Source organism: Monodelphis domestica, chromosome 5, assembly GCF_027887165.1.
Source record: "Monodelphis domestica isolate mMonDom1 chromosome 5, mMonDom1.pri, whole genome shotgun sequence".
NCBI lineage: Eukaryota > Metazoa > Chordata > Mammalia > Didelphimorphia > Didelphidae > Monodelphis > Monodelphis domestica.
The window spans coordinates 202,297,684-202,398,847 of record NC_077231.1 but is presented as its reverse complement, the minus strand read 5'-3'; the positions used below and the strand labels follow the sequence as shown (position 1 = coordinate 202,398,847).

Genomic DNA, 101,164 nt, shown 5'->3' with positions numbered 1-101,164 from the left:
AACTATGCTGGGCTAGAAATGCATTGCTAAAAGCTACGTGAGCTTATTCTGATAGGCCTGGTACATGGACTAAATTAAAAAATCTGAAACAAGAAGATAATGAAAACCCTTCTCAGTTTATGGGTAGGCTTATTGAGCTGGGACTAAGATATATAGAATTGGATTTTGCTAGGGTAAGGGATATTAGACAAATCATAATTTGTAAAAACAAACAAAAAAAACCAGTTGTAAGGTAGTTAAGAATTATTTTATGACTAGCTCTCCAAACTGGCCTACTGCAGACCTTGAAGATTTAGAAAGAGTGGCAGCTCATGCTTTTGAGGGACATAAGGAAAAGGAGAACACTGATTTAATGGAAACATTAAGGGAGGAAATAAAGGAATTGACTGCTAAATGTGGAGAGAAGGGTAAAGAGAACACTACTTTAGTGGAGATGTTGAGGAAGGAAATAAAAGAATAACAGAAACAGCTGGAAAGGCAAAGCAGGGAGAGGTCTTAGCTCCCTTACAGGAATCCACAAAACAACTACTAACATGTTATTTTTGTGGAAAAGTGGGTCATGTAATTATGAATTATAAGAAGAAAAATCAGGAAAATAGGAATAGAAGTTTCAGGAATAATTATATTGATAGGAGGAATAGTTATTCAAATGAGGCAAATCAGAATTCACACCTAAACATCTGAGCTCAGTGTGGGAGCCCCCCTCAGTATGGGGGACCCCAGAGGTGTGGACAAAGGAAGTTAGATGACTGATGGTACTTGGGAGGGTGAAGGAACCACAAAGAGTCTGGAGGTGAATTTTAAGCCTTTTCAGACCACTTTGCCTTAATGATGTTAACTGTTTGTTCCTCTCCCCAGAATGAAGAAGTCTCTGTAACACAATTCTAAATACAAGATGTATGTAATTTACTGTTAACCATTTCATAAGTTATCAAAATTGCAACATTCTGTTAGTCTTTATTTGTACCTCCTCTATGCCTGTACCGAAGAACATATTGTAAAAATCCCATGAAGAGCCTTTTGTTCCTTTTTTGCCTTTGTTAATTGTCACATATATGATGATGGATGCACTACATCAAACTGGTTTCAACCTGTATAGAAGTTTTGGAGAATTTCATTATCTAATAATTTAAATTTATTTTAATGGGTCTTGAAAAGTGATTTTTAGTTATCTGGGAGCATCCCTACCTCTGACTGATCATTTACCTGCCTCTGAGTTGTTTGTAACAAGAGGTAAGGGTCCATTTGTAGTTGAAGTAAAGTGAATTGGCATTGTTGTATTTTCCCATTTCTGCATTTATTGAACATGTATTGGATGAGACATCTGAAGTGATTTTCACTTTTTAGTAAAAATGGTTGGGACATATTGGAGACAGTACTGTTACAGTCTCATACCATGAGGAAGGGAGGTGCCCAAGTGGCTTACTTACCCTGTGATGTGTTATAATTTCATTCAGGAAGTGGGAATGATTTTTCCTGTGAAGCCTAGTAACTTCAAAATGGGTTTATTATACTTGTAACTCTTAAGTTTATTCTTCCTTTCCACCAGAATAATCTACACTCTTGGTGACAATTTTGGACCACGTTTTCATCAACAGTACAGAAGTTTTTCTGGGTTTCTCTCCTACCAACTTTTGGAATGATGGTAATAATTGAATTTCTTAAAAATATCTCATCCAATGTTAAAAGATTGGCTAAATCTGTAGAACTTGTGACAAGTATTCATGTGTTCATAGGTTTGTTCGAATGTTACATATAACTCGTGAATCCTAATGATAGTGGGTTTGTTTGCTATTGTCATTAATGGACTCATAATTTTGGGGATTTTGGTACTTCTTATAATCTGTATTAGTTGTTGTACTACTGTTTTTAAAAGGCTTTTATCTGGTGAAAAAATTATGTACCCACACACTGTGGATCCTGGCCAAGTTAAGAGGGAATTAGATCTCATTTTTGAGTGAGCAACCTTTCTGTTCTGCCTCTGCTTGGCTAACACATTGTCACATGGAATGTGAACTATGAATGTATTATTTTTTTTTTGTTAGCATTAACGTTTTGTTTTTCTTTATATTCACAATAAAATACTTGATTTCTCTTTTTTCTTATCCTTGGTAATACTTCAAATACATGAGATCAGTATTAATGTTTTTCATTTGAAGGATAATGTTTACAGTACAAGTTTACAGTATCTATTACTATGACTTAGTAACTATGCATACCCCAAAGCTTTGGACTATGGAAACCTGTCATTTATTGATAAATGTTGTGGAACTTTAACGATTGTCTTGATTTCAGGATAAGGGAACAACAGAGCCAATATACAGTGCCAAGTAGCATGAGGTCAAAAAGGACCAAACCAATCCAAGGAGGACTGTTGAACTTCTAATCGAATACAAAAGGACTTGAATCTAGTGTGAGACTCCAGGTTGTGACACTTGACATATGTTAAGACATAGGACACCTTGTACCACACTCTTTGTGAAATATTCTGAGTCAAGTTTGGTTATCATCCTAGATCCCTGTATCTCTGACAGTGAAGGTACAATCAGACCAGGCAATTTCCCATTTGCTGTTGAAACCTAGTCCCTTCTCTTTTATAGTTTCACAGTTTTCTGTTGTCCTGGCTGCAAATGGGTAAAGTGATGTATTGCTGCCATTGTCCTACAGGCTTGTGGGACATAAGTCACTTTAATTGGACCCTACCGGTGATTCAAGAACCTATTACAGGTTTATTTTTTACTCAGAATGTTAAACACAGGAGATTTTTTTTATCATTTCTGTATTTATTTGTATACAGAATTTAATTTTTGCCTTTTATTTGGGATTTTTGGTTTTTTTTTTCTTTTGACAATTGTTTCATATACCTCATAACTCAGCCATGTGTCCCAGGGTGATTCTGGTGCTTGTCAACACCTTCCTCAGGGGGGACTGTATAATTATCTTAAAATCCAAGATTTAAAATTTTTGGAGAAACTCCAGGAAAAGAAACTTGCCAACATGCCAAATCAAGAAAGTGGATCCTTTTGGAGAATATCCTGTAAAGATGCCTGCAGAAGCCACATATTAAAGCAAAAGATCCAGAATAAACTTTGAGATATAATGAAATGAACTGAAGGGGGTTGAACATACTTATTCTGAATGTAAACTCTTATGACAAAGGGGACTGCCCCCTTATTTTCATTTTTGTCAATGCGTCTATCAATCAGTTTTTGTATTTTTCCTCTCATCTTTCCCTCACATCTCTAACTATTGTAACTTCCTCTTAGAAAATGCAATATTGTTTGTACTTTTAGCTAGAAGATATTTAGAGGTTTAAAATAGTTTTGTTTAAATGATCCATTGGGGAGACTGGTCTAAAAGGATCACAGGGGGATTATGCTGGGGGAATATTATTCCCTCCCCCTCCTGAGTAGCCTAGCTGGTCCATCAACATTTTTCAAATACTAGAGTTACATCTGGGCCTGTTTGGATGGACATGGTGCTGGAGAGGTAAGGCAGAGAAAGGTTGATGGAGAATAGTAGGCTAAATATGGTCTGGGAACTTAAGAGTAAAGAATGATATTTAACCCTATGCTCATCTATCTTTCTTATTAATAAACTTTATGAAAAATAATAACTGGTAAAGATATATTAATTTTACTTATAACAAAAGGAAAGGCCTAGATGAGGTGATTTCTAGGGCCCCTTCTTGCTCTCAGTTGTCTGGAGCCCAGCTGACCCTTCTTCTAGCTTCCTTTCTTGGCACTCCAACATTCGGACACTCTGCTCACCCTAACCTGATCCCTTTTGGCCTCCCTTTTTTTTGGCACGTGCCAAATAACACCAAATAACACATCACCAGGCCTTCTTTTTCCACTTATCATGTTCCAGTTTTCTGCTAGCATTGAGATGGGCAGCTGCACTGCAGTACAAGTTTGCATGCTGCAGATCCCTGTCCTGGTGCTGTTGTCTTGTCAGTTCACATGGGAGTGAAAAGGGCCACTACGCTTTCAGAAGCTGCCTCAGGCACTTTGTCAAGGTGTCCTCTGGGTCTCCTTTGGGAGATGGGACACTTGAGGATCTCCCAGGACACTCATTCAACCTCCTAGGTTCAACCCTAGGTTGTAAGCAGCTTAGATTCTGTAGATCTTGTTTATTTTTGACAGTTCTCTTGGACTTTTTCAGACATACTACGTTTGCTAGGAATTCTGGTGGATTACTGAGCACCTCTTGGGACTGGGAGACTCAAATAACTCCACGTGCCTGGCCTGTTTCCCCATCTATAAGTGGGGATTACAACATGTTACAATGAGTCTATGATTTGAAGATGATTTAAAGGGATATAAGAGGGGAAAAAACCCTAGATTTTGGAGTCAAAAGATCTAAGTTTGAACCTGGCTGTTTTTTAGTGTCTTTTATGGCCAAGGGCAAGCCAGGTTTTCTGGGTCTTAGTTTTTATATCCGTAAAAGGAGCATTGATGATGAATAAGTGCTTGCACTGATTGTATTTGACTAGTGATTGTGATTGGACTTCTTTATTGTTGGATTTGTACTATTTTGTTGTACTTTATTTGGTTGATCCTTCTATTTGCACAAATTGCCTTGTAGGGCAACACATATACTACTTCAAAGAAGAAAATCTGTTATTAGTGACCTATATTGACCTGATATACCTTTTGTAACATTTTGTGCCTTTACTATTTTTTTTTGCATTTTCTTGAATGTATTATTGCTTTATCTACCTCATTTGCACTGACACTGAGGATCATGGTAAGTCAAAAAGGAAATGAATCTTATTTTTTATAAATTAGTCTCTTTACCTCTGTAATTATTAAATATACACATTTTAACATTTTTTCTTCCTACATGTGTCATACAGTATTTGATTTTTTTGCCTTTGAAAAACATCACTAGTATTGAAAAGGTTTTTTTAAAACTATTTTTACTTTTTGCAATAGAATAAGCTATTTGTTTACATAACATAAAAAGCATACCCAACAAGGCTTTGGACTATGGCAACCTGCCACTAGTTATTTAAATATTATGAGACTTGTTCAATGATTATGTCAAATCCAAGGACAAACAGACCACAAAGGAGCACAGAACTTGACCTGCAAATTGCCAAACAAGCACAAAAAGGTAAAAGAAACTAAACAAATCCTGCAGGGATTGATGACATTCTGCACAAAAAGCAAAATGACTTGATCATATGTGAGACTCCAGGTTGCGGCTATTTAACATGTGTTAAATGCAGGACTTCCTTGTACCACACTATATCAAGCGTATAATATCGATTGTTCTGGCTCCATTATCCCGAAAAAGTGAAAAAAGGGTTGAATCAGGGAGTTCTATTTCCCATTTGTCTCGAGATCTCATCTCTTTTTTCTCTATTTTCTCTCATGATATGACAACTTTCTGTAGTTCAGACTGCTAAATTGGATTAGTGACTGATTGTTGTTATATGCTCATGGGACATGGATTGCTACAATTACCTGTTGTGAGTTGTAATGTTTTTTTATTTTTTCCTTCTTTCCAGAATTTTTTCAAGTTTTCTTTTTATATCTTTTATCTGTTTATCTGACTCAGGTTATATTTTTTAAATTTCTTTGACTTTTTTGATATTTTTTTATACTTGATTCATATGACTTATGACTTCACCATGTATCTCTGTGCAATTCCTACATGTATCCCAATATCCTCCTGGGCGGGGGGGAGGAATGTATTAGTATTTTCCTCAGGGAGGGGACTATGTTATTGAGTCTATTTTAGAACAAGAGACTACCTCCCAGAATCTAGCAGGCGCCATGAAGATGCTTGAAGAGACCACATGCTGCACCAGAAGATCCAGATTGAACTTTAAAATATGGCGACTTTGAATTTTGGGAGGATTGAATGCTTTTGTGTTGAATGTACACTCTTAAGCCAAAGGGGACTGCCCCCAATTGGCTTTTTGTCAATGCACCTATTATTAGTTTTGACTTAAAGAAAAAGATAAGATTTATCTCCTTTTCCCTTTCTTTCATATTTACCTTTTCATGTTTCTCTTGCTTTCTGTGCTTGGATATCAAATTTTCCACTAAGTTCTGGTCTTTTCTTAGCAAATGCTTGGAAATTTTCTATTTTGTTGAATGCCCATACTTTCCCCTGGAAGTATATAGTCAGTTTTGCTGGGTAGTTGATTCTTGGTTGGAGACCCAGCTCTTTTGCCTTTCTAAATATAGTGTTCCATGCTTTGCGGTCTCTTAGTGTGTTAGCCGCTAAGTCATATGTGATCCTTATGGGAGCCCCTCCTATATCTGAAGCTCCTCTTCTTGGCTTCTTGTAGGATTTTCTCCTTTTCTTGGAAGCTCTTGAATTGGCAATTACATTCCTGGGGGTTGTCTTTTGGGGATTTAGTATAGAGGGTGTTCTATGAACCCTTTCTATTTCTATTTTGCCCCCTTGCTCCAGAACGTGTGGGAAATTTTCTTTTATAATCTCCTGTAGAATAACATTGAGTTTATTGTTTATCTCTGGCTTTTCTGGGAGACTGATAATTCGGAGGTTGTCTCTTCTTCCTGTTTTCCAAGTCTGTGACCTTTTCAGTGAGATATTTATGTTTTCTTCTAATTCATTAATTTTTTGGCTTTGCTTTATTGATTCTTGCTGTTTTATGATCTCACTTTCTTCGAGTTGCTTAATTCTGGTCGTTAGGGACTGGTTTTGCTTTTCAGCTTTGTCTGCCCTTCTATTGGATGCTTCGAGCTCTTTTTCCAATTGAGCAATCTTATCTGTCAGACTGCTGATCTCTTTCTCCCATTTTTCTTTCCAGGTTTCCATCTTTTGGGTAAGTTCCAGTTTGAGATCTTCCAGAGCTTGTTGATAGTTTCCATTTTGGGAGGCATGTTCTGATTTTTTTTGGATTTCATCCTCATTCTCTTCTTTTCCTTGGTACTTCCACCATAAAAGTTTTCAATAGTCACCTTTTTCCCTTTCTTCCTGGAGGCTTGATTTTGGGCCATGTGAGCCATCCCTTTGGTGGTTTTATTCCCCTTTCCTTTTTGGTCTGGGGTCTGGGTGATATGGGTGGGTTTTCTGTGAATTTAGGTTGCCTCAGACTAGTTCTTCCCAGCCTCTGAGGTTTCTTAAAGCGCCGGGCCCCTGATCACAGCCAAAGTGCCCAGGTGTTCAGCTCCGCCCAGATAATCAGCGCGTGTTCCGCCCCTGGTGTTTAGCTCTGCCCAGATGCTCAGCACAACTGCCCCGAGTACGGCTCCCTGGGTCCGCTGTGATCAACGCAGAATTCTCCCGTGAAACCACCCCAAGATGTTTTTTCCTGGCAGTCCCCAGATCCCAAGGACCCTGGAGTGCCCCCCCAGACAGAGACGTTCCCCACTCACTCACTGTCCCAGTGAGCGCTCCAGTAGCTCACTCTGGTTTGGTGGGGGAGGTGGGGGGGGGAAGGGCAGCTCAGTTCACGTTTCTGTGCAAGCTTTTCCTTCTTATTATAGTGTGGAAATGTTCAAACCCCACATACCTTCGCCTCTGTGGGGTACTGGGGAGTACTTCTGTTCCTCCAAAGGTGATTTTTATGCTCCTTTGATGTAGTCTATTTCGTTCGGTGCTGGGGAGAGGAAGCGTGTGGCGTCTAGATTGCAGCCATGATTACCACTTATTATTAGTTTTGTTCCTTTTCCCTTTTATTTTCCTCTTATCCCCAAATTATTCTGATTTCCCTTTAAAAACTGTAATATTTGTATATACCTCTAGTTCAAGTTATAAGTTAGTTATGTTTTCATGATCCATTGGGGAGACTGGTCTCCCAAAGGATCACAGGGGGAACTGTACTGATTTAGAATCTTGAACCCTAGAGAATACATTTCCCACAACCCCCTTTTCCTTTTCCTGCTTGTGTGTCTCCTTAAGTGGATTGAGGTTTAGCTGGTATCAGTGTGGAGGGAGTGCTTCTTTGTCTTTTTTTTTTTTAATTTCTCTGATTTTTAATTTCTCTCTGCTCTAAGTGGATTTTAATAAATAGTGTTAAAAATACTTGGAGTATTGAATATTAATTTTAATCTTGACAGGAGGGAGGCTGAAGTAGATCACTAAGGTAATTTAAAAAATATGTGAATGCTCTTGAGATTAGGTGTTTTAAAAGTGCTGTGAAAAAGGGGCATAAAAAATTGAGGCAACTAGGTGGCCTAAGTGGTTAGAAAGTCAAGCCTCAAGATAGGACAACCTGGGTTAAAATCTGGCCTCAGACACTCCTGTGGGACCCCGGGTAAGTCACTTAACGCCCACTACCTAGCCCTTACTGCATTGTCTTGGAACTGATACTTGATATTATTTCTAAGATAAAAGGTAAGGCTTTAAAAAAAGGAGGATACCTTAACATCTTAAATCACCCCAATTCCCATTACCAGGTCAAATTAGCACAGGTCTGAGTTACTCTCTTCTTCCAATAGGGTTTCTGCTCTTCTTCAATGCCCTCCATGTCTAGGCCAATGTGTGTCTTTCTCATAAAGTATATCTTCTTGGATGACAAGGGTGACTATTTTCAAGGTGGGTTGGACAGGAGGGAAAGGATGAGGCTAAACAGGTAGAAATAGGTAATTCTGGGCAGGGAAGCCTCTGGGATTGACTGACTTGGGGGCAGGGGGAGTTGTGTAGGCAGTTTTGAAAAGATGTCAGAGTTCTGCCTAAAACCATATAGCAAAGGGTGCTCTTAAATCTCCAAGAGAACATAAAAGTAACTGTTTTCTCAAGTGGTTACCACCAAATCTAACTCCTAAGAGGTTGTGCTATGGTCCTAAATGTATCCCTCTACCTCTTAGCTGTGTATTTCTTTGCACCTTCCCCTGCTGGCTAATGGTACTTCCTACTGGACCAACCATTTGGCTGCATCTGAGTTGACTGGGTACTTTCCTTTGAGGCTGAGGGACCTGTGTAGGTCTTAAGGATTTATTAATCTGGTTTGAAATCTATGGAACTACACTGGGAAGTCAGGAGGAGTCAATCTAAATCTCTCCAACTAGGATTTATTAATCTGGTTTGAAATCTATAGAACTACACTGGGAAGTCAGGAGGAGTCAATCTAATCTCTCCAACTTTACACCACTCTTATTCTCTTCATTTTTGTATGGTGGGAACTATTGAAGAACAAAAACTGCATTTTCACTAAAACTTCATTCCCTTGATTTTATTTTTGCAGGGGAGGGAAAGGACTAGGCAAATAAAATGAGGTCCCACTTTTCCCTTGGTCATTTTTGACTCTTGCCACATCCAAGAATGATGATGATGAATTTCCAAAGGATATTTTACAGCCTCAATCTGCCTGCACTACGCTCTCCCTGCCTACTTAATACAGAAACTACAGGTACCAAGATTTTTGCTGTGTCTTAAAAAGATAAAAAGAGATTAGAGGTGAAAAAGGCAGCTTTGATCATTTACCCTGCTGCCATGCAATGTCTAGGGAAACCAACAGCTTTTACTTCATTAATTTTTGCATCTTTTTAAAAAAAAACCTTGATCTGTTTTAGGATCAGTATTATGTATTGGTTCTAAGGTAAAAGAGTGGTAAAGGTTAAGCAATGGGTCTAAGTGACTTGCCCAGGATCACGTAGCTAGGAAGTATCGGAGGTCATATTTTAATCCAGGACCTCCTGTCTCTAGACCTGGCTCTTAATTCCCTATTCCCCTTAACTGTCCCCTGCATCCCTGTTTTAAGGAGATAAGCTATCAATATTGCAGAGATGGTAGTTTTCTCTGGGTAAAAAGAGGAGGAGGAGGAAGAGGAGGTCAGCTACACTGAATTCCCTTCCCTTCCATTTTCAAACACCCTAAATTCACATGCTATTCACCAAACCAGATAAGATTATTAAAGGATGGGAGGGAAAAAGGGAGGAGTAAGACTGACATCTCCTTAATACCACTAATACTAATTCACTAAAAACTAAATATCAATTCTTTGTTTCTTAGTCACTACTTAAAAAAAAAAAGGATTTCAACAAAAGAGAACTCTATTACCATAAAAGTGAGCAGTTATGGAATTGGTTATAAAGCTGCTTATTCATTGATAAATTTAATGGGCATCATTTTCCTAGTCAGGGGTTTAAATATTCTTAGGATAAGATAAAGGGGGTTTGCACTGACAAAGGAAACCAAGTAGAGGAAAATTGGTCACTCAGGGCTGGTAGCAGAATCAGGTTCCTGACTTATCTGAAATTCTTAGCATCTAATTCAACTCACCTCCTCCTACAGATGAGGCAACTGAGGCTCAAAAGTGGTGGATTACCTTCAAGGTCACACAGCTAGTGGCAGTCAGACCTAAAATAGATTAATAACGACAGCCAACTTTATAGGGTACTTTTATGTCTTATTCCAACCACATCATCCTGTGAGTTGGGTACTCTGAAATGCCCATTTGATAGATGAAAAAATGAAGGCTTCAAGATCAAGCTGTTTGTACTTGGTCACACAGATCATAAATCATTAGAAACAGAATTCAAAACCAGGAGTATTATCTTATTGTCCAGCCTCCTTTCCTCTCACCACAATGCCTCTCTACCAGGGCCATTTTATATTTCCAGTCCAATATTCCTTAAACCATGTCCACCATTTCACTTTTAGTATCCAAGAGCACCAACTACAATGCTACATCTGGAATAGTCTAAACGTTACCAAGTTTTGGAGTGGAGAGGGGAGCGATTTGTTGGTGAGCTATGGATTCCAACATCATTTGGTGCCCAACCCACAGTCCAGCTTACGTAACTACTCTAAGGAGACTAGGCTGGCCATTAAGCAACTGGATTTTGAACAGATTTATTGAGCAGATCTCTTTAGAAAACAAACAGCAAAACACCGACAGGGTACATGAATACACAGTGGCAATACTAGGGAAATTCCTCTATGCTCCCTACTGCACAAAGAAAACCAGGCAGGATGGAAAAATTGATCTCATTATATTTCATGCACAGAAGATGGCAAAGACATCTGGAGCAGTCTAACAGGGCTGCACCGTACAGCCACAGGGCAAGGCAACATTACATATGGCACCAAACATACTATATTTCTGGTAAAGAGCTAGGCCTAGGTTTATTCCTTAGAACCTACATTACAGTTTTTTCTTGACTGTCTTCTGGTATGTATTTTCAGATATTTACCAACACTCCCACTTTGGGGGATAATAGATGTTAAAATGTTCTTTTGTGCCTTTCTTTGTATATTAAGGGGACAGGATGGACAAGCTATCAGTCATTTCAAATGGCCAAGTGGTGACTTTTCATAAGAATATACATTGCTATGAATTCTGAAAACCTCTGGGTTTACATACTGCCCTTACTACACAAAATCTAAGATGATGCCTTGAAAAAAAACCACTAGTCAGTTTTGGAGATATAAAACTCAAAAAACTTGTTAATAGTTTTTATTCCACCATTAAATATACTGAAGTAGTCATCTTTTTTAGCATGATGTTTCTGTACTGCTCCCAGTCTACAACTTGTCTTGCTAAGAGGGCCATACCTTTCCTGAATATTTGAGGAAACAAGACAAGCTAGAAGTAGCCAGGACAGAGTTTGGCTTCTAGATTTCATGATCCTGGAATTTAAACCTTTATCATCTTCCTTCAACACCCTTGGAGCAAAAAGTATTCCATATCAAAACTGTTAATATGAAAGGGAGACACTTTACATTATTAATTCAAGATCCTGGTAGTGAGAAACTTTTAATTCAGTAAGCTATAAACAGCTTTAGCTTCTGTGAACACGGTAAAAAGAGCCCATTTTGAAGAATTGTAACTAAGGATTCTCAAAAAAGCCCTTCCCTTTATCTGTATGCAAAACTCTGCAGTCAAAAAAAAACAAACAAACGCTAAAAAGATTAAAAGGTGTTCCTGCAACTTTAGTGGTGACATGAGTAGTTGAAAAAAGTCATAACTGTTAAATGTTTTCCCTTGCACTATGTACCAATTTCCTTTTCTTTAGGTACTAGGAATTCTTTGGTGGTTATAAGGCGACAACATCTAAAACAAGACATACATGTGAGTGTTTGTGTGTGTAAGACAATGAAATTCCTTCCTATTTCTGCAACAGGAGAATCCTAAAAAGATCCCCAAGTTACAGAAATGATCAGAAGACCAAAATGAAGACAGTCATATGAATAACACCCATTATAATCAGTCTGCTAATTCAAAATTGTTTATACAATGGAACCCAGATGCCTCTGCTCATTATTAGCCTCTCTTCCAGAAAAACAGGGATGAAGGGCATTGACAAAACGGTTTGAGAAAACGCTATACTGAGTAGAAATGGATTCAGTCTTTCATGCTGCTCCCACACTATCACTACCATTACTACTAGCCATGCATTCCAAATAAGATTGCTGACATCTCCTTTGCTCTATCTCAAGTGTATGTGGTAACCAATGATGTTTTCCTTTCTTTTCCTTCTAGTGATGTTATCAATGCAAATTACTTAATACACATTTTCTATTTTGAGTCACTGGAAAAATTGGCCTCCCAAAGAAAAAGGCTTCACTTTGGCTTATGAAAAATGATTAAATGTTTCATTTCTAGTCTTATATATGTTAACAGTGTAGAAAATATTTCATTAAAACAGTCATCTTCCTATTCACATATAAACAATTTTATACATAAGGGGAAGGATGGCTTTAGAAGTATATTTAGATATCTTCATTTATAGGTTTCCTTTGTTCTTGGGAAGGACTGCTTTCCAAATGAAAAATAGGTGCTTTAATTTTAAAGCATTCTATAAATACAAGTTATTATTCTAAGTGGACAAAGACAGCTAGGAAATGTGCAAATAATAGATGACACAAAGGACTTTTAAATAGATATTCCAACTATCGTAGGCCACCAAAAACTAAGTCTCTAAAACCTAAAGCCTGAAAACCCCTCGGATTCAAAAATCAGAAACTGAAAATTTCAATTTTGCCAAAATCTGACCTAAACCAAGCTATATCATTAAAATTCTGAGTAAGATATACAGTGAGATTAGAAAATAATGGATTGATTTCCCTAAGCCATGCACATCAATCTGACTTACTACTTTATGCTCACAACTGTTTACCTATCTATACATATTAATGACCTGTACTCAGGTTCTTCTCTGATGCCTCAAAAGAGAATGGAGGCTTGGGCCTATAGCAAGGTAAAAAAGTGTTTTGTGCAAGCTAGATCACAGACTGTCACTCAAAGACCAACCAGCTAAGTTTGGGAAAGTTCATCATCAGAAAAGAAGCCACTGGGTGAATTTTTGTGGCCTCAGCAATTCATGAAGACTTTCTCCTAAAGGCAAAGAGTTTTTATCTGTATCAAGAAAAGATCCACAACAATGAAATCATAGATCTTATGAAGTACTAAAGAAGCACACACATATAAAAACACGTTATTGTAATTCATATATATATTGCACTTAAATTTGTAGATGACAAATAAGACATGGTTCCAGATGTCTGAAAGACACAGATGCTTTCATGCAACAGGCACAAGAGTCAAGGTGAAATCATATTGCTAGCTAATTATATAACAAAATTCTTTGCAAACTCTTAAATTCATTCCAACAAGATTATTTAAATAAATACTACACATGGACAGCTAGGTGGCACAGTGGATAAAGTGCCAAGCCTGGAGTCAAGAAGACCTGAGTTCAAATCCAACTTCAGATATGTACTAGCTATGTGACCCTGGGTAAGCGACTTAACCCTGTTTGCCTCAGTTTCCTCATCTGTAAAATGAGGACAAAATGGCAAACCACTTCAGTATCTTCTCCAAGAGAACTCCAAATGGGATCATGAAGAATCAAACACAACAGAAAAATGACTCAACAAAACACACATAGCATAGGAATTTTCTGACCCAGAGTCAGAAAAGATGTTCTTGATTTGTATCTCCAAACCTTCAGTAGTTGGTCTATTTAGCCAGTCACTTCAACTCAGCCTGTTTCACCTAAAAATTCAGGATGATAATACTTCAAGTACTTTCACAGGGCTGATGTAAAGAAAGCACTTTGTGTATCTTAAAGCATTATATAAATGTTAACTCTCATTTGGGAAGAACTGTATGTTTCATTATGTAGCATTTGGAGAGATCTAGCTACACACGTCCTTTCACTACTTTAATAAAAACAGGATCCTCTGGACAAAGGATGGAAGGGTCCTTTTTACAAGGAAACCGGGTATGTTGACTGCTGTGGTCAATAAGGCCTGCTCTAATGCAGACACAGTGAGTGCTACTATTCTTCTGTCTCTGGAGCTTCCAAGGGGTCTGCTAGCAGATAAGAGTGATGACTGAGTCAGCTCCCTCTCTCCAGCTTTCTAGAGCAGCTGTCAGTTACTGCTACAAAATCACAAGGCTCCAAGCTGAAGGATCTCATGCTTTGACCTCAGGAAATACCATCCTACCCACCCAATCTGACAGCCTGGCTTATCTGATACTTCTGTCAATACTATTAGCTCAGATTGACAGCCTGCCACAGAACTGCCTCCTCTGAACTAAAAATGGACTTATCTTGACTAGCCATCACAGGGAAATCACCCTCTTACTGAAGCAATAACAACCAACTACAAAAGCCAAGTGGTTATCAAACTATTAGTAGTAAAAAGTATGGAAAAGGACAAGATATATTATGTGGCTGCACCTTTCTTTAGGTAGCCCATATCAAAAGAGGAGCAAGCTAAAACTGTCCTAAGGTTAAAACCCAAATGTTAGTCCCAATCTACTACAAACAAAAAAAATCTGTTAAGTCTTCATGCCACTCAGATGGGATGTTATAAAGAGGTCTAGAAGAAAGGTTGAACAGTATACAGTTTTACACTCCACACAACTCTACGCTTCTTTCCTGGATACTGGATGCTTTTAACTCAGAGACTATTTAAAACACACACACCCTCTAGCAATTTTTTAAGTGAAGGAAAGATAAAATTATTTAAGAGTTAGTTGAAACAAAAGGCACTTAAACAGAAAAGCATGTCCCAAATCTACATTGGACCTAGCTGGGACAACCAGGTCTGCATTTCCTGTGTTTCTTAAGCACCTTTATTAACTGTGTATAACCACATGCCCACCTGACTATGATCTACGCAATTGTTATCTAACAGATCAGTGAAAAAGTAAATCACAAATTCAAGTAACTTTCTTAAATTTAGAAAGAATAAGGTTGAAAACTCTACACAAAATTGAAAATGACATTCAACTGCATTCTTCCCCCATGATGGTTATTAAATGACACTTGGTTTCCCAGAATGGATCATGTACTGATTTGGGCTTTTTCCATCTACTAGGATCATATGACTCAAGAGCACAATGCATGTATGAACAGAAAGAAAAGCGGAACACTAGTTAGCTTTCTAAAGGGAAAATCCCATTGCCTGAGAAAGTAAGAGGCTTGTGGTTCAGAGCCTAAAAAGCAGCAGGTTACTTACTTAAATGGCACAGATTCTGAGGCCTGGAAGATGCTTACAATGAAAACCAAAGTTCATGTTTCAGATCACAGACCAAGTCTGAATTCTCCAAAAAGGAAACAGCTGCAGGTTATCCTTATACACTTTAAACTACATGATCCTAGGACCTCATGATTGACTTAACAATCCATATTACATGACTCTTGAGCAATTTGTTTATACTCACATTTCACCATGAGGTGAGACAGGAAACACTGAAAAACACTGAAAGAGCATGCCAGTGTTTTTAAGTCATTCTGGCTTGCTTTGGCTGACAGTCCCTTTTTTATTTGGAATGTTCCTGGTACCCTGGTCTTCAGGAGCAGCAATATAGAGCATGACCATAATGTACATATAAGTTCTTAGGTAAGCCAACATTTCCCTACCCCAAAGGGACAAATAGGTAAACAATCTAGAACTATTGAGTTGCCTTACCCTCCCATCAAAAGCCAATGTATGCATTTGGGCTGTCTATACAGTAAAATGTCAAAGACTGCTGCAGTTAGAAAGATCTACTCAATTAAATACCTCTTCATAAACAATAAATTAAAACATCTGGGGTCAAGGAAAACCAGCAAAGCTCTCATCCAAGTACCCTTCCTATGAACTACTGTAATCTGGTGATGATATTTCAAAGGCAGAGAGCACTAGCCAAAAGTTGCTGACTATATGTTCAGAATTTTCCTGAAAAAGAAGTTTATACTTTTATCTTGATTCATGATATTTTAAAGAGATGTTCAGAGGGATAAACTCCCCCTCCTTTTCCCATCAAAAAAGAGGGAACTGGGGGAAGGGGACAGGGAAGAAGGAGAAGCAGCATAAGGGGAAATTCACACATTTCCATAAACTTAAAAACAAATTTACAGAAAGGCATCGGATGTATTTTCTGAGTAAGGCCTTGATCAGGGTACTCAATCCTCTTGGTAGGACACTCCACGCTGCTCATAAATAGAGAAAGAAGTCTCTTTAAATTATTATTTCCAGGGTGAATGAACAGTCCAGAAATCCTCATTTCAACCGCTCAATGAGTCCCTGTGTGAGTCCAAGGTGCAGAAGTTGTGTCCGGGAGAGGTTTGCTAAGTGAGGGAAGGCCCCAAGAAGTTTCTCCCATGACAGTTCCAGAAGACTGGGCACCACCAGCCATATCTTAAATAATGATCCAGTCCGTTTATTTTCATGAATGTTCACCACTCCTCCATGAATATACATGCAACCAGCCTGTAAACAAATAGGGCAAACAGAAAAGTACACATTAAATGAGAAAAAAAAATTAAATGAGAAAGACATACTGATGATCTAGTGAAGACTCTTCTTGGAAAATAGATTTTTATAAAGCAGGTAGAACCAAAATCAAGTCACATAGCTATCAAGTCACATAAACAAATGCTGGTAATTTTTAAAAAGGTATGGCTAGGGGATGGCTGAACAAATTGTGGTATATGTTGGTGATGGGATACTATTGTGCTCAAAGGAATAACGAACTGGAGGAATTCCATGTGCACTGGAAAGACCTCCAGAAATTGATGCAGAGAGGAGCAGAACCAGGAGAACATTAGACACAGAGACAGATAACTGGCACAATTGAATGAATTCTCTACTAGCAGCAATGCAACAATCCAGGACAATTCTGAGGGACTTATTAGAAAGAATGCTATCCATATTCAGAGAAAGAACTGTGGGAATAGAAACCCAGAAGAAAAACAACTGCCTGATCAAATGGGTCGATGGGGATATGATTGGGGATTTAGACTCTAAATGATCACCCTAGTGCAAATATCAATACTATGGAAATAGGTCTTGATCAAGGACACATGTAAAACCCAGTGGAATTGCACATTGGCTATGGGAGGGGAGTGAAAGAACATGAATCTTGTAATCATGGAAAAATATCCTAAATTAATTTTCCAAATTAAAAACAATACTGATAAAGTCTGCAAAAAAAAAGATATGGCTATTGTACATTAATAAAGTTATGAGAATTAATGTATATCTCTTATAAGGTTGACATTCAGGAGGAATATCCACAGGATTGTAGATTTGCAAGACATTTAAAAAAACATTATCTAGTCCAATCCCTCATATTACATATGAGGAAACTTAGGGTCAGAGAGATTATGAGATTTATTGAATTTGAACCCAGCAACGGATCACTGATTTGACATGCTATGATGTTTTGAATGCGTAGGTCTTGGTATTAAGTGTCTTTCTTTCTTTCCTAAACTCAGGGGTATAGCAAACCTTGGAAGCAAGCTTCAAAGCGGAATCTTATATGTAAAGGAGTTCATCTGTTTATATCAGAAGCTCATTACCAATAATTTCTCCAAATAGAAATGACCTTGCCAACCCATTCTAGTGAAAGGAATAAAATAAAAACTTACTGGTGTAACAGCTGCACAGTGGAAATAAACTGGCTCAGGCATAACAGCTGGAAGCTTTAACCACTGGAAAGTTTGCAGACTCAATTTCCAGACATCTCCCAGAATTACTTCTCCATTATAACCACCACAAACAAATACATCTACAAAGGACAGAAATAAAGGACAGATTATATGAGCCAAATTAACCCAATGTTTAAGGTACATTACATGACTTGCTAAGTTTTATTTTCATGCCACCTAAAGATACCAGTTGTGTGGTACCAAATTTTATACTGAAGGAAGAGCATGGAAAACTGGCAGAAAACCAAACTGGGGAAGACTAAGTGTTATGAGAGTCTTTAAAAATACCCCTAATATCCCTAAAAAGAGTATAGATTCTGCAATATACCAATGTAAGTAAAACCATTCCCACAGGGACAAGCATAACTGCTTTCTGGCTTTAGGTCACAAAAAGGCAATCCCTGGGCTTTTCAGTAGCTAGACAGAAAACCATGGCCAAGGATAAGACAGAAGTCCCAACTCACTTGGGATGTTCGGTATCACTATGTCTTAACTCTTCTGTGTGAGATAATTATTCAGTTCCCATGATCAAAATAGGAACAAAAGCATATTAAAGCCAAAAAACTTTTAAGTAAAAAAGAGCTGTAACTAACTGAAAAACTTATAAGGATGGATAGACATTCAAGTTCTATGCAACAATGTAGGAATTTTAGCTGGAACCAGAAGGCAATTACTTTAGTAGCATGTCTATAAGACAGAGCCAAACCAGAAAATTTCTGAATCCCCAGAAGGGTCTACAGTTCATCACTGATGAAGTGAAAATAGTTCACTGTTACAACTCAACGATGATAAAAAATTAGGTCACTTATAGGAGAGTTGTTTGGAATTTTAAAAATCTTTTTTCATTTGGGTTCAAGAAAAACTTTAACATAATAGTTTGGATCTTCACACCAAAAACAATTCCTCAAACAATGGTACTCTTCTCAGTTGTGCTTTTCTATGACTAACAATCATACTGTTTGTTAATAACCTTAAGGGGTAGGAAGTAAGCAGTGATGAAATGAAATAATATCTTCCAAGGAAAGGTTATTTATATAACATATAAAGAACTTGGAAAAATAATATTTTCTACTTCCTGAATGACACAGTACCTTTGAAGCTAATAATTCTATCTGGCACCAGAGAACAGTTTTCTTCCCTCCTAAGTACTATTGCTATACTCTATTTTCAATTAGTCACTCACTCATTAAGAACAGAAGCTAAAAGTAGTATTTAGTATAATGTCCTTACCACTTTTTATTTGTACACAACTGTGACATCTTCTGGCTGCAGGGAAACCTGACAAACACATATATACAAAGCTCTATTATTCACACAAAGCATTATGTTAATATGACATAGTAAAAGACACACTATGAATTGCTCAATTAAATAAAATACAAATTATTCCTCAGTTACACTAGGAAAAGCTGTAAAGTGCAACAGTCTTAGTTTGACAAGAATGTGATGAGATCGTAAAGATTGGAAATATCTAATGACCTGCATAACTGGTGTGATAAAGAAGTGGGGTGGCAATAGTGCAGGTATTCCAATCCTTTGCAGGTTTTGTGTTTTCTCACGATTCTTTACACACCTTTTGGGCTGAAAGAATAGAGTGATCAACAACTGCAATGCCCTCATTTTACAGATGAGGAAATAAAAGTCTTTAAGTGAAGTGTGATTTGCCCAAAGTTACAAAGTAGGCAAGAAGCAAAGCTGAGATTTAAACCTAGATTCTCCAACTCCAAATTTAATTCTCTGTCCACTAAAAGGTTTTTAAATATAAATTCTACTCTATACTGCTCCCCCATGTCTGTCATAGAATTCAACAATTCTTGTAAAAAGCACATTTCTATAGTGACTGAATGATGGAAACAATTTCCATCTGAGTCTAGAACAAAACTATTCTCTAATATCAGTCCAATTTAACATATCAAACATTCTTACTTTAGGACCACAAGTCTCAACTAAATCATTACAAACAAGCACTCAAAAGAGGAAATTACATTTATTCAAGGATAGTCAATCAGCATTTATTATTTACCTATTTTTTCATGGGGTCTTGTTGCAATTTCCTCCCACGTGTTTGTTTCAAGGTTGTATGCGTGAATCTTAGGAAAAGAAAATAACACACACATATATACATATATATGAAAACACACTTATTGCAAACAATGATAAACACTTGTGACTTTAGATGGCCAACAAGCCATATTTTAATGCTTGCCTGCACAAACACCATGCATGCCAAGCTTTCCTAGACCTTGCATCTCTCTGATCTATACTCATTCGTTAACAAAAAGTCATTAAATTCAATCGTTTAAGATTCATCTGCTAGATGTATAACAATGAAATATTCACTGGGATTGATACAGGTTTTCAAATTCTCGCTAGATTATAAAGCAAAATCTAATGGACTCTAAATCTTAAGAACCTCCCCAGGAAAAAAGATCTTTTTAACACATCAACAAAAGATAAGGATTACTATACAAAAACCTATTTAGAACCAGTTCTCTAAAGACTGAATCCCCCTAATGATTCCTAATATCATAAGCTACTGAAATTATATATTCTTCCAAGGGATTTGGGTTAAATCATACCACACCATAATTTAATTCTTTCCTATATAATCTTCTGTGAGAAAACTAAAGTTTTTTCCTCTAATAACAATGGAAAAATTATGGTAGCTGTGTGACATCAGCCACTGATCATCTCCACTCAGCAACAAGGTCACTAATGCGTAGATTAAAATAGCCCCTAAAGTAGTGGCTTACAAATCCCAATGCTGAGGTTTAATGTTCATTTACTTCCTAATAGCAAACGGAGACATAGATCAAAAGAAAAACACATTAAAAAGAAACAATTAAAAGGGCAAAATAAAGTGTTAAGATATCCAGATCATATTACGTTTCCAAACATGGTTACACACTAACAGACCAAAGTTAAACTCTAAGAAAATTTAGTTTTGTTACTATTAAGCTATCTTTCAAATAGTGACAACAAAGGCTTTAAAGCAACATGAATTCTCAGTTACACATGGTGTTGGGGCATGTAAATCATTTTCTGTAGAAGCTATTACTATTCAAAATGCTTTGCAACCTAGAAGGCACCAGAACTGATTTTACACCATTGACCCTGGGAATGATGCAAGGAAATGGAACTCCTACTTCAAATTCTAACTCTGTTGAGAACGTATTGGACATTTCTTTCTAAAATTATTTTTTTACTGGACATTTCTTTCTAAAATTACTAAAATTTCACTTCAAGTTACTTTCTTCATACTTTCTAAGGAGATATATTTCATAAGACATTCAGTTCTTAGCTTGTAACATAGCAGAAGTTGATCAATCCAATACTATTAAAGAGTATATTAAAGAGTATTCTATACAAAATTGATGCTCAGCACATGATAGTGACTGGCCTTAGCTACTAAAATTAGTGACTAAAAACTAAAGTAACTGAAACTAATTTTTTTGGTTGAAATACACTTCTTTATATCCTTCTGTTCTGAAAGGCCTTTTTACCTTGTTTAAGGGATAAGCTGTCCAGGAAGTCCCACCTCCTAAGATGTATATCCTCTGCCCATCATGTGCAATTTCATGTCTATACCTGAAAATATCAAATACATTTAGGAAAAAAGTATTTTTGTCCAAATTTAATAAAAACTTAGGTTATTAGATCATCCATCAGTTCAAATTACTTATTGGGAAAGTCAGAAATCTACCTCAAAAAACAAAAAATCTGTGTCCAACACCAATGAAATATTTGAAAAGGTGGCTAAGTTTTTACCTAGGGAACTAGTTTTCCTTTCTTCCCTGAAGGATATAACTTTAAGACGTCATTTTACAATTGCTTTCTCTAGATGACAAAACAGTTTTGGGGTAATGAGTCAAATAAGATATATCAAAGAGAAAGATTCTTACTCTTCTATGCCATTTTGAATAAGTAAAGTACTTTAGGAGGAAATACAAAGAGAAAAAAGTTTTTAAAAATTAATCTTTGCTATTCAATTGAAAAAATCAATTTGCATTTATATGAACTTGATCTTAAGAACAAGCAATTTACTATAAGATAGTGTATAAGGAAAGACAAGAGAAACAAATTAGGGCTAGTACCTAAAAAGCAGAAAAATGTAATGAGGCACTTACATTCTTATGTCTCCCCCAGAACTTCACAGCATGTATCATACATACTAAGTGTTTAATAAGTATATGAAGAATCAATAGATGAAAAATAGGGGAAATTGTCCTAACCATGTTCCATTTTTTTGGTAATTAATACTACTACTAACTTCCTCTCCAAGATTTCAGGGGTTTTTTTTGAGCAAAGAAAGTCCAGAATGTACTGAAAATTCAAATATCAGGGAGGGGCAAAATAGGAAAGATCCTTCATGTTAAGAGAAATGTACCATTCCCCCATCAGAAGACTGTCTAAACTGAGATCAGTTTTCTATTCCACAATCAGCTAAAGAATTTTCTTCCAGCTATGCACAGACATTTTAAACAAGTAAAATCTTATCAGTAAATGCCAAGCATATCTTAGAACTATACCTTTCTTCTGGTAGATCACAAGAAAGGTTGTTTGGTTTTAGCTGTATCCATTCCCGTGTATTCAGGTCTAACCGATGTAGGTCCGTACTGTACACATAGCCAGTTGTTCCTCCAAAGACATAAAGGAAGCCATTTATAATAGCCATTGCCTAAAAAAAATAAAATAAAATAAAGAACCCAATTAATATGCTAATATTACTAACTGGTCTATAGTAAGTTTATGCTACAGACATTGGCTGAGAAGCTATGGAGATAAACTATCTAAAGGACAAGCGTGATGATAACTGGTAACAGGGATAGATAATCAGGTAGGGCAACAAAGTCAAAGGACAGAAGTGGTATAAAATCCAGAAGGAATACCAGATTTACTACTAGGGAGAAACTAGAAGCAACAGGTCTGGTAAAGAAAGAACAGGGTAGATTAGTGGCAAATGCTTACCAAGGTCTAGTCCAACAAGTTCTTAAACTTTTGTGTGTGAAGTCTATGGACCCCTTCCCAGAATGTCTTTAAATGTGTAAAATAAAATACATAAGATTATGAAGGAAACATTATACTGAAGTATAGTTATTGAAATAAAGACCTGAGGTTAAGAACTTCCCACTAAAATTTAAGTCAAACCACAATAAGTAAAAAGAACTGAGGGCAAAACAAAAGGTGGTCAGAATACATATGACATTGGCATAAGACCATTAAGAGAAATTAAAACCAAAGTCAACAAGTTCTATCCACCTTTGTTTAATTGCTTAAACAAAGGTGGATAGAACTGGATCCTTCTGAAGTCTTATTCATTAGACTAGCTAGAGTTTAAAAGACCTCTGACTTGGAGTCTGGTAGGCCCTACTATTTCCTACTCCCTATATCCCCACTTAGAAATGTCTAATGGGGCTTAGGCTCAGAGGTACAATATTGAAGGGGGAAAAAAATCTACCCACATTAATGGAATGTGAACAGAAGAAAACATTTGGTTCTTTGGAACAATCCAAAAAAAACTTCATAGGGTTGGGCCATATTGAAATGAGAGTACAGGATTGCAGGTTTCATAAACTGTTTCTCCCCTTAGACAAATGCAGGGGTAGTTGTGGGGTTAACAGAAGGTTACGATACCACAGCACAGAGTGAACATTTTAAACAAGGAGGGCCACTGTAAAGGGGGGGGGGGTAAGAGAGGGTTAAGGGGTAAACCATCGGATTTAAAAAACCTAGGTGGCAAGTAACAGCCCAATGAAACATTCCTCTAAAATCTATGAGGGAAACATTGATTAAAGATAGGGAACTGACAGTTAAATGTGGTCTCCAATAAAAAGGTGATGGCAGATTTGATGTTTGTTTGCCTGGTCCTTGTAGGTAGAATTGGATTGCTGCTGGCATAAGGGGCAAAAAGTTGCAAAAAGGCAAAATAAGGGCAAAAAGAAATCCAGAATTAATGCATAAGATGCTATAACTAGATAAATGACTACTGTGGGAAGGAACTGTATGTCCAACTATCCTGATGGCAAATGATATAGTAACATAAGTCCTATATTTACATTTGCTTTGTTAAAAAATGGTTCTCAACGTATGAAGCAAAGAAGGGTGCCTGTTTCTGAGATAATCAAGGTTAGAAGATCTAATAACTAAAATATTCTACAGAAAGATGTTGGTCATTTTGGTTCTGAGGACTAGATATACACTACTAAAGCCATAGACATATGTAAAGATTAAAATTAATATCCAATACTCCAAGTATTATTTTAATACTATTTATTAAAATTTTTAAAAACTCCAGTAAGCACCCAAAAGGCTCCCTCCTTCCCGCTAGTATGAGCTAGAGAGAGGGCCATGTGGGCAGAAACAGAAACTCCAAAACTTCCCCCACATAAGGAGATGCATAAACAGGAAAAGGAAAAGGGGATTGTGGGAAATGTAGTCTCTAGGGTTCAAGATTCTGAATCAATACACATAGCTGACAACAGTAATTGCACTAGCAATTACAGGAATCTTGATCCTATATTTGGGTAATCCTTGGATTATTGTGCTTGTGGTTCCCTACAATGGAGATGTCAAAATACACAGCAGTTGGCTAGAACCAGATTAAAATATAATTGGGAAAAATTTAACAATTAAAAAAAATACAAAAGAACACAGATAATGTTAATATTTTCTAAATCAATATGAAAGCTGGCAGGGGTCCTTATGAAAGGCTTGGTGGCCCTAGTTTCTATCTGAGTTTGACTCTATATCATCTCAGATTCTTTATTCCTGAAAAGTCAAGTGACAGTATGGTATTTTAGAAAAAGCAACAAATAATTAAATTTAAAAGGAAGAATGTTGTGATCAGCATAGAATCACTAGGGTTATAGTCTAAACTTAAGAATACACTTAAAAGTCCTCATTTTTTGTTCAAAAAACTATATTCCATTTATCTCTTCTCCCTAGAAGAATGTGAACTAAGTTATAGATAACTTAGAAGTCCAGTCATGTATATACGATGGTCATCAAAAGTTCAAGTATGCTTGGCACCAATAAAAGGAAACACTATTCAAAGACAATAATGTTCTCAAAATTACACAGAAAATTGTATTTACTTGCCTTCTTGAAAAAGTTTAGTACTCCAGTTAAGAGAGGTTGAAGAGTGGATAAAACCTTGTCACAAATGAGTTTCCAAAAATTCCCATGTGCTTGTGCTGGGGGCCCTGTCATCCTATGAGGATCTATGCCTCCAAAATAGAACAATGGTATACAGTCATACAGCTGCACTATCATATTGTATGGATTTGGGGGGGCCAGGTGTTAAAGGGAGGATCTCTGTCATTCCAAAAGACCAATATTTTAAATACCAGCCACAACCCTAGACATCACAGATGCTGGTAGCTAACAGTAAAGGGAGGATAAGATCATTTCATGGGACTACCAGCATATAATGAACTAATTTTGGCTCAACCTGCACATCTTCATGAAGACAGTAAAGAAGCAAGATGAGGAAGATAGTAATTCGCAATCACCAATAAAAAAGAAAGAAGAGGTAGGTAGTTAGGAACTTGACTTACAAATAAAATTTGAGCATTTATTATTTGCATTAGAATATAAGCAAGAAACTGATAAATTATATTGTCAATCCAACCTAGAAAAGAAAAAAGGAAAAAAACAGGGAAATTCACTAACAATAAAACCTTGCTCAGAAGTTGCCAGGAACAGAGGTCCTGCAACAGGGAACAGACCTGGCAAAAACAGTAAGTCTATCATGAAAATTAACTGTGAGAATTAACCCAAAAAACTAGAAAAAAGCTTTGTTTTTCTTTGTCCCAGGAGAGCTCTGAGTCTGGAGAGGTACAAGATTTTGATTGTCCCCCCACCCCATGACTATAATGAAAGACAAAAGATATCATTAAAACATAATCTTAAAACTAGCAATAAGAACAGGAGAGAACTAAAGTTCTTAGCTCATGTGACCCTTAGGCAAGTCAGTTAATTCCAATTGCCTCCCCCTTACCAATCTTTCTGCCTTGGACCCAATACCTAGTATCAATTCTAAAACATAAAGTAAGGGTTAAAAAAGTAAGATTTATATCTCTAGCAAGTATGCAGAGTCAAGGAGAATTTTTCAGTGAGCTGCAAAGAGTATGCTGTGTGCATGTGTTTTTGCCAAGGCCTAGTAACAGACAAATCTGTATAAAATTCAGATAATCGTCACACTGAGACAAAAAGGAGAGGAATGCCTCCTATCTCTCCCATATCAAAGAGAAACATTCCTTAAACAATTAGAAATGTTTCAAAAACAAAATGGAGGAAAAAGAATTTAATACATATGTCTGTCCTGTGTCAAGAGGTAAGACTGTAGAAGGATCAGTATTACTGTTATTCTCTAGTTCTGCTTATTTCACTCTGCATCAGTTCCTATGGGTCTTCCCATATTTTTCTGAAATCATCTGGCTTATCATTTCTTATAGCACAACAGTATTCCATCATATACCACAATTTGTTCAGACATTCCCCATTGATGGACATCCTCTCAATTTCTAATTCTTTGTTACAACAAAAAGTCCAGTTATAAATATTTTTGTACAAGTCCTCCCCTACACTTTAAAAAAAATCTTTTTGGGGTACAGGCATTACAGGATCAAAGGGTATGCACAGTTTTATAACCCTTTGGGTATAGTTCCAAATTGCCCTCCAGAATGGTTGAATCCATTCACAATTCCACCAACAATGCATTAGTGTTTCAATTCTGCCACATCCCCTCCAACATTTATCACTTTCCTTTACTGTCATATTGGCCAATCTGATAGGTGCGAGGTGGTACCCCTAAGTTCTTTTAATTTGAATTTCTTTAATCAAGAGTTATTTAGAACATTTTTTCATCTGATTATTGATAGCTTTGATTTTTTCATTTGAAAACTGCATGTTCATATCCTTTGACCATTTATCAATTGGAGAATGACTTGTATTTTTTATAAATTTGATTTAGTCCTCCATATATTTGGAAAAAATGAAGCCTTTATCAGAGAAATGTGCTGCAGAATACTTTCCCCAGTTTGTTGTTTCCCTTCTAATCTTGGTTACACTGGTTCTGTTTGTACAAACCCTTTGTAATTCAATATAATATTCACTTTACATCTCATAATGTTTTCTATCTCTTGTCTGTTCCCTTTTCCATAGATCTGACAAACTATTCTATGTTCCCATAATTTGCTTAGGGTATCTCCCCTTATGTCTAAATCATATAATCATTTTGACTATATATATATATATAGGCATATGTATAGGGCAGCGATGGCAAACCTTTTAGGAACTGTGTGCCCAAATTGCATCTTCAAGCCACCTATAAGTCCCCCACATTCCTCAGAGAGCAGAGGGAGGAAGTGCTTGCATTGGTCTGCTGGACAGAAAGGCAAGGCATGCAAAAAATGTCCTCAGGCATAGTGGAGTGGGTGAACAAAACAGCTCCTTCTGTACTACCAGGGCACATGTACCACATCTTTGTCAACACAGGTGTAGGGTGTAAAATAATGGTCTATATCTAGTTTCTGCTATATTGATTTCCAATTTTCCCAGTAGTTATGGTCAAATAGTGCATTCTTATCCCAAAAGCTGGGATCTTTGGACTGGGCCTTAGATTGCTACAGTCATTAACCCATGACTACTGTGTATTTAGACTATTCCACTGACCAACCATTCTATTTCTTAGCCAGGACCAGATCCTTATATTCACCTGTAAAAAAATTGTGAGTTACAGTTCTTATAGACCACATATCCAAGATGCAACAGAGAGCCTCCTGAGTCTTGATCAACGCAGCAGTTATTTCACACAGAGGGAAAAAAAAATACTGCTAATTGTAAAAAATAGGCTAGAACTCAGGACTTCAATCCCCACAAGCCCTTGCTCCACTTCCCCAAAATGCTTTGTAATCTCATGCAATTCTGAGGTGGGTCAAGATCGAGGAAGAATTTAAGCTGATTGCAAAGGCTTTTGTTTTTTTCTTTTTGGACTTCCGTTTTGGAGCAGAGGCGTCTCTTCCATGATGTGAGATTATCTTGTCTAGGCCACTCTGGCCTAGGCACGTGTTTCTTATCCTGTCTTTTCTTTAATCCTTAATCTTCAGTAAACCTCTAAAAAATAGAATACTCCTTGCAGAGAGAAACTAATTTCTACCTGCCTCAGTCTCCCCTAAATTTTAATCTTTATAGTTGGCAACCACGAAGGGATGAGAACTTCTCAATTTTTTTAGCCTAGATAATGATTTTTTTTAAGCCATGTTTCTCCAAGATGCTTTTCAGAAAACTATCTTGATCAGCTCCTGCCTGCAGCCCTCTCTGGCTCCTGTTTCTGCTCCTGGCCTCTCACCTGGTGCCCTAGCTCCCAGCCCTGTTTGTCTGCGCTCCGGCTCCCGGCCCTGCCCACCCCACGGTCTTTCTCTCGCTCACCTGGCCCACCTGATTCAACCAAGATTGCAATCACCTGGTGACCTGCCTATCCAACAAACCCAGTTCCTTGGAGCAGATCGCTCTGGACTCATTTCTATCAGCTGGTAACAAAACTGGGGGGGGGGGTGGTAATTGGCTCCACGTGGACTGGGGCAGGAGGAGGTATCAGAGCAGGGGGAGAGAGAAAGGGGAGAGGAGAAGAAACAGATTTTTCAAACAGAAACTTAATAGCAATGGGATGTTTAAAAGGATACCTTTTGACTCTTCTGGTAATTTCATTGACTTCACCTGCCTGTCGGGGAGCAGACTCAGCCCAAAGATTCAACTTTAACTTTGAAGGGGCAAATGAGTGGCCCAGAAAACTGGGAGCCAGGCCCAGAGACGGGAGGTCTCTAGTTAAAATCTGGCCTGAGACACTTCATGGCCGTGTGGCCCAGAGCAGATTGCTCAGACCCCATTGCCTAGCCCTTACCACTCTGCCTTCGGACAATAGACATTTAAATGGATAATTAATTAAAAGAAAAAAAAACACACCTAAAGAACTTCAAAGAGACTAAAGGATAAATTTTGAGGCATTTCAAACTCCAATGGTTTATAAAAATCTCTGTATTCTATTGCATTTTTTGTTTAAGGTTTAACTTTGTGATGTTAAATTCATATATTACTGGATTGAATATACTATTCTGTTACACTGAAGGTTGATTGAATTTATTTTGAATGTACTGAGTTTTAAAATTCTGTTGCTTTTCCTCTAATAATTATTGAACAAATATTATTGTAATTAAGCCCATATTAAAAAAAAAACAGCCTTTCTAATTTGACTTTGTAAATTATCACATAGATGGACTTCAGGACTGGTTATAATTGTATAACAACCTTTGGAAAATTTAATATACGAAATATCTCAAATGATTTTAAGGGTTTTTTAAATATGATTTTTGTAATTTTTTTTTAACAATCTCTGGTCATTTTTGCCTGCCCCTACCACAAGGTAAGGCCCATTACAGTAGCTGAAGTGAAATTTATTTATAGCCCCCAACCTTCCCGCATTTCTAAATATGTGAATGGAAGTTGGGGCAGTTAATCTCAGGGCATTTGTATCCCTATAAGCCTCCAAAAAAAAGGAGCATCTTTTATTTATACTCTTCAGCTCACTACTTAACTTCCACCAGAATGATCCCTAGATTTCTTATGTTCTTAAACCAAAATGAGTTTTACTTGGTTTAAAAAAATATTGCTACGTTAAAAAAAAAAAGTGTGTGATAAATGTCCATCAATTCATAGGTTTAAAAAAAAATGCCATACAACAACTTATGTGAAATATGATAGTGTGTTTGTTTGCTATTGTAATTAATTGGGTTATTGAGAATTTTGGGGATATTGATATCTGCATATTTATACTACTGTATTTTTAAAAATGAAAAATTGTTAACCTTGTTCAATTCATTTGCCTTCTACTCACAATGAGCATGGCCAGATATTAAGAGGAAATGGATCTAATTTTTGGTGAGAAAGCCTTGCATTTTATATTTTCTTAGCTGACACAGAGTGTCAATGATTATAAGCTATATTTTTGAATTTTTTAAAGCTCTTTTTTATATTTTCCTTGCATGTGCAATATACTATTTGTTTTTTTTTTAATTTTTTCTCTCCTTTTTTATATTTGAAGCACATGTCACCAGCATTAAGATTTTCTTTAACCTTTTGATTTTGCAGTACTACAAGTTTAAGATACATTTGCTAATGCATGCCCTAAAAAGCTTGTGACTATAAAAATGATGCCACTAATTATTTAAAAAATTATGGGACTTTGCTTAATGGTTCTGTCTGCTTCCAGGACAAGATATACACACAAGAGCCATTTCACAGAGCCAAAGAAAAGCCAATCCAGGATGGATTGATGTACTTCTAGGCCAATACAAAGATCTTGAACCTAGTGTGAAGACTTGAGGTTACTGTGTTTATCATTGCTAGACATAGGCTTTCCTTGTGTTCACACTCACTCTGAAAATACTCACAGATGAGTATACCCGAAACTTTGGCTCATATAATCTGGTCCCCTTTTCTGCCTCTCATAGTGTGGTACTTTTCTGTAGTCCTGGCTACTGACTGGGTAAATGCATCATTGCTTAGATCATTTTGATTGGGCCCTGATTCAAGGACCTGTTATAGATTTATTTTTCTTTTACTTGGAATTTTTACACATAAGACTTTGATAGTCTATATTTTCATCCAGAAATTTTTCTTTTTTATTTGGATTTTTCTGATATCTTTTTAATATCTCTTGCCAATTGATTCATATACCTCATACCTCAGCCATGCATCCATAAGTGATCCTTTTTTTTTTCAATCACCCTCTTAACGGGGGAAACGTAAAAATATCATTATTTAAATTGCAAAGTTTAAATTCCTTTTGAGAAGAATTTTAGGTAAAGAAGATGCTACCTCTCTGAATCCAGAACTGAACTGTTGGAGAAGATACCATGAAGAAGCCCCCAAACCACAAGCTGCACAAAAATGAACTTTGGGTATAGTTGATTGAACATTTATTTGTATGTATACTTTCATGCCAAAGGGGACTGCCCCCTACCTGGCTTTTTGTCAATGCGTTCAACAATTATTGGTTTTATTCTTTTTTCTCTCTCTTATCCTCAAATTATATGTAATCTTTAAATTGATTATGTTTTCATGATTCTTTGGGAAAAAAATTAATTTTTTTCAAACGATCAAACGGAGGAATGTAAAAAATAGGCTAGAACTCGGGACTTCAATCCCCACAAGCCCTTGCTCCACTTCCCCAAAATGCTTTGTAATCTCATGCAATTCTGAGGTGGGCCGAGATCGAGGAAGGATTTAAGCTGATTGCAAAGGCTTTTGTTTTTTTCTTTTTGGATTCCGTTTTGGAGCAGAGGCGTCTCTTCCATGATGTGAGATTATCTTGTCTAGGCCACTCTAGCCTAGGCACGTGTTTCTTATCCTGTCTTTTCTTTAATCCTTAATCTTCAGTAAACCTCTAAAAAATAGAATACTCCTTGCAGAGAGAAACTAATTTCTACCTGCCTCAGTCTCCCCTAAATTTTAATCTTTACATAATATGAATCCTAGAAAGCATTGCTAGAGTTTATGAAGTCCTGAGTTAAAAACTGAAAATGGGCATGGATAATGTTTTGATCCCTTCTGCCAACTGAAAACAGAAAAGCAGAGCTGTGAAATAAACTGCTTAAGAAGATGGCATCAGAATGGAAATGGTATTTCTGATTCAAAATATCATTTACAAGGGGGCGGCTAGATGGATCACTGGATTGAGAGACAGGCCTGGAGACAGGAGATCTTGGGTTCAAATGTAGCCTCAGATACTTCCTAGCTTGTGACTAAGTCATTTAACCCCAACTGCCTAGCCCTTACCATTCCTCTGCTTTAGAAAGTCAGTAATGATTCCAAGATGAAAAGTAAGGGTTTTAAAAAAGAAATTCAGTCACATATTTAGAGCTGTAAGCTATGTAAAATTCACATAAAAATATATTCCCTTTTGGGCATATATGCATTAAGAAAGAATGCCAAGTCACATAATGGGGGAAGAACCTAAGGCCACAGGAAGATGTGACTTCCAGAATAGGCTGGCAGTTGAGGTGAGGATCCTAGAAATTTGCAAATCTGATCAAAAGGGCTTTAAACTAAAATATACTGACTAAACTAGAGAGTAATAGGAAAGAAATAATCAGAATAGCAACCTAAAAAGGAACACTAGAAAAAAAATCACCCGAGAAGGAATAAATAAATAAAATTTCTGATCTTATATAACTTATGTATTCAATTATACATGTATGAATAATAAATAATGTGAAACAGATATCTTCTAAGGATATACATTTCACCTCCTTTACATGTGATGGCAGCATTGCATACTGGAAGCAACATGGATCTGGAGTCTGACCTGGGACCTTGAGACGGTCATGAAGCAGCTTTGAGTCTGTTTCATCTATAAAACAAGGGGGGTTGGCCTAGGAGACCTCTGAGTCTTCCCTAAAGCCTAGGTCTCCTCAAAAGTCTTATCTGATGATAAGAGGAAATAGACTTGCTTTGTTTGGACCCAAACACCAGGTAAGCATAAATACTTAGAGCTTGGTGCAGAGACAGACTTGGTTCCCTCTAAGGAAAACTGTTCTGATAATTCGAGCTGCCCCAAACCAGAGATGACTTCCTCAGGAAGCAATAAATAAGCTCTCTATCACTAGAAGTCTTCGAGTGGAGGCTGGCTGGCTGCTTGTTGGCCATCTTGTGGAGGAGTTACCAATTCAAGTATGGACTACATGGCCTCTAAGCTCTCTTCAAATTCTAAATTTATTTAATTTGAAATTGTAAATGGAACCTATCAGGATCAGAAACTGAGTTTTATGAATCAAGGGCCCAGGGATTAGTAATTAGCCTTCAGTGACTTACAGCTATAAAGGGAAAGACAAGATCTTTTACCAGTCAGGCCTGTACTGATAGTTTCCCAAACTCCAAAAATTCAAAATAAAATAACTTGGGTGAAACTTATGTACTAGTCAAGCAAAGGGAGCGCAAAAATATATATATACATAGAAATATTGGCAGTGGGATTAATTGATACTATAAGACTAGGGAGATAATGGCCATTCCAGGGCACTAACCTATTTCCCTTATCTAAATGAGTTGTATACCTAGAACAGTGGCCTCTTTGTCCAAAGCCTAGGCATAGATGAGACATCATTCATTTTAAGGAGGGTATAAAAGTTGCAAAGGCTCAGGGTCAATCCAGGATACAAATTTAGCCTTAAAGGCAGAATAGTTCAGAGGCTAAATCCCATGCTAGAATTAATCTTAACTTTGGTATCACTGGTTTATTAATTCAGGTAGGATCACACACTGATTATTTTATTCTTCACAGGATCATTCAGCTCTACAGAAGCCAAGTCAGCTTGATTCCAAGTCATGAGAAAGAAAACAGAAAGAACCAACATATTCCAAAATGGTGTCATAAGTCTCTCTCTTGTGACAACTCTCAAAGGCTAACTTTAATTCAGCCCGAACTCTTCATTAAATGGGATGTTTTCTTCAGCATGTAAGTTTGGAGTCCACTTAGTGAGGCAAATGGTCTGAAGGAAACTCAATAGAATAGAATGTTAATAAGAATCAGAGCTGGACAAGAAACCTAATGACTATGTAAATTTGTTACAGGGTTGGTTGTTGGTTGTTGGTTTGTTAGGGGATTCCCCCCCCCCCTTAGAATGGAAGGAGAGAAAATAGACTTCTATTCATTAAAAAAAAATTTTTTTTAAAGAAATCTAGTCAGAGGTTCAATAGTCCCCATGAATTTCTCTGGTAAAGAAGGCAGAGGTAAGAGCTGGCAAGTGATGGGGTTCTCAATATTACAGGAGGTCTGGTTCTCTTCTATAAAGGGTCTACATCCAAGAAACTATAATTTTCCCTGCCAATGGATACATCTACACTCCTGTGGTAGTGTTCACCTTTCTAAAATGACCAGAGGAAGGTCATAAATACAGCTATGACTCACAGTACAGTAACTGGCTGTCTGAAGTAAAATGTTGGCTCTAAGAAACTGCAGATAGCACTTTCAAAGTTAGCTTACAGATGACGTAGTATTATATCAGTGATTTGCTCATCAACATGTAAGATAGATATGGAACACATAAATAACTATGTGGCCCAGTCTACCGCCAGAAGGAAAGTTGGGTAAATTACCAAAGATGATACCAAGAGAACTCCAAGAGGTAGAGTAGGTAAGGGAGAGGCAGGGCAGGTTAGCGAGCAATGCTCACCAATGTCCAGTCCGAGGCCAAATCATGGGGCCAAGCCAGAATCAGGAAGAGCCAGGGCTGGGGTCAGAGCACAAGATGAAGTTAAAAACCTGTGGGGTCAACAGAGTAGGACTAATGGTCAATGCTAGTTATTTTTCAACCAGAAAGAATACAATGCCATTTCCTTTTGAAACAGCCACTGGAGGTACTGACAGGGATTTTAAAAGAACCCTAATCTAGGAAACTAAGTAATCACTAATTAAGACTAAGTTAAAAGCTCTGTGCCCTGAGGTCAGTTTTTATGTGATTCTTTCCTCCTCCCCAAGCCTCCTAGAATATAGATCCTTAGTCACATAAAGATTATGGAAGCAAAAACTGAGTATTCTTAAAGAATAAAACTATCTAATCTAAAAATAGGCCCTACATCCCAAACACAGATGAGGAGAAGCTCAAGATCACTAGCCACAAAATTCCAATATCACAGCCATGAGTATTTGTACTAAATGATATCCCTTTTCTAAATAGTTTGAAGGAAAATGTTTTAAAGACGATAAAGTAGTTACCAAAAAAAGAATCCCAGGCAACTATGTTGGGGAGTTAACAAAAGAAAACTGAGGAGACCACTTAGCTTCTTCTGATGTTATCAGTGGGTTCTTTGTTAAAACTGCTATCAGACAGTAACTATTCAGAGAATAAATGCCCTATGACAGGATTAAAGAGTCATCCAGCCCAGTGTAGGTGGCTCTTCAAATCTATTATCCCAGCTCAGATATTTCAAGTTTATTATCTTCAAGTGACCTTTGAATAGGACATGCTAAATTGCTGAAACTTGAATCAGTCACTTTGCAGCTTATTTTAAAGAGGACAATTGTTTTTATTTTTAAAAATATTTTAATTTTTCCCCAATTACATGGTAAAAAAAATTTAACATTAATTTTTTTATAATTTTTAATTTCAAATTTCCTACCCCTAACAGCAAGCAATTTGATATAGGTTATACATATGCAGTCATACAAAACTTATTCCCACATAAGTCATGTTGTGAAAGAAAACAGAGACCAAAAATATCCTCCCCAAACCAAAGAAACAAGAAAAATAAGGAAAGTTTTAAAAAGTATGCTTTGATCTCCATTCAGACATTATTAGGTCTTGGGGGGCGGGGGGCACAGAAATAGCGGTTTTCATCACAAGTTCATCAGAATTATCTTGGATAATTGTATTGCTGAGAATAGCCAAGTCATTTACTATTGATCACTGTATAATATTGCTGTTACCGTGTACAATGTTCTCCTGGTTCTGCTCATTTCACTTTGCATCAGTTCATGGAAGTCTTTCCAGATTTTTCTCAGAGAAATATGTTTGTCATTTCTTATAGCACAATAGAATTCCATCACAATCATATAGCATAATTTGTTTAGCGGGTATTCCTTCAATTTCCAATTCTTTGCAACACAAAAAGAGCTGCTATAAATATTGTTATACTTAGGGGTCCTTTTCACTTTTTTTTTTCATCTCTTTCTGATACTGATATGAGTAATGGAAATGTTGAGTTAAAGGGTAAACACAGTTTTATAATACAATGGGTTCTGTTCTAAATTGTTCTCCCAAATGAATGGACTCATTAACAACTTCACCAACAGTGCATTAATTGTTGCACTTCAAAGTAAAAACATTCATTTACTAGGCCCTGAAAGCATTTTTTCCTTTGGTAATTCAATGTCCACTGGGAGTACCTCAAAGAATTCCAGGAATATCCAGGAGTACCAAGTAGTTTAGACTTAGTCTAAACACAAAGAGTTTCCAAAAAATTTAAATACTCCTTCCACAAAACTAAGCTATGATCCTTTACTTCATTAGGAACTAAAGAAAAAAGAAAAGCAGAAAGCCAAAAGGAAAGATCAGGAGAGAAAGTGACTAAGTTTTATGTTATACTTCCTTATCAAAAATAAGTGAAATATCTGACAATCTGGATTCTCTGTTAACCATTAGCCTAGTTTCAGTAATAGAACATCTGTTCAGGTACCATACTCAAAGTCACAAATTCATGAACATAAATTAGTACCTGTCCATAAATCCGATTGGGCTTCTTCCCTCTACAGCTGAGAAGTGCCCACCGTTTATATTTTACATTGCAGACATGGACATCATTGCCATTGCTCTCACCAAAGGGAATGCCAGTACCTCCGAACACCAACAGATTGTTTCCATGCAATACAACTAGAAGGGAACATAAACAAAATTCTGTTCAGCTTCTATGTGTACTACATATTCATACATGCACAAAAATGACTTGAAAGTTTTTTAAAAGCTCTGCTTTAATAACCTCACAAAGTACTTCAAATCAGTAACTACACATTACAAAGATTTGCTCCAATGCCTTAACTAAGCCCATATTCCACAGAAGTTATAGTGAGTACGTGAGAGAAACCCAGAATATTTTTTGATGGTATTACAAGGGAATAGGAATGCTGTACTTTAATACAATGAATGTAATTAAAGAAAATGTAAATAGTTTCCAAGGCAGAAAAAGTGGAGCCATTATTTACCTCTGGGTAAATATATAACAAAACCCTAAGTTCTTTATAGAAGAAAGGATAAATGTGTTTTTCTGGCACCTCATAATGAACTTTTGTATTTTAGTTATAGCTACTGCCACCTCCTTCTCTGTGGGAAGATGGTAGGCTGGGTCACTGAATGTGCCAAAATAATAGTAATTTTGACTAATCATTCTTCCTTCACTTGATCTTCTCCCTCATGATCCAATATCACCCACTAATCCTTTTATTTTAATGTTAAACAGTGAATGCTCTTAAATGTTCAATTTATTAATCTGACATTTGGGCATTTAACCTTATATAGCAGAAAGAAGCAGTCTTTGGAGTTAGAAAATCTAGTTTCAAGATTTGAGATTGTCAATTAATAGCTGTACAATCCTATCTTCTCACTTAGAAAATGCATATGATACTTGTACTATTTATCTCAAGAGTCCCAGAGGATCAAATGAGATAATGTCATATTTGTAACCATGGAGCACCAAGTTTAAGTTGTTACTTATTCTTGCTTTGTAATCTGGCCATAACTGATGTATAAAGTAGTAATCAAGTACAAGTCTTAAAGCCAAGAAACCCGAGGATCAAATCTCACTTCTGACACATATTATGCAGTGACTGAGAAGTCACTTTAACCTCATTCTCCTTTAGGCCACTATTTTAAAACTGAGTTGCAAAAGAGGTACTGAACTGTATTAGTAAAAGGAGTTTCTCCATTCAGAACTTTCCTGCATCAATCAAACTACAGTTCCCTCTTCTAATAATCTAAATAAATTCATTAATATTGACATAAATACATATATTTGTTTTAGTAAATTCATTCTTTCAGACAATTCTACTTAAATCAAAATTGAAAACTTCCAAACTCAAACTCACGTGACATAGATGCCAGCTCTCTGGGCATGTAACCTTCTGTGCCCATTTGATGCCAGACTCCTGTAGCAAAGTGGTACCTCCAAAGCTCCCTGAAGAGAGGATAATCTTCATTCTCTGGTCCTCCTGACTCATCATAATCTGGGTTATAACCTCCAAATACATACAGATTGGTATTATCTGCCACACACCGATGTCCACTTCGTGGTGGTGGAGCTCTGTGACCTAGGAGAATTGAAGACATAGCAATATAAACTTAATGCCCCAAAGAAATTAAGCTAGTATCCCATTTTGGCTTTGGAAAACAACCATGGAAGTTACAATATTGATAAAACTTCCCATTTTCTGGCAAGTTCATATAAGCCATTGATTTTTATTTTTTCTTTAAAAAAATAACCCTTACTTCCCATCTTAGAATCAATACTGGGTATTGGTTCTATGGCAGAAGAGTGGTAAGGGCTAGGCAATGGGGGTTAAGTGACTTGCCCAGGGTCACACAGGTAGGAAGTGTCTGGGGCCACATTTGAACCCAGGACCTCCTGTTTCTGGGTCTTGATTTTTTATAAATATTTGAATGTTAAAATCCAGCATTTCCATTACATATGCACAACTCTCACAACTTGCCAACAATACAGAAAGATTTTTTTCAGAAATCCCCAAATTTGGCTGTATGAAATCTCTCAAAAAACCATTTCTGATGATCTCAAAATTTACAATCTACAGAATGGGAAAATTTAATCATTATACTAAAGTCACAAGCCAAATTTCCTTTGGAAAAATATATTACAATTAAAGTGTACATATTAAAAACATACAAACATACCACAAATGTATGCATATAAAGAGGCATATATAGACACACTTAAGAGAATGTAATTTAGAGGCAGGAAGGTAGCACAGTGGATAGAGTGCCAGGCCTGGAGTCAGGAGATCTTGGGTTCAAATCTGACCTCAGATACTTTTTGGCTGTGTGTCTCTGGGCAAGTCACTTAATCCCAACTACCTATCCCTTAATACTCTTCTGCCTTAAAATCAATAGATAGCACTGATTCTAAGACAGAAAGTTAAGGATTTTTAAAAAGAGAATACAATTTATGCTTTCAATATACATAAATCATAATTATTTTCTTGCTTTTGTAAAGCAATATTCATCCACTAGTCTGAAAATTGTGGTACTTAACAGATACTAGTTCTCGAATTTACCTAATAAGTAATATTTAAGAATTAATTCTATAAGAGAACTAATCACTTGAGCTCTAAGAATAACTATTTCCATAATACAAATTTAAGAAAAACTGTCAATTAGAAACATTAACAATTGCAAAATCTTGGGAAATGAGGGGATGCCCTTCAATTGGGGAATGGCTGAACAAATTGTGGTATATGTTGGAGATGGAATACTATTGTGCTCAAAGGAATAATAAACTGGAGGAATTCCATGTGAACTTGAATGACCTCCAGGAACTGATGCAGAGTGAAAGGTACAGAACCAGGAGAACATTGTGCACAGAGACTGACACGCTATGGTACAATTCAACGTAATGGACTTCTCCATTAGTGACAATGCAATGATCCAGAACTATTCGGAGGGACATATGAGAAAGAATGCTATCCACATCCAGAGGAAACACTGCGGGAGTAGAAACACTGAAGAAAAACTGCTTGAATACATGGGTCAAAGGGATAGGGTTGGGGATGTAGACTCTAAATGAATATCCTAGTGTAAACAATAACAAGGAAATAGGTTCTGATCAAGGACACAAGTTATACCCAATGAAATTGCATGTTGGCTGGGGGGGGGGGGGGGAGAGTGGAGGGGGAGATTAATGTGATTATTGTAACCAAAGAATAATGTTCTAAATTGACTAAATAAACTTATTCAAATGGGGGAAAAAAATTGCAAAATCCCCCCAAGGAGGTCAAAGACAACAGGTATACCAAAATATTCAAAGCAGCACTTTTGTGGCAGGAAAAAGTAGAAACATAATGGGTGCTCACTGACTGGAGAATAGTTGAATAAACTGTGGTAATATAAATGTAACATAATATTAATCCATGAAAATGAAATTTTGATTAATTCACAGAAGCAATGAAAGACCTGTATAAACTGAAAGAGTAAGAAAAAAATAATGTAATAAAAGTAACACTGAAAAGTGGCCAAACTGATTAACTGTAATGACCTCCAATACTGGCCCATAAAGATAGATGATGAAATTAATATACTTTTCTCAACAGGAAAAAGAATACAGTATGTTGAATATGCTATCATATAGTCACTGTACTGACTAGTTGAGTATGCTTAACTTTTTTTTTCAAATGTTAAAAGAGGGTCTAACTGGGTCAGGGAAGTAAGGTAACAAAGGATGGATTTTTTAGAATAAATTCAAGACAACATATTGCTTATAGGAAATATACCCAATAAAGTCAATTACAAATCTAAAATGTTAGCTGTAAGACGTTTGTATGTGTGACCCTAGGCAAGTCACTTGACCCCCATTGCCTACTCCTTTTACCACTCTTCTGCCTTGGAACCAATACACAGTATTGATTCTAAGATGGAAGGTAAAGGTTTCATTAAAAAAAAAAAAGTTTGTACTCTGCATCAACTGATGCTCCCAAAATCAGGAACTGGAATTATTTTTTCTAAAACAAGTTTTTATTGAACATTTTGTTTACTCTATTTCCATACTATCCCATCTGTCCCACTTTTTCCCTCCCTCCCTCCATCCCAAAAGTCTGAAGGAGGAAAAAAAACCCAGAACTCCTGATCAATACACTAAAAAGTCAAATATGCAATGTATAATACCTGTAAATGTCTCACCTCCAGAAATGGGGTAGAGTTGGGAATGCCTTTCATTGCTCGTCGTTCCCGCTCCAGGCATTCCACATAGTACTGACCAGCATATGGGAAGAGGAAGACATGCCCCCAGAACTCAGAGATACCTCCATCATAGCCCTATACAAGAATAAAGGCTCATGGGCAGCCTGTGACAACTACAGAGGCATCTCACTACTCTCCACTGCTGGAAAGATCCTCGCCCGTGTTATACACAACAGACTCCTGTCATCTGTTTCAGAGCAGAACCTGCCTGAATCACAGTGTGGCTTCCGACCAGATCGCAGCACCATCGACATGGTCTTCACAGTGAGGCAAATGCAGGAAAAATGCCTTGAGCAGAACCTGAGTCTCTACATTGTCTTCATAGACCTGACAAAGGTGTTCGACACAGTGAACAAGGACGCATTGTGGGTGATCCTGAGCAAGCTCGGTTGCCCAGCAAAATTCGTCAAACTGATCCAGCTCTTTCATGTTGACATGACAGGGAAAGTCCTATCTGGTGGAGAGACTTCCAATCGCTTCAACATCTCCAATGGCGTGAAACAAGGCTGTGTCCTCGCTCTGGTACTATTCAACCTATTCTTCACCCAAGTATTACGACATGCTGTGATGGATCTAGACCTGGACATCTACATCAAATACCGACTGGATGGCTCACTATTTGACCTTCGCCGCCTGACTGCAAAAACAAAGACAACAGAGAGACTCATCCTGGAAGCTCTCTTTGCAGATGACTGTGCTCTCATGGCCCACCAAGAAAATCATCTCCAAACCATTGTGGTCAGGTTCTCTACCGCAACAAAACTGTTTGGCCTATCAGCCTCAGCAAAACAGGTGCTGTTCCAACCTGCACCAGGGAGGCCAACGAACCAGCCGTTCATTACAATCGACAGCACGCAGCTTTCTAACGTCAACACTTTCAAGTACCTGGGCAGCACCATCGCCAATGATGGGTCCCTAGACCACGAGATTAATGTCAGGATCCAAAAGGCCAGCCAGGCACTCGGGCGGCTGCACTGCAAAGTCCTCCAACACAGAGGTGTAAGCACTGCGACGAAGCTCAAAGTGTACAACACAGTGGTCGTCAGCTCGCTCCTGTATGGTTGTGAAACATGGACACTGTACCAGAAGCACATGAAACAGCTGGAGCAATTCCACCAACTCTACCTCCGGTCAATCATGAGGATCCGATGGCAGGACCGAATCACCAATCAGGAAGTCCTCGACAGAGCCAACTCCACCAGCATCGAAGTCATGGTCCTCAAAGCCCAGCTACGATGGTCTGGACACGTCATCCGCATGGACCCACAGCGAATACCAAGACAGGTATTCTATGGTGAACTGTCAGCTGGACTCAGGAAACAAGGCCAACCAAAGAAAAGATTCAAGGATCAGCTAAAGTCCAACTTGAAGTGGGCTGGCATTACACCAAAGCAACTAGAACTCACTGCCTCTGACAGAAGCAGCTGGCGAACCCACATTAACCATGCCGCCACCACCTTTGAAGATGAGCGACGTCGATGTCTTGCCTCTGCACGTGAACGCCGACACCAGGCCACAACCGCACCTCCTGTAACGACTGGAGTCCCATGCCCCATGTGCCACAAACTCTGCGCCTCAGCCTTTGGACTCCAAAGCCACATGAGGGTACACCGTAGATGAAACTGCACAAAGACAATAGTCATTCTCGATCACCGAGAGACTACTATCTATCTATCTATCTATCTATCTATCTATCTATCTATCTATCTATCTATCTATCTATATATAATTTTGTTACATTTAATTTTGATGGGAGGAGGATAATTTTCCCCACATACATTTGATGTAGTCACTGTATATATTGTTCTTTTGGCTCTGCTTTCTCCATTCTGCATTGTTTCATATAGATCTTTCCATGTTTCTCTGTATTCATCACATATATCATTTCAGTAATATTTCATTTTATTCATGTAACAAACTTTTTTTAGTCATTTCTACAGCTGATGTGCATTCACTTTTGCTTCCAATTCTCAGTCATCACAAAGAGTACTGCTATGAATATATTTTAGAGTTTAAGGAGACTTTCTTTTTTACTAATGGCTTCAGCAGAGTATAAACCCAGTAAGAGAATTTCTGGTTCAAAGGGCATGGATAATCTAGTTACTTTATTTGCATAATTTCAAATTGTTTTCCAAAATGGTCGTACCATTTCCATGCAAATGAATAAGAAAAAATTTATAAAATTAAACAGATTTCTGAGAAGAAAAGTCATTGATTGTGGAAAGAACTTCAGTTTATTAAAGAATTTTTTTTAAATTAAGTCTCCTTATCTCACCCAGGCTAGACATGCAGTAGCTGCTCACCAGCCTAATCTCACCACTGATAGTTATGGAGCTTTGGCTTAATCTGTTTTCAGACCTACAACCCACCAACCACCATCATGATGCTGCTATACTTTGTATGTATACCAGATCAGTTTTAGCAGACTGAAGCACAGAACTAGCCAGAGCCAGAGATCCACCTGCCTCAGTCTCTCATGCCCAGAGAGAATTTACTTTTTATTCAAATGTAAATGGAACATTCCTATTAGAGAAAAAGAATGAGATGAATTAGTAAATGGAGATGATATAAAAATAAAAGTATCAATAAAAATGTGATCACATTCCTACAGAAAAAAAGAAATTGTAAACACTACTTGACAGACTATATGTTGTAATCAATTAAATGTAATAAATCAACATTTTATTAAATGTTATTAAATTGTAATTAATTACAACATAATCAATAAAGGAATTAAGTTCAAAAGATACAGACTGAAAAAGAACTGATATGCTTTAGAATGGATAGGAGTTGGCAAGTAGTGATGGAAGTATAAAAAAAATATAAGAATATGCAAGAAACATTCCAAAATAAGGCAGAAAAATTAAAAGTTACAGCCAATAATTCACAAGCAAGATCACTGTGACTGACTACTATGTTCTAGGCACTATGCCGAGGCCTGGGGATATAAGAACAGTCAATGAAGCAATCCCTACTTACAAAGAGATTATATTTTGTTTTTGTTTTTTAATTTTAAATTTAATTTAAAAATTTTTTCCATGGTTACATGATTTATGTTCTCTCCCTCCCTTCTTTTCTCCCCTCTCCTGGAGTTGACAAAGCAATTGCACTAGGTTATACATGTATTATCACAAGGCAAGGACAACAAGTACATAGATAAGAATATATACCCTAACTACTAAAAAATGAATTGTAAAAATTGGTTACATATTGAAAACAACTGAGTTTGAGAGGAAGAGCACTACCAGTTTGAAGGGCTCATGAAGTTCATGCACAAGGTAGTGTCTTGAAGGAAATGATAAAGTCAAAGAGGCAAAAGTGGGGAAGGAGAATACTCCAGGCATGACACGAAGAGCCAGGAAAGTAGTGTCCTGTGGGAGAAACAAAAAAGTCAGTTTGGCTGGATTACAGAGAGTACAAGGGAGCATAAAATATAACAAAACTGAAAAGAGGCTAGAACCAAAGAGACTGTATGAGGCTTTAAAAGCTAAACAGGAATTGTATATTTTATCCTAGTAAAAGGAAGCTGCTGGAGTTAGCTAGGTAGCAATCACATACATGGTCAGAACTATTATAAACCTAGGAGACTGGAAGAATGATGGAACATTCAATAGAAATAAATAAGTTTGGAAGAGGGATAGATTTTGGGAAATGGTAATGCTGATTTTGGGATATCTCTGGGACATCTTATTCTGAATATCTAAGAGGTAACTGGCAATTTGGGATTGAAGCTCAAGGGAGAGAATAGGGTTGATTATATAGATCCCCTCATTAAAATGTAAGGTCCTTGAGAGCAAGGATTGTTTTGTTTGTTTATATTTGATCCTAAGTGCTTAGCACAGTGATGGCACACAGTAAGAGCTTTATAAGTACTTAAAAAAAAATAGTTCATGTGAGTCATTGACATAGAGATGATGAAATTAACAAGAAAGAAAGAGAAGAACATGGAATCTAGGCACAGTCTTCAGGAATACTCACAGTTAGAGGTATGATATAGATATTTAGGAGAAGACAGACAATAAGAAAGAGAATCAGGAACATATATTTAGGAAGTCAACCCTGTCAGAAGGTTGGTGGAGAAGGATGAGGATTAGGGAACAGCTGGGTGGCTCAGTGGATTGAAAGCCAGGCCTAAAGATGGGAGGTCCTGGGTTCAGATTTGACCTCAGACACTTCCTAGCTGTGGTCACTTAACCCCCACTGCTTTGGCCTTAACATTCTTTTGCCTTGAAAACAATTCAGTTTTGATTCTAAGATGAAAAGTAAGGGTTTAAAAAAAAAAGATGAGGGTTTAAAGAAGGAATACCTAATTCAGCAATCTTATAATTATGACAAGAGTAATTTTAGTTAAGTGATGAAATTGGAGGATTTTTTTTTTTAAATCTTTACCTTCTGTCTTGGAATCAATACTGTGTATTGGTTCCAAGGCAGAAGAGTGGTAAGGGCTAGGCAATGGGGGTTAAGTGACTTGCCCAGGGTCACACAGCTAGGAAGTGTTTGAGGCCAGATTTGAACCTAGGACCTCCTGTCTCTATGTCTGGTTCTCCATCCACTGAGCTACCCAGCTGCCCCCTGAAATTGGAGGATTTTTAAAAGAATGAAGGATACCTAGTCATTTTTCAAACTAGTGAAGTAGGAGTTAGTAGATAGAGAAATTGAAGATGGGGAAAGAGGAAGAAGGGCATGGAAACAGAAGACAAGATCAAAAGCACATGAAGGGAGTATTCCTTTGCCTTAGGATGTAATCTAAGAACCTTAGGATATGAGATATGAGGTTATTTCAACACTGAAGATTTAACAATGAAGAAGTATATAAAGCACAATTCATACTTCTCCAATCAAGACACACACACACACTAAAAGAACTCTTAGAGGTATGGTATTGGCCAAATTATCAAATATTTCAAAAGGAATGTTTCAGGAAAAAGAAAAAAGGGAGTAGGAAAAAAGGTAAAAGAATAACAGTAAACTCAAAACAAAGTACCTAATTGTTAGGGGAAATTATTGAAGAAGTTGAAGAAGTCTATATACTTCAAGATAATTTTTATTACTTTTTGTTTAATGACAGAAAGGGTTAGGCAATGGGGCTTTAGTGGCAGGAGATGGAGAATCCTGTTTAAAAAAAAATAAAGGAAGACAGTATTACTGGATCCCAGAGAACTTGAAGGGAAGTAAAATGTGAGAGTGGTGGAAAGATAAGAAGAATCCAGATTATAAAGGGCTTTAAATCTCAAATATGAGATTTTATATTTTATCCTAGAAGTGAGAGGGAGCCACTGGAGTCCACTGAATAAGAACGATGACAGAGTCAGATGGATGCTTTAGGAAGATCAAATTGACAAGTTAATTGACAGACTGATGTGAGGAGAAATTTGAGATAGGGAGATTGATCAGTAGGCTTACAGTATCAGTCTAGGTGTGAAATGTTGAGCACCTCCACCAGGGTGGTGAAAGTATCAATAGAGAAAAGAGGTATATGTGAGTGTTATGAAGAAGAAATTTACAGTTCTTTGAAGGGTTTTAGTAAATAACAAATCATAAAGATATTAAAGATATATTCAAAAGCTGACTCAAATGAGCAAAAGTGTTCATGGACCAGACTTATGGATATATTTTTAATATTTCACATGATTGATTTCTGAATCCTTAAATTGGATTGGGTTAAAATTTTGCTGAACTTAAAAGGTTTTGGCGAGGATTCTGGGAAGAGAGAAGTTTTTTCACTAGATTTGCAAATTACTCTTCCTGGGCACCTGGTGGTACATTGTGTTACTACTCATTTCTTTATCTGTAATTGGACACTAATATAATGCTCAAACCTTTGCTGTTTCCTTTGTTTGATGGACACCCCAAAAACTCACAATGCTAAAAAGGTATAATAAATGTTCAGTGGAGCTCAATGACACCATGCTGCAGATCTCTGTGTTTTGTCTGTTGTTTGCCAGGTCTCTCCTTCCCTAATCCTTAAACTCCCTCCCCATTGTTTTGCAGCCTTTGGCTTCCCCTCTATAGATGACTAGGACACACACAGATTGTTGGAAAGGCTGGAATTCTTTTAGTTCTTGGCAACTAGATATGGGGGATGAGGAGAAGTTGAGAAAAATTGTGAAGGTGAGATGATGCACCTAGCTTTCAAGCCTAGGAAATTGTTACCCTCCACAGTTTACAGGGAAGATAAAGGAAGAGGAGAGATTTGGAGAGAAAGACCATGAGTTCTTTGTGCATAGAGAGGATAACTGAAACAATGGGAAGCTGATGTGATCACTAAGTAAAAAAGGGAGAATAGAGCACAGGACAGAACCTTAGGGGGACTCCAGAATTATCAGGTATGACCTGGATAAAGTTCCAACAGAGGATACAGATGATATAAAGAATAATGTATAGGTATTTTAGAAAGCAATATAACAATACAAAAAAGTCACAAATATGATTGTACCTTTTAAACTAACAATTCTATTCCATTTTTATCCTAAAATTATCACAAAAGGGAAGCAACTATATAAAAGTATTTATAGTTGTTTTATTTGAAATAGCAACATACCTTATATTCAGTTAACTGGAAAATGACTAAATAAATACTGGTATGTGAGTGTAATGAAATATCAATGTAGCATAATATTAAGGAACCATAAAAAGTATGATGAATATGAAACATACAGATATATGGAAAGATGTAATTCATGAAGTGAGACAAAGTGATGCCAATAGAACCAGAACAGTATTAATATTGACTATCATTCTTTTAAAAAGAAAGGAAAAAATGTCAAAGATAACAGAATTTCCAATGAATTTGAAAAGGGAAAGAAAAGAAAACAAACTTACATCTTTGTTTGCTTGTTAATATTTGGTTCTACTTTGTTAAATGTTAAAGGTTTTATGTAAGATTTTATTACCAGTTTCTCCTGTGAGCTTCAGTCCCACACTGTTAATTCATTGACATCTCAAATTGGATGTCCCAGAGAGAAATATCTTGAAATCCAAAGGCCAAAAGTGAATTACTTTTCTTTCTAAACCCCCTACTTTTCCAAACTTCGCTATTCTGTTGTAACACCATTCTAGTCTCATAGCCTCTAATTAGGATCTTCAAATTCTTATTCTCTTACCCCATACCCAAAATCAGCTAGCAAATTTTGCCTTTTCTGCCTTGAAAATATCTTATATCTGGCTACTCTCACAAAGGTATTCATCACCTATCATCTAGATAATTTCATAGTCTCCTAATTGTTCTGACTCAAAATTCTAACCATTCCAGACTATTCTACACATTGTTGCCAAAGTAATTTTTATTAAGGGCAGAAATGACTCCTTTGTGACTTCTTTATTCAACCAATCCCAGTGGCTTCCTGTTGCCTTTAGGATAAAATATAAACTCACTGGTATAGTTTCTTATTTTAATTTCTTTCAACTAACATCTCTTTTTTTACTCCCACCACTCCTATTCCACTGAAGACAAAAGGAAAAACAAGATCCTTATAAGAAACATACACAGTCAAGCAAAAACAAATATCTACATTGGCCTTGTCCAAAAATGTGTGCAAATTTGCATATGCAGTCTATCATATCTTTTGTCAGGAAATGGGTAGCATTCTTCACGAATCATGGCTGATCACTTCATTGATCAAAGTTCTTGAGTCGTTAAATGTCATTTGTCTCTACAATGCTACTGTATTAATTGCCCTGGTTCTGCCTGCTTCACTCTCCATCATATTGAATGAACATTATTAGTTCACTGAAGTCTTTCCAGGTTTTCTCTAAAACCATCCATTTCTTCACTTAAAATGTTCCATCATAATTATATAATGTAATTTGTTCAACCATTCCCCAACTGATGGATATCCCGTTAAGTTTCCCATTCTTTGCCACTACAAAAATAGCAGCTATAGATATTTTAATTCATGTAAGTCCCTTTTCTTTTCAGGTAGAAGTATTGCTGGAGCAAAGTCAGTTTGCTGACTTTTTTGGGTATAGTTCCAAATTACTTTCCACAATGATCAGACCAATTCATAGCTAAGCCAGTAGTGTACATTAGTAGATCAGTTTTCCCAAAGCTCCTCTAACATTCACTATCTTCCTTTTTTGTCATCTTTGTCAATCTGAAGGGCATGAGGCATGCTTTCTTGGGTATATATATATGTATATATACCCAATATATATATATGTATATATACATATGTGCTCATCTCCTTTGGCCATTTATCAACTGGGCACTCACTGGTTCTTATTCTTAGAACATTTCAATTAGTACACAAGATCTTAGAAATAAAAGAGACTTTTATCAAAGAAACTTTACATTTTTTAAATTAAAAATTCACTTTCTTGGGGGCAGCTAGATAGCTCAGAGGATTGAGAGATTCTGGGTTCAAATTTGGCCCTTACTATCTGTGTGACCTCAGACAAGTCACTTAACTTCCACTGCTTAGTCTTTACCACTCTTCTGCCTTGGAACCAATACACAGTATTGATTCTAAGACAAAAGGTAAAGTTAAAAAAAATCCACCTTCTTTACATTCCAACCTCCCTCCGTCCTCACCAAAAATTCTAGCAACAAATAAGCATAGTCAAGGAAAATAAAATCCTGCATTGGCTATATCTGACAACAAAAACAAAAAATCTATGTCTCAATCTGCAACCTAAGTCTATCACCTCTCTGTCTGTGGTAAGCAGTATATTTCATCATGAATCCTCTAAAATCATGGCTGATCACTGTGTTAATGAGTTTCCTGCCCCCTCTTTATAATGAACAGGATAGGAGGGAAGTGTGCTAAACACCAGTATTGTGGGTTTCTTTTCCACTGCCCTACTTCCTCTTCCTTTGCCCAGGGCCTAGTCACAGACTTTTTTCTTTTAAAGCTCTTCTTTATGATCAAACTCTCCCTAGAATTTGTTATTTAGGATTAAACCCACCCTTAATCTACTCTCTCTTATTTCTCCCTTTTCCCCTCCTGGGTATGTTTCTACACATAACTCAGAATGTGAATATTCTTCCCAACTTTAACCAGTTCAGATGAAAGTAAGATTCAAGTGTTGCCAGCTTCTCCCATCCTTTTGCTCCTTATTGGTATAGTCTATTTGCACACCTAAATTATGTAAAATAATTTCCTTCACCTTTCCTCTCTCTTTTCCTACTAATATATTCTTATTTTTCTCCTTTTCCTTTTAAGATCATGCAAACATGAAACAAACCAATTATGGGCTATCTATCTTTTAAAAGACCCTTTCTCTATGATACCCAATAATGATAATATTGTTCTCTTTATATTTGAATGCAAACAGTTCACTCTTTTGTCTAGACCCTTATGATTGGTCAATCATATTTATCTTTTTCATGTTTCTCTTGATTCCTATGTTTGTATTTTAAAGCTTCTGCATGGCTCTGGCCTTTTCAAAAGGAATGCTTAAAAGTTCTCTATTTCATTAAAGATCCCAATTTTTTCCACTGTGGGATTATACTCAGTCTTGCTGAGTAAGTTATTGTTGGCTGTAAGACTAAATCTTTGTCTTCTGGAATATCGTATTTCAATTGCCATTCGTATAAGGAAATCTACTATGATCCTGACTATAGTTCATCAGTACTTGAACTCTTTCTTTTAGCTCCTTGCAGTATTTTTTCTTTAGTTTGAAAGTGCTAGATTATGAGCTATAAAGTTCCCTAAGAGTTTTCATTTTGGAGTTTCTTCCAGGAATTGAGCAATGGATACTTTCTATTTTCACTTTGCCCTCTGGTTCTAAGCAATATGAACAAACTTCTTTTAAGATGTTTGGAAATATGTCTTGGTTCCTCTTTTTGGTTATGGCTTTCAGGTAATCAAGGACTCTTTAAATTCTCTCTGATCTGTTTTCCAGATTAGATTTTTTAAAATATAAAATGCCTTACATTTTCTTTTATTTGTTCAGTCTTTTCAGTTAGTTTTAATAATTTTTAAAATTTTTAATATTTTTTTGTTGCTTCATGGAGTTATTAGCTGCTATTTGGTCCATTCTATGTATTACAGAATTTGATGCTTAAAGTTATATCTCTTTGCTAAACTATCAATTATCTTCCTAATTCTTTTTTCCACAGTTCCAATTTTTCCATCAGCACACTTTTTGTACCAATTGTTTCTTCTACCTCTTTCATTTCATATATAAAAGAATTTTTAGTTCTTAAACTCTTCAACTCTTTAGAAATTCTAACTGAAATTGTACGCGTTGTTTTTGAGACTGCACCTTTTCTCTTCTGGGTTTATATCAAAACAGTTCTTTTTGACAGGATTTTTTCCCTCATTCTTCAACCTTTATTTCCAAATTGAGACTTTGTGTTAAGACCAGGCTTTTCACACTTCCAAAGGAAACAGCTCAGTCATACTTGGATCTGTTTTTTCATCCTCTTGGATGATTTCAATATGAGCAACATAATAGTAGGTTTGACCCTAGTTGAAGTGTTGCTGATGTAAATCACCATTATTCAGCTGGAAGCTTTGCAGATTCTGACTGACAGAACAGCAGACTCCCTTGGGTCTAGGCTTCCTGCCCTCACTATTCTGCTGTAGGCTTCAGACTAAGATATGAGATGGATTCAAGGCCCTGATCTGCTCCCAGGGTTAAAGCTGCATAGCTCCTACCTGTTTCTGTATTTGTTCCTCATTCAGTACATAGTCTAGGGATTACAACTAACTAGTCCTTGCCTTCAAATGTCACTTAGCTAGGCAAAAGTTCTCGCCTCAATTCACAATAGATTTGTGATCCATAAGTGGATAGTGAGTTCAGAGTTTCCATTTCAGCACCTGTTCCTGCTCCCTGCCCAAGATTGGGTCAGATTTGGGATTTCTTCTTGCCCTGGTACACAGCTACAGGAAAGTACATATTCAGTCCCTATCTTGGAATTCTTTGTGTGATATGCTCTTGGCTAGGCTCTGTCCCTAGTGTACAAAGATCTCTGACTCCCTATACCAAAATGGGCTGGAAAGAATGACTCAGTATGACTTTTCTAGATCTTTATGGATTAGTCACAGGGACAATCTTAGCTGTACTATATCCTTCTACTATGCCATCTCAACTAGTCTATTCTCTGTTTAGATTTAAGCCTAACCTCACTCCAATCTACCTTTCCCTACCACCTTTGAAAATTATTCCTCCTCCCACACTGGCCTATTCTCTCTTCCTCATTCAAGATACTCCATTTCTTGTCTCTGTGCCTTCATAATGGCCATCTCAAATGCTTGGAAAATACTCACTTCCTCATCTCACTGTCTCCTAGAGGCCTCTTCCTTAACATGTAGAATAGAGCCTTTCTTTATTATCAACTGTTAGTGCCTTCTCTTGCAACCTTTATTTAACTACTCTCTATATATTTTATCAACTTTATTTTTATTATATATTTTTACAAGTACTTGTTCATTTCCCCATAAGAATGTAAACTCACTAAATAGGACTCTTTTATCCTTTGAACCTAAAATAGGGCTTAGTAAATTCATGATTATTGATTCTTTAATTTGTTCTTTTAATTATCTTATGATTAAATTCTTTATCATATATTTTACTAGCTCATGTCAATGTAACACAAAAAAATCAAATGACCTGTTTTATAAGATGAACTTTTTAGATAACTGAAATGTTTCCTTTTAAGCCTCAATCCTTTAAAAAAATTTTTTTTAAGTATTTTAGACAAGATCTTCCTGAACCATTTTATACATTCCCCTTCCTTCCTAAACGCTAAAATTCATCAATGGATCTGAGTTAATTAATGTGAGTAACCAAGTACTACATTACAGACTCCAACTCATTTACATCTCATCCTATATTATGTCCAGTTCTTTCCATAAATACTCCACAGGCCTATACAACCCACTAGAGACAAAAGATCTGTACATCCCAGTAAAGATTTTCTTCAAGATCTTTTCATTATTCCATGGTTAACAAATATCAATGTCTGTTACTCCTCTTAACTTTAATTAATTCAATATATACACATTAAGGCTCTTTTTGTACAAAGAACCCTAATTTGAAACTAGAAGATCTGAGTTCAAATACCAGTGCTGCCCCTTAAAATATGACCTTGGACAAGACCCTAAGTCTTTTTGGTCACAGTTCCCATCTCTAAAATTTAGCTTAGGCTAAATGATCTCTAAGACATCTAACACTACATGCAAAGCAAAGCCTCATCCTAGTTGCTAAACAAAAACAAAAATGTCACACACTCTGCTCCTTCATACTCGTGGAATGCAATGTAACACACAAATATAGAGTAATATGAAGGGCACTAACAAGTAGGAGACTTATTTAAGACTTCATGGAAGAGGCAGCAATGAATTGTTCTTTGAATAAAGATAGTGTTTCTGAAGGGGGAGAGATAAGAAAGAAAAGTATACCATGGTTTTGGAACGGTCAGGCCAGTGCCCAAAGAAGATTATTTTGGGAATTATGTAAAGTATAGGTTAGAAAATGGAGACTAGATCAATTAGGAACCTCTTAACACAATAATCATGGCAAGAAAGGTGATGAAGGTCTGAACTAGCACTTTAACAATATAAGCACAAGGTGGATGAATGTAAAAGATACTGAAGCAAAACCATTTCTCTGGATACAATGTAATAGATAAAGGACAAAGGGAGAGCCAAGTACCAAGGGCCATTTTTAAGGTTATGAACTTGAGCGCATGGTAAAATAGCAATGTCCCTTCATGGAAACAAGGAAGTTTTGAGGAAGAAAAGTTTAAGAGGATGATACATGATGAGTTTGAATTATTAGCAAGCCAACTAGCTAAAGGCACTAAACAAGAAACTGAATGAGTTGAAGAAGCAGATTTGGCTTAAATTTATAGATATAGAAGTACTTCATCTATATAAACATAACTGAATCCCATGGGATGGGATGATGACTTCAACATGCGAATATAAAGGGAAAAGAGAATCAGGTCCAGGTCACAGTCCTGAGAGCCACTCATACTTGAAGGGTAAGAGAAGGATCATTCTGCAAAAATAAGTTGAAAAGGAATTGGAGATAGGAGAACCAGGAAAATAGTCACCAAAACCAAGTTACCAAAGAAATTATCTTGGAGGAAGGAGAAACCAACGGTACTGAAAGCTGTAAAAAGGTCAAAAAAAGATGAGAACCAAAGAAAGGCCATAAGATTTGGCAGCTAAGGGATAACTGGTTACTTCTAAAAAGGCAATTCCAGTAGAGCTAAAGCTGGGGACCAGATTACAAGGGGATGAAAAATAAATGGAAAGTAAGGAAGTAAAAGTCAAAAGTATAGCTCTTCAGAAAAGTTTGGCAGTAAAAGAGAGAAAAAAATATAGTGGAATAGCTTTCAGAGTTAAATGAAGAATTTTTTTTTTTAGTGAGGGATACCTAGGTATGTTTAAAGTCAACATGGAAAAAGCCCATAGGAAAAGAATGAAAATAGACAAATCCACCATGATATTTATAGCAGCATTTAAATTTATCATAGAAGTAGAAATGAAGTAGTTCCCCACTTTGATTGAGGAATGACTATTCAATTTGTGGTAAATAAATTTAATAGGATATTACTGGGCTGAAAAAAATGATGAATATGGCTACAGAAAAGCAAGGAAAGATTTTAATGAATTGATGCAGAGTAAAGAAATTATATACAAAATTACATAGCAAGACTTCAAAGAAGACCCTTTCCCAACAACTTTACAGAGGTCAGAAGCCCACAGAGAAAATTACATGTTTTCATATTTTTTTGATCAAGGTTTTGCTGATTTGTTTTCCCTTCTTCTTATTTTTCTTTCTTTCTTAAAAAAAAAAAGGCTTTTTGCAGCTGGAAAGATCTACATGAATTAACGCAGAGTGAAATAACAAATCCAGGAAAACATTGTATACAGTAACAGCAATATTGTGGGATGATCAAATGTGAAAGACATGGCTAGTTATTTTTTTTTATTTCCATATTACTCATTTTTGTAAGTGTGAATAATCTGAAACACCAAAACATATACCCAAATAAGTGATAAATCATGTTTTCATCTGCATTCCTAATCCAACAGTCCTTTCTCTCAAGGTAGATGATTCTTTTTCATAAGTCCCTCAGAATTGTCCTGGATCATTGTATTGTTTTTAGTAACAAAGTCTATCACATTGGATCATTCCACAACATTTCAGTTACTGTGTACAATGTACTCCTGATTCTACTTGCTTCACTCTGCATCAGTTCATGTAGGCATTTCCAGCTTTTTCTGAAATCATCCTGTTTATCATTCCTTAGAGAATAGTATTCTATCAACATCATATACCATATTTTGTTCAGCCATTTCCCAATTGAGGAACATCCCATTAGTTTCCAATTCTTTGCCACTACAAAAAGAGCAGCTAGGAATATTTTTGTACAAACAGGTCCTTTCCCATTTAGTCTTGACCTCTTTCAGAAATACAATGATCCAGAAAAATTTTGAAAAACTTATGACAAAGAATGCCATCCAACTCCAGAGAAAGAACTGTTGAAGTCAGAATGCAGATCAAAGCATGCTATTTTTCACTTTAGTTTATCTGTGGTTTTATTTTGGGGATTTGGGTTTTATAGGAATATTATCTTACAGCAATGAATAATGTGGCCATGTTTTGCATAATAATATATGGTTTAATTCAGATCAAATTTCTTATCTCCACAAGGGGAAGGGAAGTAGACAATTTGTTTCTTATAACTTCAGAAAACCTATGTGGAAATTGTTATTACACGTAATTTGAAAAATAAAATATCTTTAAAAATAAAGGGAGGGGAATAGCTTTTTGCATTATATGGAATGGTTCTGGGCAGGAAGGAATAGTGGAAGAAATTTTGGCGATAAGAAAATAAAATGTACCAATTAGATTATTTTTTTTTAAAGAAAGAAACAAAACATACTCTTAAAAAAAAGAGAGAAGGATGAATATGATCAAGATTACAAATAGAAGGGCCTAGCCTTGAAAGTAAAAGGGTCATCTCTTCCCTCTGTGAATTTTAGATTTACTCCACCCTGCTTAGTCTTTAGAATTCTTGCAACCAGGAATGTATATACCCCCACTTAAGGATTAACTGTGGAGGAGGATGGCCTATGACCAGCATGTGCTAGCAAGTGACAAATCAGAAACAACTGACTGACCCCCTGGGCTGTCCTAAGCCAAGTTTAAGCCACTACATGTGAGACACAGGAAGTGATGTAAAGAACTACCTATATATTTCCCATCACTTCCTGGGAGAGGTGCTTGGAGGTGTTGGGAGCTTTTGGTGGCATTTGGTGGGCTTGTGGCTTTGGTGGACTTTGGCAGTGGAGCTTTCTGAGAGGAGCTCTGTAGCGTGGTTTAGGTGAGGCAGTTTCCCTGAATCAACCTTGGTGAGTGATAAGACTGACTCCCCTTTTCCTTGACCTTCTGAAGGCACTAGCCCCAGAGGAGGCCCCTCACCTTGGAGGAGGCCTCATGGCTGGAAGTCAAACTATATTTAATCTCCTGAGAAGAGCCCTTGGCTGAAGCTTCTGTACTCCCCCACCCACCCACCCACCCCCCGGCTTAGGCCAGGCCAGAGTAGATCTTCTTTCTACCCATTCCCTCTTTTCCTTCTTCTTAATTTCTTCCTTCTGTTTTAAATAAACCACCATAAAACCCTATATTGACTTGAGTATTTCATTGGGATTGAATTTAAATCCCTGGCGACCACTAATAATATATTCAGTCATAATCCTTAAATTTTACCCTTAACACCTCAGCAACTGAAACAAAGGAAGAGAAGATAAGTGAAGACATAGAAAAATGTTGAGGCATATAGAGAAGATGAAGGCACTCACAATGAAGGAATGATATTCTCAATAAGGTGGGAAACAAGGTTTACCTGCTGATATGGAGGAAAGGGTTGGTGTTGCTGTTGGGAGCTGAAGAAGTTTAGGATAGATAGCTACTAAAAGAAACATGATAAGAGTCAAAAAGGGAAGAAGATGATGATTCCCTTTTGGTAGAAGGTCTAGCTGATGCTAAATAACATTAATACATAGTAGATGTAGGAATAATTGCACAAAAGAGGGAATAGAAAAATGCAAGAAGGATGGTGAGGAAAAGGAAATCTGGAAAACTGAAAAAAAAAGAGGGCAAAAGAACCAAGGAAGGAAAGCAGTGTACAACTGAGCTGGTTTCTGTGAAGGGCACTATCATTCTTCAAGTCGTTCAGGTTTGAAACCTAGGAATTACCCTTGATCCCTCATTCTCATTCTTTCCCTCATACTCAATCATTCTTGTCTATTCCAACTATAAACATCTATAACATCCATCCTCTTCCCTCTACTCCCACCACAAATGCCCTATTTCAGATCACCATCATCTCTCATCTGATCTACTTTAATAATTAATAAGTACTTTTTTGTTCATTCACTGATTACTCAGGGAAGTTCTCCTCTCCAATTCATCCTTCACATAGCTGATAAGTTGACTTTCCTAAAACAGATACAGTTGTTCAAAAAAGAAAATCCAGTTGAGTCTATGCTACCTTTAGGTTTAAATGAAAGAAGATTTTCTCTTTTTAAATACCTTCACATTCTATCTCTATTTTATCTTTTCAGAATGAATTAACACTACCCCCTAATCTACACCAACTCACTCTAGAGTAACTGATCTGGTTTCATAGTGTACATGACATTCCATCTCCTGCCATAATGACTTTAAACAGAATGTCCTTCATGCCTAAAATGTTCTCTCTAAAAACAAATTCTTTAATTTCTTTAATTTAACAAGGAACCTGGAGGTCCGCTTACCATAGAGATGTGTAGGGATTAACCAGCCCACAGTGATAGGAAGTAGGAACTAGGGAGTCCCCTGCTGAGTGTCAGTTGCAGGCTGTCAGTTGCAGGAAGTTGGCTGCTAGGTGTGGGTTGGCAGTTAGTTGCTGGTATATAAAGGTGGGCCTGAGCTTAATGAGAGGGTTTTTGGCTTTAGTCTTTAAAGGGCTTTTTGCCTCTGGGATCTCTAGAGAGCAGGAGGTCTGTCTCTAAGGCAAGGATCTGCTGTCAGTTGGCTACTGACAGTTGGGCTGATATAGAAAACTGATTGAAGGAGTGACTGAGTGATAGCTATCTATTATTTTAGGGAGTTAGGTAGTTAGTGAATAATTTATAGATTGAGTATGTTAGGTTAGGCCTGGGTTGTGCCAGGCAGAAGAAACTGTCCTCAGAAGACAGAAGTAGTATTAGGAATTTTTGAAACCTGGAGAGGAGGAAAGTTTGGACCAAGTTTGTCAGTAAGCTGGGTTCCTAGGGACTAGATTCAAATCACATACAATATTTAACTTCATTCTTTTATAGGAAAGACAAGTAGAGAAATAGAAAAATTTTTACAGAAGTTAAAGGCAGTCCATAGGGTTGAATGATAAAAGTCTCCTTTCAAGTGGGGTTATATACACATAAGAGTACTTTTTTCTGCTATATCTTCTACTTAATCATATCCTAGGTGATATATTTTATACTACTTTGTATACACAAAGTCACTGTAATAAAAATGCGGCAGTCTATACCCACCATACTTGAGTCATGTTATTTGAGTTGACAGACTATGTTGTTCATATTCTCAATTATTTGGGATCACTTTAAGATACTTCATAAAAATTTGGTATTTTCCTTAATGACTCAGGAATATCACAATGAACAGTGAAAATGCTGAACTATGTTCCATTACTGATTACTGAAATATTTGGAGCTATCTGTCCTTACATTAAGTGGGTCCATACAACCGTTTAGAGTTTTTCATTTTTTAAAAGTTCTTCTGGTCTCTTCCACTCACTATCACATCATTAAGTACTGTGATAAACATGCTTACCTCTAGAAACATAGTCAGAGGATCAAATAGTTCTGACTTTCCTTGATCCACAGATTACCAAGTCTCTAACTTCATCATTTTATGGAAGAGAAGAAGGGACATTGAAGAGCTACTGAAGAGCCAGTCAGTAGCAGAACTTGAATTCAAAATCAGGTCTTCTGACTCAAAATTCAATACTCTTTCTACTATGTACCAATCTTTTGTACCTTAGGGCTAGTTAGAATTCTAAGAATAAAGCTCTATTTAAAGACTTGGAGGAGTTTACTGATGTATAAAAGCCAAAACAGAGAACTTTATAGCATCTATTTTGATGAATTAAGTTAGCCTTATAATGTAAAAGTTTTTTATATGAGCTACAGTTGTTTCCACAGTTTTCATTTCTTTATAGTAAATTTAACAAAGTAAAATGATAAGTATCATTTACATATCAAAACAGAGAAACTAAGAGGTACAAAGAATAGGGGACAGGGCCTGCATTTAAATCTGGCCTCAAACATAACTTATTAGTGATGTGGTCCTGGGCAAATCACTTAAGCTCTCTCTGCCTCATTTTCCTCATCTATGAAAATAGGGTTGACCTCTCAAGATCATTGTGAGGATAAACTAGGCAATATGCTTAAGACATATTTATTATTATTATGAAAAGAAACAACTCTTTTGACAATCAGAATTTTAACATACTTTTTAGGTTCATGTGAAAAAATCTGAACACTGATTTTATTTAACCCCTTTTCTAATATTTTTAATAATATCCCATGGGGAAAAAAATCCACCAAACTAGCGACAGTTGCATGTCCATTTATATGTATTCCTCTACTTGAAACCTGGGAAAAGGAAGGGAGGGGAGAAGAGAAGGAAGCAAGGAGGAAGGAGAAGGAAGAGAAAGAGACGAAGAGAGAGAAGATAATACACACAAAAAAATTCCATTCGTTCTCCGGTGACTGTAATTTATATTTTTTCAAAACCATTTCAAAAACTTTTTTGATCAGTTCAAAAAAGTAAAAAAGTTTTTAAGTGAACCTAAGTTTCTTTTATCCTCTAAAACGCATTAAGTCATCCTAACCACCCCCACCCAAAATATATTTTAATTACTATTTTTTGAAAATGAGAAAATATGAAATGCTGTTTCACAAATGGAAAAAATCAAGTAAATTCTAGACTTTCTCCCCCACCTATTTTGTGCTTAATATACCAGCATGAAGCAGCCATTGTTTTAGGTTTATAAAATTCAAGAAAGATTCCCTTGAACCCACATGAAGTATAGATCTCTTGCTAATTATCACCCACCTCTCAAAAACCTTTTAGGGATCCTTAGGATGGGACAGGACTGAGTGAAGCATCTCCTAACAGCGTCCCATCGTATTTTCTTCTTACCTGTTACCACAATTACCAGCAATGAGTCACATATATAACAAATGATAAGTAATACATTTATTACAATTATAAAAACAGAAAAGACAGGAAAACAAAAAACATCTTGATATTGGAGGACATGCTAAACAATTAACACAGAACAAGTGAAAAGAAGCTAACCCTTAATTGTTAATTAATGTTTTCAACAATTACCCAATTGTAAACTAATGACTCTGTTCTTATGTTTTCCAGTCATATTTACATGAGCAAATTCGGCATATTGAGTAATCATAGGTTGCCACCTTGTGGTAAAATTCACAGGGTGCTTATGGTATAGACAATACCACATAAGTAAAAAACAGTTTAAAAAAATAACTGGAAATGCAGTCCTATTCAAAAAAAGGGGGAAAAAAAGGTTAATATAAGACTACTCTCCACTACACTTTTACTCCTTGTTGTTTAAATGGGTATGAAGATAAAGCAGTTAATATCTCAAAAATAAAAAATGATCTTGCAAAATACATATATTTTAGTATATAGGTAAAAAGCACACATTCAATATACACCTTTATATTTTCATACTGCAAAAGTAAATATATTTCCCTTTAAAAGAGAATATTGGTTTTACATACAAAATTAAAAGAACCATGCTTGGTTGTTTTTGTTTTTTTGGTAAATAAGATATTGCCATAATACCTAGAGCTACATTCCACTTCTTAATCTGGATTGATTTTTCTATTCCTCAAATTCAAGCCTATGCCCACAGGTTTTTTAAATGCTTACCATATTGCAATTTCTTAATGCACTCGTTCTCTTTTCAAATAGATAAAAAACTACATTTAGAAATCTGCCCATAGTTGTTACTGGCTTAAGCACATGTAAATGCAGAAATTTCATGATAGAAATTTACCTATTACAGGTATGCTACAAAATATATTAAGAAAAACAAAAACCCCTCTCAGATTTACCATGAAGATAAGTAGGAAACAGAAGGATTAGAGTATACATATTTAAGGGAGTTTATTTTTTTTAAGCAAAGGCATTTTAAAAATAAATCATGTATACATTAAGAAATTAGTACATTCTTTCAGTTGTTTTGGAGTTTATCAAACAATGGGTTACTGAGTTTCACTGTTTCTGATTCTCGTCTATTCTGTTCAAATAATCTACCTCTCTATTCTTTAACCAATACCAAATGTTTTGGATGTCTACTGCTTTATAAGTTTGTCACTCCCTCTTCCTTTCTACTTTTTCTCATATTTCCCTCAATAATTTAGAACATGTTTTACTCAAAATTAATTTTATTATTTATCAAGATCAATAAAGTATACCATTAATAGACTGATAATCATGGCATGAAAATAATAAATTAACTTAGTAACTGTCATTTTTATTATATTAGCACAACAGAGCCATGATCTCTGAATGTTTCTCTAGCTCTTTAAAGGAGCACTTTGTAATTAATCTTTATAAATTGCACTTTTTATAGACAGATCCCCAAAATATTCTATGCATTTTGTAATTATTTTGGATAAAATTTTCCTTTCTATTATTAACACTTAGATTTGTTACTATACATTAATATTACTGGTTTTGGAGGGCTCATGTCAAATCTGTTGGAGCCATCTTCTCAATTAGTATCCTTACTGAATCCCTAGGATTGTCAAGCATGTAAGCCACTGTCATTAGCAAACTAGGGTAATTTTATCTCCTCTTTATTTATCTATACATATTTAGTTTCATTTTCTTATTTTATTGTTATTGCTAGTATTTCTAGAACTCTATCAAATAACAGTGGCAAGTGTGGACTCTTTTGGTTTACTCCTGCATATATCAGGAAAGTTTCTTTAAAAAGCCTATTGCATATATGATGCTTATTTTGGAGTTTTGACTGATCCATTTTGTAATATTTTAAAAAATTATTTCATGCCTGCAGTTTTTAGGGTTGTTTTTTTTAAATAGTATATATGAGTTTTGAAACTGCAAAAATTTGTTTATATTTTGAAATAATCATATGGTTTGAGATGTTTTTGTTTTTAATGTGATTATGTTGACTTTTTCTAATGTTGAACCATCTTTGAATCCCTGGCATAATATCTAACTTTGCCATATGAATAATTTCTTGTAGTCTGCATGATAGGATTTCATTTAAAATTTTTGACTTAATAATCATTTGATACTGTTCTATGGTTCTTCTTTGCTTTATCTTTCCCCAATTTTGTTAGGGCTACATATCTCATAAAAGGCCTATTATAGTGTTTCCTCATCTTTTAAGAATGATTGGTATTACTTGTCAGAATAATGTATTTACCTTGATTATCTCTGTAAATTTCTATTTCTGTATTGTCTAATACAGTGACTGCAATTTCTACTTTATTAGACACAGCTGATGCACAATAAAACTATTAAACCTATTCATTTATGTCTTTGCTTCTAAGGTATTTTTGTAAGTAACAGATGGTGGGATTTTGCTTTTTTATTCAATCATTTCTTTTATGCTACTATATTGTTTAATCCAGTCACATTTAAATTCATGCAAATGTATTTTCCTCCATTCTTCTCTAGCATTGCATTTTTTTGTAATTTGGATTTTTAAAATTCTCTATAACCTATACAGGACTTTTTTTCTTCAGGTACTTTTCCTTATTCTACCTTAAGGCAAATCTATTCCCTCAAGTTTTCCTTTCTTTCTCTCTCCAAATGTGTCAACTATATCTTAATAGCTATCAAGATTTTTTTAAAAACAAGTTCAAAGATCCTAGGTTAAGAACCCCTAGTTTAAATCGACATCTTAAATATATCCTAAGATAAATCTGAAAAGGATCTATGACTGGAATATTAAAGACCATATTTTTAAAAGTCAGAAAAGAAACATATCATATACCTTTCAGCTTTGAGTAAGAAATGTATTCTAAATCAAATAAGAGAGAGGTAATTACAAAAGGTAAAATATAAAATTTTGATTATGTGAAATTGAAAAGCTTCCACACAAACAAAATTAATTCATCTAAGAAAAGAGAAGCAGACAAGTGTGGAAAAATTGTTATAAAATTTCTCAGATGAGATTCAAGATATAGAACAGATATGGAACTAAAAGATACTAGATCAAAAATGATTCACCCCAAAAGGTAAGTGGCCAATAGAAGTGAAGAAACAGTTCTCAAAAGAATTGCAAACTATTAACCATATGAAAGAATGTTCCAAATGCAAATGAAAACATCCCTGAAATTCAACCTCATATCCAGGAAATTAGCAAAAAGAATAAGATGGGCTGGGGAAAGGTCAATGTTGGAGCAATTGAAGGAAGATTGGCACAATAGCATATTGTTGGTGGAACACTGTCAGTATAATTATTGTGGAAAGCAATTTATTTATCCAAATAAAATTACTAAAATGTCCACATCCTTTAATCCTGAGATTGTATTACTAGTCCTATACCCCAAAGAGATCAGGTCTTTACATGAAGACTCCATTTACCAAAATATTCATAGCAGCAGTTTTTGTGGTCAAAAAAAAAAAAGAACTGGAAACAAATTGGTACACTTCAATTGGTGAATGACTTCACAAATTGTGATATAAACATGTAATGGGCTGTAAGAAATGAATGCAGAAAAACAAGAAAAGACTTATGTAAATTGATAGAGAATGAGGTAAGCAGGCAAGAAAACAATCTACACACTGAAATGTAAGATCATGTAAATGGAAAGAACTATAAAATAATCAAAAGTGAATGTTGAGAAATTACAAAGTATAATGCAGACAAAGAAAGATATATGAGAAAATACTTCCTCTCATTCCTCTGCAGAAGTGGGAGATCTCTGGTGTAAAACATTTTATATATTTTCAGATTTGTTCAACGAACGTATCATCCAGTTTTGCTAATTTTTTGTTCTTTAAAAAAAATTATTTGTTATAAAGGATATCTCTGCAAGAGAGGAAAAGGATACACAGAGAAATTTTGGCAATATGATAAAAGCAGAAATTCATTTATTTTATTACAGCATCTTTCAAGACTAAGAAATACAATGTATATGACTGTACCTAGAAAATAATTTTTACAGAAATAAAAGACCTAAGTAAATTTAATGAGTTCATGACTACACTGTGATAATAAGTAAAAATTACAGTATTTCCCTAACTATTCAGTGTATTTAGAGAAAAATTACCAAAGGACTGGTTTATGGAATTGGACAAAATTAATTTGGAGAAAATAAAGAAAAAGGCTATCAAGGGATTTTTAAAGGTAGACTACCTAGGATAGAGATTGGCTATATGTGCTATAAAGTAGGAATTCTAAAATCTGATAATGGACATTAAAATAGAAAAATAAAACAAGAATAACCTAAGCAAGAACTACAAACAAGTGCACAAAGCAACTTAATGTTCAAAAACTATATTCAGGAAAGGGATTCTATTCAACAAGATTTGCTAAGAAAACTAAAAAAGCAGTCTGATAAAAAATAGCATCATATACCTTCTATTCCAATAAATTCTAAACAGATAAATTATTTCATTATGAAAAGTCACCTCATAAAATTAGAGAAAAGATGCTTTACATAATTATGGCTATAAAGAGAAAGGAATAATTGAATAAGAATTAAAGACAAAAAAGATCAAAACTGACATGCTTAACTATATAAAATGCTTCAGTTTTAACCCCTAAAATAAATGCAGCCAGAAGCAGAAGATGCTGCTTGAGAAAAAAATCTGCATTAAACACTCTAATAAGTCTAACATCCAAAATCCTTGAGGGTACTAGGACAAAAATCTAAGATTAAGAGCCATTTCATTTTGCAAAGTGCTCAAAAATATGAATTTTAATGAAAAAATTTATTTTACAATAGCTTTTAAATAATAAGAATAATGCTTTCTTCCTATAAAAAACAGCAGCGCTCATATTCCTATGGTTCCTATAGAACTTCTATATCTTCCCTAAAGAAAATTTACTCCCTGGGAAAATCCCCCTCACAAATCATTACTAAGAACATATTCTACATCTCTGAACCTGGTTCAAATCATAGATAGCTGGTTATTAATGAGTTCCTTAAATATATTCTAATATATAGACTAGGTCACATAAATTAATGTTCCATTGATCTATCAGACTTAGCTGCAGATTCACCATCAGGTTAAGAAATTTACTTTTCTCTGCACTCTCTTTTAAAACTTTTAGAAATGGAGACGTGCAGGATCATCTTTGTATGATACTTCAATGGAAATATTTGGGGAGTTTAGATACTATTCTACAGGAAGTTTCTCTCTCTTCAAGCATGCTGCCATGTTCAATTAGCTAATTCAACTTGTAGTTAATTAATTCAGCTGTACCTCTTTCCAAAAAAATACAAGCAAGAAGAGAATAGGTTCCAATGAACATAGTTCTACAGTCAAAATATTTAACAGATGATATATATAATTAGCAATAAGCAGTTCTAAACCATATGTTCATTGGCATTAACATTTTGTTGGTACCCAAGTCCTGCTTCCAATCAGAGCTATAACTAGCATGTCTGGTAACCTAGGCAAATTCAGTTGAGTATAAGGGGAGAATAGAGAGGAAACCTTGTGATATAAGGTTCTGTCTTATGGGATGGCCCTATCAGCAAAAGGAAGCAGAATAGGTCCAACTGGGGAGTAGCTATCCAGGCCAAGTAGAAAGACCTCAGAATCTCATCTCAATTAGTTGAACTGGGAGAAAACAGACTCTCCTTCAGAAATTCTAGTCCTATATCCACCTTTCAAAGTCTATAACCACACTTCAAAACCAGGTGACAGTGAGCAGGTCAGGGACATTGTGATATAGGAAGACAGGCCCCGAGGTTGTGGTATAAGACAATGAGGTGGAGGTACAAATCCCAAGGAAGAAGCTTGCTTCCCAGATCTCTGCTACCCCACACTCATCCTGAGGCAAATCACATATATAGTCTTCAGCCCAGCTTCTAACTGGGAGATTAGGCTTTGGCAATAACAAAAGCCAGGATGAAATAGCAGAATTCAAAACTATTACAAATTGTATTAATATCTAGGAGTCAATCTAACAAGACATTAAAACTTTTACAATCATAAGACACTCATTTAGAAAATAAATAACTGGAGGAAAAGTGCTGTGGGGTGGGCCAGCCTCCCACAGGGGATGGGGTCTTGGAGGTGGGAAGGTGTCAGGACAATGAAGGATGGGACACAGCTTTCGCTTTCAACTCCCAGCATAGGTTTCACAGGATAAACTGCTCCGCCTTGGCTGAGGCCTGGCTTTATTTTATACCCTAATGATCACACATTTACTTGACACACAGTTTCATTCTCAACATACCTGTTTCCATAGAACCTAACAACAGACACGTAGCCTAAGGAGATAGTCAATGAAACATTGTTGCTATAGATGAATGACATAAACAGGGTGATCTAGAGGTTAGTTCTCCCTGACCTAAGGAGAATCATTGTTAATTTTGGTCAGCTTTCACAATCAATCACAATTACTTAGGAGATGGATAACAAAACATTTTGTAGCTAGGTACAAGGTTAGAAAGCAATTTAATGACAGATCAAATTGGGGGCTTTCCTCAATTTACAAGTTCTATTTTTCTTATGTTACTTTAAATCACCTAGCAATGTTGCTTGGTTTCTGTCTATAAATAGAATTCAGTGGAATGTCTTGAAGGTAACTGATGTTCTTGGTTTGTCTGGTTTGTAATGGGAATGAATGTAACTCTGTGGAGAAGGAAAGGAGGGGGGCAATGGGTAGTGATCTCTAGGTTTTAATTCTGTGAATGTAATCTTTTAGGGTAATAGTCTGGGGGGATTAAAGTGGGATACATGTGTATTAACCCTCTAAGTCTGCTCTCATATTATTTCTCCTGTATTGGGAACAATAATCATAGCAATTCCATTAGAGAGAGAAGTCACACAGAGAGGGGTTCCGTGTTTGCCTTATTTATCCAGAAAGTCGTTTTGCAACTCTGGAACTCACATGTGACCATGTCAGACAGCATGGGCTTGATGGCTTCCAACAGAAAAGTCACAGCAATATAATAAAAATGATGACATTAACTTACAGATTTAGTATTATATCAATCAAACCAATAAGGTATTAATACATTAGAGGGCTAAACAAAACAGTAACAAAATTCACTTGAAAGAAGTAACAGATTAGAGTCTCAAAGGAAATAATAAAACTAGAGGAATGAAGTAGAGACTTCAAACCTCCTAATATGTTATAAAATAGTAATCTAAAACTATTTGATAATAGTTTTGTTTTGTTTTTAACCATAAAAGTAAACTAACAAGTGATTGTGGACAAGTTACTTAACCCCCGTTGCCTAGCCCTTACCATTGTTCTTCTGCCTTAGAATCAACCATCATTTTTGATACACCTTACTACCACCACAACCAATGAGTCCTCTATTGTAATAACAACAAAAAAGTTAAGCTAAACCTACATATATGTCCAATTGTGTGGGCATCATTACATGCTTATAATCTTTTCCCCATGTCTCTTAAATATCTGTTGAATTGAAACACTAAAAGTCAAAGGAAGATTTTCCCTAATGGTTAAACAGTCAAAGGATATAAATGAACAGTCCTCAAAAAAAGAACTAGTAAAGTTGACAAAAGATGAGAATAATCTATGTTGGAGAGAAAGCAGAAAGATAGGCACACAACTCCAAGGGATCACTTTCAAAGGGAACAGACCACTATGTACAAAAATATTTATAATAGATATTTTTATAGTAGCCAAAAATTGAAAACTAAGGAAGTGTCTATCTTTGAATAACACAGTACATTAATTTATGGCTGCCCTCAAGAGTTCCACCTCACTGCTGATTAGCATGAAAACCTGCTCTCAGGTGTAGTTATAATGCCAGACTGGAACATCCAAACAGATTTAAGCCTACTGCAAACTCAAATAATCCATTGGCTTCAGCATTCCCAATAGCTGAGATTATAGGTGCAAATCACCAAACCCAGGATGACACATGAGCATTATTATACTGTAAGGAATTACAAAAGAGTTGGTTTCATAGAAACCTGAAGACTGATGTAAAATGAATGAGACCTAAAGAACAGCTAATACCATAACCACAACACTATAAAGAGCAGCAACTTTGAAAGACTTAAGGACTCTGATTAATGCAATGACCAAACACAATTCCAAGGGGCTGGGGATAAAATCACCTGACAGAAATGTGATGAACTCAAGGTGCAAAATGAAACATATTGTTGGACTCTGTCAGTATGGGAATTTGTCTTGTTTGACTATGCATAATTCTTAGAAATTTTTTCTTTTATTCCTTAACCTCCCCACCCCCCACCCCCAAAGAATGGAGGTGTGGAGAGATCCTAGGAATAACCAGACATTTTAGAAAAAAAGATCTAGATTGAGGCTAATTCCCTAGTCAAAATCTTTAGCCTTTTTCACCCCCTCAGATTAAAACTGCAACTTTCTAGGTGGTTGGACTTAGACTGAAGGAACTATTACCTGGTTCTAATGCTTTGTATAATACATGTTAGCAAAGAAAGGGTGGGAAGTTGCTACTGAATAGTATTGTTGCTATAGTAGAAAATTCTTGGTTTCAATTTTCCTTTAAAAACTCAACAGTAGAAATTGTATCTGCCTCACCTATCAGGCACATAAATGATGAGAAATAAGACAAAGGCAGCTAGTAAATAGAATGGACTTGAATTCAGGAAGATCTAAATTTAAAAACTGACATAGTAGCAACAACTTTGTTTTTTTCATCTGTGAAATGTGGATAATTATAGCATCTACTTCATAGGTGTGGGTTGAAGCAATAAACTCCTCTTCTTCCAGTTAAACTAGTTTTTTCTTAAAAGTTATTAAGACCTTCCTCAAGAAGGGCTCAGGCTGAGTACAAAGCAGCCCTGAGGATTGAGGGAGAGGCTTTTAGAGGTCTGACTAGTAGAACAAGATGAGAAATGCAAGAAAGGGAATTTCTCTCAGTTAAATCAACCTAGGTGTCCTCAATGCCTATTTTTGTTGGAATCATTCTCCTGCTATAAACAAATAAATCTCCTTTAGTTAGCTGTCAAATTACCCAGTCTTAATATGTTTCAATTTTGAACCTAAACTGCTAAGGGACTGAGTCAGGCCCAACCCCAAACAATTGCATAATCTAGCAGGATTAGAACAGTTGTCTACCAGCAGTTGGGTTCGGGCAGGGCAGAGAAAGGAGAGCCTGGATTATTATCTTCCTGTTTACAGTGATGCTCTTGGTGATGTCTCTGGTGATTACTTACTGTGAGGCACTCCTTACTCCTAGGACATTACAGAGTAAACTGACTTGCTGAATAGCAAAAAGAAAATAATGTAGGTATGGTCTATGTTCTAAAGAAAAATACTTTCAAGATAAGTGGAATAAACTGTATTTTTAGGCCATGCATATCTGTTGAAATTTCAAGTTTGGCTTGAACTTGACTCCTGTGGAATTATGCCTAGAAGTTCTTAGGAAATTGAAAAGATGTACAGAAATGAGAAAAATCACCATATTTTGAAGTTAGAAGGGACTATAGAGACCAAAAGGAAAAACTTAGACCTCCAACAAGGGAAATGCACTAATTCCCAAGTAAATCTATAATAATTAGGCAAATTTTCCTTACAGCAAACCTAAAGGATTCTTTGCTAGTTCAACCCACTGTTCTTACTTAGTAGTGTGCTTTTTTTTTTTTAAACCCTTACCTTCCGTCTTGGAGTCAATACTGTGTATTGGCTCCAAGGCAGAAGAGTGGTAAGGGCTAGCCAATGGGAGTCAAGTGACTTGCCCAGGTCACACAGCTGAGAAGTGTCTGAGGCCAGATTTGAACCTAGGGCTTCCCATCTCTAGGCCTGGCTCTCAATCCACTGAGCTACCCAGCTGCCCCCCGTAGTGTGCCTTTTGAAGCCAGACAAAAAAGTTAATTACTCTTCCACAAGACTCTTCATAAGACTGAAGTCAAGAAAAGTTATGTAATAAAAAACTTTTAGAATTAGGAAGGGTCTTTGACATCTAACTCCATTCATTTTAGAAATGAGATCCAGAGAAGGTATCGCCACTCCAGTCTATCCTCCCACAAGCTACCAATGATATTCCTCAAGCAAAGGACCGATCATCTTTCCAATGGTTCCTTTTTATCTTTGAAAGCTCATTAAAATTTGGGTCCTTACCCTTCGACCCAGCCATAGCACTGCTGGGTCTGTACCCCAAAGAGATAATGGACACAAAGACTTGTACAAAAATATTCATAGCTGCGCTCTTTGTGGTGGCCCAAAACTGGAAAACGAGGGGATGCCCATCAATTGGGGAATGGCTGAACAAACTGTGGTATATGTTGGTGATGGAATACTATTGTGCTCAAAGGAATAATAAAGTGGAGAAGTTCCATGGAGACTGGAACAACCTCCAGGAAGTGATGCAGAGCGAGAGGAGCAGAACCAGGAGAACATTGTACACAGAGACTAATACACTGTGGTATCATCGAACGTAATGGACTTCTCCATTAATGGCGGTGTAATGTCCCTGAACAACTTTCAGGGATCCAGGAGAAAAAAAAACACCATTCATAAGCAAAGGATAAACTATGGGAGTGGAAACACCGAGAAAAAGCAACTGCCTGAATACAGAGGTTGAGGGGACATGACAGAGGATAGACTTTAAATGAACACTCTAATGCAAATACTATCAACAAAGCAATGGGTTCAAATCAAGAAAACATCTAATGCCCAGTGGACTTACGCGTCGGCTATGGGGGGGTGGGGGGGAGGAAAAGAAAATGATCTATGTCTTTAACGAATAATGCTTGGAAATGATCAAATAAAATATATTTAAAAAAAAAAATTTGGGTCCTTTCCTATCTTTCTAGTTTTATATCTTACTCCCACCTCTCCATTAGACTCCTCATTCTTCATTCCATCTCCTGATTCAGTGCATTTTCACTGACTGCCACCCATGTCTAGAAAGTTTTCCCTCTCCATCACTGCCTCCTGGCTTCCTTGGAGTCTTCCTACTCTCTACAAGAAATCCTTCTCAGTCCCCTTTTTTTATTGCTAGTACCTTCCCTCTCAGACTACTTCTAACTTGCTTGTATGTATCTTGTCAGTACATAGTTGTTTCCATATTGAAGCTCCCATTAGAATATGAGTTCCCTAAGGGAAAGAACTGTCTTTGTCTTTCTCTATATCCTCAGTGCTTAGCATAGTGCCTGATACATGGTAAGACCTTAATAAATACTTGCTAACCAGAACTTGTCCAAGACCACATAGGTTAATTAGTGTTCAAAACTAGAACAAGAACCTAGGGAGCAAGACTCCTAGATTCCAAAGTTCTTTCAATAGACTTAAAATTTGCATCTGAGTATCTTGGTTTTGTATCTTTGGGCCTTCTCCTTGTTTATAACATGTCCTTTGTAATTTAAAAAAAAAATTTTTTTTAACCCAAAACTTGGAAACCCTAAAAAAGTCTTGATTGCTTAAAGGAGAATATTGAGTTAGTGAACTAAATTTTATTTCAGTCCCAAAAGAGCTGAGTTATGACAACAATCATGCTACAAGAATAATAAACTATGAGGGGGAAGTCATAGTGTATTTAGAAAGAACACTGGATATTGAATTCCAGCATTCCCATTTTACTACTCTGATAAAGACACAAATCTCTCTGGGCCTGTTTTTCTCAAAATCTTTAAAATGAGGAGAGTATACTGGATGAATTAACAACCCTTGCAGCTCTAAATCTATGGAACCTGTGAACCTAAAGCATATTTAAACAGATTTTAAGGCTGAACTCAAATAAAACAATGTTTATCTCTCAGATAAAATTACTTACCATCTCAGGGAGGGGGAAGGAAAAGAGAGGGAGACAATTTAGATCTTATAATTTCAGGAAAATACATGAAATTGGGAAAATAAAATATTAAATTTTTTAAATGTTTATTTCATGCTTAGTGAAAATAATTTCCTGAATGATGATTCATGGTTATCTATATGTAAAAGATAATATTACTTGTAGAAAGCTACACAAAAGTTAAGTGTTTTCACTTTATTAGTTCTTCACTATCTAAAATAAATGTCAATCATACAAACAAAATAGTAGATTTTAATTACCAATCACCTAGATCCCAGGGTCCCCAACTCTATCCCCAAGCTTAAGTGATGAAATTCTGTAGGCTCAAGTCGTCTGTGTACTTTCATATACCCCTAAAAGGTCCGTGAATCTTGAATTCTATTGTCCCAACTCCTAGTGCCATGTTTCCTGGGTGCCAGAGGGTTATGGTAAAAAATTTCAAACCAGAAGGCTATAGATCTAGAAAAGAGGATTGACATCTGAGGATTGCTTCTACATTCCCAGTTTTTCTTAATCTTGGGAAAGAAGAATGGGAGAGCAAAGAAGAGGGGCTAAATGAGAGACTCTACTCTCTAGATACTCAAAAAAATGACTAAGATTCACCATAAGGGCTAGCTGTGGGCTAATTTTAGTGAAAGAACACCAGACTGCACTCACTAAAACTGAAATACAAAAGATTAGTAATGGCCAATGTGTAAAACTAACATGCAAATTCATGAAGTATTCTATATTTCTCTAATAAAAATGATAATAGTACTGAAATTAATTTACTTATTCAGTGCAGAACATTTTATAGAAAAAAAATTTAATTCATTTGTAGGAATAAAAACATCAAGAATATCAAAGGAAATAATGAAAAAGTGGGAAGAAGGATTAAAATATACTCAATACAAAGAAAAAATTCTCAAAACAATTTGGTACCGATTAAAAAAGAGCAACCAATTAGTAAAAGAGATTAAGTATACAACATACAGAAGCAAACGAACCTAATAAGCTTGTGCTCAATTAAATACAAAGACTCCAGCTACTGGGTAGGGCCTCATTATTTCATGAAAATTGGGCAACAGTCTGGCAGAAATTATATTTAAACCAACATCTCCTACTATATACAAGGCTTAGTTTCAAATGGATATGTGACATAGATATAAAAAGTCATATCATAAACATATTAGAGGAAGAAGAAATTACCTTTCAAATATGTGAATAGAGGAAGGAAATTATGAACTAACGAGATAGAGAGGATCACAGAAGACAAAATGGGTCATTTTGATTACATAAAATTAAAAACTTTTTTACACAAATGACTCAAAAATAGATAAAATTAGAAAGAGAGCCAGGTCTGGAATCAGGAGATCCTAGGTTCAAATCTGGCCTTAGACACCTCCTAGCTGTGTGACCCTGGACAAGTCACTTTAACCCCCAATATCTAGCCCTTACTGCTCTTCTGCTTCAGAACCTATACTTAGTATCTATTCTAAGATAAGCGTTTTAAAAATAAAATAAAATAGAATAGAATAAAATTAGAAGGGAACTAGTGAACTGGTTTGCAGCAACTTTCTCTGATTAAGGTCCCATTTCTTAGCTACATACAATACTGATTCAATATATAAGATTAAGAGCCAATTTATAATACCATGATTAAATAAATGGTTTAAGGATATCAAAAGGAAGTTCTCAAGAAAATAAAAATACTATCAATAACCGTATTTTCAAAAAAGTTCTAAATCACTAAGAATTAGAGAAATGCAAATTTCTCTAAGCAACTCTGAAGTTCCATCTCAAGTCCCTCAGATAGGCAAATGGGACCAAAAAAGAATATGACAAAAGTCAGTGGGGGCTAAAAGAAGAAAACAAGAACTGGTGCACTGCTTGTGGAACCATTAATTAGTCTGATCATTATGGAAAGCAAATTGAAATTATGTTTCAAAAAGTTACTAAACTGTGTATTCCCTTTGACCCAGTGTTACCACTAGCCTGAAGAGATCAAAGAAAGAGGAAAAGGTCCTTCTTTTAGAAAAACATTTTCATAGTGGCAAAGAACTGGAAACAAAGGAAGGGCATATAGAATGGGGAACAGATGAGCAAATTTACTGTCATGAACATAATGGAATGACACCATGCTATGAAGAAATGACAAAGTGTTAAAGATACCTGAGAAGGCTTGTTTGAATTACTACAGAAAGAAGTGAATAGAACCAGAACAATTTATACTATAACATCAATACTGCAGAAATAATTCTAAAAAGACTTAAAAAACTTTGATCAATATAACAATAAACATGATTCTAAAGAACTAATGATAAAGACTGCTGCCAATCTAAAATATGCAGAATAAGAAATAAATTTTTTGGGATGTGGCCACTGTGGAAATTTGTACGACTAAATTTCCGTGATACAAGTGTTTTGTATTAATTTTTTTCTTTCTTTTTAGATCGGAGGAAGAGGGAAGAAATAAACAGCTGATTTTTTTTAAGTTAGTTTTTGTAATTTTAAAGCAAGGCTTCAGTCTCTCCTCAATACTAGTCCCACCCACCCCCCAAAAAAAACCCAGCAATCTTCCTTTTTGTTCCATAAGGAGAAACCAAAGATTTAAAATACAAACAGCTAAACAAATTCTAACACATTGGTGTATATGACAGCTAATAATAGCATCTGCTATATAACAGGCACTGGGATAAGCACTTTTTAAATATTATCTCACTTGGTCCTCACAGCAAAGCTGAGAGGCAGATGCCATTGTTATCATCATTTTACAGATAAGGAAACTGAGACAAATAGAAGTGACCTGCCCTGAGTCATATAGCCAGTAAGTATATGAGTCTACATTTGAAGTCAGGTCTTTCTGATAAAGGCCTACTGCAAAATGAGGAGCTGCATAAAAATGATCTCTGGGGTCTTTCCCAACTCTTAAATATATGATCTGAGGCTGAATTTGGACTCTGGTCTTCCTGTCTAGGCTCATGATCTATCTACTGAACTACCTGGAAGTCTCCTAAATGAGTTCAAGTTTAAAATTCAGCTTTTTCTCTTTTGACTAGAAAGGTGTTAAGGACCCAAAGTGCCAGGGAAAAAAACTAGTAGAAAGCCTAGAAGGGGAAAGATACTACCAAGGGTAAAAAGTAAACTCCAAGTGCATAACAAAAACAAGGAAGACTTGGAAGTCTTTTTTTACTTCAGTTTTTCCCTATCTGCATCTTTTGGGAACAAATATAAGTTATGCCAAAGGTACTTCACATTCTGAAAGCTGTAACACCTAGAACCTTTGAGGGAACCACCACTGTTGCTGACTGACTAGTCTGAAGAGCACAAGATAGGGAGTAACATATAAGATTGGCAAAGTAGGTTGGGATCTACTAAATAAAGCAGTTTATATGCAACCCTAGTGGTAAAACGTAATTTCCTAAGAAGGACAGTGAAATGGTCAAAATTGCATTTTAGGAAAAAACACTTTGGTGTGTTGAGGACTTACTGAAATGGGGAGCCACTTGAGGCAAGGAGACAACAGGAAACTACTGTAATACTTCTGGCAGGAAGATGTGAATTACAGCAATGATGATATGAGTAAAAGAAATGGATGCAACAAAGTAAAAATGACAAAATTTGTAAACTGACTTGATATGCAAGGTAAGGAAAAGTGAGAAATCAAGGATTGCTGCAAAGTAAATTTGGATGATTGGAAGGATGGTGGTGTCCTTACCAAAAAATGGGGAAGTTAGGGAAGAATATGGTTTTGAAGGAGAAAAGATAAGAACAGTTTTAGATATGCTGAGTTGGAGATTCAATTTGATATATTCAGTGGTAACTGGAAATGCATGAGTTCAGGAGAAAAACTAGGGCTAGATATATATATGAAGGCTGTATAATTCTATCCCAATCTTTAAATCCCATAATACATCAAACTACAGTTAATTATCCTGGTTTAAAATGTAAACAAAAGGGGGCGGAGTCAAGATGGCAGCTTAGCAAGCAGCAAAAGTTCAGACCTCGCGGAAGACCCTTCCTTACCGATACAGACTGAATGCTCCTAGAGCACCGAAATTCAATCTGAACAACAGGACAGAAGCGGGGAACCCTCCTTCTGGACTCACATCAAAAGGTATGCCCCCCCAAAAGCCAGAATCCGAGAATACTCAGGGCTAAGGGGAAGACAGAGCAAAGGTCCCAGGACCCCTCCCCCACAACCCAGAGCGCTGAGCCCCCAGCAGCAGCAGCGGGAACCTCTGAGCAGGCAAAGGTGCTGGTTTAGAGGGTCTACCTTGGGAGCATCGGGGCGCCGGGCTCGGAGCATCCAGCTTGGACTGCGGGGAGGAAGCCAGGGAGAAATGGGCCATGGCTGGGTCCCTCCATCGGGCTCCAGTCTCACCCTTGCCTGGGGCACATCCAGACCAATCCAGTTGAACAAATCCCATCAGAACTCCTCAGAGTTTAGGGAGGTGGGCAAAGGCACTTGCGGACAGCCGAGAAGCAGCTGGAGAGAACTGGAGAGAGCCTGGGAGGCCCAGCCTTCCAGGAGTCTTCAGAGCCTCAGTGTTTCATACCACATACAGCCCAACCCAATTGAACTCAATCTAATCAAAAGCCTCCAGAGGACAGGGAAGGGAAGCTAACATTCCTCCCCTAGAGACTGTACCAAGAGATCTGACAAAGCTCCAAGAGGGGAGACTGACAGCCCCAAAACCAAAACAAAATGAGAGGAGCAAGAGCACAGCCAAATATAGGAAGCAAAGAAGGGGTAAACTTGAGCAAACATCAGAAAAAGAAGAAAGAAATTACAATAGACAGCTTCTGCACAGGTAATGAGCAAAGAGTGAATGAAACAGAGGGGGAGGACCCAGCAAAGAAAAGAAATCCCAGCGAATTGGATACAGGCTTTGGAAGAACTCAAAATGCAATTCAAAACACAATTAAGAGAGGCTGAAGACAATTGGGAAAAGAACTTAAAAACTAAGATAAGTCATCTGGAAACAGAAAATAGTGTCTTGAAAGCCAAAATCAACCAGCTGGAAAATGAGGCAAAGGAGATGAAAGATGAGGCAAAGCAGATGAAAGATGAGGCGAAGAAGATGAAAAATGACCTCCAAAGAAAATCCGACCAAAAGGAAAAGGACAACCAAAAAACTAAGGATGAAATCCAGTCTTTAAGAACCAGAATACAACAACTTGAATCGAGCGACCTCACAAGGCAGCAAGACACTATAAAACAAAACCAAAAGAATGAAAAAATTTAGGAAAATATGAAGCATCTCATTCACAAAACAGAGGATTTAGAAAATCGTTCAAGGAGAGACAATTTAAGAATTATTGGCCTACCAGAAGACCATGACAAAAGAAAAAGCCTGGACATTATACTACAGGAAATTATTAAAGAAAACTGCCCCGAAATCCTTAAAGAAGAGGGAAAAGTGGAGATTGATAGAATCCACAGATCACCTCCTGAACTTAATCCCCAACTGACAATACCCAGGAATGTTATAGCCAAATTCAGGAACTATCAGACCAAAGAAAAGATATTACAAGATGCCAAGAAGAAGTCATTCAGATACCAAGGAACCACAGTGAGGATAACTCAGGATCTGGCTGCATCCACACTGAACAAAAGAAAGGCATGGAATACAATATTCTGGAAAGCAAGGGAACTAGGTCTACAACCAAGAATCAACTACCCAGCAAAACTGACTCTATTCTTACAGGGGAAAGTATGGTCATTCAACAAAATAGAAGAATTTCAAGAATTCGTAAAGAAAAGACCAGACCTGAACAGAAAATTTGATGTCCAAGCACAGAACTCAAGAGAATCATCAAAAGGTAATTAAAAAAGAGGGGAAAAAAGAAAAACAAAAAAAATTTTTTAAGAGACTCAATAAGTTAAAATGATATGTATCCCTATAAGAAAAGAGGTCATTGGCAACTCTTAAAAACTGTTGTTAGTAGCTGGGCAGCAAAAAGAGGTATACTTAGACGGAACAGCAACAAACTGTATAGGATGAAAGGACAAGACAGAAATAGGTATATAGATATATGCATGCAAAAATACATATGCATGAGCATGCATATATATATATATAACTAGAGCTTAAAATAGGTTAATATTAAAAGAAATGGGAAATAAAATGTAAACAAAAGATTTAAAATACCTTGCCAAATTTCCTATTAGTCATTTAATTTGTAAAATACTCAAATGACAATGTAGTAAAACAGTTTTTCACCATGTTTGTAAAATGCTAATAATTAAACTTGTAAAATACAGTGCCTTCAACTACCAATAAACACCTTTAAACTTTATTCACACTTTTGCCTCAATTCAACAAGAACTAGAACCTTACCACTGATTTGCTTGGGATTATTGCATTACATTGTTATCCTGAAAAAAAGGCTAAACGAGTATTGTGTGATACAATATTTAATATTAATAATAAATCACTTAAATCTTTGATAGGATACTCAACTTCCACTGAATCATATCATTTTAAGATGTCTGCAAAAAGAATCCGAAATTCAGCCTAAAAATTAAAAGGCTAAATTCAATGAAACGAAAAATGTAGTGTTTAGGTGGGTTTGTTGATTTGATGGGGTGGTATTTACACTGCATATTGGCCGAATTTGACTAAATCTTAAGTGGGTCTGTAAATGTAAAGTTTCCTTTCTCTTCACCAAACTCACTGACGCTTCGCCTCCTGCCCAGAGGGTATAGTTGGTCCTGGATAATCCTAAAATGCCAATTATTGTAAATGATCCTTTTCTAAGTCTCAACGGAGGGAGGAGAACCTTTGTCCTAACTTCTGAATCCTTTTTGTTAGTCTTCCTTTCCCTCGTTCCAAAACACCTAACCCTCATAAATACATCCCCATCTAGAAGAAGCACTCTTGGAATGTTCTTCTCTTCCTCTCCTTAATGTAGTGTCCTTTATTGAGTGACTTCCCACCACCAAGGCGCCAATGCTTTCTCATTCCCAAGCCCACCCAGCTGGGAAGGAAGGGAGGTGAGGAATAGAAAAGAAAGGAAAAGTAAAATTTCCCCATGATGCCAAGGCCTCCCCTACGCAACAAAACGCCAGCACCTAGTGGAGCCCGTATATCTTGACGCCCCTAGCTCAGAAGGAAGGCGGAGGTGGGGGGGACAATCTCGCCCTCCCAGAGCCCTCTGGCAGCCCCGGCCCGGCCCGAGGCTCACCTGGCAGGTGTGGCGGCCCGCAGAGTTTCACGAAGCGGTTGAGCAGACCCGCTCCGCGGCCCCCACCCCCGCCGCCTCCACCGCCGCCGCCGCCGCCGGCCCCCGCGGTGCCCCCTCCTCGCCGGCGGTTTCCGTCCCAACCTTGGGCCGCCGACATGACGCGTTGTCTCCGCCCGCGAACGGCCCAGCTCCGTCCCGGCAGCTCCTCAGCCGGCAGAGCCGGTGAGGAGTAATCCTTCCTGGACTCCTTCTCCGGGGACTGGGAAGGAACGGAAAGGGAAAGGATGGGGACGGACGAACACCGCCAATGGCCAATAGCCGCCTGCCCCTGCGAAAGCAACCAATAGAAGGCGGCGTTCTTGGCCGGTGGAAAGGGGAGACGTGGTAACCATAGCTATGTCAAGAAAAAAAAAAAGTAGGGGGTTGGTGAGAGGAGGAGAAAGAGACTAGAGCAATCACTCCATAAAATCATCTATCCAGCTAATGTTCCCTGAGGCCCCTGAGAAATCGATCTAAATCGAGCAGGGGAGGAAGAATTCACTGGGAAGGCCAAGCCGAGGCAAAATTGGGAAGGACACCACAGCACACTCCCCATATAATTAAAATGAAAAGTTGTTATTGCAAAGAAACATTTGTTGCTCGTGTTAATCCACCATATTTTCCCGTACTGACTGGTGATAGTGGTGGTATGCCCGGATTAGTAAACAGAAAGCATCATTGGTAGATGATTGAAGTTTAAAAAATAAAAGATGGAAGCACCTAGGTGACTCAGGGGAATGAGAGTGAGCCCTAGAGATGGGAAGCCCTAGGTTCAAATCTGGTCTCAGACTCTTCCTAGCAAGTCACTTAATTCCCATTGCCTAGCCTTTACCACTCTTTTGCCTTGGAACCAGTACACAGTATTGATTCTAAGACGTTAATTGGGAACAAACAGAACTATTAAATAATCGGAAAAACCACACTTTAATTAAGGAAAGGAGTTCAGTGCTTTCCTCAAGGTCTCCACTCAGAGCTGCATGCTTCAAACACAGGTAGAGTTCCAAGACCCTTGTTACTTCAGGTCACTGACCCCTGGGAGAGACAACCAGGCTAGATTGACAACTCGAAGGAACAAAAGAATTTGGGGGACCTATATAACATTTCAGGGGTAGGGAAAGATGATTGATTGACATTTCCATAACTATAAGGAAATAGGAGTGTTCAAACTATACTGACAGGATACATTCAAGCTTGGGAAAGGAATCATAGCAAGAGACTAGGGTATAAGGGAAGGGGCTATTTAGAATGGATACTAAAAGGATGGTCCCTGCCCAGGTGTGGGTCTTCTTGAGAAAGGATCTCTGATACAATGGGTGGGAACTATTTAAGACAAAAAGAGTACTTAGTATTTGCTTAGCCCCACCTAACTGGGATTGTCATTTACCTTAGGGTCCATTATTCAGTTTGAAACTGCTAGCCTGAGATTCTCTTCAAAGTGGAGTCTCATGGGAACAGGGAACAAGGACAAACTTTGCAGTCTCCAATTTACAAGCTAATCCTAAAAAGTGGGCTTCATTAGATCTTACTAGGCTACAAGTTTGGGAGTTTCTAGATTCCACATTGATAGACAGAAGGTAAGGGTTTTTAAAACAATAATAAAAGATATAACTTTTCATTAGAAATACAAAAACCTAGTGGAAGTAGCCCAGTTTGGAAGTTAAAATATACTTGTGAGGAGGACTGCTAGGTAAACATTGCAGAAGTACAGACCTAGGACTCTTTCTCTCCTTACCACCTACTGATATAGACTACCTCAAAAGGCCAAAAAAAAATTCATATGAATAAAGGGACTCTACAATAGGACGCAGCATTGAAAGTACATGGGATTTGGACATTTCCACACTCTAAGGGGGTGAACTAGCTTCCACCAAAACTTGAGCTGATCAACCCTCACCTACCCACCCTCCCCCCCCCCAGAGCCAGTGTGCTAGAATCAGTGAATGAGCAATGGGCACCTCTAGAGCAAGCGAGGGACAACTCTAGGTCCTTGGCAGCTGATTAAGACCACCAAAGACCTACCCCTGAGAGCAGCTAGACCTGAGACCCCAGCAGGCTGAAGAGCACAGACCTTGGGCACCCAAGAGGAGATAGCACAGAGAAGGGCAGTAAACTGTAGAAGTTGCAGAGACTCAAGAGGTGGCCTCAGGCAAAAACCATGCTCCTTAACTCTGTATACAGAGAGCCTGCCCTCCTCACTCAGATTTCTGACTGGAAAGGGAAGGAAAAACCACCATAGTGATGGCAAACAATGCCCAGGAAAAAAAACAACAACTTACCAATACTAAGAAAAAGAAGAAGAAGGCATTGACCCTGGATAATTTTTATGGAGGAAAAACCCAGACTACAGAGGAAATAGAAGAAGAGGACATACAAATAAATGCACCCAAACCTTTTAAAAACTGGAAATTGGCTACAAGCTCTTGAAGAATTTAAATCGGAGCTTGGAAATTTGGAATGATTTTGGCAAGAAAAGTGGGAAATAATTCAAAAAAAGAAAACACCAGTTTAAAGGACAGGAACTCCCAATTGGAGAAACAGCTGGAAGCCATGAAAAGCTGGAAACCGAAAAGGAAAATCAAATTATTATAATGGAAAACCAGTCCTTAAAGACCAGAATTAGGCAATTGGAAGCCAATGGTCTTGCAAAACAGCAAGAATTAATAAAGCAAAGTCAAAAGACTGACAAAATAGAAGAAAACATAAAATATCTCACTGACAAGATGATAGATCAGGAAAACTGGTGTAAGAAAGGAAAGTAGATTCATCATGCTGGAAGACCAACTCAAGAGGGGGAAGGGTAGGAAGGATGGAGAATTCCAGTGAAAGAACTGAGGAGCTGAGAGAATCTAAGCAGTTAACTCACTTCTCTTTGGGGAGCCCTCCAGAGAGGTTGAGCTGAGAGAACCTCTGAGACTTGATCATCCTTCTGTGAATCCAGACCCCCTGAATCCAGTAGAAGACAACAGGATTGGATAGGACTTTGATATAAAGCTATCCATCCCAGGAAGATTCCCTCCCTCCTTCTAAAGTAGTCCTTGAACTTCATATCATAATTAGGACAGTTAGAAGTGAGGACAGCTATCACAATTGACCCCAGAGGGTCATGCAAGCAAAGCCTGACCCTGACAGATTGGGGAGAAGGGGTTCAATTGTTAGTCCTTAGGGACCTCCTATTTCCCACTTTCCCATTACCTTATCCCATAATCTCACTTATCCCACCCTTTGTGTGTTCTTCAAGAATGAATAGCTGTTTCTATAGATCAAGTGCCTGCTCACAATATTTAGGGAGAGGGACCTGAAGCTTTCGGGAGGAGAACTATATTTCCTCCCCAAGGAAGAAGAAGCAGTTCAGTCCTGGATTTTATTTCAACCTAGTCTCTCAAGAAATTAGTCTGTGAATCTGAAGACAGCCTGTGTGGATTACTAGGGAAAGAGAGGGGAGAAACAATCTGTCCCCTCTCTTCACCTTTTAGCTCCATTCCATTTCTACCACACTCTAGTCCTGAATTAAGTAAGACTCCATTTCTCACCCTTCCATTATGGTGGCAGCCCAGATTACAAAAAGAATCCATTACCAACAGTCACTCCTGGCAGTTGAAAGAGACTGGGTAGGGCAGCCATCTTAGGGGTACAAAATTCTAAACTATATACAGAGATCTAAGCAGACATCTTAGTTCCTGTAAAGAAGAAAGACTACTACAAATAACTAAGTGAGGGGAAATACAGAAAAAAGAAACAAAATGTTTCAGAAAATTTTATGGACTCTACCGGTGGTAGCCATTTTGGCACACTGGTATTGGTCTATATTTGGCACCATCACTAACATGTTTAATGATATAATAGGGGTTATAGTAAACATCACCATATATTGGGTCTATATAACCATGGAAATATCTACAGTGTGGCCAGCCTTCCCAGCTGTTTATGGTACCATTGTGGTGCTCTGGCAATTATACAGCACCATTAAGAAGGGAATGAAAATGATAATGGACAGAGATTTATCATCAACAACAACATAGATAATAGTCTAGATAAATTCTTTTCCCAAATGGCAACAATTATTGAGATGTTCCAGGAATTCACATTGAAAAAGAATGAGAAACTGGGGAAGGGAAAGGAGCTAGTGACTGGGAATGATACTAAGGATATTGAAAATGGCAAAGAATGGCAAGGACACTGATATACCTATAACAACAGCTTTAACGGTAGGAGTGTGCACTGAAAAAATAATGGTAGAGAAACAAACACTGAGCCCTTGCAGCCTGAGGAAATCCCAGGGACACAAAAGATCATGCCTCTCAGAGATTATGCCAAGGTTACCCCAGACTCAGGCATTCTACATATGAAAATCCATAAATCTTTCAGTATCCAGGATTTTAGGATTCCCTGAAACAGAGAATGCCAAAATTTTGCTCTGAACCATTCAAATATTTGAGTTGAGTTGAAAAGAGCATTTAAGTTATATAAATCCAGTTTCCAAGATATAGAAATCCTGCTCTTAGAATTATTTATCCCCCAGGATCAAGTATAGTTTATTAAGAGAATGAGGAAAGATGATAACCTAATAAGCTGGCTAGAGTTTTACAAGGATTTTTATTTTTCCAGACCCCTTAACATGACATTTTTATTTATTTTTAAATTTTTATTTAATTAGATGATTTAGAATATTTCCCCATGGTTACAAGACTCATGTTCTTTCTCTTCCCTTCCCAACCCCCTTCCTGTATCTGACACATGATTCCACTGGGTTTAACATGTGTTATTGATCAAGACACATTTCCATATTATTAATATTTGCACTAGGGTAATCATTTAGAGTCTACTTTCCCAGTTATAGCCCCATCAACCAATGTGATCAAGCAGATGTTTTTCTTCTGTGTTTCTTTTCCCACAGTTCTTCCTCTGGATGTGGATAGTGTTCTTTCTCATATGTCCCTCCAAATAATTCTGGAAAATTGCATTGCTACTAGTAGAGCAGTCCATTACATTTGACTTTACCACAGTGTATCCGTCTCTGTGTTATAGAGATCATTTTAGGGTTGTGACTTAAGATTTAAACTAATTGGCCACCAGGGAAAAAAATCCCAAATAAAATACCCAAGTCAGTCTGGAAATTTATGGTAATTTTAATTAATATAGAGGGAAGAATTTAAGGAGAAAGAGGGAAGAAGGTATAGGATTTCTCCCACCTGGCCTGTGCCAGGGGAGTTCAAGATCTCTGCCACTAGGTTTCTGAAGAAGATTAGAGACTTCTAAGAGGATAAAGTTGTAAAGTAAAGGAGAAAAACTCAGCCAGAAACTCACCACCAAACCGGACAATAGCTGTAGCTACCCCAAGATGGCGAAAGGTCTAGCACGATGCCACCAATCAACTCTCTGTTGCCAAGGGTTACCAGAGAAAGGAAGTGACGTGAATATATAGACCTTTTGCTCTTGTGTCCCCTCCTCTCAATTTTCACATCTACCAATCACATCAGAGGCTTCTCTCCAGGACTGCCCTTTCTTTAGGTCTCATCTTCTTTGATTAGATTGTATCTTTTGAGTTACTTAACACTTCTTTGTTAAGTTCACCTATTGTTAGTTACTTAACCTTTTTGTGATTAATTTAACCTCTATACTTACTTAACACTTTTTTGTATTAAGAACTTAAAATAGACTTAGCTTAAAGTTCTAAGATCTAAGTAGGATGGAGGAATCTAAATTTCACAGTGTACAATGTTCTCCTGGTTCTGCTCCTCTCACTCTGCATCACTTCCTGGAGGTTGTTCCAGTGTCCATGGAATTCCTCCACTTTATTATTCCTTTTAGCACAATAGTATTCCATCACCAACATATACCACAATTTTTTCAGCCATTTCCCAATGGAAGGGCATCCCCTCATTTTCCAATTTTTGGCCACCGCAAAGAGCACTGCTATGAATATTCTTGTACAAGTCTTTTTCCTTATTATTTCTTTTGGGTACAAACCCAGCAGTGCTTTGGCTGGATCAAAGGGTAGGCAGTCTTTTAGTGCCCTTTGGGCATAGTTCCAAATTGCCTTCCAGAATGCTTGGATCAATTCACAACTCCACCAGCAATGCATTAATGTCCCAATTTTGCCACATCCCCCATTACTTTACTTTCCTGTCATGTTAGCCAACCTGCTAGGTGTGAGGTGATACCTCAGAGTTGTTGTGATTTGCACTTCTCTGATTATAAGAGATTTAGAACATTTTTTTCATTAACATGACATTTCTAAGAAAAGCATGGGAGGATTTGCTAGAAGCAATCAAAAGTTTCTGCAATAGACCTAATGCTTGGGGAAAATTTGATAGACTGAGGCAGGAGCAGAAGGAGCATTCCTCTGCCTATATTGACAGCCTCATGGAAAACACTGAGGTTATATTGGCATACACTCAGGACAGCCAGGAAGCCAACCCCCATATTAAGAGGCAATTTTGAAAAGGATGTGTCCAAAATCTCAAACATTTCTTTAAGCACTTTTGTCTGAATTACGAAGCATTAACCATTCAGGAACTGAGAGAGTCCGTGATGTATTTGCATGAGACCCATACAGAGCAGGAGAAAGAAAAAAAAAGGAATTGAGGCAGAAACTAGAAGAAACGAAAGAATCCCTCAGACAGAAAGAGATAGAGGCAGTCAAAAATCTTGCAACCATTAGGACCTTCCCACCCAAAGACCACAATGTCAAGTCTGGGGGCAAAGAGATAATAGAAAATGCTTTTTATGCCACAGAATGGGACACATAGTGAGATTCTGTCCAATGAAATCAAAATATGAGCAGGGTTACAACAGAGGCTCACAATATCAAGACAGGGCTAGAGGGAACAAGAATTATGGAAGGGAGCAGACATTCTTCCACTTCCTTTTCATTATAGGAAAATGATAAATTTAAGTCATCAGTGGCTGTTAATGTTAAAATTAATTCAGGCTCTTCTTTGGCTGCTAGCTTTGCAGCAGCATCTGCTCAATCATTTCCTCTAGAGACAAGGTCAGTGCCACCTGTGTGGGCAGAGCAATAAACTAAAGCTAGGGCTTCAGGCAGCTGGAGAGCAGAAAGAACTTCATTAATAATTTCTGCATTAGTTATAGATTTCCAGCTGAGGTTAAAAATCCTCTCTGGAGCCATAGCATCCCGACTGAGTGACAAATGCCAAAAGCATATCTAGAATCCGTATAAATTGTTGCCTTTTTATCCTTGGCAATTATACAGGCATGTTTCAGAGCGATGAGTTCTGCACCTTGAGTGCTAATATTAAAGGCAGTGAAGCTGACCACTTAGTGGCAAATTCTGTGACTACAGCAGCTCCAGTGTCACATATGCCATCCCTCATAAAAGTGAAACCATCAGTAAATATGACCAGATCAGGATTGTCTAAGGGAGTGTCCAAAAGATTATCTCAAGGCTTTTCTGCCATGGACACTAGTGTTTCAAAATTGTGTAATGGTTCCCTGAAGTTGGTAAATCTGGAAGCAAGGTGGCAGGGTTAAGAGTGTACAGCATTTCAAGGTAATGTTTTTGCTACTTAACAAGGTTATTTCATACCTTGTAATTCGCTGATCCGAGAATGCCTGTGTTCTATGCCTTAGCATCAATGCTTCTACCTCATGTGGGCACATAATTGTTAATGGGCATCCCAATACTAGATCAACAGTTTTTGTCACTAGTAAGGCTGTAGCAGCTACTCCTCTAAGACATGGTGGTGCTCCTGATGCTACTGGGTCCAGTTGGGCAGAATAATAAGCAATTGGGCTCTGAGAAGGTCCCAAAGTCTGAGTTAAAACTCCTGAAGCTACCCCTCTTCACTCATGCACATACAAAGTAAATGGCTTCTTGTAATCTGGGATGCCTAGAGCAAGAGCAGACAGGATAGCCTGTTTTAGATCTGATAGAGCTGACAGGTGTTCTGGCTCTAATTTAAGTGATTCAGGGACCGAATTCCTTGTTAGTGCTATAAGGGGTTTAGTAATTTCCCCATAGAAAGGAATCCATTGTCTACAAAACCCTGTTGCTCCTAAAATTGCTCTCAACTGTTTCTTAGTGGTGGGAGTACTTAAATTTTGAATATTTTCAATTCATTTGGGAGAAATAGAGAGGGTACCCGTAGTCAGGATGAACCCCAAATATTCTACTTTAGGGAGACACCACTAAACTTTATTCTTCTAGATCTTATACCCTCTTTTGTGTAGTTCCAAAAGAAGGTGTTTACTCTCTTCCTGACATGCTTCTGCGTCTGTTGAAGCCAAGAGTAGATCATCTACATATTTGATTAATTTGCTGTTTTTAAATGTTATATTGCCGTGGTCAGGGTCCAGCCCCACTAGCAATTCCAGGGTTCCCAACTGGTGGCGAATAATCAGTCAAAATAAATAAGACAAAATAAATAACAAATGGAAGACAGCTTAATCATTACGGCCAAGGGACTGCCTTGCATCTCTGAGCTGCTCCACATTCTCAGGCTTGGGATTTATTTTTATATCCATATTCTTGGTATGCAGGAATACAAAATCAAAGAGAGATAATTGGAAAAGTGATACATTAACTTTTTACAAATCACTTGATTAACATTCTATATTTTTGTATTGTGATTACAGACAGAATAAAGATTGCACATAAGATAAATGATTTTTGTCACAGGTGGCTTAATTTTCTCATTACCCTGTGAGAAGTTTTGAGCTTACAAACAATCAAGGAAAATTATGTATTGCTTTTAATAAAATGGAATAATAAATCAGCAGTTCTTAGAAGACAATTCAACAATCATATCATGGAGGCTGAGGGGTCTGGAGTTCTCATATATGGGAATGGAAAAGAAGGCCGAGCACAAGTCCACTACTGTAAAGTATGTAGCTGTGCTAAGAATAGAGGAAATAATCATATTTAAGTTGGAAACTACGGAGTGTCTCTATAACGTGATTGTTCACAGCCCTCAAATCCTGTACAAATCTATAGAGGTGCTTTCCATTGGGCCCCTTTTTTGGTTTTTTAACGGGCAGGATGGGTGAATTGTATTCAGATTTACAAGGAATTATTATTCCCTGGTCAATTTATGAGTTTATTACTGGGGTAATACCCTCAGTTGCCTCTTTTGAGAGGGGATACTTAGGAATAGAGGGAGGTGGGCTAGATTTAGTTTTTATCTACACAGGAATAGCCGACTTAAGTAAGCCTACATCGGAAGAAAATGTCGCCCAAAGAGACTCCAATATATCTACAGGTATTACAAAGGTGGGATGCTCTTTACCCTCCTGACTCTCTGAGAGAAGTACAGGGAGTAATTTTAAAGATTCCTCAGGTACATCCAATGATAAGGAACCATCTGGGGAGCAAGTTATTGTGGCTCTGAGTTTGCATAGAATGTTTCTCCCCAGCAAATTTAAAGGGGAGTCAGGCATCAAAAGGAAGAAATGTTGTAGTTCTAGGGGTGCTACAGAAACCATTCTAGGGGAAAGCTTTTTAACTCTTTGGGGTATCCCTGACACTCCCATTACATTCTCTGAGCCAATGGAATAGCAATGTAAATCAGGTGTATTCTTTGATACAGACCTGGAAGTTCCAGTGTCCAAAAGACAATCATAATAGGTGTTACCCACTTTTAAAGTAACATGGGGCTCATCAGTATAGGGGGGCAGTGGATAGGGACAGTGAGTAGTAGAACATCAGGGTCTGGAAAATCAAAGGTTGTATCCTCTGATTCCTGTGCCCCAGCCCCCCCTCCCAGACACCTTCATCGTATTTGGGAAGTTCCTTGGGCACCCCCCAAAAGGCACCTCCCTGAGGGGCATTAGCACCCTGAGTATTTTTGGATGAGCACCACTTAAGTTATATTGTCATGGAGTCATTTGGTTTGAGTTATCATTTTCCTAATATCTATACCTATAGTTATCATTCCTAAAGTTGTGGTTTCCATTATCATTATTATAGTTATTTCTATAATTATCACTCCTATAGTTATTATTAAACTGCATTTCCTTCTGATTGCCTTGAATAAAGTTCTACACTCTATCATTCTGTGGCCCTTCTTCTCACAGAATTGGCAGGTAATGGATCAATAATTAGATTCCTAGAGAGGGGCAAGTGCCATTGGTTGAGTATCATGCCCTCTTTCCAGTTTAGCAATCTTATCTTTTAAATATGTCAATTGTTTCCCATTTTCCTCCATGGGATCATTATTCTCTTTCTCCTTTTCTTTGTTTCCCTTTGAAACATATAGAGCTGTTTTCAACAATTCTTCAAAGTCCATCTGTGGCCATCTTGGGCAATGTGTTCTAAAATAATCCCTAATCACTTTGCAAGTGTTATTGACAAAGTGCCTTATAATTTGTCTTATGCAATTTTCTTTAGAAAGGTCAAAAATCCAGTTATCAAATCCCAAACTCAATTATTCTGTCCATGAATCTAGAGGGTGTCTCTTCCTCATTTTGCTTAATTCTTTCTCTGTCCACTTATCTATACTATCTGCACACTCTCTCATGGCCATTAAGATGGCCTCCCTACAACGGTATAGTTGTAAATAATCCTCAGAGTTGTTATAGTCCCATTTGGGATCCTGAGATGGCCAGTGTGCAACATTGTGCCCCTGGGTTTTACTGACATGAGAAATTATTTTATTTTTCCCATGTTCAGTTAAAAAAACCTGTAGCAAGTTTTCAACATATTTGTAATACGGATTATGCTGAGAAGATATGTCTGTCATCTTTTTCGTTACCAGAAAGGGATCTTGTTCATATGTGGGAACATTTTGTGTGAATTCATTTATTTCTTGGGGAGTAAACAGTATATTGTGCCTAAGTGTCACCACATCCCTGTTGCATCCTATTTCAGGTACTTCTCTTAGAGGAAAAAGGCCTATAATTGAATTTGGTATCTGTGGGTCAGTTTGACTAAAACGAGTTTCTGCAGAAGGATGAGATTTTCTTGGGGCTGGAATTGATTTTGGGTGGGAGGACATGTCCTTGGGGCTGGGTTTGGTTTTGGGGTAGGAGAAGGAACAGGAGAAACTGTGATTTCAGAAGTTTGGGTTTCAGGAGAAGGGTCTTAGGGGATTAAGTTCAGCCAAGATTTGCAGACCATGAGAGAACAAATCTGTTAGCTGAGCTATAAGAAAGGTGTTTTCCATCTCCATTTCAGGGGAGGGAATTTCCTCATTTAGAGGTTCAGAAACAGGTTTGTCAGATTCAGACCTGTTTTTGGTGGGGTCAGTATTTGCCAATTTATCCTGTAAGAAGCATTTTAAACAATCCAATTGGGTTTGCATGATCTCCTATATTTTAGCTTCAATTTTTTTTTATGTTTTCCTGTATTTTAGTTTCAGATTTTTTTATGTTTTTCTGTATTTTAGCTTCAGATTTTTGCATAATTTCCTGTATTTTAGCTTCAGATTTTCACATGATTCCCTACATTTTAGCTTCGTATTTTTTTGTTTTTTTCTGCATTTCAGATTCAAATTTTTTCAAGTTAGCATTTCTTATCACAGCATTTAGGAGTATAAAAATGAAATTGTTTTGGGCGGGAAGGATACCCTTGGGGTTCGGGAAGGATACCTTTTGCAAGAATGCAAGACTTCAAAACTTAGCTTAAAAACAAAAAGAGAAATTTATTAATTTAGAAAGTAATGTTGAGAATAGCCAGGAGGATAGCAAGGTGGGGCAGCAAGGTGGGGAGCAGTTCCCTGGGAGGACAGCATGAAAGGAAAGGCTGTTCCTCCATGGGGACAGCATGGATGGAGAGGCTGTTCCCCAGACGACATCAGTTCTGGGGTTTATATACTCTTTAGATGCTATGTCCTGGTGTGGACAAGACCAGAGTGAGTGTTAGTCCCTCAGGCATTTGGTGGAGTGGGGTGGTGTAAACCTTAAAATTCCTTAGACTTATAAATGTTGGAAATTTCACCATTGGGATATTTCATACTTGGAAAATTTCTTACTGATAGTCTATTGGAATGGGAACCCCATTGGCATGGGAGGTTCCTCCTCTTCCCTTCTTAAGATTACTTTAGGACAGAAACCTTTTGCTGAACAATGGAAAGGACTTTGACCTATGCTTAAGCATAGAATAGGAATTTCTTTGAGTCATGATTGATTTTAGAATTGATACAATGGAGATACTTGGAATCAATCTCCACCCTACTCAGTCCTAATAGGATTGAGGAAGGGCTGCAGCATAGATCAAAATTTAATTATTCCAATCTCTACCCTACTCAGGTTAACAGGATTTAGAAAGGGCTGTAGCAAAGGATCAAAGATTTAATTATTTGAAAATATGACCTTCAACAGACATGTGCAAAGCCAGAGACCTCTGGGCGGTCCTGGGTTAAGCTAGAGCCTCCATTGGCACAGGGAAATTGATGGACAGTAATTGGTAGATGTGAGAACTGAGGGGAGGGAACTTGGATGGTTTCCTTAAAGATAGGAGGGTCTGAAGACTCAAGGGGTGGTGGTTGAGAAGTGGTCTGAGTGGTTGGAGTGTGCTCTGAGAAGCTTGCTCTGAAGGAAGCTGAAGGTGGGGGCCTCTGAGACTGTTTCTCCATTTTGGTCACGTGAGTAATAGGGACTGATCTCTTTTCTTTGCCCCAGCTATCTACGGGCTTGGGCCTTTTGGCCGAGCCTAAAGCAGAAGGGGTATTTAAGCCCTATTCCCTTCTCTCCCTTTTCTCTCTCTCTATCTCTAATTCCTTTCTTCCTCCTATTGTAATTAAACTCCATAAAAGATTGACTGCTGACTTAAGTTTTCATTTAGGAATTACATAGCTGAATTCCTTGGCGACCTTAAATTAATATATATCAGTCTTTTAAAGTGATTTCCTTGTCACAGTGGTCATGTGACTGGGGTCTGCCTGGAGGCATAAAGATTCATTTCTTTGTCCATCTTAAATCTAGAGGACAAAAGAGGGTAAACATCTCAGGACCCTGGGTGGGGTCATTGGGGGTTTCTAGGTTAAGAGTCACAAGGATGCAAAGGCAAGGGAGTTTCCCTGATAATAGTTTGCCTGGGTTTCTGGGGGTACAGTGCCCATGTCAAAATGACCTAATATAAGAAATTGGAGGTATTCTGAAATCTTTAATGTCCCTAATTCTTCAACCACCATATAAATGTCAGAGAATGTAGTATTCATTTATATATGTTGAATATATATATATATATATATATATATATATATATATATATATATATATATATATAGTCTCACGAACACACCATTGTTACCTGAGAAAGGACAACATAGTTGATGTCATTTATGAGCCCCTTCCTCTTAGAGGAGTTGAGGTCAGAGTCCTAGATGCTTTTTTTCATTAGTCAATACAAAGAGGTAATTACTCCAGGAAGAGTCTCTTCCAGAACTTTTTTTTAAGTTTATTTAATTGCTTAATTTAGAATATTTTTTCATGGTTACATGATTCATGTTCTTTCCCTCCCCTCCTCTCACACCCTTCCCATAGCCAACGAGCAATTCTATTGGGTTTTACATGTATCATTGAGCAAGACCTATTTCCATATTATTAATATTTGCATGAGGGTGATCATCACCCTAATGATGGGCAACCTTTTGAGCTTGGTGTTTCAGATTTCACCAAAAAAAACGAGCATAACTCTGGTGGTGTGTCACTTTGAGAAAAAAACCATAATTTTGTGAAATTTATAGTTTAAATAACAAAAATGTATAATTGTAATATATAACTATTTAATAAACCAAAAACTAATTATTTAACTTACCTGCTTAGTGACTTCTTTGTTCAACTGTCAGTTGGTTTCTTTTGTTGGTATTGATATTATTTAACTTGTGTGGGGTGCCATGAACTAAGATTAAGTGAGGGGAGGGGGAATTCTTTAACTTGCCTGCCTATTAGTGATGTTTTTGCTGCTGAATTTCATTGGCTAAATCTTCGATTGAAGGTTGGTATTTTGTACACTTCAAACCCAAGCAAGCGCTACTAACTTCATCTGCCAATCTGTTTCTTTTGTTGGTTTTGATATTATTTAACACTGAGAATAAGGTCTCAAAAAGTAGGTAGAGGGGAAAATTGTGAGTAAAGCCATTGCTCTATTTCTCAGGGTGCTAAAAGTGTCTGGTAATGGGTTCCAGGCACTTTTCCATTGTAGTGGGCTGGAGCCCTGCCCAGTCTTCCCCTGGCCCAGCCCCACCCCTTCTCAGCCAGCCCAGGTGCTTCTTCCACTCACCCTCCTCCTCCCCCCCACCTATCACCCCCCTACTCCCCCACCCCTGAGGCCAGTCTGTGGAGCAGCCCTCCCCCCAACTGCCAAGGCTGGGCTGGGGCATGGCCATGGCCAAGGCTGTGGGCATGTGACTCCTCAGATGGCTCCCAGGCCCCAAGGTGTGCTGAGCCCACATGTGGCTGTGTGTCATTGAAAATGACTACAGGTGTCAGTGCTGACATGTGTGTCATAGGTTCACCATCATAGGTATAGAGTTTACATCCTCAATCATATCCCCATCAAACCATATGATCAAGCAGTTATTTTTCTGCTGTGTTTCTCCTCCGATAGTTCTTCCTCTGGATGTGGATAGTGTTCTTTCTCATAAGTTACTCAGAATTGTCCTGGATCATTGCCCATTACATTCAATTGTACCACAGTGTATCTACCAGACAACCATTTTGCAAGAGTTATCTTTAATCCTTTTAACAAGATGCCAAGGAAAATATTCACACCTTTCAAGGGAAGGTATGGAACACCAAACGTAATTTACAAAAATATCATAGAATTCCTTTTATCAACATCCCTAATTGTAGAGAGTTGAAAGAAGTTATTTGATTGTTGCTGCTCAATCATTTTAGTTAAACCCAACTCTCTGTGACTTCTTTGGGGGCTTTCTTGGCAAAGCCATTTCCTTCTCCAGCTCATTTTATAGATGAGGAAACTAAGGCTAAAAAATATTTAGAAATATCCATCTGGGAGAATACTTTGTCAAGATTGCTATCCAAGTTGTTGCTGATGTTATCCTTGCTCCTAATCAGTATGAGTACTTTTCTTAGAGTGGTATAGACATGACATACCATCATGAGAGACCCATAGCAAGCTGGAGCCATTGGCCATAATGTAGTCATTTCTATTTTCATTTGCTCCCAGTATTTGCTAATAATCATGGCTGCCCCCAGGAAATCATTGAATATGGTGGAAATTACCCCAAAGATTAAGTAGTACCAGTGAGCCAGGATCACTAGTACCAGGCCAATCCACAGTATTTTCTGATACATATTGCTTCTTTCTATGCCCAGCCTTTACCTAGATATCTATTCAAGCCTCCCCAAAAGGAAAAAAAAAAAGATGTCTGTTTGAATCTCTATATTATAAGTTCCTTCTCATCTGTGTGTTTGTTTAGAGTTCTATGCCCAAGATGGCTGCCCCTCCCCCCAGTCTCTTTCAACTGCCAGTTGTAGCTGTTAATGGTGGCTTCTTCTTTGTCCAGCTAATTGGGATGCCACTGTAATATATGGCCAGTCAGGGAGGTTACACTCGCCTACACTGGGGAACTGGAGAGAGGGAGAGAAAGAGTTTAAGAGAATGAGGGGGAGAAGAGGTTAATCTTCCCCTCTCTTCCCCTTGGTGAAGACAACCTGAGTATGTCTCTCTGAGGGACAGAGTATGTCTCCTCAAAGAATGGGTTTGGGAGGTGGGGGTTAAGGTCTGGAGGACAGGGCTTTGGAGAAATGACCCACTGCCTCCTTTCTTGATGTAGCTATTGTTGAGAGGTAGGATAGATTTTCCTGCCTTTGGGTCCCTCCAATACCCCAACTACCACTTTTCCCTTTAAGATCTGTGTTTACTCCTCTGCCCTGATCTTGAGCTAATCCTCCTCCTTAGAAGAGGTATAGTTCTCCCCAAATCTTCAGTCCCCTTCTTTGATATCAGAAAGTAGGCAGACCTGATCTAAATACTAACACTTTAATATAGAGAACCATTCAGGGAAGGGAAAAATTGAAGGTTTGGGTAAGGATAGTGGATAGCAGGAGTCCCTAAAGACTGGAAAACTGACCCCCCCAAAAAATTCAGGGGTCCAGGCTCTCAGAATTGACCCCTCTTCTGGTCAGCTGCTGGTTGTCCCTCCTCCTTAGCTAATCTGGTTAAATTCCTAGAGTTCAGGACAAATTGGAGATAGAGAAGTGGAGAAAATCCTTGGAGAGGATTATCTCAGTAGATGGCTTCTTTCAAAGTCCAGTCTACTCTGTTGGTTTTGAGCAAGACTTCAGGGGTTCATTAGGAAGCAGTTGTCCAGGGAGGACCTCCATCCTCAGAGATCTTCGTGTCAGGCTCTCAGTTGAAGGAGTGGGTGTTGAAGTGGCAGTTTCTGAGTTCCCCTCAGTCTCTGTTCTTTTCTTGGAATCTTGGGTCTCTTCCTTTCTGCCCTCACAAACGTGGGCTGCTTCTTGCTTCAAAGGTTGGATTCTTCTTTTGTAATTTCTCTCTTTTGCAAATTCCTCTTTCTTACATAAGGAAACTAACGCTAATAGGATCAAGTGACTTATCAAGGATTAGACAGTTTAATAAATGTCTGAGGTCCTATTTGAACTTAGATCTTCCTGAAGCCAGGCCTACCACTGTATTCATTGCACTAACTGGCAACCTATGTATTTGTCTCCCATTTAGATTCTAAACTCCTAGCACACAAGAACTTTTTAAGCTGGTAATACCAGCACAGTAAGATACATATAACAGTGGAGTGGAAAATCCTCAGACCTCCCCCTTTAGGGACCCCACTTATGCTCTAAGGACTGGTTTTGCAAGACTGACGTACCCGGAAACTTGCTACAACATCCGCTGGAACTCCAGAACAAAGCAAGTGGTTCCACTTCATAAGATACTGTTACTTCCCATGCTGTGACCTGACAAATCCACTATGGATTGATATTCTGGACTTAAAACTGTCTGTACCATACTGTAAAAATGGAGATTTGAACCCTGGACTTCAATCCCCAGAAGTCCTTGGCCACTTCCCAGAATACTTTGTAACCTCACCTGAATTCCCACCTGGGCCGAGAACAAATTACTATTTAAAGGGTCTCTGCCTACGGTTGGCTCTCTTCCTACTTCTGCTTCCAAGCAGACACGTCTCTCATGATGTAAGTGAAATTGAATGGGCCTTTTGGCCTTCCTAGACACATGCTTTCTTACTTGTATTTTCTTAAATTATTAAATAAACCTCACAAATATAATACTCCTAGCAGAGAAACTAAATTTTACCTGCCACAGTTTGGCTTAACCACTTCGGGAAAACGAAATACCCTAAATCTTCTGATCAGCCTTTAATAGCTACTGCTTAGAAATTTTTTTTTTAAGCCACTTTTCTCCGGCCAAGGTTTTTCACCCTTGCAAAGCTGTTGCTGATTCAGCTCTTTCCAGCCATTAGATAGCTCACCGGCTCCGGGCCCAGCCCGGCCCAGCCCTACCTGCCTGCCTGCAGCCATCTGCTTTGGACTTTCTTAAGCCCTTCCCACCTGCCCTGCCGGCTCAGCTCCTGATCCCAGCATCTGGAACCAAATCTCGGTGACCTGGTGAGCCCCAGCAAACTCTAGCCTGGGAGCAGACCACTCATCGCCCCAGGCCCAGGACTCATTTCTACCACCTGGTCAAAACAGGGAGGTAATTTTCTCTTAGGCTATGATTAGCCTGGGGACTGGACTGGCAGGGGAATCACAGGAGGGGAGAAAGAAAGGGAAAGAAGGAAGAGACTTTTCCAAATAGGAACTTACAAGCAATGGGCTATTTAAAAGGATATATTTTATCTATATTGCTTCTTTCATTTACCTCACATGTGATCCAGAGGCAAAATTCAGCTCTCTGAAACTCTTTAGCTAACTTTGGGGAGGCATCTGGGTGGCTCAGTGGATTGAGAGCTAGGCCTAGAGACGGGAGGTCCTCAGTTGAAATCTGGCCTCAGATATTACCCAGCTGTGTGACCCTGGATGGGTCACTTAACCCCCATTGCCTAACCATGACCAATCGGCCTTCTGACAATAGGCATCTAAATGGATAAAACCCCAAGGAACTTTAAAGAGACCGGAGGTTATATTTTTAAGGCATTTCAGACTCCAATGCTTTATAAAAATCTCTGTATTCTATTGCATTTTACTGTTTGCTTTGTTTAAGCTTTAACTTTGTGATGTTAGGTTCATATATTACTGCATTCAATATTATTCTGTTATAATGTTCATTTTAATGTACTGAGTTTTAACTACTGTTATATTCTGTTGTTTTTCCCCTATAACCATTCTGAACAAACATTGAATAAGCCCATATAAAAAACAGCTTTTCTATTTTTGCCTTTGTAAATTGTCACATAGAGGATAGATGGACTTCATCAAAAATTGCAACCTTTGGAAAATTTAATGTGCTAAATATCTCAATTGATTTTAAGGGTTTTTTAGACATGATTTTTAGAATTTTTTTTTAACAATCTCTGGTCATTTTTGCCTGCCCCTAACATGAGGTGTAAGGCTCATTCTAGTAGCTGAAGCGAAATACAATTTAACTCCCAACCTTCCAGAATTTCTAAAAATATGAATGGAAGTTGGGCAGTTAATACCAGGGCATGTACCCCTAAAAAGCCTCCAAAAAAGGAGCATCTCACATTTATACTCTTCAGCTCATTTTACTTCCACAAGAATGATATCTAGATTTCTTGATGATGTTCTAAACCCAAAATAAGTTTTACTTTGTTTAAAAATTATGTTTACCAAGGTTGAAAGATTTGCTACATTTGTAAAAAGATTGTGACAAATATCGATCAGTTCATAGGCTTTTAAAAATGCCATACAGCAACTCATGTGAAATATGATAGTGTGTTTGTTTGCTATTGTACTTAATTGGGCTATTGAGAATTTTGGGGATACTGATTCCTACATATTTGTACTATTGTTCTTTAAAAATGAAAAATGTTACCTTGCTCAATTCGTTTGCTTGCACTCACAGTGGATCATGGCAAGATATGAAGAGGAAATGGATCTCATTTTTGGTGAGAAAGCCTTGCATTCTATATTTTCTTAGCTGACACAGTGTGTCAATGATTATAAGCTACATTTTTGAATTTTTAAAAACTCTTTTATTATATTTTTCTTGCATGTGCAATATACTATTTCAGTTTTTTATTTTTTCTCACCTTTTTATATTTGAAGCACATGTCTCCAGCATTAAGATTTTCTTTAGCTTTTTTTATTTTGCAGTAATATAAGTTTAAAATACATTTGCTATAATGCTAATGCATGCCCTAAAAGCTTGAGACTATAAAAATGATGCCACCAATTGTTTAAAAAAATTTATGGGACTTTACTTAATGATTCTGTCTGATTCCAGGACAAGATATACACAAAAGAGCCATTGCATAGGGCCAAAGATAAATCAATCCAGGATGGATTGATGCACTTCTAAGACAATACAAAGGTCTTGAACCTAGTGTGAAGACTTGAGGTTGCTATGTTTAACATTTGTTATGACATAGGCCTTCTTTGTGTCTGCACTCACTCTGAAAATACTTACAGATGAGTATCCCCAAACTTGGCTACTTGGCTTCTATAATCTGGTCCTTTTCTCTGTCTTTCATAGTGTGGTAACTTTCTGTAGTCCTGGCTACTGACTGGGTAATTGCATCATTGCTTAGATCATTTTAATTGGGCCCTGATTCAAGGACCTGTTATAGATTTGTTTTTCCTTTACTTAGAATTTTTACACATAAGACTTTAATAGTCTATATTTTCATCCAGAAATTTTTTTATTTGGATTTTTCTGATATCTTTTTAATTCCTCTTGCCAATTGATTCATATACCTCATAACTCAGCCATGCATCCCTAAGTGATCCTGTGTTTTTCAATCACCCTCAAGATGGGGAAATGTAAAAAATATTATTTTTTAAATTGCAAAGTTTAAATTCCTTTTAAGAAGAATTTTAGGTAAAGAATGGTGCTACCTCTATGAATCCAGAAACTGAAATGCTTGGAGAAGAAACCACGAAGATGCCTCCAGACCACAAGCTGCACAAGAAGATCAAAATGAACTTTGGGTGTGGTTGATTGAACATTTATTTCTATGTATATTTTCATGCCAAAGGGGACTGCCCCCTAACTGGCTTTTTGTCAATGCATCTAGCAATTATTGGTATTTTTCTTTTTTTTTCTCTTATCCTCAAATTATTGTAATCCTTAAATTGATTATGTTTTCGTGATCCTTTTGGGGCAATTTTTTTTTTCCCAACGAGGATCATAAGGTGAAATGTAAAAATGGAGATTTGAACCCTGGACTTCAATCCCCAAAAGTCCTTGGCCACATCCTAAAATGCTTTGTAACCTCACCTGAATTCCCACCTGGGCCGAGAACAAATTACTATTTAAAGGGTCTCTGCCTACGGCTGGCTCTCTTCCTACTTCTGCTTCCAAGCAGACACGTCTCTCATGATATAAGTGAAATTGAATGGGCCTTTTGGCCCTCCTAGGCACATGCTTTCTTACTTGTATTTTCTTAAATTATTAAATAAACCTCATAAATATAATACTTCTAGTAGAGAAACCTAATTTTTAACTGCTACAATACTAAGGACTATAAAAGCCTGGGAACCAAAAGCCACTTCCCCCTCGCCTCCCTTTGAACATTGCTATAACAACGTGCAGAGCTGCTCCCCTTTTTCATCCAATCATGTAACCCCTCCATATCTGTATGTGTCTAATGATGTAACCTAAGTGTATAAAACAACAAGAACCCCTTTCCTTTTGGTCCAGACCTGAGGAGTGATCCTGTCTGGGACCACCCATAATAAATTTCTTTCCTTCCTTACTCTGGAGTGACATTGTGGTTTCATCCTGCCTGGCTAAACAAAAATCCTACATCAATAGGAGCTCAGTATTTGTTTTATTTAATGATAGGACAAGAGGGTAAATGAAACACAGACTACAAAAAGATTTGTATGTAGGTATGGGAACTTCAATAACATATCAAAGTACCAAATATGACTGAATTCAGTAGATATGGACAGGTTTTTTTTTCATCTTTTTTTACCAATTATATGTAGAAATAAATTTTGACAATTATTTTTGACATTTTGCAATTCAGATGCTCTTCCTCCCTTCCTCTCCAGTTTCCAAGGCATTAAATAGTCTGATGTATACCAATCCTTTTGTGCAATACATATTTCCATATTCCCCATACCACAGCAGAAGATGTATATTGCACATACAATAAAAACCTTAGGAAGGAAATAAAGTGAAAGATGGTGTGTTTTGATCTACAATCAGATTCTAACAGGTCTTTCTTTGGTTGTGGATAACATTTTTGATCATGACTCCCTTGAGTTTATCTTGGTACCTTGTTTTATTTTGTTTTGTTTAATATATATTAAATATACAATATTTAATATATTTGTTTAATATATTTAATATAATATAATAAAATAAATAATAAATAAAATATTAATATATTTTCTTTTTCCCCAATTACATATAAAACATTTTTTAACATTCATTTTTTTTAAGTTGTGAGTTCCAAATTTTCTCCCTCCTTCCCATCTTTCTTCCCTCACTCTCTCCCACTCCCCTACCTTCCTGAGATGGTAATCTGATATAAATTTTACATGTGCAATCACAGAAAACAATTTTATGTTAGTTACTTTGTAGAAGAGATCTCAAACAAAGTAGAAAGTGAAATATAGTATATTTCAGTCTACATTCTAACTCCATCAATTCTTTCTTGGAAGGAAGATGGTATTTTTCATCATGAGTCTCTGGGATTGTCTTGGATTGTTGAGAATAACCAGGCTATTCACAGTTGATCATCAAAAAATATTTGTCGCTCTCTACAATGCTCTCTTGGTTCTATTCACTGCACTTTGCATCAGTTCATGTAAGTCTCCAGATTTTCCAAAATCCTTGTCATTTCTTATAACACAATATTCTATCGCAATCACAAACCACAACTTGCTCAGCCATTCTCCAATTAGCAGACACCTTCTCAATAATTTCCAGTTCTTTGTTTTCACACAAAGAGCTGAAATACATATTTTTGTACAGATATGTCCTTTTCCCTATCTTTTGATCATTTTGGGACATAGACCTAGTAATGGCATTGATGGATGAAAGGGTATGCACACTTTTAGAGTTCTTTGGGCATAGTGGAATCTTATTTTGTTGATAATGCTTTAGTTCTTCATAGTTGATAATCATTTTTTTAAATAAACCCTTACCTTCCATCTTGGAATCAATACTGTGTATTGGTTCCAAGGCAGAATAGTGGTAAGGGCTAGGCAATGGGGACCAAGTGACTTGCCCAGGGTCACATAGCTGGGAAGTGTCTGAGGCCAGATTTGAACCCAGGACCTCCCATCTCTAGGCCTGGCTCTCAATCTACTGAGCTACCCAGTGTGAGATTTAAAAGAATGGATGCCCTAAACTGTTATAATTAAAATGGTTGATGTTGTAAATTGTAGTGAGTTAAAATGGTGGAAGATATAAATTGTGATAGATATAAGAGAGGGTGAGTAAATTTGACCGCAGAAAATATGTTTCACTACAGTGTCTTGGTTTTTAAATCAAATATAAGGTGGTCACCAGGGAAATATTCCCAGTTATTCAAATACCCAAGTCAACTGGGTTTTATAGAGATTTTAATTAATACAAATGTGGAATTAA

At 37.2% G+C, this 101,164-nt stretch overlaps 1 protein-coding gene across 5 annotated transcripts; it reads right to left on the bottom strand.

Annotated features, from left to right (window-relative positions):
- Window positions 1-10,763: 10,763 nt before the first annotated feature.
- On the bottom strand, window positions 10,764-78,791 carry KLHDC10 (kelch domain containing 10). Of its 5 annotated transcripts, none has more exons than XM_001366932.5 (10): window positions 78,499-78,791; window positions 59,435-59,521; window positions 37,492-37,713; window positions 36,129-36,283; window positions 22,385-22,533; window positions 21,359-21,443; window positions 19,879-19,945; window positions 19,086-19,133; window positions 17,796-17,935; window positions 10,764-16,635 (listed from the first exon to the last, which is right to left on the bottom strand). In XM_001366932.5, the coding sequence occupies exons 1-10, from the start codon at window positions 78,653-78,655 to the stop codon at window positions 16,426-16,428; spliced, it is 1,320 nt and encodes a 439-aa protein (XP_001366969.1). In that variant the 5' UTR covers window positions 78,656-78,791; the 3' UTR covers window positions 10,764-16,425. The 5 variants fall into 5 exon arrangements, with proteins under 5 accessions (XP_001366969.1, XP_007504369.1, XP_007504370.1 ...); XM_007504307.3 differs by having other exon boundaries at window positions 78,640-78,788; XM_007504308.3 differs by lacking the exon at window positions 78,499-78,791 and adding an exon at window positions 65,808-66,084.
- Between the last annotated feature and the right edge of the window lie 22,373 nt (window positions 78,792-101,164).

Coding starts and splice junctions, on each gene's coding strand:
- KLHDC10 (XM_001366932.5), bottom strand. CDS start 78,655: ATGTCGGCGGCCCAAGGTTGGGACGGAAACCGCCGGCGAGGAGGGGGC. Junction 59,522..78,498: donor CGGGCCGCCACACCTGCCAG/GTGAGCCTCGGG, acceptor TTGTGGTAACAG/GTAAGAAGAAAATACGATGG. Junction 36,284..37,491: donor AGAGCTGGCATCTATGTCAC/GTGAGTTTGAGT, acceptor GTTCCCTTCTAG/TTGTATTGCATGGAAACAAT.